The following is a 120,321-nucleotide window of genomic DNA, read 5'->3' on the forward strand; positions in this document are numbered from 1 at the left end:
TTCCCTAACCAAACGGTCCAACTCCAAACCCACCCAATCCGATTTCCAATGCCCAAAAAGGTTAAAAAAAAAAAATACTGACATGGAAGGATGATGTGTCATTGTGTTATGTACAAACTACAAATCAGGGCATAGTGACGTGGCTATTCCCAGTTTTCTAACATTAAAATTCTCCCAACTGTCTTGGATATTTAGCCACGTGGGAACCGTCTGGGATGCCACCTGGAATTGATTGTTATTCATTAATGGTTTTAGAATTATTGTCTTAATCTATTAAATGCAGTTTGAGAGTTCCATTAGGATTATTATTTCCCCCCAAAAAAGGGGAAAAATAAAAAGTAAAAACTAGAGAAGGAGATTGAGGGAACCCCGCCATGGCCATGAGAGCTTTTGCAATTCAACATTCGTTTGAACAGTTGAGCTGAAACCCGCCAAGAACCCATGGGCCATGAGAGCCTTTTCAGTTGGGCATGGTGCTTTACCTAAAAAGGTTGTGTCTTCGTCTTCCGAGTTCTGACAGAAAGCACATTTCTTTTTCAGTAAAAGAACTGATTGCGTCTCACGTGATCGACTTCTCCATTTTTTTTTAGTTTCTTTCTTTCCGTTCCTTGAACCACGCGCTTGCTTCTGTCTTCTTTTTCGTTCTTAGATTCGGATTCAAAAAACCACTGTAAGTTGGTTGCAGATTTTGATCCCAGGGGTTTTACTTGTGATTAGCAGAGTATGTTCTTCTACATTTTAAATTTGGTGTTTTCGCTCTTTGTACTGTGTTCTTTTAGTTTAGGAAAAGTCAGAATTTGTGTACATTGAAGTGTTGAACTTTTCTGCTTGGGATTCTTGAGTTGGTTCTTGTTTTTTATGCATTTTCGTTTTTCAGTTCGGCATTTTGGCTTTGGTTACTTTTGTTAACTTTGAATGCTTTAGGTTCAAATAGTTCTTCCCTCTTTAATTTTTTTTTGAAATATTTCTGCAGAGAATGGGGTTTATCTCCCGAAGACTTCTCCCTGTTTGCGGGAACATGTGTGTTTGCTGCCCTGCTTTGAGGTCGAGATCTAGGCAACCCGTCAAACGGTACAAGAAGCTGCTTGCTGAGATCTTCCCCAAATCCCTTGTAAGTTTTTACCAACTTCATTGCGCTTGATCTTCTCATCCGCTGTTTGCTTGTTTACGAATCAATATACCATGATTTCGTTTTAGTGGTTTAGTAATAAATGTGCTGCGTTTGATCCTGTTATGTGGGATGTTGGGAAGGTATTCTGTTATACAATACAGAAGTTGTAAGACTAATTAGAGAATAGTTGAATCCCTTGATTCGAACGAGCTAAATGGATTGCTAAAATTTACTTCTCTTTCATGGGTTCAGCCGTTCAGGTAGTGAACTATGTATCTGTTTCCAATATATCATTATTTTTTTTTTGGGTAAAAATTATTTTAGAATTACAAGCACTGTTATAGGAGTGATTTTCCTACTACTGCACTAACCAAGAATTTGAAATCAGTGTCAGAATGAAATGCTTTCTGCTTGACAAGGAATTGGCTGGGAAAAGTTCCTTCTGTAATTTTGGGTACTTTTTTTTTTGTGTGAGGAGGGGGGGGGGGGTGGGTGGTTTAAAGCCTGGTTTTATGCTATGATATAACACTTTGGGGTTCATTGTTGTAGCTAGTCGATTATAGAAATTCTCAACATTGTTTAGATTAACTTTTCGTTTACTAGGGACAAATGTGAAATCAGTCAATGTTACCCGGTTACCCCCCTGTAAGATATAGGTATGGCTTTAACTTTTAGATATTGTGATAAATATTTCAAACATGGGTGTAGAAAAATTTGCAGTTCCACAATCACTTAGTGAAGTAGCGCAAATATGTTAGGAAAATTCAAAATAGGTTTGAGCTCTCATTTGAATGGTTAACTTACTGCATCTGTTCTTTCGTGCCTGACTTGCCCCATGGAATGTGTGGATGCAGGAGTAGTGTAAGTGCAGGTGTAGTGTAAGGTCTAAGTAGTTTTGTGAAGTTAGGAAGTTAGGAAGTTAGGAGTCTACGTGTCTAGTAGTTGTATGTATGTGGGAATGGTTATAGTGGGTGGGAATGGTGGATGCTGTGTAGTAGTTATATAACTGTATTACTTTCTTTTAAATATCATAGTACATAATGGAATAAAAAAGAATGAAAATCCCTAAATTGTCTCTCGAGTTATCTTGAGAGAGACCGGCTACCTCCCAACAAGCCAGACGCCCGGCTTCGCCTGTAAAACCCCTGTATTTTCTCTCTTATTTCTTCTCTCCACCCTTAATTTTTATTTTTTTTCCTTTTTCTCTCTTTCTCTCCCTATTATTTCTCTTCTTTTTCTTATTTTATTTTTCTAGATTATCTTGCATGTAAAATCTGTGAAGGTGCATGTCTTTTTTGTTCTTGCCTGTGTAACAAAAGCTGTGTGTGTGTGTGAGAGAGAGAGAGAAGTATAATGTACATATACAGATGTGTTTTCCTGTCAAGTTTGTAGGGTTGTCATGTTGGATGTCTTGTATCCTTGTTTGAGATAGTCGCATCTGTCTTCTTGTTACATGGTGTTATAAAAACAGAGTAGTCCTACTTTATCTTTTTAACATCCAGGATAATAATGTCTTGCTGTGTAATTTTGTAGAAAGGTGCTCCAAATGAACGGAAAATTGTTAAATTGTGTGAATATGCTGCCAAGAACCCCCTCCGAATTCCAAAGGTACTCCCTTCTTTCAACATAATTTAACTTCCTTTCGTTATTTGCGTATCAATGGCTTCTACTTGGAGGTTATTTTGGTCTCCTTTTCTTTGCTGTAGATTGCCAAGTATCTTGAACAAAGGTGCTCAAAAGAATTGAGGTCTGAGCATATCAAATATATCAGTATTATCACAGAGGCATACCATAAACTGCTTTGCATATGCAAGGAGCAGATGTAAGTGTAATGGTTTTCTTTTCCCCTCTTATTTTTCTTGATTTTTTACTTTAATTTTAGTTGTGGAATGCAGTTTTTTTTTATTAAAAAAGAAAAAAAGTTTATTTAGGACTTAATGTTCTTATGAAACTAGATTCATTTCCTATTTTCTTAGAACTTCCAACTACTGTTAGTTCCGTTTCTGGCTCAAGGCAACTCAAGAAGTGAATTCAGTCTCATTTGCTTGACCCGGATTTGGTTTCATTTAAATATTCTCCTCATTTGAACTTATGAAGTAGTTTTCAAGATTTTTTTCTCTTTCCTTTTTGTTCTTATTGCATTATTTAGGGAAAAATTTGTCCATAAATTCTTGATACTGTATCTATTTTAGTAGTCGGAAGGTAGGTCTGTTTTCATTCTTATGCTGCTAGGCCATAGGTGGTTCTGTTTGCATTCTGTTTGCGTTCTTTGGCATTATCTCAAATATATTTCTCATGTATACATTTTGTTCTATAGGGCATACTTCGCTCTCAGTCTACTGAATGTCGTAATTGAACTCTTGGACTCCACAAAGCAAGACAGTGTTCGTATTCTAGGATGCAAAACCTTGACCAGATTCATTCATAGTCAGGTGATTTTGGGATGCAATTGGCTTTCTAATAAGTTACTTATATATCTTGCTACTTTTTCTTTGCATTATACAAGCTGGTTAATCTCTTCAAGACTTCAATGTAAGTGCTGTGTTTGCTCTTAACAATCTGTTGTTAAGAAATCAGGAGATTTTTCTCTTTGGTGAAACATCCATTCAGTGGAGAAACTGTTCTTAAATTACATTTTTTCCCCATTGTTGGTAGACTGTGTTGGCTTTTTTCTTGTTCTTATTGGTTGTGGTGGAAAACATAGTATTTCCTCGTATTGAAGGGAAGTGCAAAGATCAAGCAATTGGAAGAAAAAGATATTAACTTTGAACATTTAACAGCTTGATAGGCATTCTGCACTTATAGATGCACATATTTATTTTGGTTTTTCTTCCATTCTTTGAGTTTTTGTAGCTGGAAACTTAATCAGAACTTTAAGGCAAAAGTGTAAAGGTTGAAAGGTTATTGAGCTTATCCTCCAAAATATTGGAACTAGTGATAGGTTTTTCCTTGTCATGGACAACGTAACCTGAATGGAAAAGGAGGCTCTTGATCCCTATATATAATATTTTTTTTTGGGGGGGGGGGGGTGTTGGATTGGTTTACAATTGTTATAAAGGGATCCTCTTCAATCACTTGATGTGAAAGTAGAGCATTCATTTGAGCATCTGATTAGATTTGGGATGATGCTTGGACTGTGGATTTGTGCCAACAGTTTGTGAAGTGCTTGCTTACTTGGACCAGATGCCATCAAGTTATGGATTTGCTTTTTGTCCTTAACAAAGTTTCTGAATTTTGTTTTACATCTCTCATTTGATGTGTATTTGGCATTTCTTTCCTCTTTTTTTCCTCCAACAATGTACTTTATTTTAGTATTTTATGTCTCATTTTTTGAGTGTTGATTCCACCTGTCATGCTTACTTTTTCTCTAATAAATGAACAATGAACAGGCTTCTTTTATGATTTTACTCTCATTTTTACTTTTACGGTTACTTCTCCATATGTTTTATGCTGGTTCTGTTCTTACCTTTGTGCATGAACAGGCAGATGGAAGTTATGCTCACAATATTGAGAAATTGGTTCCTAGAGTATGCATGCTTGCACGTGAGCCTGGGGAGGAATATAGCAAGTGCTGTTTGAGGGCATCAAGTTTGCAATGCCTTTCAGCCATGGTAGTTGGTGGATTTTTTTTTTCTTGTAATGTTTTCTTGTTAGTGCAACATGAGCACAATCATTTTTGAAATTTACCTCCATCTATTTCCCCATTTAGTCAAATTGATTTTTCACATTTCAGGTGTGGTTTATGGCAGATTTTTCACATGTTCTTGATGGTTTTGATAAGGTGAGTGGTTTTCTAATGCTTTATTATGTGTTGACAATTGGACCCAGTGTTTTATGACTTGTTTCCTGGCACAATATGAAAAAATTGAGCTTTGGAACTAGTAGCAGCACAAGGAAAACAGGTCAAAGTTAGAAGCAACAATGTGGAAATGTTTTAATAGAGGAATGATTTGGGGCTGCGGTAGTACTTTCCACGAGAGTAGTTTCTTCTGAAATAACTTCAGGTGTAGCTCATATCTTGTGTCTAGGGCTGGCATTCCAAGACTTCACACTCTTGTTAGATTTTTGACATGTTTACTCATATTGATGCACGTTTGACATAGTATGGGTGTGTCTGCAAACTGCATTTAGTTTTAGTTGATCATTGAGTTTGATATGTATCCATCTGACATTATTTGTGCCTGACGCTAACACATGTAATGGTAGTTACATAGGATCAACAGTTTGTAAAGCTATGCGAGTCCCGTAGCAAGTTATGATTAAAGCATGTGCATTCATGTATATATGCGAGTCTGATAATTAAGTCTCTCTACTTGTGAATATACTTCCAATTTAAGCTTCTCTATGTACATCTCAAAATTTTGGCTATATTAAGTTTCATTGGGTTCCTCAATCATGGATTTCTTTTGATTTAAGAATTTATACTTTGAGCAGATTGTGCATGCCACACTGGATAACTACGAACCAGATATAAATCTTGTAGATGATGGTGAAAGAGGGGAGCCAGATCACAATTGGGTTGATGAAGTAGTTAGATGTGAAGCAAGGGGTGGTGTGGGTGTTGGTAGTGATCTCAGCCTGAGCTACCTTAGGCCAAGACGGGAAAAAAAGGATTGCACTCTATTGACTCGGTAATAATGAGCAACCCCCTCATGTTTAACTCCAAAAATGAGGTCTTTCAGTATAATATTCTTGATTCATTATGCATTTTTCTGTTGGAACTTTTTTCTTTCGATTCCTCCAAAGATAAAAAAATAATGTAGTGGACTGTGGTTAATACATTGGTTTACTTGCACAACAGAGACGAGATTGAAAGTCCAAAAATATGGGCTCAAATTTGTGTCCAGAAAATAGTAGAATTGGCCAAGGAGAGTACGACAATGCATCAGGTTTTAGATCCAATGTTCGCTTATTTTGATAATGGGAAGCACTGGGTTCCTCGGCAGGGGTTAGCTATGGTTGTTCTGTCTGATATGTGCTACTTTGTGGACACTGCAGGTAATTTGGTGCCTTATCTATTCTCTCTCTTGCTAAAACTTCTTTTTCATTATACTTGATGTGCGATATTGATGTTTTTTTGCCAGATGATTTGTAATTAGGCTTCTGATATGAAATTCTTCACGATCTGCAGGAAGCTGCTTATTGACAATATTAACCTTCAATTTCATGTTTTATTTCTCTCTCTCTCTCTCATGATTCCTTTTTTTTTTTTTTTGAATAAAAAATTTTTATTAGAATAGAGACGAGCTATGCAGACATAAAGTAACTTTGAATCTGCTCTTTAATTGCTATGGAAAATTTTTCTTGAAGTCATTAACCACTATGTAGATATTTTTTGGACCTCATCACTGCCACAACTTTTTCTTTTGGCCACACCGAGGCTTTCCATTTATTTGAGTTACTGTTTCAGAAGCTCATGTGAGACAGTTTTAACAACCTTATCCAAACTTCTGTAGTATCTCTTTTATTCATTTGTTATAATTACTTACAAATAATGTGACCCAAATATATAATTATCTACCTACTGTTCATTTCTTATGTATTTTTTACCTTATTTTATTTATTTATTTTTATCTTTACTGTTGCCCGGTGATCATACAGTAGGGTTGAGCATTGGGCTTCCAGGTTCTATTTGGTCTGGTTCCTTGTGAGTCTTGTATTCTAATTTCTAAGCATTGATTTTCAGGTTTAATCACATCTTTATTCTCATTTGACATTCTCACATTTCATGTTTATACATCTCTGTACCCGACTTATTCCCCCTCCAAATATTTCTTCCTTAGCTGAATCTTATAATATTTGTTTATTTTTACTCCAATTTTGGTTGTCTCTCCATTGCTTACATACAGGAAATGAGCAGTTGATTCTAGGTGCTGTCATTCGACATCTGGATCACAAAAATGTTGCACATGATCCGCAAATTAAATCTGATATTGTTCAGATTGCTACCGCTTTGGCTCGACAACTCAGAACACGAGCCGTAGTCTCTGAAATTGGGATTATCAGTGATCTATGCAGGCATTTGAGGAAGTCTCTTCAGGCAACAGTTGAATTGGTAGGACAGCAAGAGTCAAACTTGAACATTTCACTCCAGACCTTCATTGAAGACTGCTTATTGGAAATTGCTAAAGGAGTAAGTGCTATGCATATTCATTGCATGTTGTTGTTTTTGTGGGTACTCCTAATTTTTCTCTCTGGGGTTTTTGTTGTGCCAAATAATCTATTTTTGAGTTGGCTTCTTCTAGATTGGTGATGCTCGACCACTGTTTGATTTGATGGCAATGACACTGGAGAAGCTTCCATCTATGGGTTCTGTTGCGAAGGCAACTGTTGGGTCATTGTTGATTCTGGCTCATGTAATTTCTTTAGCATCTGTGACCTGGCATTCACAGCAGGTATGAATTTGATCACCTTTTTTATTTTCATCTTAATTCGGTGTGCTTCATTTCTGCTGCCCCAAAATGAATTTCTCTTTGCTAACAATATTTTTTTAAACTGAACTGGGTGCTGGACCATTTTGTTCTGGTAGTTTGCAGTCCTGTTCAATTAAGAAGGGATAAAATTTTGCTACATACAAGAATCCTTATGAACAAGATTTTATAAGCAAATTATCTCTTAAATCTAATGATATTTTGAGGAACCAAGTTGGTTGCATCTTTTGCAACCAATAAAATATTATATTCTATAACTCATCAAATTTTGGGGATTTTCTTCTGAAATATATGTTATAAGAGAGAATTTCTGCATGTGTTGGGGGGGGGGGGGGCATGCTTGCATCATCCCTTATCCCTTTCTCGATTGTCTTGTATTGTTGAGAAGGGCATATCAAGTATCTTTTTTAGTATGTTAATTTGGCATGCTTTAGTTCATTGCATTGGCCTAACCTACTTTCTCTTGAATGGGTGATCCAAAATAGTTGAGAAAATGGATATTCCATTGAAGAAATTTATGGTATGAAATATTTTGTAGCCATTACTTATAAAAAAATACTCCATTATTGGTTTTCTTTCCACCATGATTATTAGTTATAACATGTAAGGAGGTCCTATAATGGAAGGTTCTATCAAAACTGCAGCACCATTTGACACGGTAATTTTGATGCTGGCTTGCAAACTGCGTGGTTCTGTGTCAAGTTTTTCCTTTAGCAATTATAATAAATAGCTTAATGGGAATGATTATGACAGTAGAAGTCTCACGACTAGCCCTCTGACTGTTCCTGACAGTTTGTGTAATCTGATCTTTTGGGCTTGATAATCAGTTGAGTAGTCAACTGTTTTTCAAGTACTATTTCCCTTGGACTAGTATAGACCCGTCTTGGTTTGGCATCAACAGTCCAGCCCCGTAGTCTGTGAAAACATTGCATGGTTCAGTAAATTAGTATTGAGGTTACTGTACTTATGTACCCTTCCTATGTTTTCGTTTTGTTTCTGTAGATCTTCCCAGAACTACTTTTCCTCCAACTTTTGAAAACAATGATGCATCCAGATGTTGAAGCTCGTATTGGAGCACACCAGATATTTGCTATGATCCTTGTTCCATCATCTAACAATCCCCGACATGACTTAGCATCTTCACTATCTGGGAGTCTGTATGAACCAAGGAAGTTGAAGTCCAAAACTGCATCGGCGTTTGCCTCCACTACTGCTCTACTTGAAAAGCTTCGCAGGGAGAAGGGCGATGCAATAGTAGAAAAACATGGGAATAATACTGAAGATGATTCTAAGGATAGAGAATCTGGTGATGAGAAACAGGGCTGGGCCCGCAAAAACTCGCCTAACTTTTACAAAATAAGTTGTTCTATAATTGACAGGACAACTGGACCAGCCTGCTTAACAGAGGCAGTAAGTGCTGGAATTCATTCATTTTCTAATTATAATTTCAAGGAGTGCATAGTGATAATTGGGATGTAGCACACTTATTTTCCTGCATATCAAGCAATAACCTTTATCTCTTTCTACTTCTCTAATATGCAGGAGCCAAAAATTACTAAACTAAGTGAGGACCAAACATCCCAGTTGCTTTCTGCTTTATGGATGCAAGCCAATCTTCCTGATAACTTGCCTTCAAATTTTGAAGCTATAGCTCATTCTTTCAGCTTAACTCTTATTGCTTCACGCTTTAAGGTGAGAGCTCACTAGAATGTAGAAGTGCGACATGTGTGCTGAAATTTGTCTTGAAGTATTTAACAAGATTAATTCATTTTTTCAGTACTCATTATTGTAATGAAACCCATTGCATTGCATTCTAATGTTTTCTAAGTATCTATAACTGAGCACTTTCCTCTATTCCAGGTTTTCTTACTTAAACTTGTGATGTTGCAGAATACCAATCAAAACATTGTTGGATTCTTTCAGCTTCCAATTTCTCTCAGAAATATATCTTTGGATCCTTTTAATGGTATTGTAATTGAAAAATCCGTAAAACACGAAAGAAAGACCTCTTGAACTTGAAAGAGTTGGATTTACATGTTCTTTGACTTCTTTCTGTGATCTAATTGACAGGAACGTTGCTGCCTTCGTGCCAGAGGTCACTTTTTGTGTTAGCAACGGCAATGTTGATGTTTGCAGCAAAGATGTATAATGTTCCGGATCCTAATGATTTGCTTATGTCTGTGGTTTCTAATCATGTAAGTTTTCTTGTCTTGGTTGGCTTTACTATAAATATAAATTAGCGGGGAGCATGATGTAACACATTCCTTATACACCTAAAGTAAAATTTTCTCATTGGAAATAGAAGGATTTTGTTAATTGAAGCCAAAAAAGTACTAGTATAGCAAAATGTAAAAGATGTGATGGGGGGCATGTTGGCCACAGTAAAACCATGCAAGCATACCCACTAAATCAAGGGGTGAGGACAACTATACAGTGCTGTCTATGGGTAACTTTGTTTGGTTAAATCATCCACATGAGATTTTGCCTAGGCGTCAGACTTCCTTAAAGATGTTCCATGAGACAGTTATTGAGTGGGGATCTCTCAAGTAACATACCAGCTTTCATGGAACCTGGTGAGTTATGGTCCTATGAGTATGTGGTCCACTCACGATAGGGGAGTGTGCCTATCGTGAGAGTAGCATAGATAGGATTGGTTTAGGTAGTTTCCTAATCAATGTATGTTTTCCTTTATTTTATTCTTTCCTTATTGAGTTTTATATTATAAATATATTGTTGAGATAGGCTAAATTACCCGATAGGGGTAATTTAGTCCTTTGGTTTTATTATTTTTATCTTTTATTTTTATTTCCTTTTCTGTAATTTTTCCCCTTGACCGATCTCTATTTGGGATTCCTAGTTGTAATGGGAATTCCTAATAGGAGTAGGCAAGGGGGGCATTCCTATTTTGAGTCATTCCTACTTTGATTAGGAATAAGTTGTATTCCTACTTTAAGTAGGAATAAGTTGTAATTCTGGATTGTTATAAATAAAGGGGCTGGGTGATCAATTAAGACACTCAAGCATTCAGTTCTACAGGGCTTCTAACATGGTATCAGAGCAGAATCTGATCTAAGAAGCAGTTCTCAAGTTTTTTCTGGTTTTTTTTCTCCCCCCTCCCACGGTTTCTGGTTTCTTCCTTCTCCACCACTCTCGGCTCCTCTCTTTCATTCAGGGCAGCACCTATGAGGTGATCTAATGCAGATTTAGATGCTGCCCTCGCATTCACCGCATTAAAGATTGCAGATTACTGGTGTTGCCTACTGCCGACAGGTTCCCTCCACCATTGGAGATCGAGTTCTTCCCACAAAGCTGAAGATCGATTTCTGTTTTTTCTGGAGATTTGTTCCTGCTATCCCTGGCACACACCTCTTCCTGTTTGAAGACTGCAGTATTGAATCAAGCCAAGACAAATTCAGCTCTGCGATTTCTCTCCAAACAGCCTTTTTTGCCCTAATTTTTTGCTAAAATTAGGGCTTCTTATTTGCTGGTCAGAATCAGCTCCTTTTTGGAGGACTTCTTCCCCACTACTAGAGGATCATTCAATCTATTTTTCAGCCTATTCTGACGGCTGAAAGTGCTGCAACTTCAAGTCACTCGATTCAGTTTTTTTTTAAGATCTGTGTTTTTCAAATTAGTGGCTCGATTTCTGCCTAGCTGAATTATGGGTGACTTAGAGATGACTACTGCTACTTCTGGAGGAGATGGTCAGATTAGGAATGACTTTCTTCCCTATACTGTTGCCATTAAGCTTGATTGTATGAATTATTTGATTTGGGCCAGCTCACTATCCTTGACTGTGGCTGGTAGGGGACTCACTGGCCATCTCACTGGCACCACCAAACAGCCTACTGAAGAAGGTGCTGCCCATACTAAATGGGCTGTCAACGATGCTATGGTGATGTCATTTGTTTTGAATTCTATGACCTCTCCAGTCAGTATCTGCTCCTTGACACTGCTACTTAGATATGGACTGCTGTCAAGGGAACTTATGGTCATTCAGGTAGTGGTGCTCAGGTTTATGAAATCAGGAAGACACTCCAAAATACTACTCAGAAGGAGATGTCTGTCACTAAATACTGTGCTGCCCTCAAGTGTTTATGGCAGCAATTGGATCACTATGCTCGGTTTCAACCTACTGCTACTACTGACATTACTGCCTATCACTCTTATGTTGATCAGTTTCGGGTCTATGATTTCCTGGCTGGCCTTAATGATGTTTATGATTCTATTCGGGTGCAAGTTCTTGGTCGGGTTCCTTTCCCCACTTTAGAGGAGACCTTTTCTTATGTTCATAGTGAAGAGACACGAAGGGCTGCCATGATGATCACTCCCAAAGTTGGGAGATCAGCCTTACAGACTACTGGCTCCACCCCAGATACTTCTTCTGACAGTGTTGCTGCTACTGCTACTGCCAAAGAGCCTGTGAAGTGTGATCATTGTCACAAACCATATCACATTAAGGCTCAGTGTTGGAAATTACATGAGAAGCCTGCTGATTTTGAGGCCAAACGTGGTCGTGCTAAGCCTAAAAACAAAGCCAATTACACTGAAAGTGTAGCTCCAACTCCCACTGCTGACATTGGTTTCTCCTAGGAAGAACTCCAGGCTCTCCGGCGTCTGTTGAACACATCCGCTGCCTCTACTACATCTGCTGCCAATTCAGGTTCTTTCTTTGCCCGTACAGGTATTTCTTTTGCTGGTCATTGTGCATCGTAGTCTCCCTCCTTGGATCATAGACTGCGGTGCCGATCACATGACAGTTCTTCCGCCTCTTTAATACATATTCTCCCGCTTCGGTAAAGATAAAGTCAAAATTTTGATGGGTCCCTCTCCTCCATCTCGGGAAAGGATCCATTGGTTGTTCTCCTTCTCTTACACTGTCATCTGTGTTGCATATTCCCAAGTTTACCACTAATCTTCTTTCCATTAGTAGTATCACCAAATCTCTGAATTGTAAAGTAACCTTTTTTCCCACTCATTGTGTTTTTCAGGAACTGGACTTGGGGAAGACGATTGGATCGGGTAAAATGCATGGCGGATTGTACCTGCTTGATGGAGATCCTGCATCTACCCAAGCTTTACCTTCTAGGTTCTGTCACCCGGCATCTTTCTCTTTTGAATTACACAAATGGCACTCTAGACTAGGTCATCCCCCTTTAGGTACTTTATCCACTTTATTTTCAGCATTAGTTAAAGATTATAATAAGGAAGATTTCTTTTGTGAGCCTTGTGTCTTGGCTAAACAGAAACGTTCAAATTATCCCATTTCTAATAAAAGATCTTCTTCCTTATTTCATGTTGTTCATACTGATGTGTGGGGCCCTAGTAGAAAAGTTTCTCTTTCTGGTCATCGGAGGTATGTAACCTTTATTGACTGCTATTCTAGGTTTACTTGGGACTACCTTATGCACACAAAAAATGAAGTGTTTTCATGTTTTCAGCATTTTCACCAGCTAGTTAAGACCCAATTTAATGCCATTCTTCAAATTTTGAGGAGTGACAATGGGACAGAGTATATGGAAGGTCAGTTCCAAAAATACTTTGCTGCCTATGGAATCCTCAATCAGACCAGCTGTGTTGATACTCCAGCCGAAAATGGGGTGACTGAGAGGAAAAACCGCCACCTCTTGGAGGTGGCTAGAGCTCTTCTGTTTGCTCGCAATGTCCCTTCCCTTTATTGGGGGGATGCTATCCTTACTGCAGCCTATTTGATTAATAGGCTGCCCAGCCGGGTTCTTAATTCTAGACCCCCTGTTGAGCTATTACTTGGCTCTTCTTCCTTTATCGTTCCCCCTAGGGTCTTTGGCTGCGTTTGTTATGCCAGGGATACAAAGTCCCCTGGTAAACTTAAACCACGTAGTCTCCACTGCATTTTCTTAGGTTACTCTGCTACACAGAAAGGGTACAAATGCTATTACCCTCCATCCCGCCGGACTTTGGTCAGCATGGATGTCGTGTTTCATGAAAATGTTTCCTATTATGTGTCCCCACCTCTTCAGGGGGAGAGTATTAGTGAAGATGTGCTGACCATATGCTCTCCACCTCCACTCCAGTCTGTTTACAATGAGTCTGAACCAGTTCGGCCTGCTCCTAGTACTTCCCCTGAGTCAGGGGGAGAGATCCCTATATAAGGGGAGACCTCTATTCAGGGGGAGCAAACTACCCCAGTCCAGACTCCTGTCGAGAGGACTATTAGTGAATTTCCAAGGAGGATTGATGACAGTACTGTGAAAACCTATGGAAGGAAACATAAGCAGGTTCAATCAACTGTTGCTCCAGTACTCATCCAATTGCCGAACCCCGATCCAGAACCTGCCTCTCCACCTGGTAATGTTCCTTCTACTAAATTACCTATTGCTCTTCGCAAAGGTGTCAGAACTTGCACTCAGCATTCCATATCTCTTGTTGTTTCTTATGACTCCCTTTCCCCATCCTTTCGTGCTTTTGTTTCCTCTCTTTCTTCTGTTCGTATTCCTAACAATTGGCAGGAAGTTCTATCAGATGAAAAGTGGAAGACAGCTATGGTGGAAGAAATGGAGGCCTTGAAGAAAAATAACACATGGGAGCTTGTGGTTCTTCCACCTGGGAAGAAAACCGTTGGATGTAAATGGGTGTTTGTGGTGAAACAGAAGGTGTATGGCACTGTGGATAGGTATAAGGCACAACTTGTGGCCAAGGGGTTCACTCAGACATACGACATTGATTACCAGGGAACCTTTGCACCTGTTGCAAAGTTAAATACTGTTCGTGTGTTATTATCTTGTGTAGTCAACCTTGGATGGGATTTGCAGCAGCTAGATGTAAAAAATGCCTTCCTAAATGGAGCACTGAATCAGGAGGTGTATATGGACATTCCACTAGGGTTCTCTTGTGACAAAAACCAAGGAAAAGTGTGTAGGCTGAAGCGTGCACTGTATGGGCTGAAGCAGTCACCACGAGCATGGTTTGGCCGGTTCCACAGGACCATGATTTCTGTGGGTTATAAGCAAAGTAATGCTGATCACACACTCTTTATAAAGAGGGTTGGTGAAAAACTCACTATTCTTATAGTCTACGTTGATGACATAGTGGTTACTAGCAATGATGGTAATGAGATCAGACGGTTGAAGACCTTCCTTGGACAAGAATTTGAGATTAAAGATCTAGGGAAACTACGATACTTTCTTGGGATTGAAGTGACCAAATCTTCTAAAGGCATTTTTCTCTCCCAAAGGAAGTATGTCCTAGACTTATTGGCTGAAACCGAGTTGTTAGGCTGCCATCCTTCAAATACTCCTATGGATCCTACTGTTCGGCTCAAGGAAAAAGAGGGTGAGCCTGTTGATAAAGGCCGGTACCAAAGACTTGTAGGGAAGCTGATTTATCTCTCACACACTCGTCCTGACATTGCTGTCGCTGTGAGTACTGTGAGTCAGTTTATGCATGATCCCTACTTTTCTCATATGGAGGCTGTTCTTCGTATCTTGCACTATTTGAAGTCAGCTCCTAGAAAAGGAATTCTTCTGTCTGCACATGATCACCTACGGATAGAAGCATACACTGATGCTGATTGGGCTGGTTCTGCGGATCGCAAGTCTATTTCTGGGTATTGCTCCTTTGTAGGTGGAAATCTTGTCACATGGGGTAGCAAGAAGCAAAATGTAGTTGCTCGTTCTAGTGCCCAAGCTGAGTTCCGGGCTATGGCACAAGGTATTTGTGAGTTACTTTGGCTTAAAGGTTTGCTACAAGATCTTGGTGTTCCTATTCGTCTTCCTATGATGCTGTACTGCGACAACAAGGCTGCAATCAGCATAGCACACAACCCAGTACAGCATGATCGTACCAAGCATGTTGAGGTGGATAGGCATTTCATCAAGGAGAAGTGAGAAGATGGGCTGATTTGTATTCCCTTTGTGACATCTGCTGATCAACTTGCTGATATCTTCACCAAGGGATTGTCTGGGAAATTGTTTCATCCCAATCTAGTCAAGTTGGGCATGATCGATATCTTTGCTCCAACTTGAGGGGGAGTGTTGAGATAGGCTAAATTACCCGATAGGGGTAATTTAGTCCTTTAGTTTTATTATTTTTATCTTTTATTTTTATTTCCTTTTCTGTAATTTTTCCCTTGACCGATCTCTATTTGGGATTCCTAGTTGTAATGGGAATTCCTAATAGGAATAGGCAAGGGGGGCATTCCTATTTTGAGTCATTCCTACTTTGATTAGGAATAAGTTGTATTCCTACTTTAAGTAGGAATAAGTTGTAATTCTGGATTATTATAAATAAAGGGGCTGGGTGATCAATTAAGACACTGAAGCATTCAGTTCTACAGGGCTTCTAACATATATCTTGCAGTCTCAGGGTTAGAACACACTGATTCAATCGTCGAACTGGTTCTCTGCAATCTTCTCTCTCTCTCTATTTTCTAACTATTGTTCCTTCTCTTCTATTTCTGGTGTGCTGATTATTGGTTTTTCAAGAATAAATATCCTTTATCTCTTGTGTTTCCAAAACAACCCTTGTTTTCTTTGCCGCCTCGGGTTTTTTAGTTGTACGCATTTTGCCCATATTTTACACCCTCAGGTAGATTAGTTGTCTCCCAGAGCGGTCAAGTGTATCTTTCTTGGGTATTCTAGAACTCAGAAAGGGTATAAATGTTATGATCCGGTTACTCATCGGCTGTTTGTTAGCGCCGATGTTACTTTCTTTGAAGGTACCTCATATTTTTGTTCCTCACGTGTCTCATTCTACTACCAAGAATGATAGTGCATGTGCTCAGTTTCTATGTTTCATGAAAGAACCAAACATATTGAGGTTGATTGCCACTTTGTGAGGGATGTTGTTGTGAAGAAGCTGATTGTTACTCTATTCGTTTCATCTATTGACTAGTTGGCCAATCTAATTACCAAGTCTCTTTTTGGTCTTGCTTTTCGGAAGTGTTGTTCCATGTTGGGCATGGGGAGATGTGTATGCTCCAGCATGAGGGGGAGTGTTGAGTTATGCTCCACTCACAATAGGGGGAGTATCCCTATCGTGAGAGTAGTATAGATAGGATTGTTTTTGGTAGTTTCTTAATCAGTCTATGTTTTCCTTTATTTATTCTTTCCTTATTGAGTTGTAACTCAGATTTTCACATATTATAAATATATCTTGCAGTCTCAGCGATAGAACGTACACTGGTTCTATCGCCGAGCTGGTTCTCTCTGTTCTCTCACTATTGTCCCTTCTCTTCTATTTCTAGTGTCTGGTTATTGGTTTTTCTTGTAATATGGGTTCAACGGTAATTTTGTCCTAGGGGTATTTCAGTCCTTGTACCTATTCTAGAATGTTCTCCATATTATTATAAATAAAGTGAGGCTGTGATCATTGCACCTATTCTAGAATGTTCTCCATATCATTATAAATAAAGTGAGGCTGTGATCATAAAGATACAAGCCATTATTCCTATTCTCAACATGGTATCAGAGCTAGGTCCACATCGCGATCCTAACCCTAATGCCCACCATCACGAAACCCTAGAACACCGTTCTCTCCATCATCCCTTTCTCGTTTTTTGCTTTGCCAGCCACCATCAACTCTTCCGCCGTCACTCTCTCTCTCTCTTGTCTCCAGCGCCACCACCGCCATCGCCGCCTCTTTCTATCGACCTCAACCTCACTGCACGCCTCCGACTCCTCTTTTTCACCCTTGGTGGTGAGCTATTTCCCACCAAGGGTCTTTATCCCTGCCATGTTCTAAATCCCTCTTCCATTGAGATTTGTTGATGTTCTCTGTGGGATCCATTGAGAGGTGTTGATGTTTTGTTGAGTTCTCTCTTGACCAACAACCATGGACTCTGATCTTACCATTACCACATCTACTGGACAGGAAGGATTCAGTCAATGTGATTTTTCTTCGTTCCTTGTTAGCGCCATTAAATTAGATGTGGTCATGGTCTTGTTATATTGCTATTGATTCCCGTGGTCTTTCCGGCTACATTACAGGAAATTCCATTAAGCCTACTATTGCTGGTCCTCAAGATAAATGGGTAACGTCCAATTTCCTTGTCATGTCATATCTCATAAACTCCATGGATCCTACAATAGCCAGGGCCTATCTCCTTCTTGATACAGCTGCCAAGATTTGGGAGACAGCTAAAGACACCTATTCTCCGGTTGGTTAATGCTATCGAATGTTGTGAAATCCGGAAATAAATTCATGAGACCAAGCAACATGAATTATCTGTGTCACAATGTTATTCCACCTTGCGCAATATGTGGCAAGAATTGGATTTCTATTGATCTTTCATTGCTACCTGTGATACAGATATCACTTCATTTAAAAAGTGGGAAGATGGTCTCCGTGTGTTCGATTTCCTTGCCGAACTCAATAAAGTTTGACCAGATTCTGGCTAATGTCCTGAATCGTGATCCCTTTCCATCCCTTGAGTAGGCTTATGCCATAGTACAGTCAGAAGATAGTCGTCGTAGTGCCATGGTTCATCCAGTTACACAAGAACATTTAGCTCTTGACTCTAGTCTGGCAAGTGCTTCCTGTGAGGGCCTTTCTCGTGGTATTGGTGATCGTTCTACCTCTGCCAATGTTCCAGTGAAGTGTGTCTATTGTGGTAAAGAAAGACACTAGAGATAAATGTTGGAAATTGTATGGTCGTCCCACTGATACTCGTTGGTGTGGACAAGGATACCCCTCTTTAGTCAGGGCTCATCACACCGGGTCTGACGATACTATTGCTGATCCCTCTCTTTCCCAAGAGAAATTATAGACCCTACATCGTTTGATGATTAGGCTGGACTCATCTTCTTCACCAGCACTTTTTGCAGCCTCTGCTACATCCTTGCTAGGGACTTCTGCTCCATCTTCCTCTTCCCAGTCAGGTATTCCTTTTGGTGGCCATTGTGCCTCAGTCATGTCCACTTCTTGGATAATTGACTTAGGTGCCATTGACCACATGACAGGTTCTCCTACTCAATTTTTTCAATACTTTCCTTTGTCAGGTAATAGTAAAGTCCATGTTGCTGATGGTTCCCTCTCCACTGTTTCTGGGAAGGGCACCATTAAGTGCACTCCTTTATTATCTCTTTCTTCTGTATTTCATGTTCCCAAATTTTCTGCTAACTTACTCTTTATTTGTAGTCTTACACGGGATTTAAATTGCAAAGTAATTGTCTTTCCTACCCATTGTCTTTTCTAGGACTTGGAGACAGGTCGTACGATTGGCAATGGTAAAGTGGTTGATGGTCTCTACATGCTTGATAGTTCTCTATCATCTTTGGTCTCCCTGGCTTCTCTTCCTGACTCGTTGGCGTCTACTTTGGCCGAACTACATAGGTGTCATTGTTGTTTAGGCCACCCTCTTCTAGGAGTTTTATCTATTTTATTTCCCAGTTTAGTAAAAAATTGTAACTCAAACAAATTTTCTTGTGATGCACTGATGCTTGCATTTTTTGCAAAGCAAACTAAAGCTGTTTACCCAACAACAACAACAAATCAGCCTTATCCCAACCAAATGGGGTCGGCTACATGGATCCTTTCCAAACAAAGTAGGGAAAACCGAGGTCCTCACAAAGGGAAAGGATAGCAAGAGAAATGAAGAATAAATAAATAAAATAAAAAATAAGAAACGAGATAAGAAAAGTTAGAGATGAAAAATGAAAGATGAATGTAAGAGGAAATAGGATAGCCTAGGCAGTCAGGAAAATCTCAGCTACATGGTGTCAACAACGTGGATCCTTGTCCTCCAATAAGTTCTATCTGAGGTCATACTTGGCACAAGACCCAGACTATGCATGTCATTCTTCACAACCTCACCTATGGTCATTTTAGGTCTGCCGTTAGCTCTTTTAGCTCCTTCAATCGGAATCAGATCACTCCTTAGTCCTTACTGGGGCGTCCCCAGGCCTCCGTTGCACGTGGCCAAACCATCTTAGAGGACATTCTCGGAGCTTGTCACTGATTGGGGCAACTCCTACATCAGCTCTAATACGTTCGTTCCTCACTTTATCCTTCCTAGTTTTGCCACACATCCATCTTAACATTCTCATCTCTGCAACGCATAGCTTCGTTATATGACACTTCTTAACTAAAGATAATAGAAGTTTAATTTCATTTAGTTTAATTCATTCTGATGTTTGGGGCCTTGTCCGTTGTGTATCTACATATGGTTACTGGTGGTTTGTCACCTTTATTGATTGTTTTAGCCGTACCACTTGGGTCTACCTTATGCACCAAAAGAGTGATGTTCTCTCCTGCTTTCAGCTGTTCCATAATGTGATTCAGACTCAGTTTGATGCCAAGGTGAAAATTTTTGGATTGACAATGGGAAGGAATACATCGACGGATCTCTTCCGGTCTACTCATGGAATCATACACCAGATCTCTTGTGTAGACACTCCAACCCAGAATGGTGTGGCTGAACGGAAGAATCGTTACCTCTTGGAAGTGGCTAGATCTCTTATGTTTGCAATGTTTGTCCCTCCTCTGTTATGGGGTGATGCAGTGCTTTTGGCAGTCTATCTTATAAATCGGCTGCCTCACGGGTGTTGACAGCTCATTGTCCTTTTGACGTCTTATTGGGATCTTCTTTCTTTGTGGTGCCTCCCAAGGTATTTGGTTGTGTTGTATTTGCTAAAAATCATCATGTCAGTGGGAAATTTGATCCCAAGGGGCTTTGCTGCATTTTTTTGGGATATTCTACTACCCAGAAGTAGTATAAGTGCTATCACCCTCCTTCCCAGAAGTTACTTGTCACCATGGATGTAACATTTTGGGAATTCGAGGCCTATTTTCCAACCCATGGGCCTCTTCAGGGGGAGTTTGCAAGTGAAGAGGTGCCCCTAATTGCGCCATTGGATGTGCATGTGTCTACAGGGGAAAATTTGTCCATAGAGCTTGAGGCTGGTATAACAGGGCGGGAACAGGAGCAACCTTTAGTTTAGGGGGAGCCTAGGGAGCCCAACACCCTGAAGACATTCACTCGAGGAACGTGGCATAGAAGAAAACAAGTTGATAATACCACCACCACTGCTCCTACACAATCGGCACTACCTGTCCCCAGTTCTTCTAGTGACTCTATTCCTTCTGGTGAGTCTACTTTTGATCCTAGTCTTTACTTACCAATTGCTATTCGTAAGCCACGTAGAACTTATATTCAACATCCCATTTCTAATTTTGTTTCATATAACTCTCTTTCTCCTTCTTTCGATGCTTTTGTTTCCTCTTTGTCCTCTATTTCCATTCTTAACACCTGGCAGGAAGCCCTAGCTAATTCGAGGTGGAAAGAAGCAATGAATGAAGAAATGAGTGTCTTGGGAAAAAATGACAGGAATCTTCCTCCAGGAAAGAAACCTGTAGGCTGCAAGTAGGTTTTCGTTGTTAAATAGAAGGCTGATGGATCGGTGGAGAGATACAAGGCAAGGCTGGTTGCTAGAGGTTTTACCTAGACTCATGGGATTGACTATCAGGAAACATTTGCCCCAGTAGCAAAGATGAACGCTGTCAGGGTAATTATTTCCTGTGCTGTTAACCAATGATGGGATCTTGAACAACTTGATGTGAAGAATGATTTTCTGTATGGGGAGCTCGAAGAATGGAAATCCCTCTTGGCTTTGCTGCCCCTGAGACACAGGGCAAAGTGTGTCGCCTAAGAGAGCTTTATATGGTCTAAAACAGTCCTCTAGAGCTTGGTTTGGTTGTTTCCATAGAGCCATGGTGTGAATTGGCTATAAACAAAGTAATGCTGATCACCATAGTTGTCACGGCGTCTAGGCGACCCTAGGCGTTGTAGAGGGGCCAAAATCAAAGCGACACCAATTAGGCGACCAAGGTGACCAAGACGCCTGGACGCCTAGGCGTCGCCTTGACAATTATGCCGATCACACTTTGTTTATCAAGAAGATGGGCCAACATATTTCAGTTTTGATTGTCTATGTGGATGACAAAGTAATCACTGGGAGTGATGCTGATGAAATAGGTAAAACTAAAAGCCTACTTGGGGATAGAGTTTGAACTTAAGGACCTTGGAAAGCTACGATTTTTTTTTGGATCGACGTTGCTCATTCGGCTCAAGGTATCATCCTCTCACAGTGGAAGTATACATTGGATCTTTTATCTGACACAGGAATCTAGGATGTAAGCGTGCCGATACACCATTAGAACCTATCACTCATTTAAAGAATAAGGATGGAGAGACAGTGGATAAGGGTAGCTACCAAAGGCTGGTCGGGTGACTGATCTATCTATCCCACACATGGCCAAATATAGCCTTTGTTGTGAGTGTGGTTAGCCAAATATACGCATGATCCTCAATCAACTCATCTAGAGGCAGCATATAGGATCTTGAGGTATTTGAAATCTTCCCCTGGAAGAGGTTTACTCATCTCTCCTTAGAATCACTTGCGAGTTGAGGTTTTCACTGATGCAGACTTGGGAGGATATCTAGATGACAGGAGATCTACTTTAGGCTATTGCACCTTTGTTGGAGGCAACTTGGTTCCTTGGCGAACAAGAAGCAAGCTGTAGTTGCTCGATCTAGTGTAAAAGTAGAGTTTCAGGCTATGGCCCATGGAATATGTGAACTTCTTTGGCTCCAGGGACTTCTTCAAGATTTATAATATATTCATGTTGAGCTACCTATGCGTCTTTATTGTGACAGCAAATCAGCAATAAGCATTGCACATAATCCAGTTCAACATGATCGCACCAAGTACGTTGAGATTGATCGTCACTTCATCAAGGCAAAAGCTGGAACAAGGAGTCATTTGTGTCCCTTTTATTCAATCTAGCAATCAGTTAGCTGATATTCTCACTAAGGGAATTACTAGTAAGAGTTTTGGTTCTATAGTTAGCAAGTTGGGCATGTTTGATATTTATGCACGAACTTGTGGGGGAGTGTTGTAATATATGGGTTCAAGGGTAATTTTGTCCGAGGGGTATTTCAGTCCTTGTGCCTATTCTAGAATGTTCTCCATTTCATTATAAATAAAGTGAGGTTGTGATCATAAAGACACAAGCCATTATTCCTATTCTCAACAGTTTCTCTCGTCACCCCTCCATGATGTGAGCTATGCCATGAATATGGTTAGGTCTTCCTCTTTAATTGTACCCAAGGCAATCCTCATTCATGTTTATTAGCCGTATTTAAATGTTTCAGGACTTTGCTAAGGTCTGTAACTAGCTTGAGTTATGCTAAGTATTCTCCTAACCCCTGGCCTAATGGAACATCTATCAACTGCATGGTGTGACAATTATCATGTCAGATTTCTACTAAGCATTTATTTATGTTTTTATCCTCAGTATAGTTTTCTTAGAGTCAATCCAGCTATCCGTTTCCATATTTTCTGTTATATTAGTGTGCACATTTTGAGGTATAACTTTTGCAGACCTTGGACTCATGTATTCACATTCAATCATACTCAATTATAATTTTCCTACAAAACCAGGTTGATCCCTTCTTGGGCATTGGTGATGACCTTCAACTTTATGTAAAGCATCAGGCAGATGTGAGGGAGTATGGATCGGCTGCTGACCATCAAGCTGCTGGCTCATTGCTCTCTAAATTAAGGGAGACTGTTCATGAGTCTGACAAGATTATACTGGACATTTTAGTTGGAAGCCTTTCTAGGGCCACTGAGGTATGCCATTTCTTTGCCGGACCGGACTCTGCAAAACTTTTTGACTTGTTTCTGTGTGTTTGAAACTGAGGTTGAGTTTTTATTGGTTTTTGTTAAGCTGGATGCTGAAGATCTAGTGAGGCAGCTGTCAGTAGCATTCACACCTGATGATGCCATCATGTTTGGTCCACAATCTGTACTTGACTTGGACCACCTTCGGACAATTTCTCTTTCGAAGGAATCACTTTCTTTTGATGGGGTATGCTTCTTTATTATTTAGTATTGTTAACTTTTATTTGTAACTTCTGATGCAACTACTTAACCTGAATGAAATATTTTTCTGTTAGTACTATCTTGCTTCAGATTTAAATTTCCTCCAATTGCCAGCTATATATGGCCATATCATTGAAGTTAATGTTCTCCAAGGCATTGAGAAATGTAGGCAAAATATTTAAGTATGCTGATTCGTTAAAAAAAAAACCCCCAAAAAAGATCTTTTTAGTATGCCTTCTCTGTCCCTCCTTCCTCTCCCTTCTCTCTCTCTTGCAATTATGTCTTGTGGTTACATCATTGATATCAATGGATTTGCAGTTCAAGCCTTCACCCACCCACACCTAGGGTTAGTGAAACTGGACCAGACATGCAAACTGAACCCCATTAATTCCAGGTTATGGTTAGGCCCATAGCTGTTATACTGCAAAAGTGCCCAAGCATGACTTTCTGATTTTTGGGAGCTCCCCCACAGACTGACCCAAACAGTACCAAATTTGATCTAGTATTTTCCAACCTGATTGGTAAATGGGTTGGGTCCTTGGATGTTATTATTTTGAGCTGTCAACCCAACACAACTTATTGCCAAAATGAGTTTATGCCCGACCATGCACACATTACTACCACTTAAACAGAGACATATGGACGATGTATCATAACTGCAGTACAGTATTGATTGGTTTTGTTCTTAAACTTGCAGGATTTCCAAGCAAACTCTTCGGTTGAGGATGACGTGATAAGTGAACCATCTGTTGCTGACATCTCCCTCTTCATCCCCAAAATGCCTACTTCGGCATCCTTGTCCCATGTTATCAGTGTTGGACAGCTGCTAGAATCAGTAATTACCTCACTATCATGGATTTGTAGATGCTTGCATAATTGACCATTTAATTAGATGATATTTAATGGTACATGACACTTGGACTTTCCAGTCATAGTGGATGACCTGGAAACCCGGCCTGCAAGTGTACCACTGTATTCGGGCCCCTGGGGGGGGGTTTACAAGTGGTGCCCCAATGGAACAGGTAAAAAATATAGTGGAAGATAATCAACTTTTATTCCTATCTTATGGATAGGCACAACAAGACATGAATTAGTAAAGAAATCTTGTCTAGCAAATGCAAAAATTTGCTTACAATATTTAATATCTTGGTTTCCTAGATAGCACGGTTTGGCTGGTTGAGCCATCATTACAGGTCAACCTGGTGGGTTGAACCACTGTGTTGGCTCTGAAAGTGTAGTCTTTTCTCAAGCGAACACATGATGGCTGATCTGTAGGTCAGGTATCCACTCAGGCCTCTGATGGGGCTTGTCCCACCAATGGGCACTTTGGTTTGGGTTGTGAGGTGTTGATAGATGTATATGATTAGGCCATACTCTGATTATATGCATCAGCATGTGCAAGTGACAAGAATGAATGTCAAGTATGCTTGCACTTATCTCAGCATGCTTTTAGCTATCTATTTCTTTAACCCAACGACATGGCATTTGCATGCCAACCATCTGCCAGAGTTGGTTTGCATTCTGTTTTCCATGTATTTACTGACATGTTTTTGTGGAATCAGGCACTTGCAGCGGCTGGCCAAGTGGCTGGCACATCTGTCTCAACGTCGCCTCTCCCATACAGCATGATGGCTAGTCAATGTGAGGCCCTAGGCACAGGTTCCAGGATGAAGTTGTCCAGTTGGTTGGCCCGTGAAACGCATGATTCAAGATCAGTTGACCAGCCATCCTTGACCTTTTCTGCAAATGGCATTTCTTCTATACAGAAGGTGAGTTCTGCTTAACTTGTCGGCATCTGTTGGACCATGGGTCTTGAAAAGGATGTGGTACAGCAGTTAGCAACTCACATTTATAAACCACACAAAACTTTGTTCTGACTTCTGATCTTTCCAGTTATTTGAGATATTGCTTCATTTTTTGATCTGATATCATACTTTCTATTTCACACAGATCATCAATGATGATGGGCCAATTCTAACTGTATTGCCAACCGAGCCTTGGTCAGTGCTGAGGCTGCCTCCTGCTAGCCCATTTGACAACTTCCTAAAAGCAGCTGGATGTCAATAAAGTAGCTACCATGCTCCTGTCACCGATCTGCGTTTATGTGCACTTGTAAAGTTGTAGATTTGCAATCCACCATGGCCCTTCTATAATTTCCATTATCATGTTATTACCTGTTACTACTAGAGATGAGCACAACCATATGTAGGACACATTCAATTCATCCCTTTTAGTTACATGAAGTGTGAGGATAACAAAATGTCTGCTTATGCCTGTTGTGCTCATGCTTTGCTCATGGTTTTGACATGCATTAAGTTGTATCTACAGGAGTAGGTTAATCAAAGGAAATCCCATGTATGTACCAAGTCCAAGATAAGTGACTTAAATCTTGGGTTCTGGACCTTCTGCAAGTTTCTGAAGGTTCATGAATAATAAGCCCAGGACTCACAGCCAAGGCTATCAATTTTGTTTTACTGCCAGTTCACTCAAAAAGTCTATTGCCGATCATGTTCTTGGGCTCTGGACAAGGGCTGTAGAAACATTACAATTAAAAGGTTACTAATCACAAATATAGAAGGTCTCAACAAATGAAAGGCCAAGTGGGAACATTAATATAGTGAGTCAAACGATCAATTGGGTGGGAATGTCAAATGCAGTGGATTATACTGATTGCAGTTACCCTACCTTTTATGGACAAGTAGATCCCAAGATTACAAGTTTATAGGAGAAAGAACGCTATGTGGTCATGTGTGATGTCTAACTCCTATGTCTAGGCACAGGGTCACGCGACATAACTGCAGTGCCTCCATGAAAAAACGGAAATCCTTGGAGGTGCGAAGGTCATTTTACACCACCCTGTGTCTGAGTGCAGGAGGCACGATGGTCATTTCACATGGTCTTGTGTCTGGGTGCAGGAGCCGTGCACCACACACGATCAGGTAGTATAAGGAAAAATGTTAAAACATGGGATAGTATACCAATGAATTTTAGCACATTCCGTAAGTATCCAATTGCTAGAATTGTCGCATCACTCTTCCACATGATACAATTTGATGCACAAGTAATGATACAATTTGATGCACAATTAATAGATTCCATAGTGGTTACAAAAAAGAAAAAAAGATTCTATGGTAGCTATGAGGAACATAAACGGATAAAATGAAGAAAATAAGAAAAAAAGAGAAAATAGGGGATGAAGAGTTGAAGACAGGAGGAGACTAGAAGTCATGATATTTTGACGTAATTGGGAAGTAGCTGACCTCTATTCCTTAGAGAAATTATAGGAGATTCAATACTTATCTCCTACTTTTGAAAGGATTGCATGGTTAATGGTTTCATGCTTCGGCTTCATGTAGGTTCGTATTAGTATGCCATGCAAAAAATCTTTTATCTTTAGAAAATAATTTTTAAAATAAAAAATTTAAAGTTAAATGGATTTTAAGAATTATATAATGCCATGTAACGTCCGGAATTTGACATGCTAATAGGAGAACTTGGGACTTCCGTGTTCACAAAATCGCGAGTCCAAATCCTCTCCAATGACATTTAACCATTAGAGTGGATCACACCCCATTGATGGTGAGAGATCGAATCTCTGGTTAATGTTGTTGGATACGAACTATTCCCCATCTCGTATGCCATGAGGCAAGTGTAGTGCCATATAGAAAAAAGCAGGAGGGTTGTTTTCTTTTACCGACCATGAATGAAGTATTCTTTATCCGTTTATAATGGGCATTAAACAAGTGAGATGAGTTTCATAAATGAGGGAAGGGTATTATCAACCTTCTCTTGCACCAACACGGGGGGCAATAAGAACTTGTGCAGGAACGTTTAAATGAATGAGTGTTTTTTGTTAAAAATTCAGTGGAGGCTAAGTAGTACTTTCACGCAATCTTATGTCTAAGTGCAGAAACCAAGTGACTGGTGAGCGTTTTTCCCCTTCCCCCAACCCCAAAAAAATAAAAAATGTGTATCATCTACTATCCCTGTAGAATGCAAGGAATGAAAAGCAATAGTGTATGCTCCATGGGAAACATGGTCTGAGGTGTTGGTTTCGATTTCGGATTCGCTGTATTGGTAGAGGCTGATATCGATTTCCGAACAGCCCTGTATTAATGTAACAGTACGAACCAAGGGTAAAAACGTTAAGAAAACCATTTCTTAAAGAAAAATAAGGGCAAAATCATCCAATCCCAATTTATACGAGCCGATCTGGATCCGTATCGGCCTCTGCTGTGCGGCTGTGCCTGCTATAAACGCAATTAAGTGCGATGAAAAGCATCTGGGCCGTTAGTCTTGGTTGAAATAAGAAAGATGCTTTCGCCGATTCACTGATTAGTAGCGCTCAGCTGTTCCACAGTATCGCGCCATAGAGGATCCATACAGGCGCAGACCATTCCTTGGTGAGTTCTTCCTCTACAGTCTACACACGTAAGTTCACGTGGGATCGGGACGTCGGGTTAGGGACTCGGATTTGACCCGGATTTTGTTGCATTCTTCTATATCTATCTATCGCGCTCAAGGGTCAAGACGTCAGACACTTTAACCGTAACGTTCCGGCGGCGCTGCTGCTGCACTAGTGCGGCTGTGCATTCTGTTTGGAAGATAAGATTATAAGACTGAAGGAAGAGATCTAGCCATCCAGGGTGGTTTAAGGGATAAGAAGCTAAACTCTGCTAAATTAAGTTGAAGTTTTACTAAAATTTAGTTGCAGAGTAATCTTAGGGCATCGTATTCATGGCGCATTCTTGCGTCGCAACGTCGGCTTCGGCTCTCAGAGTCAACACCCTTGTCTTCTCCACACACTCTACTTCTCGCCCTGAAACTCGCAAGCTCTCTCTGCCTGTTGAATCCCCGTCTTCCAGGTCCCATTCATTTATTTATCTATCATCCTTTGATATACTATCCATCAATGCGGCGATTTGGTTGATTGTTTCTTAAGATTTTTCTTGTTTGCAGGACGTTAAGAAAATCTCTTTCTAATGGGAAAGCTAAGGCCGTTTACTCCAATGAGTTTTGGGCGCCGGAGAAGAGTTGGCGACAAGGGATTTGGTCTATTAGGTTTGTTTGCGGAGCGGAATTATCCAAATCAGGTTCTGAATTTTTTTTGTCATTTTCTTTGCTGAAGAAAATTTGGATTTTGGTTTTGTAGGGAAGATTTGCAAGTTCCATCTTCACCGCACTTCCCGTCTTATGCACAAGGGGGGCAAGGGCCACCTCCTATGGTGCAAGAGCGTTTCCAGAGTGTTGTTAGCCAGCTCTTTCAACATGTAAGGGATTGGTTTTGAATTTGAGTTTCTTTTGTTTGCTTATGGGAGAATTTCACTGTCACTTACCTACTTGAATTGGGCGTTATGTAATCAGAGAATTATTCGTTGTGGTGGTGCCGTTGATGATGACATGGCAAATCTTATTGTTGCACAGCTTCTTTACCTTGATGCCGTCGATCCCAAAAAGGTTCTATTCCAGTATTCTGTGCTTTCCTTGAAAACCTACGTTTTGGTTATCTGGAACGTTATTTCCTTACATTCCTATGATATTGATGGTTTTTGTTCTCCTAAACTTTTATATTTACTTTTATTTTCAATTGCGCTTAAGTCTTTGGTGTGGGTATCTGACTTCAATTCCGTACTAATTTTCAGCTACTTTGCCCTCATGTTTTCTTGGGGGAGTCTGAGGTCTGGTTTCTATTTTTTGTTGTTGTATGTAGCCTTAGCTCCAAGCTTACCAGTAAGAAATAGCTGGTCTCTGAAAGAGGAAATGATTGAACTAGATGCATGGCCCTTCTGAATTGGCAGGCCAACAAAAGGTTGGGAGGAATTTGGCTGTGTGGTTGTTCAGATGGCCCTGATATATATGTTAGACACTAGTCATATGGACTTTGGTCCTTAAGCAGTCCCGTGTGCCCATTTCTTCATGCAGTCTTTTGCATGTAATGATTTTTCTGAACAAGAATCTTTTGCAGTGTATTTGCTTAGCATAAGGAACTTTTGGTTTACAACCTTCATTCCTGGCCATTAAAATTCTGGAAAGATTTTTATTTCATGCTTCTACATCTACCCCCCCCCCCCCCCTTTTTCCCCCTTGTTAATTCTTTTGCATTGATATCTTTATTGTAAAGAAATGTTAGAGTCTTTCCTGTTGCTACTTTACTATCCTTCAATATCAGTGATTGGCATAATTAGCTTTAGCAGCCTGCTTGGCTTTCTTGAATTTTATGTATTCCAATTTTCATTCTATATTTGTTCGGATGTATATTCGTATGTAATCAGTAGAAATCATAGAAGAGCATTTGGCAAAAGATTGACCAATTAGTGCATTTATTGATAATTTGTGGACAGGATATTGTCATGTATGTGAACTCTCCAGGAGGATCAGTGACAGCCGGTAACATAAATTAAAACTTTTCATTGTCATTTTTGTGTTGTTTCCTAGTTGTAGTTTACGTAGAAAGAGTTATGAAATTCAAAATTTGGGTTTAATCTGCCTGCCTTACTGTGTGTCATTCCCATCAGGTATGGCCATATTTGATACAATGCGGCATATCCGACCAGATGTTTCAACTGTATGTGTAGGGCTGGCTGCTAGGTATGACAATTTGTCTTAGGTGTTTTTATTTTTACTATGTTTCTCTACAGTTCTCCATTGGCAAGCATGCACTCATGCATGGTGGGGGGGGGGGCACCTTGTGATAGAAATGAAATATAGCTCTGTACTGAAGTATGATTTTAACACAAATAGCCATTAAAGAAAGCAAAACTGATTGTTGATAGTTCAACAAAAACAATAATTAAGAGAGGATTTTATCAGTGTGGAGCCTGAAATTCTGGGAAGATGCCTGGTGGTCTGGGAATGTTCCTAGACATTCTTTCTCAGAAATTCTTTAGACTTGAGGTGGATGGAACTGATTGATGATGAATTAATTTGTGTTGGTTTGTGAGTAATGTGGTTTGGATCCCTGTGCTTAGAAGGCATCTAAATGATTGGATGATTCTGGACTTGCTGACATTGCCATTCTGAACAGCTATGTATCATTATGTTGGAGTTTTGATTGAATGTGTTTTGTTAAGTCTTTCTTCAAAGATTGCATTGATGCCCACTGAGATTATATCTATTACGGGAAAAACTAAAATAAAAAAATTCTGAAATGATGAATCACATATCACATTATGGCCATATCTATTTAGGCTAACTTATTTTGAATTGTAGCAAAGTCCTCAAAAAGGCTGGTGGGATGTGTTTGACTAAGCATCCACATTGATTCTGATGATCCCAGGTTGAGCCTGAGAGGGTAATGTAGTTCTAGAATGAATGTAATCAAACTAGAAACTAAACCAAAATATGTTCTTCAAAGGATGAATCAACTTAGGGTTTAAACTAGGGAAAGGCTAAAAATAGGTTTAGGGTTGGATGTTAGGTAATAGGTTTGGTTATTCCAGTGATGATTTAACTGAAAAAATACAAACCAGGGACTGTTGGACAGATTCGGACCAGTTTTGGATTGAGTTCTCCAAGGGGGCAGAGGAAGACTCGATCAAGCTTTGGTAGGTTTTCAATGGCTGGTTTAGGTTATGCTGGTTGGGGTTGGTCTAGAAGATAAGAAGAGAATGGCTAGGGTTTGGGATCAGGTTCAAACTTACTTGTTGATGATGAACAACCTTGACCAGAATTTTGTTGATGTTGAATGATCCTTGAAACCAGAACTTGAATGGAACTTGAATGTAGAACAGTAATGGAGAAGACAAAAGTAACCAAACGAACCACCTGGGCTTCCCACCGCAAGGTGTCAATTGGGTCAAACATCTATTCCGTCAGCCTTAATCAAACACAAGACAATTCTTCAGCAAGAACAAAGTCGCAGGCAGCAGCTTGCAGTTGAGTTTTTTTTTTTTTTTTTTTTCAAATTGTGAGGTAAAGAGGAGCTCCACGATTGTCTTTATTTAAAGTGCCTAAAGGCCAATTCCTAATCAGCCTAGGAGTGGGAAAACCCCCCTAGCCGACTCTATTACAAAACACATCCTCCCTATGAACCGTGGGGAGGAGTGGATGACTTAAGTTGTCACATGACCACTAAAACAAATTAAAAGCAATCTACTTAATTCACTTAAATTGAACCACTGGTTCAAACCAGCTTTGAACCGGTTCAATTTAAAGTACTAAAAACTACTTGGACTGCTTGGTCGTCTTCTTCTTCTTCTTACCATAGTACTAAAACTTGCGAAATTTCGGTCAAGATATCGAATATTTCGAGTATCTCGACCTGTCCGAAACAAAACGCAAGTCTGAAATGAAAAAATGCAATATTTTGAATATTTCATCGAAATTTCGGAAATTTCGATCATCTCGTTTCGGAAATTTCGGAAATCTCGGTAATTTCGGTCATCTCGTTTCAAAAATTTCGGAAATCTCGGACATTTTTGGCATTTTACACCCACAGAAAAATACCATATTTCGACCAAGATTTCGACGAAATTTCGGTATCTCGGAAATTTCAGTCAGACCGAAACACCGAAACGAAACGAGATTTAGTACCATGCTTCTTACGGAGATAAGTCTTCAGATCTGCATCAGTTCTCCTCGGCTTGAAATCATTCATCTCAGACGAATGGATGAAGGACATGTACTGCTCATATAAATCGCGGTCAAGCCTTTTGAAGTCGTCGGCGTGAATCCAAGTGCTGTCATGGCATGGGCGACCTTTCCATTTGACAAGGAAAGATGGTAACCACTGCCATGTCGGGTGGTCTTGTGCATGTCATCCAAGACCTCTTCAATAATGTCATCAGTAGGTAACTTGAGTTGGAGCAGCCTTAGCATGTGTTCAGAATCACCATCATCTGAGTAATGTTCCATATAGAGATGTAAATCAGCCACGTTGAAGACATTTGCTTATGCTCATATCAATAGGCAACTCGAGTACATGAGCGTTAGGTCCAATATGTTTCAGCACCTTGTACGTACCCATCTTCTTAGGATGGAGCTTGCTATTGACACCCGATTGGTGTCTCTCAGGGTTGACACAAACCATAACCATGTCTCCAGGCTTAAACTCCACATAGCGTCAATGGTGATCAACTTTAGCTTTGTAAACATCATTGGTGAGAGCAATGCATCGTCGAACATCAGCATGTACCTCTGTAATGTGGCGCAAGAATTCATTAGCTTCAAGGCTGACCTGAGCTTGAGGGAGCAAAGGAACAAGGTCGATAGGATGCCTTGGCTGAACTCCAAGCAAGATATCAAATGGTATACGTCCCTTGTTCACAGAACTGTTGTAGGTGAACTCAGCAATGTCAAAGATAGAAGGTCATGTCTTCTTATTATCCCGTCCTCTGTAATGTGGCGCAAGAATTCATCAGCTTCAAGGCTGACCCGAGCTTGAGGGAGCAAAGGAACAAGGTCGATAGGATGCCTTGGCTGAACTCCAAGCAAGATATCAAATGGTATACGTCCCTGTTCACAGAACTGTTGTAGGTGAACTCAGCAATGTCAAAGATAGAAGGTCATGTCTCCTTATAATCCCGGACTAAGCACCTCAACGGATTTCCCAAACTCCTGTTCACTACTTCCGTCTGCCTGTCAGTCTGTGGATGGAAAGTGAGAGAAAACTGCAGCTTGGTTTTAGTTTTCAACCATAAGGTCTTGCAAAAGTAACTCATGAACCTGACGTCTCGATCGGAAACAATAGTACTTGGCAGCCCATGTAAGCGCACAACTCTTTAAAGAACTACTTGCAATATTAGACTATTAGAGGCATCAAATGTCTTGCGACAGGGAATATAGTGTGCCATCTTTGAGAAATGGTCTGCCACAATCATGATGAAATCACACCGTTCTCTAGTAGGAGGCAACCCAAAAACAAAATCCATGCTGATATCAACCCACGGTGCATGAGGAACCAATAGTGGTGAATAGAGACCTGTGTTCTGCTTGGTAAACTTGGCCAAGTGACAAACCCGACACCTTTTGATTACATGATCTATATCCTTGGCACTGTGCGGCCAATAGTAATGATCTGTAACCTGTAGAATGGTCTTATCCTTCCCAAAATGTCCTCCCAACCCTCCTCCATGTAACTCCCATAATGTGATGGCGTAGGGAAGAGTCTGGTATACACAGTCGTGTCCCTAAGAACAAATGTCCATTGTGAATGGAATATTTAGGGTGCTGTCCACCCCGCTGCAGCTCTTCATAAAGGACGCTGAAATCCTTATCAGAAGCATACTTATCACGGATCTGCTTGATGCTAAGTGCATGTGCTGAGAAAGTATTTAAAGTGAGTACCTTTTTGCTCAATGCATCAGTCACCGTGTTCTCCTTTTGATGCAGATTCATCACCAAATAGGGCTTATTTCTTTAAAAATAAGTCTAGGGTTGGGATATATATATGTTGGGCCTTTGATTCCAAGGGTATTCTATGTAATAGGCCACTTTAATGAGCCTAAACTAGGGTTATATAGGTTGCATACGGGATTAGCCCAATACTTAGTTTATTTCTATGTTTTTTAATTGAACCAGTTCAAATTGGTTGCATCCAATTGGTTCAATTTAAGTGATCATGTGACTTGGTTAAGTGGTCATGTGACAACTTAAGTGGTCATGTGATAACTTAAGTGGTCCTGCGATGTAAGTTGGGCTGGATTAGGACTCTATAAGTCCAGCCATGTTTTGAGTCTATTTCTTTTAGTATTTTAGTTTCCTAGTTGGTTTAAGTTACCTAATAGGTTAGGGATAGGGTTAGGCCATTCCTTTTTAGTGTCTAAGTCTATTTTTGAGTCTTCTATATAAGTTTGTAAGGGAGGCCAGCATTACATACGAATTTAATTAATGAAATAGCTTTTGTTTGCTGCCATAGCTGCTGCTCTGCTCTGTTGAGTGAACCTTGTGAGTAATATCAAGGCTACCTTGTGGGTAATATCAAGGTGAAGGGATTGGTGGACTCCGATCGACTCCTTGCATCTTGTAGATCGGGAGGTCCTTCTTATTCAATCAAGCTCCTCCAAGCTGCTGCTGCTGCCTTTGAAGGAGATCAAACCGGCCTTGCCTATATAGGATTGCTTCAAATTGGTATCAAAGCCATGGATGTACATGGCAATCCAGTTCTGCCCCCTCCACCTGATCCTGTGGCTACTATAATGGAGATGCTACAAAAGTTGAATGAAAAGGTGACACAATTGTAAGAGAAGAGGACTACCCCTCATAGGGACAGCAACATTCCCCTAGAAAAGGACAGATATCAAGTCAATTCGGTAGTACAAAGAGCCCCAAGGAGAGATCAATACAAAGAAGACAGAGAAAGGTACCGAGATCATAGTGAAGATAGGAACAGGGGATACAGAGACTACAGGAGACGCCATAGACCTCCAGAGGTGTATGAGTTGAGAGACTTTGATGGCAGATCAGATCCACAGGTATTTTGTGATTGGTTAGCTGCATTAGATGATTATTTTAATTGGTATGATTTGCCTGAGTATAGGAAAATGAGACTAGCACATACCAAGCTAGTAGGACCAGCACATAATTGGCGGAGAACCCAGATGGATTATCCTAACTACAGTGGTAGACATAGTTCGAGATTTCGACCCCCTCGAAACGAAATGACCCTTCGAATAAAAAAAATACAAAATTTCGATCGAAATTCTCGAGATTTCAAGATTTTTTCAAAATCTCGCGAGATTTCGAAAATCTTGAGAAAATGCTTTATATAAAATACCATGTCTCGATAGTCTCGGTCAAAATTTCGACCGAGACTGAGAAACAAAGAGCATTTTTCCTCTTTTGCGTGGTTTTTTAAGGTTTATGCTTATTTCTTCTTCAATCTTCCACTTCCCACTTGAATCCTTGCCGCATCTACGCCGGAATCACTTGGAGAACAAACTTCTTAGCACATCTGTGAAGCCTTTCCACTATTCCAGGTAAAACCATATTCTCAAAATTGATTTTTTTTAGGGAAATGCTTGATCAATATGTTTGTTTGTGATGAAATAAATATATGTTAGACACCGGAAGCCGATCTACGACTTCACGGTGTCGAAATTTTTTTTTGGTATATATATTATTTATTTATTTTTCTACTTTAAAAATTGGATTTATTTACAACAAAAATAAAAAAATAATAGGAGTTATGTATATTGTATGGTGATGAATTAAATATATGTTAGACACCATTGGCCGATCTATGGCCTCATGGTGTCAAAAATATTTTTCTGCCAATAATTAATTATTTTAAAATTTGAAAATTATAAAAAATATTTAAAAAAATCAAAAAAATAGCAAAAAATAAGAAAAAATATGAGGTTTTTGTTTTAAAATTACTGAAAAATATAAAAGTAAATTGTACATACTTCTTATTTGCTGCCCATTTACATATCTTTTCGATTTTGTTGTGCTACGCCAATATTTATTTCAAAAATATTTTTAAAAATTGTTTTTAAATATGAGAAAAATATGAGGGTTAGGGGAAAAATACTAAATAGTTATATACTTATATACTTGTGTTAGTGCTCTTAAATCTTAATTCTTAAACATTTAAACTAAAAGAATTGATGTGCTTCAGTGATTAATGAATTGTCTTTTATTCATGCAACAGTAAACTAGTCTGATTATGACGAACCGTAGTAAACGACAGAGCCAGAGGCAAGAGGGGCAGAGGCAGCCGGCCCAGACCCAGGGGGAGGGGAGCACACCCAGGCGCACTAGGGGTGACATTGCATGGTTGCATGACACTCCAATTGATGGGGATAAAAGAAAATCCCAATGCAACTATTGTCACATGCAGTTTTTGGGAGGTGGTGCCACTAGACTCAAACAACATCTAGCTGGGAATTCTCCTGAAGTGGTCGCATGTCATATGGTCCCTGTAGAGGTATCCAGGGCTGTTATTGATTACATGAAAGGAGGGAGTAAGAGGAAGGCTCAGAGGGAGAAGGCAAAAGTAGATCTTGAGGAAGCAGTGAGGTGTACAGCGGGAGGCCAATCAAGCCATCGTGATGATGATGATGTCTATGTTCCTGATGATATAGAGACTGAGCAAGAGGCTAGGGATTGGAGACGAGCACAGATGATGAGCAGAGCCAGTTATCATGAGGATCAGGAGAGAGTCGAGAGACAGAGAGTAGGTGGTAGTGGAGGAGCTAGTACCTCTAGAGCAGTGCTAGTGGTAGTGGAGGAGCAGGTAGTGGAGGAGGTGGGTTGCCTAATCCCTTTAGGAGATCACAGAGTACGAGGGCAGCTCCCCCTCCGCCTCCACCACCACAAGATGACTCAATACTTCACCAAGCACCTGGTGTTTATAGAAAGAAAGGCAACAAACAACCAAAAATCAAGGGAGCATGGAAAAATCTGAAGGGGATGGTGAAGGAATCTATAGCTAAGTGGATGTTATACCATACCATCCCAGCAAACACAGCACAAGGCCCCTTTTATCAGACTATGATAGATTCCATTGCTGAGGCTGGCTTAGGGTATAAGGGGCCCACCCCATATGAGATTATGAATGTGTATTTGCCCCAACAAAAGAGAGAGCTTGAAGACTACATCAATGAAATGAGGGGGCTGTGGGAGAACTATGGGGTGACCATAATGTGTGATGGTTGGACTGGTCCTACAAGAAAGTCCATCATTAACTTTATGGTGTATTGTGATGGGAGGACAATCTTTCTGAAGTCTGTAGATGCATCTAAGGAGAAAAAGGATGCAAAGTATATCTACAAATTGCTGAAGGAAGTGGTAGAAGATGTAGGAGTGGGGAACGTTGTCCAAATTGTAACGGACAACGGAAGCAACTACAAGAGTGCCGGTGAGAGGTTGATGCAAAACAATAAGTACCGGTTGTTTTGGACTCCATGTGCTGTCCATTGTATAGACCTCATGTTGAAGGACATGAGAAAGATCAAATTGGTACAACATGTTGTGGAAAGCAATACACGTCGGCTCCAACGGACCATGAGTGGGGTTGATCCTGGACGGCGGAGTAGTTATTATTAGCAAATTTGTAAACATTTGAGATGAATGATGACTAGTTGACTACTTGACTTGTAGCCTTGTAGGGGACAATTGGGGATATTGACATATTGTGATTGGAATGTTTGATATCATCTTCTTAAATCTTAACTCTTAAGTTGTTATTTGTTAACTTGTTATTGACTTGATGTCTTATGTACTTAATATTATGATTTATGACTTAACTTATGAGTCATTATGTTTCCAACTTAGTTCCAAGTCAATTTACTTGTTTAATGTACAATGTGTATGTGTAAATGTGTAATTAACTAAGTTATACATTAGGGTTCGACCGTACGTTGCCAATCAATGGTGCACATCCAAAACATCATTTTGGGTGACTATTTTTGCAATTTGAACATTTAAATGTGTTTATATAGCCTAAAATAGGGTTTCCATGAAGTTTCAGGCCTTAACTTGGCCTAAAACCCACCGAAATGACCTATCGAAACATACCAGAAAAAATACAATATTTCGACCGAAATATCCGAAATTTTGAATATTTCGGTCAGCTCGAAATACCGAAACGAAACGAGTTCTCGAACTATGGTGGTAGAGAGCCTGTTACATGGGCAGCGATGAAAGAAGATCTGAGTAAGAAATATTTCCCACGAACGTTCAAAGCTCTACAACAAGGTAACTTAAATTCCCATCGACAACATCACCACCAAAAGGCTTTCAAATCTGATGACAACTTGAAGCCTCCATCAATGAGATTCCGTTTGCAAGTTGAAGAGTGTGGGAAATCTAACTTCACCAGTATTAAAACAACGGCTGAATACAAATTTCCATTACCAAAGGAAGTTGAGAGAGCACAAGTTAAAGATAAAGATGAAGTGGCAGTGAATTGTGATGAAAAGAAAGAGACAGCCCCTATAGCTTCGAAGATGGAAAGTCGACATGTAGAAGACCTTACTGAAGTGGTCAATGTCGAAGAAACCAAAGTAGAAAAAGATGAAACAGCAAAAGATGAAGAGGTGGTTGAGAGCACTCCACAAGAAATTATTGGCATTTAAGATGCTGTTTTTGAAGAGGTGGAGCTTGTGTCTCAAGTATTAGATGCGACGGTTGCTAACACTGAAGATTCTATGGACAGGACATTCACAATTGCTGCTGATTCAGAAAACGAACACATAGAGTTTGTTATGCCACCATGGTTCTTTGAAGAGAACGCTCTACGCCTTGAAGACTACATCCCTAAAGTCTACAAGCAACTAGAATTCTGCTTGGGAATGGTTAAAGTTGCTACTCACATGTTGTTTCCCCCTCATCACTACAAAATTCGAGGACGAATTTTTTCAAGCTGGAGAGAGTTGATGCAGATTTATCACCAAATAGGGCTTATTTCTTTAAAAATAAGTCTAGGGTTGGGTTATATATATGTTGGGCCTTTGATTCCAAGGGTTTTCTATGTAATAGGCTACTTTAATGAGCCTAAACTAGGGTTATATAGGTTGCATACGGGATTAGCCCAATACTTAGGTTATTTCTATGTTTTTTAATTGAACCGGTTCAACTTGGTTGCATCCAATTGGTTCAATTTAAGTGATCATGTGACTATGGTTTGAAAACTCGGGTCTCGGTGCCAACTCGGACCCTTGAAAAACCGAGTCGAGCCGAGATCTTAGCGAGATCTCACCGAGTTGGTGCACTATTTTTTTTCTCGACTCGAAGCCTCATCTCGGTGGGTTTTAGACCTAGTTTGGGTCTGAAACTTGGTTTTTAGCCTATTTTAGGCCATTTAAACACAATGACACTATCAGATTTTGCAAAAACAAAGTCCAAATAGGAGTTTCAGTTAGTGGGAAAGTAGGACAGACACTTATGCTAGAAACCAGGACAGACACAGGACAAACACACTTATTTATGCCTAATTTCATTTAAGTAAATGAAATATCATTTACTTAAGATATTATTCATAAATAAGCAAATACCCCCCTATTTGAATCCAATAAAAATAGTTAAAAAATCAAATTCCAAAAGGAAAAAAAGTCAACCCCCAGTTCAAGAACAAAAAATGGATTTTCGGAGGTAGGTGCAATTTTCAACTTTCTAATGCTGGGGTTTTTCTCAAATCTAAAAATTCCATAAATCTTATTATGGTAAAACATTGCTAAAAACCAAAAGTGCGGTAAAATATTCATTTGTTTTAATGTCCAAAAAACTATTTTCATTCAGAGTGATTTTGACAGCATTCGCGCACACCGAATTAAGTTTGACCGGTACATAACTCTTTCAATATAAATCAGATTTAAGCAATCTTGGACTTGTTGGAAAGCTTTATGTTGGGTCAGGAAGATGAAAGCTGGTTGTGGCATAGGAGAATGGGGCACATCAATTTCAAGAATCTTGCCAAGCTGAGCAAAAAGAAGGCAATTAGAGACCTACCCAAGATCAAATCCCCAAACAATCATGTGTGTGCATCATACCATAAGGGAACGCAGACCAGGGCTACATACAAGTCAAAGGAGCATTATTCAAGTAAGCCTTTGGACTTGATCGATATGGATGTATGTGGACCTATGAGGACAAAGGCAGTTGGAGGGGAGTGGTACTTCATATTGTTCATAGATGAAGGTACAAGACTTCGTATGAGCTATGGAATGGAAGGAAAGCCATAATGAAATACTTGGAGGTATTTGGTTCCAGATGCTTCATCAAGAGAAAGGAAGACAACCTTGGGAAATTTGATTACAGAGCAAGCAAAGGGATTTTCTTGGGGTATTACTCAAAGAGCAAGGCCTAGAAGTGCTTCAATAAAAGATTGGGGAAAATTGTAGAGTATGCAGATGTACCGGTCGATGAACAGTTGCCCCACTCTAAACCAGTAGAGCTTGAAGATCAAACTTTTGAAGAGTTTGATTATGATGTGGTTTTGGAAGTTCAGAAGCATGAAGATGCAGGCATAGATGCTCATGAGCCAGACACAGAGACAGAGAAGGATTGTAGACCAAAAAATGGAAAGTGGCAAAAAGTTCATCCCCCACATCATGTCCTTGGACACCCATATGTAGAAGGTATGCAGACAAGGAGGGTAGCTGCTACTTATTCTCTGCTCTCGTAGGTTGAACCTAACTCAGTTGGGGAGGCATGTAAGGATGAACACTGGGTCAAGGCAATGAACGAAGAACTGACCAGATAAAGAAGAACAATAACTGGGAGTTAGTTCCTAGATCGGTAGACAAGAACATCATAGGCACCAAATGGGTCTTCAGGAATAAGTTGAACAAAGATGGCCAGGTGGTTAGAAACAAAGCCAAACTTGTGTGCCAAGGGTATGCTCAGGACTTAGGTAGAGGGGATAGACTTCGATGAGATGTTTGCATCGGTAGTGAGGAGGCGCTGACCTTCTAGGCCTAAAAATCCCGCCTCAATGTTTGCAAAATGACTAGAACCTGGTACCTTGGTTCTGATACCAATTGTTGGTCTTTCGGATCAAGCTCTTACTGCTACGCTAAAGCCAATTGGTGGTAGTGAGGGCGCAACTTTATTTCCTTATGTAGGGCGTGCGGTTAGTCCCAGAGTCACGAGGAGACGCTGACTTTCTAGGCCCTATAGGTTCTTTCTTAAACTGGATTTCTTTTCAATTCCTCCACTGTCCTTTTTTTAAAAAAAAATTCTAGAGACAATTGGCTCTTAATTTGAGCATTAGAAGAGTTGCTTGTGTTCCTTAGAGATTCGAACCTTGCTTTACGATTTCCTAGGTTTGACTTGGGGTTGCTGGATATTTGTCTTGAGGTGGTGCTGAATTTTTCAGTTGATCTGGTTAGTGCTGTTGGATTGTCTCTCCGTAGGAGATATGAGTTGAATTTTGGTTGCTGTAGTTAATGAAACTTCTTGTTAGGAGGTGTGGAATGAGTTCTTCACTGTTCTAAGGGAGAGATATTAGGCCTTCAATGATTTACAGAATTTGTTGATTCTCACTAGCTTAGCCATTTGCATATAAAATAACTATTGTGAAAATCAGTATAGGTTGCAAGTTTGACTTTCCCTTGAAAGTGTACTAATAGGCCTTCTGTCCTCTTCTTAACATAGCCTTATCCCAACTACTGGTGTTGGCTACAGTAACTGTTTTGACTTTTCTTGCATGAACCATCTGGTTATTGATTTTTTTACTGCTGATGACTTCTTTCCATCTTTACAACTAGAATGGATGTTTTTCTTAAAGATGTCTGCTTCTTTCTGCCATGAGTAATATTTTGCTTTTGATGAACAGTATGGGGGCTTTCATTCTTAGTGCTGGCACCAAGGGTAAGTTGCTTCTTTGGCTTTTATTACCAGAAAACAAAGTTCCTCTTTCATGGTTAATAATTTCTCACTGATCTTGCTGAACTTGTTCTTTTTTCACTACCTTAACAAGGAAAACGATATAGCTTACCAAACTCAAGGATAATGATTCATCAACCCCTTGGTGGGGCTCAAGGTGGCCAAACTGATATCGACATTCAGGTAAAATTCCCTTATTAATCAATTCTTCTTGGGAAAAACATTTAGTATGTTTCATTGCGGGGGGGGGGGGGGTATTGGGCGTGTTCTTTGTTCCAAGTAAGTGTTGGTTCCTCTTAAAATGCGTAGACATGCTTCCCCCCACTCCCTGATAGAGCTTAGGTACATTTAAGGGGGGTGATTCTTGATATAGCTTAGGCATATATATTCACATGTAGTATTTAATGAAAGTAGTCAACTAGGCTAAGGTGGCCTAACATTAATTCTGTTTGAAACATGGACTGATAGAAATAAATGGAGTCCTAGTGACACTGTCACACTAGGAGTGCTTAAATTAAGTTAGGATTTAGGGAAAATGATGGTGAATGGATTTAAATTTAGAATTGATGTAATTAGGGTTTTGATGAGGTTGGGTCACGGTGTTGGTATGGGTTCTGGCATTGATGGACATGAAAGAGCCCCTATTGAGGAATCTATAGAGGCTAAGGTTTGATGGTATTTGCTGGACCTGTTTAAGTGTTGACTGGAGAGGTTATGGGGATGATGCAATGGTTGATTTAATGATGAAAATAATGCTGAGAGGGAATGGTTTGTGGTTGGAATAGGCTGCGTAGCATAAACAGAAAGTAGGAAGTAGGGGAGAGGGCAAAGAAGAGAGAAATACCTTTGGATCCAACTTTAAATAGGATGTGAATCCACAAGCAACAGCACAAAGATTTGAAAAGGGGGGGGGGGGGGAGGTGTTGGAGGGAACACTTCTTTGATTCTAAAATTCATGCAAAAGATATCAGTTTAAATGGTTGTTGCCCGACCCAAGTCCTTTGACAATTAGGACTTCCTAATTTCCTTATTCACAACCACTTAATATAAGTCATGCCAAGCAATTTTTACCTCTCTCAAAGCAGCTGACCTGCCAAGAAAGGCCAAATACTACCAAAACTAGAACTAAATGCCAAAGAAATGACATCACAAAGTGCCCTTGTATGTATTTAATTACAAAACTGCCTCTGTGATACAAAATGTAACTTTAATTGACAATATCTTCCAATTTACTGGTTCTGTAACTATACTGTTTGAACCCCATTGAGCTATAATACTGGCATAATATCTACCCTCAATGACATCTTGGGTGGTGCTCACTAGCAACGTATAGCCTACTGCTAACTGTGAAAGCCTATAATAGATCCTTTTGTTTTTTCTTTCCCCTCTGGAAGCTTGCATTCCCTCTCCAAGCAGGCAAGCATTCAGTAGTTATCAAAATCTTACAAAAATTTACATGTCTAAAAAAATTGTCTTTTACAGAAGCACTTCAGTATTGGTATATGGTGCTTCCATGGCCTTCTTTTAATTTTCAGATGGCATCTTGGGTATAATTTTATGGAGAAGTCTGTCTGAGCAAGTGGCGTAGACTACAGTAGCTCCCTTTATCTCTCTCCTCTCTGCCTCCGTATCGACGAATTGTGTTCCACGCTCTTCATTGGCTGGCTTCCCAACCCCATTGGCTTAGAGAACCTGCTCCCATAATTTTATATGCATTTTGTACCACATTGATTGGTTTGGAGGATAGTTGTCAAGGTCATAGTTCGAGATCTTGTTTTTTTGAGAAGTCGAGTCGAGTTGGTATATGAGTTAAAAAATTACACTTTTTTAGTCGAGATCTCGGGTTGACCCAGATCTCGACCCATCTACCTCTTTAAAAGTCACCGAGATCTCTTTTTTGGAGAAGTCAAGTCGAGTTGGTATATGAGTTAAAAAATTACACTTTTTCGGTCGAGATCTCGGGTCGACCCAGATCTCGACCCATCTACCTCTTTAAAAGTCATCTAACTCGACAGAACTCGATAGAACTCGATCAACTTTTGTCCAAAAGCTGTTTTCTTCCCCATTTGAAGGCTGTGACTCATTTTAGCCAGCACTTGAGTTCGACAAACAAAGCAGTGGGTCAGGTTTTGGGCACATATTCCCAGTTCCAAACCAGTCACACCCATACATGCCTCAATATGACAGTAGCAGTGGATCTCACGCCTCATGGCAACAGCTATACCCTAGGATAAGGGACTTGACATATGCTGATGACAACTCTTATATGCTTGCTGTGGAGCACTATATGCAACAGTGCAACAACACACTGTCATGGGAAGACTATGTGGCACTACTGGCCCAGTAGTACTGGGGACTGAATACTTTTTTTAATGATAGGGGACTGAATACTTGATTCAAACTCAGTTTATGTGATGATAGTTGTAACTTGTAACATTGTTAAACAGTTTGATGTATCACTTTAACATTTCTAATGCTTATTTAAGTTGTTTAGCTATTGATTGAATGTTTTGCTTGCTTTCTATTTCTAAACTATGTGTAAAGAGGGTATTTTAGTACGTCATCGCCTACCAACTTAGGGTCCGAAGTAAAACTCCTATTTGGACTGTTTTTGTAAAATCTGATAATGCCATTGTGTTTAAATGACCTAAAATAGGCTGAATACCAAGTTTAGAACCAAACTAGGTCTAAAACCCACCGAGTTAAGGTTTTGAGTTGAAAAAAAAAGAAGCACCCAACTCGATCGAGATCTCGGTTTTTCCCAGGGTCAAGTTCCGAGTTTGGATGGGCGCCTTGGTCATCTGGGAAAAGCCTAGGTGCCTTGTTGGTGTCGCCTTAGTTTTTCACCCCTCCAACACCTTGGGTTGCATAGCACTTTTGTAACTATGAGTCCATAAGGGGTGATTCAACATTTATTTTTTGTTTTTCTCTCTTTCTTTTTTTTTTTTTTTGCCTCCCTTTCTTTTTCTGATATACTCACTACCACATAAAAGACTCCTCCCGGGAGCTAGCCACCTTTCCCTCTGGAATTGAACATTTTTGAGTTATAGTCAACATAGTCTTTAGAAATGCATACTCTATTGTCTTCATCTCTTTCGGTGCTAATCCCATCAAATTTTGCAGTGATGCTTTTCCAAAAATGGGTTATCAGGGAGAACTTTGAGTTACCGGAATTGACTCAATCACTCAAACCGACTCTAAACCAACTTCCCATTCTCTTATATAAAATTGCCCAATTCTGATTTTTATGGTTGCTTCCACTCCGAATGCTAAATGACTTTTATTTCCAGAAACTTTTCTTCATCTCTTGTAATTGCTTCATTATTCTTCAAGAATGCCTCCATTGTCCCTTGATCCCCCATCATCACCATCTTCGTGTCTTTTTTGGAGTATGCATGATCAAGCAGTGCAGCAACATATTTCCAAATCTTTTGATGGATGAGGACCATGTTATGGGGGCATCAATTAAAGAGCAACGAGGAAATGATCTGAAATGATTTTGTATGGATTGAGTGAGTTATGCTAAATTCCTAGTATGTTCCTCCTGTTATTTGATAACAAAAGCCTATCTTGTCCACGACACACTGGGTCTGCATCCTCTTGGTGCTTACTCCATAAAATTTTGGCTTTGTGATGCTTTTCTACCTCTGCAAATTGGTTCTCACTGTTTTACCAGAATCAACATGAATTCACAGTTTGTCAACTTGAATCTCTTCCTTTCTATCTTCTAAACGAACCCAATTTCCTATTTTCTTTATCTATAATATTCAACTCTGTTTTTTCATTATTGTTCCTTGCCCGAAGTGGAATGTCTCTTTTTGGAAATTGTTTCTGTTGATCCCTTGTAAATGCTGCATTTCTATAAGCATTTTTGTCACTTTATCCCACCTCTTCAGCTTTGGATCTCTTATAGATGAAACATGAGCAGCAGCACATATTCAAGTAATTAATTGATGAGGAGTGTGTTTGGGAGGTTCTGATTAAAGAGTAGTGAGGAAATAGCCCATGCAATGTTCTAACCACATCTAGGTAGATTATGAAACTGGTGTGGTGCACATGCCGGTTTGGATGGGTCCTTCCATAATGTTATGAAAGGAATTTGTAGCATTGGAGATCTCTTTGGCAGAGCCTGGGATTCTCCTGTATGAACACCATTTTGTCACTTCTAACATCATTATTGTAGTAATGGGTGAACAACAGCCTGACATGACATGTGCTTATCATGTTTTCGTTTTGGTATCATAGCCTGGGGTTACCCTATATCCTATGCGTTCACCATGGTCCTTGGTTCTGCCATTGTTTCACAGGAGTAATATATCTTATGTTTCTTTAAGAATGCACCACTAACCAGTGACCATGTTATTTTCCAGGCAAATGAGATGCTGCATCACAAGGCCAATTTAAATGGGTACCTCTCCTACCACACTGGCCAAAGCCTTGAGAAGATCAATCAGGACACTGACCGTGATTTCTTCATGAGTGCAAAAGAAGCTAAAGAGTATGGTCTCATAGATGGTGTCATCCTGAATCCTCTGAAAGCCTTTCAGCCACTAACAGCTAGTGCTGAACAGTGAAGACTGGTATCACATCTCGCCTTTACACATCAAGTGCGGCTCTTCTTTCTGGGAACCATATCAGAGAATGAACAGGGGAAGACCTTAATGTTGCTTGTCCTTGCTAAGGTTTAATGGTATGATGGATGCATCTTCCACAGAGAAGCATTTAAACAGTTTTTTAGTTATTACACCGTGAAATACAAAGCTCGAGACAAATCATTGTTAAAAGTCAAATTTTAAGTTTTTGGCCTGCACAGTTTCTTGAACATTCTCAGGAAACCTACTAGAGTTTACCCTGGATCTTACTTGTCAATCATTTTAAATTCTTTAGTATTGAAGGACAGAAATATATGGTTCCGAGTGTTGGAAGACCCCAAATTGTGTAACTAGCTTTCAAAAATGACAAGCATGACCCAATTATGCAGAGTGAAAGGACAGGAGGGAAGCCATTGCCTGTGCTGTATTGAATTATTCGATAGGATGTCCTTGAGCGTAAGTGGGAGCCTAAACAACGCTTCTACATGGCAATGTTCTTGAAATTTAATGTTTAAGATAGATGACGAAATCTCATTTAGCACCTCGTACCACATTAGCTTTAGCTTAGCCTAATATGACTTACTAACCTAATCTACTTTGATGTTTAGAATCAAGTTGTGGTTTTTGGAGTATTAATACTGCGATTGCTTTCAGGTATACTTGTGAAATTCTTTATATCTTCTTTCAGATAAAGGGAATCTTTCTCTGGACTGAATGTAATCTTCGTCTTCATTTTTCTTCAGTGTAAAACATTTTCATTACCTTCTTCTTTCCCTCTCTCACTCTCTCTCTCAAGTCCTGCATCTCCCTCTACACGGAGACCTTGTAAGAGTTGCAGGTTCTCTAGACGTCAGTGTTGAATCTAGTTCTCTCCACATATATAATAGAGAGGGAGAGAGTGGTCTGAAAGTGTGGATCACGTATATTATTTTAGTAATCAGAGAATGTATGTCACTCTCCTAGAGATGTGTAGAGGCTTATTGACAATGGTAGCTGCTGTGCATCCACAAGAAGGCAGTGAAGAGCTTTGAAATGATGAATTTTCTGTAGAACAGTCCTTGCACGTTGAGTAGCATTTCTGGATAAATATAGTTTACTGCTGATGAATGGCTTGACTTTACGTCGTTAGGCTGCGGCGGAGAATACACTAACATGAATACCCCCTCCGGCTCTCAAAGACAAGAAGGTAACAACTGGGGAGCTCCATCTAGAAGCTAAGTGGTGGAGGTTGTTGGAAGGGAAATGTTAATTAAGTTGCAAGGTTATATGGATATTCTCCTAACCTATTTTTTTAATTTGGTAGGTTGCCTCCCAGAAATACAGAAGTTGTAAGCCTGGAGGAAATGATAAGGACTAAGGAGAATCCAATCTTCCACCTTGATTGGGAGTTGGAGAGACTTGGAGGCCATCGCCCAAAAAAAACAAAAAAAAAAAAAAAAAACTACTTGACTAAGTCTTTTATGCATATAAAATGTATCAGCTAAATGACATCCTAACCCATCATGGATGGCCTATGTCAACTGACAATCCTCGATCGTGACCTCCACCTTATGTTCTTAATCGGCATGAATTGCAATCATAGATTAAAGGTGTTCTTATGGTCTTTACATTGTCAAACAAGGAAAGTTTTTGAGTTTTAAGAGTTTCTGAGTTTCCTCTTCAAGATTTCAATCAACAACAGGGTAAGGCACAAATGGGTTTGGAAACATGGAAGGAAAGAGGTCGGCAGCTTTTGAAGTACTTGCAGACACCATTCCTGAAAGAATCATTCTATATCATCACCCTCTCCCTTCTCAGCCTCATCCTTCCACTCGCCTTTCTCCTATTAGCCAGGCTCGCCAATGTCCATTACATCCTTTCCTCCACATCTCTACCACTTTCCTCCTTGTTCCCACTCTCCTTCTTTTACACCAACACAAACCTTCTTCACCTTTTTGTTTCCTCCATCAGTGTCACCTCTCTTCTCAGGACTTTGATGGGTCACTTTGATTTCACCTTATTCAGGAACAGCAACAGCAAGACCACCTCCCATGCCCACCTCTACGCCGCCTGGACTTTCCTCTGCACCTTCCATATCTGTGTTGTATTAGGCATTGAAGGGACAATGGCTTCTGGGCTTTGGACCGTTGACTTGGATGTGATCGGCGAAGGCAGTTATAGGAACTTGATGAGTCGGGTTGTGTTCTTCATAGGATTGCACGAAACTATGCTTCATTGGTCCAGAACCATTGTGAGACCGGTGGTGGATGATACAGTGTTTGGGGTTGTGAGGAAGGAAAAGTGGGTAGAGAGGGTGGCTATGGCTGCTAGCTTTAGTGGGTTGTGGTGGTGGGGTCTGAGGACCGAGGTGGAGGCATTGGTGGTCATCCTTGAGGTCAAACGAGAACTGTGGATGCAAGTGGAACTCGCTGATCTTGTTAATTGCTGGCTCTATTACCTCACAGTAACGATTGCCTTGGTTAGGCTCATCAAAGGCTTCGTTTGGTTCATTAACCTCATGTTCTGCAGAGGCCTTCCAAGAAGCTCCGGTAGCTCCGGCGCGGATGATGATGACGATAGCAAGGTCTAAATCTACCGTAGATACGATCCTGATTCTAGCCGATTCGTCTTGGTCGAACCCTGTACGGAACGGAACTTGATTTCTCACCGGTCCATCTGATCCCGATTCTAGCCGGTTAGATCATCCATTTTGACCAAGCCCGATTAATTTCTCACCGGTCCATATGATTCGGATTTCGATTCTGGGTTTTTAAACCCTGTTTAAACCAGAACTTAATTACTTCCTGAATTTCAATATTTCTTTTTATTCTTATTTTGGTTATTCTTTGGTTAGGAAAAATGTAATATTCTCTTGTATTATTTTTCAGATTACACTGGTTGTCTCAGAAATAATCAGCCATTATTGTTCGTTCACAAAAAATATTTGAATTTTTTTTTTTTTTTTTAAAGATATACATTGAAGACGAAAATGCTAACCTGAATATGAGGATATTGACCGGATGAAACCAACTCACTCTCAGAAAATATTTTTATTTTTCTTCCATCCTGTTTTATTCCTGTGTGCTTGCTGGCCTATGATCCAAACAGCAAGGTCGGCCTATGAACCAAGTTGGTGAATAGGTTGGTTGCCTCCTTCCCTCCTCTTTCTAGGTATCAAATTCTCTGGATCAAACAGAATTTGTCACATGGTCAGATTAGACATAAAAAAAGAGGTTGAAAACCATCTCTTCTATCTAATTAAAGAATTGCTTCATCATTTGTCCATGTGGCTCAAAATAAGAAGCAAGGGTGTTAATTCGGAATCAAAACCGACTGTTTAAAATTGTATCGAACCATACTAAAAAAGATTTGGAACAGTTTTAGTATGGAAGAATGGAATCTTTCTTAATTCAGTATGGTACCAGATTCCAAAACGAAACTGTACTGAATTATCGATACCATTTTGAATTATGTTTTTTGTACCAAACTGACGCTATATGTATTTTTGTATTTACACATATATAATATGTGTATATAATATATATACATTTAAGTGTAAAGGCACAGTGTATAATCTGCAAAAGTCAAAACCCTAAACCTACCAATCATTCTAAATTTTCTAATCCTAATTTCTCTACAGCTCGGGTTGTGGCATTGTCAGTGCTGTGCTTCTGCTTCATGGCTTCTCTAATCTCCTCTTCAAGGCTCAAGACCTCGACAAGACTTGAATTTCATGCTTCACTGCTTCTCCTCAACAAATCTTGAACCTCCTACTTCACTGCCTTGTTGCCTTGATACCGAATAAGAAACCGTATTTGATACTGAATAAGAAACCGTTTTTAATATTGAAAAATTGCAGTTTTTATTCGGCATGGTACGATTTTGATATCTATTTTCTACCTTCTGTATCAAACCGAAACCATACCGAATTCCTGATATCATACTGACTGACACCCTTAAACCTTAATAGAAAGCCTTTCAAAAAGAAGGCTATGTAAAGGTAATTTTACCTTTATTATCAATCTTATTATTTTTTGTTGAAACTTAGACCTAAGTGAGCATTAAAATCTAATGGCATTTTTTTGCCCTTTTTTTTAGCTAAAGTGGGTATCTAGGCCTTCATCCTGACTATTCCTCAAGCCCCACAGTCACAGGACCGGATCATTCAAGGATTTAAGTGAAAAACAATTACTTCCAAAGTGAGTGGCCCCAAACAAGTAAGAGGAGTCGAACATCAATTTGGATCCTCTACTGTTGAGCTGCCTGGCAGGACCCTACTGCCAAGACATAGCAAGGCAGTAAATGACAGCCTTATCCCCACTCGGGCAAGGTGCTCGGGCAGGGGTAAGGCGGTCATTCCCCACCTTACTGTGTTTTGACAGTAATGTCCTGTCGGACAGCTTGGCAGTAGAGGATCTGAATCCGTCAAACATAGGCCAGCTTGTCGATTTAGACCAGTAGTGCCCATGCCAACTCCACTACCTAAGCGAGCATTAAAATCCAATGCGACTTAAAAAGGGTCTATCTCATACATTTTCAATCTCGCTACTATGTTAGTTTCTTGGAATTTATGAGGCTTAAAAGGACTAAAGACCCAAAGAGTAAAGACAACTAAATGTATGGTGAAATGCAGCTGCAAATCTTGACGATAAATTTGACAAAGATAAAGGGATAAACTGGTACAATGGAAGTGGACGAGACAAAAGCATGAGTTTTAATTCAAGGGAATTTGGAACATTTCATATACAATGTGAAATTATTATTCCATTTCCATTATATATACCTTCAGATCACGAACTACCTCGGCAAAGCAAAGAGCTTTTGTCCAATTGTGCATTTGACCGTACTGAAATACCATAGAAGGCATTCTCAACATATTCAGGCCGTGTTTGGTATGCATTCAAGGGAATAGATTCCAAGTCTAAAAAACATTCTGAAGAACAAAAAAATAGAAAAAAATAAAGTTGCAAAATGCGTTTTAGTTCCAAATCTATTCTGAAAATACATACCAAACACAACCTCAATAAGTTTTTCTCAGAATCTCAGCCAAAGGCATGGGATTAAATCTGGGTATCGTATCAGCCATTACGTATAAGCCGGACCTGATACCAATACTGAACTGATACAGAATGATCAATATAGTCAGAAAGTGGGTTTTTTAACTAAAAATTGACCGTTTGATCTAGAATCAGACCGATACCAAGATTTAAATCCCTGGTTTGGGGCGCATTAAACATACCAGTTGCAAGAAATAACTATGAATAGAAAAATCAAAGTAACGACCATATAGTATTGTACCATACATATTTTACCTTTTGCGAAGGAAAATGTAACTACTACTCTTTCAATCCCTGGTTAAGGGTTGGGCAACCTCTCGTTCAAGCATCCCCACATTTCTCTATTTAAACCCATCCACATAACCAGCTGCATATCCACTAGACCTTAAGAATTTCTTGAGTAAAAGAACAACAATGGCAATGGTAAGCCCAACAGCAGCCCATGTAAACAAACGATCATCAGAAGCTTTTTGCACCCTCACTTCTGCCCTTTGCTGTGGTTGCTCATTGGGATCCACGGCAGGGACCTGTCTCGACACCCTTAATCCTGCACTAAAACTGACTCTCAAGGGCCCAGCATTAGCATTCACTTGGACTTCTCGCACGTCTTCTACCATCGTCTGATTTCCATCTTCTTCTGGATTTGGATCTTCATCCACTGCAACTACACCAGCATTTTGTGGACTACCTTCAGCTTCCTCTTCTTCATTGGTTGAGGGTTCATTGGAGATCTGTGCGGGGCTGAGTTGGGGAACTGGAGGTGCTTTGCTTAGCATATACTCGTGAATCTGTGTGATCAAAAATTTTTTTAGAGTGAGATTTTACTTAGAATGGTAGACAGGTATTTGAATTGGAACTAAATTAGAAGCATACCTCATCAATCAGTTTTTGGCGTTCTGGAGTCCCAAATCTTGGAGCTGTCTCACGAGATTTGATGGCCAATGTACGTCTTTCTTCCTTCTTGTAATCCAGTGAGCCTAGTGCTCCATCTGGGTTGGTGGGCATGAATGCGATCAGTGCTACCAAAGCAGTCCGGACTGCCAGAAACAATTGTAAAGGTGAAAGAATTGTCATTAGAGTCTATCTTCTGGTATGCAAATTAACAAGAAATAATCCAACACATTTAAGGCCAGCCTCTCATTAAACATCATAGACCACATATTGACATGGCTAGGGGGACCTGTGAATGCTTTCCAGAAAGGCTTGGTCCTGGTCTTTAGTCCTTACTGTTTTATTAGGTCAATACAGGGACACCTAAACTGGATCCAAGTACTAAATAAGGAACTTCCAGCACTGGCTCATTTAAGCTTGACAACCAGGAACAAAAATTTTTCAGTATCAATTGAACAAAATCAATTAGGAGTTGCACTATTCATGGGTCAGTTCGCAGATAAATATATCACCATAGAGTATTTCAAGCACCAAGCTTGCATGGTCTGTAAACCAAGCAGAGTTACTAAGAAGTTAGGTTCTCCTGATCAACTCAAAATTAGTTTTACAAGAAATGGCCTTTCAAACAGAAACCAAGCAGAATTACTAAGAAGTTAGGTTCTCCTCATTAATTCAAAATTAGTTCTATAAGAAATGGCTTTTCAAACAGAATCTTCAGCCATGAGCATGGCATCGTGACTCCACATGGAAATGTTACATGCATCATAAATGCATGAACATTTAAAAAAAAAAAAAATTCAACTCTCAACCTAGTTTTAAAAAGGTCGGGGGTATTGTAGAAGCAATTCATACCATATTCATTATAATTAAGCCCCAAAAGAATAAACTTAACACTCCATGACAGCTGTTAATGTAGAAGCAATTCATACCATATTCATTAGTATTAAACCCCCAAAAAACAAACTTACCACTCCATGACGGCTGCCAATGCTCAGGATGATGATTTGATATGCTTAGGCAAATCTTTGTTTGTGTTTCAAAACGGCCATTTGGCTGAAAATAAATTAAAGCAATAAATAAACCAAATGACGATGCAATTACTTTAAAGATGTCATTAACCTCATCCAAAATTCAAATTCCAGATGAAAATACTAGCCAGTTAGAAATAGAAAAATTGCTCAGAGAACTAGATCCTTACAGTGAGCATCATAAATGCAGGAGGCTGGAATGGATATTCTGCTGGCAACTGGATCCGTCCATGATAAATTCCTCCTTCAAATTCAGTGTCACAAGGGCCCCTAATGGCAAATTGCCATTCAAATATATTTTCCTGAACACATTAAATCAAAATCAGCTGATTTTCGATAAAGAACAGAAATAAGTTCATTCATGAAATGAACTACCACTGTTGAAATTGCATGTAAACCAAGATATGAATGGAAAGTGCTGCGTTCTCTCCCCTTGCTTTTGTAGGAAACAAAATATAATTTCTTCAGTTGTCTCAAAGAAAAAATAGCGTACAATTACCAATACATCTCAAGTATGCATACATAATTCATTATGGAAGCTACAAGACCTAGTTGTTGGTGACAACTGAAATTAAAATTAACATAAATAAGAATCTACTGCTGTTCCACATCATAGTGAGAGGAAACCAGTCATTCAAAACAAAAGCAAGACTAACGAATAATAATTAAATTCTTTGAATAAAAAGCATTATACATATCACAGGTGGGTACCATAGTTAGATTGTTGCTAATCAGGTTCTGGTCAGGTCACAAAGAAAAACCTTAGTAAATCTTGGAAGCTGTCACATCCCCTCAGCTGAGTTTGGGTGCAAACCATGGAGTTCCTTTTGACAGCTTGTAACTGACACTCTAACATCACTTAGGATAACAGAAATCTGGAAACCAGAGAATTCCTTGTCACCTAAACCATTCAAGTTCGGAGCAACCGCTGTAAATTTTAAATAGGGGATAACTTATTACTGAAGTTGATTCAAACAGAAAGAGTGGCAAAAAGACCAAGATGAAGCTAAGATTTATGACTTCTGGGGCCAAGTCCAACCCAACGGCTCTTGCTTCTATGGTCCATCTAGTATCTAGATTGGCAAAAGAGTCGGTCAGTCAGTATCTAATATTTCCTTATTTATTCAATTGCAGGGGCATTCCATAAATAATCAGGAACGGGAATGCTATAATTATTCTTAGCAATAGGAAATTATTTGGAAATATCTCATAATTAATTGTAAGCCAGACGACCAATTAGGTCATATTTGTAATTGGAATAAATAGTTTTAAATCAAATATGTAGCAGGAGTTGATCATAGTCATGGACTCAGGATAGAAATTATTAGTCTCTCAAGTATGTAATGGGGTGTAGACATTAATGGAAATAATGATTTTTTTACTGTTCAATTGCTCCCTATTTCATACATTCATAACGCTTAAGGTGGACCTTAGGTTACTCTCATCTCTATTCACTTTTACCTATGTTAAACCAGTCCACACAACCAGCACACCCACACCTTCCAATTCCATCAATCACTCCCAAATCTTCAAGCATCCGCTACTGAAATTGGAAGCTTCAGCACATCATGAAAATTGACCAAGTTCCAAACATTTTGAACAGATATCATCATGTTGAGACAGATTACACATGTCGAACTGGAAACCTTGACAATTTTGTCGAACACAATTACTTTTATGCTATTTTGGAAAAAAATTCCAGGTTTGAAAGCATAAAGATTAATGTTTCAACCTAGTTAACTCCGAATCCTCTTCGTATATGACTATCTGAACTGTAATCTGATGCATGCACTAGCAAATCCTAAGAAGACAATACACTATATATTACGTCGTCTGACATTCCTAATTGAAATACCAGACCCCATACTAACCTTAGGAAACCCAAATTCCCTATAAAATCGTATAGATTCCCTGATTTCGGATAGATACCATAGCTGCGATGCCGACCGGGATGGTCCAAGGCATAATTCAGCGAAAGTGTTGAAAGAATTACAAGTCAAGATACGAGACATAACCAAATTAAACCACGAAACAATTATCATAACACAGGAAAACTAAACCACATCACTCATAAAACCCTAGAAATTGGATCGTAAAATGCAAATGATCAATTGAGGAAAAAAAAAAAAAGAGTCAAATTCGAGGGTGTATAATTTACCTCGAGTGGAAGACTCATGAAATCATCGGTAGGGTTTGCTTGCATCTCCTTCACCTCCTGAAGAATTCTCTTCACAGCTGGATTCTTTAGATTGTACTTCTCCTCTGCCATGCTGACAAGAAGATGATACAGAATCGTATGATCTAAATTGTCTGATACAGGCACAAAGCCAGCGACTAAACCACGATCAAGAAAAACTTTGAAAATCGAAGACCAAGGACATGAAATTTCCAAGGGAAGCCGATTGCCGAGGGATTTCTGCAAGTTCCCTCCCTTCCCCAAATCCCTGTTTCAGATTCGAGAGATATCTCGCAGGGAGGGAGGGACGGAAGATCTATATCCGTTGACGTGGTTGTTTTACTACTGCCACGTCAACAGTTTAAAGATTGACGGTCCTGATTTAACGTTCGTACGTGTCATTCCTTTATTGGATTTGAGTTATTATTCCGTGAAAAAGAATTTGGAAAAATTACCAGATTAGCTGACATTGGCAGGGTAGTTTAGTAATGACAAATGAGAAACTCAAATGTGGATAATCAGGTAATTTCGCCAAAGAATTTGGGCAATTGCTAATGTGGGCCCCAGAAAGTGCTTGTCCCGATGCCACGTGTATTTATTAGGAAACTTTCACTCACAGTTCACACACACCCAGGCGGATCTCATTCCCTTGGGTTATTGGTTATTAAAACCCTCTCGTTCTCTCTCTGAAGAGTAACGTAAGTTCGGACGCCGAAGCAGAGCAGTCATGGAGTCCAAGGAAACGGAATGTTCATCCACAATCGAAGTTGGTCTCTCTAACTCTTTTTATTACTTCCAGTTTCTTATTTCTGCGTGTCGAGTTCCTCTGTTTCTTACATTTGATTTGTCTGGTTATTTCAATTTAGAACAATTGAAACTACAATCCTGGGAACTTGCTACAGGAACATCTCTGATAATTCTCTATTTGAAACTTAATCCGGCATCTGATAAATCACGACAGATTTTTGTTCTGATATCTTAATTTATTAATCAGAAGCTTATAGGATAAGCCTTTTAATCTAGAAGACTGACATTCATTAGCCGTAGATTTTTTTTTTTAATGTGTAACCTCATAATTCGTTGGCAATTAGGGATGCGTGGTATTGGAACTCGGTATAGGATTTGAAGATTGAATTTCATATGGTATAGGAACCTGTAAAATTGTTTTTGGATGGTAATATGTTTTGATTATAAAAGTCTGTGGAGAAATAAATTTAAGATGGTCATGGGATTCTATCTGTCTTAATTTTTAAATTAACAGAAGATAGATTTTCTGTAGAATATGAAACAAGCTCGTTCAGTTGTTAGTAAAGTGTATCAGTGTTTTTTGCCTTATGCTAAGATCTTTGAAGCTTGTTCTGATACCAAATTCTGATTACAGTGAGCAGACATAGGGGTTTATATCCCCAATCTATTTAACAGTTAATATTCAAACCGGCACATGATATTACCTTTAGGGAAAAAATAAAGTTTGTAGAGAAACGAATTGGATGATGTCAGAGGTGCATTTGTTGGCTCCACAAGTAATCATCAAGTCTTTAGAATATTATATATATATATATATATATATGTATATATATTGTTTTCTCACCCCTCAACGTCTCTTTTTCAATCAGCAATCTAGTTCGTCAACTTAGTTACTTTGACTTCTGGACTAGTTGATTGAGGTTGGAGCTCAAATTGATATGTTAGATCATTTTTCTTATGTATTTCCAGAAACCTGAAGGAGAACAAGCAAATGAGGCTTTTGGAAAAATTTCGGCTCGGATATCTCAACTGAAAAGGCAGATCCAGGCTGCCAGAGTAGCTTCAATCAAAGTAAGTTATTTTTTAATTCAATAATTCCTAAGTCTTCAGTGCCAATCGTCCATCTTATGTGCTTGTGGTTTTTAATAGTTTTTGTGCTTTTCTTTGTATTTGGATATATCAGTTAAATTTTAGATATCAGTCAGAAATGTCAGATATATTCAACAAAGCTGAATATGCCTGTACCCGAAGGCTATTTCTTTTGGCTGCCCATTCCATCAATGAATTACTAATTGTCTACTATAAATAATGGAACACTGTTGCCACAGCCTTAAAAAATTGTGCACTATTTTAGTTCAATCATGTTAAGCATAAGCACCGAAATTTCAAAATTTGGTTTTCCGGACCCTAACAATCGAAGCCGACCCCATTTAGCTGAGATTCTCCTAACATGATGGGCTGTGCCTCTTCTCTCTCACTCTCACTTTTCATTTCTCATCTCTCATTTCTTCATTCGTCTTACTTTCATTTTATTTTTTGTAGACCTCAGCTTTTCCCTACTTTGTTTGCATGAATCCATGTAGCCGATCCCATTCAGTTGGGAAAAAGCTGAGTTTGTTGTTTGTTGTTGTTGTTGGACCCTAACAATTGAAGGCAGATTGTTTATAGTTTGATGCAAAGAAAGTTTTAAAAGAAAATTTCCTTATTGTTGATACTTACGCTGTTTCAGTGCGAAACTTCCTGTTAGCTTATTTTTGTTATTTAATTTCTATGTAGGAAAAACTTGAAAGGAATGGAAAGGCTTTACAGCATCATACTTCTCAGCTTCTGCTTCAGCAGTCAGCGATGTCAAAAGAGGAACAGAATGGGTCAAAAAACATGCTTTCATTTAGAATTGGCAGCCCTCTCTATAGGTTTAATGGGTCTGTTCATGGATCAGGAGAAAAAGATTATGTGAATAGTCACGAAGTTTTATCCCCGACAGTTATCAAGGTTCCTTACATTGAGAAGATTCCACCTTATACAACTTGGATATTTTTGGACAAGTATGACATAGACCCATGTTTGTGTTTTCCTCTTTTTTGTCCCCCCCTCTCCCCCCCCCCCCCTCTTTTGCTGCATTTAGTTGATCTGAATGGTTATCGATATTGCTTTTCCTGTATATAGCATGTCTTTTTTACAGGATGTTGAAGAGCCTTTTCTCACCGGTCTATTTGCTTTTATGATGTATCTATTAGAGCTTGATCCCTCAATAGGGGTTAATACCATCAAACATTGCAATATCAGTAAAAAATGAGATTTGAATCAATTTTTTTTATGGTGGTTTTTCATTGAATTTATCATACTCAATTCCCGATAAAATTTTCAATTTTATTACAGCAATAAATATTACTGGGCAGTTCTTTCTTTTTTTTTTTTTTTTACTGGCTGGGTGGATGGGGGAGGGACACAATCAAATCCCAAGCTAGTCTGGAGGATGTGAGAAAGGAAAATCAAGAGAAATATGGGAGGTACAATTATTTGGTTGCAGAAGTGGAAGAAAACCTGGGGAAACAATAAATACTTTTGGGAAAAGTTATCCATGTTTTATATGTCCCGTTATGTGGGAAAACACAAGGAGAAGAAAATTGAGAGAAAACTGGTTACACCTGGCTTCTCCTCTTCCTCTCCGTCTCACAAATTGAGGAATAACTGACTGCAATTGTTGGAGAACCAAACATCAATATGGATTTTTCTCTTGATTTTCTTGGCACAACCAAACAATCAGTGAAGAAGTTCATTTTTTTTTCTTCCATCCGTAAAAGCAACTAAACACAGCCTAACTATCCATAAATCCTCCCTGAATCTTGATGATAGTATTAACTATTAAGGGTTGTGTAACTAGCAAGGGTGCTTTAGTAAACAGACATGCGATAGTATGCCCCTACATTTACCTAACTATGCTTATGAGGTTCTCTATCCCTGGACCTTAAAGCATCTAAAATGTATTGCATTCTCATTGTTATTGGTAATGGCCTTTTATTAATCTGGTACAATGGATACATACTCACTCCAACCATATGTGTGGAAGACCTAGACCATCCTCTAATCCTTTGCTTGAGTTTACCCAGCTCATTCTTCATTTTCTAATACTTGCTTCAGGTTTGACAAATGGTTAAATCTTTAGGGTACATTATATTTATATGAAGAAGAGTACCATGATCGAAAGTTAGACATATGTGGTTTGATTTTAGATGGTTTGAATTTCTTGACGCCTTAACCTAACTCCGCTAATATTTTTAAACCCAATCCCAACTCAGGACCAAACCCTCCTTTCCCATGCTGGGTATACTAAGGAGGATCATGCTCTCTTATGCCAAGGCCATTAATAAACTTTCTTTCGTCATTGGAAAGCCTTCAAATTGATGAAATTCCTATCACATATGTGTGGCTGCCAATCGTAACTTGTTTATTATTGGTCTTCTAACTGTTTACCTTTTAAGGTACGATTGACTAAACCCTCAATTCTTAATTGAGCAGGCTCAAGCCACAAACAAAAATCAAATGACTTTTGAATAATTCAAATGGCGCATGTGTGACTTATGAGTACGTTTAGGTATGCAAGGCAGAGTAAAGTCCCCAAAATATCTTAGCCTACTAATTATGCATTCTCGTGGTAATCAAGGTTTTAAGTATCCTTTCATAGCCTTCAATACATATCGTATCTTTAAGGTACCGATACGATACCTTATACAAATTTGGGGTTAGTACATGTAAGAAACCTCGTATTTATATACAATCAATTGAATGCAATTGTCTTGTCGTACTTTGTTCTCCTTTTTTATACATGATATATTTTACTTATTACTTATTTATAGCGTTTTATGCTAAAAAAATATATTTTTCATATGTTAAGCATGTCTATATGTTTCTTGATTATTTCCATACATATCTTTAGCATATATTGTGTTTCTCCGATACGATGCGATACGTCTCTTAATATCACCCTTCCGATACAATACCCGATACCGATACTTTAAACCTTGGTGATAATACCAGCCAGTCATTTTAGAAAGGCTTACTGGTTGCATCATATTTTTCCACCTCTGATTGAAAGGTTTTCTTTTTTTCCTTTTATTTCCTTAATTTTAGGGAAATATTCTCTTTGGGGGGGGGGGGGGGGCGCGGTCCACGCCCAGACACAGTGGGGGAAAAATGACTGCCCTGCCCTCCATGAAAGGCAGAAATCCTGCCCCCCGAGATGCCAGCGCTCGTGCTCTCATTGGCTGCCGCGCATGTGGCCCCTGTGCTCCCCCTTATTTTAATATCTATTACTGAAAGAAATCAGAGAAATTGTGCAGTGCATCAGAATGATTACTAGTCCATCACCCTTGTTCCAGACTGAGAGTTGCGTGATATATGGATCTTTCTAAAACTTATAAACAGAATTGACAAGTGAACAATTTGTAGCATGTACATAATGAGGCATTTAAATATTTCTAAAACTTAAAAAGGTGACTTGATGGAAACTGTTTGATGATATGTACATGTCAAGGTTTACAAATATATCTAAAACTTATTGACAGAATTGAACAGTTTTAGGGTGAGTACATAAAAAAGGCATAGTATCTTGTAAAACTTGTGAGGAAATTTGACAAAAGTGAAAGTTAATAATCTTTATTAATTCACAGGGGTTGCCAGGGTTCTTGGATTTCCAGGTAAAAAAAGAAGAAGAAGAAGAGTAGTTCATAACCTTTAATATGAGTCGCTCATGTACATTCCTACACTGTTAGATAGGAATGTTTTTTTGCAGTTTACCTCTTTTAATTTTGAATTATTATATGTATAAATGTTAATCTCTCCATCACTTTAATTAGAGGATCCACTATAATGTTGTTTTCTCTTTTATTATTTAATGTGAAGATTTTTTTTCCTCTTGTTTTCTTAAATTTGCCTCATGCAGCACAGGAATCAGAGAATGGCTGAAGATCAATCAGTTGTTGGGAGGAGACAGATTTACTATGATCAATGTGGCAGTGAAGCACTAATCTGTAGTGATAGTGAGGAAGAGATTGCCGAACCAGAGGAAGAGAAACATGAGTTTTCTGAGGGGGAAGATCAGATTTTGTGGTGAGTAAAATGGGTAACATAAATTCATTCCTAAATTCTTTTACGATGCATCTTTATCTAAACTACAGGAGACTACAGCATATGGGTGGGAAAAACAATTCACAGTTCTTAGTTTGATTGTTTCTTCTACTTGATATTCATGCATTTTGTTTGTAACCCAATTGTAATTGAAATTCATGCATTTTGTTTGTAACCCAATTGTAATTGAAATTCATGCATTTTGTATGAGGGCGTGGTGACAAGTGTAAGAACTGTGGGTGGTCAGGGCAAGGAATTCCCAATTATGATTGAGTTATATTAGGGATCAGCCTTAAGCCACCAAGAGCATTCAAGACAAGGTCCAGTGGTGTATGCTCTTTGCCGATGATATCATTTTGGTGGATGAGACAAAAGAAGGGATAAACACTAAGTTAGAGCTATGAAGATCAACATTAGAAACAAGAGGCTTTAAGATTAGTAGAACAAAGACGGAACATATGATGTGTAATTTTAGCCACACTATGCTGGATACTGACATGGTGCGAATTGAGGAAAGAGAGATACCACAAAGTGACTATTTTTATATTTGGGGTCAATCATAAATAAAAAAAACATAGAGGATGATGTTTCACAACAAATTAAAGTGGGATGGATGAAGTGGAGAGGTGTGTCCGGAGTATTGTGTGACCTACATATTCCTTTAAATCTTAAAGGAATGTTGGGCAGTTAAGAAGCGTCATATCGAGAAGCTTTGTGTAGCAGATGAGGATGTTAAGATGGATGTGCAGAAAAACTAGGAAAGAGAAAGTACGGAATGATCGTATTAGAGCTGAATTGGGAGTTGCTCCGATCAATGACAAGCTCTAAGAGAGTCGTTTGAGATGGTATGGTCATGTTCAATGGAGGCCTAGGGATGCCCTAGTAAGGAGTGATATGATTCCGATTGAAGGAGCTAAAAGAGCTAGGGGTAGGCCTAAAACCCCTGTAATGCTATCACTGCCACTGGGAATACTAAAAGAAATATTGGGGATGCTTGGAGCACTCTCCAGTCACTGCCTTGGACTGCCTCTGTACACTGCCACTATCACTGTTCTACACCAAGATGCACTATGTTGACAACAAAAACACACATGCATTGTGTTGACAACAATGACACCAACACACATACACTGCCATCTGCACTGTGGGTTCAACAGGTTTGTGAACTTTTTAATACGCTCAAACCATGAAGTACACCATGTTAGTTGGTCTATGGCTGCTTTGAAAGAAGCTCGAAAGATTTAGTTTTAAAAGTTGTTACATTCTGTTGGAGAGAGAATATTTCCTTCACTAGAAACAATGCTGATGCCGTTCTTGTTCCCGCTCCTGTTGTTCCTGAGACGATATTTACAATGTTTTACCCTTGCGATCCATGATCTTGCATTTTTGCTTCTCCCCCCCACCCACCCACCCACCCACCCACCCACCCAACCAAAAGGAGAAAATAGAAAAGAAAAAGACAAGAAGGAAATAAAATCTTACAGGACAATAGTACATTGCCATCCAGCATTATTCAAGGTGAAGCATGAGGAAAGGCATCAAGGCCGTCTTTCTAATACATGAGCCAGGAGGTGTTATGCTTTGAAACTTAACTAAATGAAAGATAACAGTTAAACTGAAAGAATTGGAAGAAAAGTTAAAGGATAGAGAAGGGCATTTCAAGTATCTCATATATGGCATGAACCAACTCATCCAAAACTAACTAAACTCAAATAATCCTTATCCTAATTATTTTGAGTTGGCTACATTGCTCCTATTCTGCAATTCCACTCTATTTAATGTCATATGTGCCGTTAACTCACAAATACTCAAGTCTTTTTTCAATGCTTTAACCCAGGTCATCTTTGGTCTTTCCTTTGCTTTTTTTACCCACCTCCATTTTGCACTGTATCACTCCTTCTGACAGTAGCATTATTGTTTTTGGTCGTAGAAGACTGGATCATCTTGAACCCCCAACCCTGTCCCTAGGAAAGGAAATAAAAATTAGGCCCTAAGATGGCCTGCATCTTTAAAACTAATGGAAAGTACATTGTGTCTGTAGAAATTTATTTCAGAGCCCAACCTAATTACTTTAAACTGATATTTTTCTATTACTTTTTTGAACTTAATGCACCTCTATTACAGCTGAAAATCATCATCATCATTGCATGAGTTCTTCCTCTGCTTCCATGCTTTGACGGAAGGAACATGATCATTTGAGGATGAAACAACAGAAGAGCAGAACCCCTTGATGCAGTAAATTACTAAAAGTATAAAGACTTATTTTTCCTCTCTTAAAATCATGTTCTGACGTCTTGCCAAAGAATGCCTTAAGGAGCAAGGTGGAGTCAAGTGCACATAAGGTGCCTTACCTATCACATAGGCATAAAGCTTGAATCAGCTGCTGCCACCTTTTGTGCTTAATGCATTCCCCTGGATGAGGGTGGGCCTTGGTGCAACGGTAAAGGTTGCTCCATTGTGACCAAGTGGTCACGGGTTTGAGTCTGGAAACAACATCTCTGTGAAAGCAGGGGTAAGGGCTGTAAGGCTGCGTACATTATGACCCTCCCTAGACCCCGCAATGGCGGGAGCCTCGTGCACTGGGTACGCCCTTTTTTATTGAAATTTCTCTTCCAGTGAGGGTATTTTGTGAATGCATGCACATGCACTTGGATGAGCATGTATTCCTTTGAAGTACCATAATGTTTTCTTATTTGGATCTTTACCTTTTCCTTTTGGGTCTTCCATCTATTGTCTGTTCAGGAGAACCTAGCTATTATAAAATGAAGTGAATTTTTTTTAATTTTTATATGTTTAAGAAGAAATGGGGGATGATTTGTGTGCATTTCACCTTCTTTCATGACATCATAATATTTTAATAGTTGGAAAAAAGTCACTTCAACTGGGCACCCTGTTACTTCTCACCATAGTTGTCACAGCGTCTAGGCGAGCCTAAGCGGTGGAGGAGGGAAAAATCAAGGCGACACCAACAAAGTGTCAAGGCGTTGCCTAGGCGACCAAGGCACCCTTCCACCAAAGGGTGCCTGGATGCCTAGGCGACGCCTTGACAACTATGATTCTCACCTTATCCTTCAGGCAATAGAAGGCTTGTGGACTCGGTTGGGCTTATCACTTTAACCATGCTGGTTTGTATTAGAAAGAAGTGGTAAGTGATAGATGTTGTTAAGTGGGCTAAATATTTGGAAGGAGAGTGAGAAAGTTTTGTTTGAAGTGAAGTGCTCTCCCAACTGAAAAAACTTGCAGAGAAATCTAATGCAAGCAACCTGAGCTCTCTTGGATTCACTTAGGAGATTCCACACACCGGATGTGATATTTGGTCTTGGTTTTCTCCTTTAGCCAAGAGGACACAACATGACCATACAGTCTTTAACGGCTCATAATGGGGTTCTCGTAATTATGCATGGCTGGGGTTTTATTATAAGTTCCGATCTTCTCTAGGTAGTTCAATGATTTTGTGTTTCATTGTTCTTGCTTCTGCAGGAAGGTCATCCAGGAGTATGGACTAAATCAGGAAGTGCTTAATATTCTGAGCGAGTTCATTGGAGCCACTGAATCAGAAATCCAGGTATTTCTTTCAAATCCAAACAAGCAACGTGCTTCATATTTCTGGTCTGGAGCTCATAAATCTGGATAGTTGTTTCATTCAATGAACCATCCCATCATTTCTTATTTATTTTGGTTTAGTTGCTATATTTAGTAGTATCTTTGTTTGGTGCTTTTCCTTTTAACATCTGCAGGAGAGATACAATGCACTCATAGAGCAACATCCAGAAAAACATCCCAAAAACTTGGAAGCTTCTGCAGAAAGAGTATCTGATAGGAGCATATTTCTGGGGAAAAGCCTTACTGCAGCTTTAGATTCTTTCGACAATCTTTTCTGTCGACGTTGCTTGGTACTTGATCTGAGAACATTCTAGTCTTGTATCGTTTGTGAAAGATAGTAATTTATCCTGCAGATTCTTACTTTGAGAATTAATTCTGTCAATATTGATTGACGAATGCTGATGTCAAACCCCAGGTATTTGATTGCCGTTTGCATGGCTGTTCTCAAAGTCTAGTCATCCCTGTAAGCAGTTGTTTTAATTTTCCTATTATCTTACTTGGAATCTCAAGATATCTTTTGTTTGTTGTTCTGATGTAAGGGTTTGCTTGACAGAGTGAAAAACAACCAAATTGGTGTGAAATTGAAGAGAATGACAGACCTTGCAGTGATCAGTGCTTTCTGCAGGTACAGCTCTGATTTTGGAACTTAAACTACTGACTAGTGTTTGCAGTACTGTGGTTTATCATATATAAACCTTGTAACCAAGTAGCTTTCTAGTTTACTTTTCCCACCATGCTACATTGATGCTCATGTCTCAACCAAGATCTAACACAAAGATACAAAAACTATATACATTGGGCCAGAACCCTGCCAAGTCTCTGTTGGACAACAGTTCTTTAGGTTTCTCTTTAGAGAGTTTTTTTTTTTTTTGGAGGGGTGGGGGTGCATTAACCGTGTTTCCTGATAACTTTCAAACCCATTAATATGGAAGTATTCAAATCAAGGCACTAGTCTTCTGTATTTTCTTCTTCCTTTCTTCCTCCTGATAAAGTCTCCTTTTATTCTTTCCTAGCTCTACTATGTTCCATGACAACAGGGACTGAATTAACCTTTTCTCCCCTTTCCTTTTTCAGCATTTTCTGAGAGTTTTGAGGGTGTCTGGTTGTAGGTTTGAAATTTACTCTTGTCTATTTTACAAGCATTCCTTGTACATTAAGATTCTCTTTCTATATCTATTTTCCGAATTGTCCACTCTTCTCTGCTGATTTGTAAAGCTACTGACAAATTAAAGTCTAACTACATCCATGAATTACTGTTGCATGTAGAATGGAGGAAGAGAACCCTAGTTTATTTCCATATAATCAAACTAGGGTTTCATGAATTATGGTAGCATAGGTTGCTGCAAACCAGGGATGAAGATCCTCTTTAGACTATCAAAACAGAAATTGAAGAAGAGATGTGGTGAGACTAACAGAGCTCTGATACCATGAAACAATACCAGAACTAGAACACCAAAACAATAGAAGAATGAAGAACAAGAAGTGAGTGAGAAGAGGAGAGACTGCCGTTAGAAGAATATTACTCAAAGTTTTGGCAATCTATGTCCCATGTTATTATATAATCATCTAAGTACAATTCTGCAAGGACTAGGATACCCTTCAGTCCTTGTATTAATAGATTTCTAATAAGTTTACAAGATAAAACAAATAATACTAGATGATAAGACTAAGACTATAAAATAAACCAAAATACTAACTACCGCAGGGACATACAATAATACCCCTGCGATATTACAACCATAACTTAACAAACTTAAATATTCATTAGGAATGAATATAAACTATATCATAAATCATGGACCATACATGGTTTGTTATAAAGAGTTAAATATAACAGAGTCAACATATGAGCAACAAGTCAACCCTATGCCCATCCTAGAGTCCTAAACTCCTAGTACCGAAATGAGTTCTAGCCCGGATCAAAACCACTAGAATGTTGTTGCTGCTTCCGAATGAAGTTATCCTATGACTGTATCACAAAAGCTGGTCATGTCATAGTATGGCAGAAGAAACGCTCGAAAGTCCTCCACAACAGCCCTATAAATGGAATCATCAACGTACTGGAGGTACCCTAACCTAGGATATAGATCTTTGAATCATGAGAAACTCAATTGAGGGCCACTACTACTAGATGGTGCCTGTGGAATCATGAGAACTCAATCTAGCACAAATTTTCCAACAATGCATCAAATTGTCTCTTCCATTGTGTTCCTCTACTGCCCAAGTACTTGTTCCAACCTTATACAACAATGATTTGGCTAAGAAAGAGCCAGAACTGGGTTTTCCAAGATTGAGTTAAAACCAGGCGAAATGAACGAAATGGGTAGAAATTCCGACCCATTTCGTTCGAAATGGGGTGTTTAAACTTAAGCCAAAGTAACGTTTCGGCCAAAATTTCGGCGAAATGAAACTGTGAACCGAAATTTTGGTCAAAACTTGATCAATTCTCAGTATCGCATTGGATTTCATTTCAACCTTTTACGAAACTGAAATATTTCGGTAGGTTTTGCGAAATTTGGCCGAAATTGTGTACCGTGCAATAAACACAAAAATTAAGGCACAATTCAAACCTATTTTAAATTTTGACCCAAATTTAAACTGGGCCTGCGTTACCCTCCCCTTCCTTTTTGTCTTAAATCATTGATATGATTGTTCAATGTCCAGACATTGTCTTGTAGCTCTGTAATTGTACACACATATTACTTATTAGGAATCAATATGTCCTTTAGAATGCATGGATTAGGAGTTAAGACTTCTTCTACTTACAGAGCATTTTCTTCCCTTGTTTCTTTTATCCTTACAAAAGAGAAGATAGTTTATTTTTTTCTTTTTACCATCCATTATTTTGAACTTTTATAAGTACTTCAGGTTTTTGTTCTTTCTGGTGAAGAAAATTGCCAATTCTATCTCACATCTCGGCTGGCTTGCAGGTAATGAAGGGTGGCAAAGATGTACTACAAAGGTCTGATACTAGTGCAAATCCTGGTAATGATAGCAGAGGCATCACAGCTGAAGGAAGATGCAGTTATAGGAAAAGGGTTTCTGATATTCCAGAAGTTTCTATCGAAGCATTGAACATTAATACATCTGTTGCAGATGTACCCTCCCATGAAAATATGGGTAAGTATAAGGTATTAAAGCATGGAAGTACATAGTTGTCAAGGCATCGCCTAGGCATCCAGGCGCCTTGGTCGCTTAGATGGTTTCGCCTTGAATTTGGACCCTCTCCAATGCCTTGGGTCGCCTAGATGCCGTGACAACTATGTGGAAGTATGACACTGGGAAACTCGAGACCAGGTTCTGATGAATTTCAGGGTTCTGCTTTTGCCAGGTTCTGATGAATTTCAGGGTTCTGCTATCAAGAAACAGAAAAAAGTATTAGACTCCGATGGACTTTCTGTTGGTTTGGAAGGTCTGCCAGATGATCTTGCATCCAATGCCAATATTATGTGTTCAGATTCTGGAGTGTCTCTCAACAATGAACACCAGAAGACCAATGAATATGTTCTGAATGAATCCTTTCAGCATACTTATCCTTGTACTGTTACATTTGATGAGAATAATGAGGGCATAGAACATCAAGCAAATAGTACCAAAGAAATGCCAATTAAGCAGTCATCCAATTCCAAAAAAGGACAAAGTGAAGGAGCTTTAAGTGGATGCGAGTGGAAACCTATTGAGAAAGAACTGTACCTGAAAGGAATTGAGATATTTGGGAAAAACAGGTACAAGATTCTGAGATTGCTAAAATTCTATCGCTTTCTTTACATAGACACATGCACAGAAAAGCTCTCTATTTGTGGTCAATTAGATTTCTTTGCTAGCTGGCCTTCAATTTGAGCCACATGAAGGATGCAGCTTATTTCAACCATCCATTAAATAGGGAACATTCTAGATTGTACACATGTCAAATCTCATGCTTGACCTCAACTGTATAGTGCACCATGTATCTGCATTTTCTGCTCTAATTTCAGCCATCAATCTTTTGAACTTCTTCATTAAACTCATTTACACATGGTGTGCGGCTTTTTGGCTGAAATTTACTGCAGCACAGTCAACTTGCGGAGCCCTTTGGGCTTTAATTCAGATTCCAAAGAGGATTTTGGTCATCTTTGCATGTTTTTGCCAATGTGTTTGCATATTGGGCTTAGGATATTATATGTAATTTGCTTCTACAGTAAGCATAAAACATTCATGTGCAGCAAAAGCAACTTTCTCAAGTATGTCGGCCAATAAGTTGTACATTTTTTTCTCGAGTGTGCCACCATGCATGAAAGTTTTGTTCTGTTAATTTGGAAGCGACTGGCTTTTTTTTTTTAATATTGTTAATATACAGACAGAAATTATAGATCCTGGGTCATGTTTGGTGGCACTTAGGTTGGCTGCCCAAGCTGGCATGCAAAGTTACTGCAATGATTTTGTCGAGGATGACCAACTAATGACCATGTAGGATGTTGTGGCCTTATTGAGATATTTTCTTCTTATATCTGTTTTATTTTTCATTTTCTTATATGTAGCTAGAGAAACACTGTTTGAGAATGGAAAGTATTAAGAGAACCAGCTTCATATATATATATATATATTTGGTAAGAAGCAGCTTCATATTGATCACATAAATATTATAGCAACGAGTAATTTGATGGCTTTTTGTTGGAGTGCATTAGGTGGAGAGAGGTCCACAATTATATGAAGGCACCAAGGACTTGAGCAAACCAATGTGGGACTGTTGGAAGAACCGTGTATTAGAAAAGAGAGAATGAGAGAAAATTATAACTTTTTTATTTATTGATAGGTAAACCCCTCTATTTATAATAGAGGGGAAAATACAAAGGGACTGAAATAGGCGATGTGGGACTAAAACCCACATAGCTGACTGTAGACATAATTGTCTTTATAAGAGTAGTGACTTAAACCTAATAACATAGGAATTAAACTACCCCAAAAGGACCAGAATACCGTGGGGGTATTCTGGATTACATATTCCAACACTCCCCCTCAAACTGGATTATACAAATAAGTAAAGAGAAGCTCTAGCTTGAACTAATAAGAAAAAAAACTCCATAATAATGCTAATACTCTGATGCAGACCCTAGCCTCGTCGAATTGAAGAAGCCACCCTAAGCCTAGGGTTTTAGTAGGAGCCTTAGTTTAGTTTATTTCAGTTCTATACTTAGTTTTTATTTTGTATTTTTAATTGAACCAATTTAAATTGGTTCAATTGGTATAATTTAAGTGAAGTGCTCCTATTGGCTAAGAGGTTCTTATATCCTATTGGCTAGTAGGGAATCTTCTTTTATTTTAAGTAGTTTAAGTTGTTTTAAGTCATTGGGGTCAATTGAGTCTTCTTATACTTTTTAAATTGTTTTAAATCACTTAATTGTACCTCTCCACGATTTTGGATGGAGATTAGAGTTGTAGTAGTTTTAGGAATTAGGCCTTTGGCCTCCTATTTAATAATAGAACGTGGGAGAGGCTCCCCCACGAATTCATGTTTTAAAAATTCGAGCTTTTTGCTGTTGGCCTTTGCTGCTGCTGCTTCTCTCTTCAGAGACTGTCTTGTGAGTCATATCATGACCCCTTGTGAGTCATATCAAGGGTGAGGGCTGGTGGATTCTGGCGACTCCTTGCATCTTGTAGATCGGGAGGTCTTTTTTCTTCTACAAGCTGATTCTACTTGCTGTTGATTCTACTTGCTGTTTTCAGATCCCTTGCAAAACAAGTAAGTTATTTATTTTTCCTGCTACTACCTTGCTGTTTCTCACCTTCTAACCTAGACCTATACTCTCCCAATCGATTATCATAAACCCTAATTATTCTTTAACCAGTCCAGCCTTCATCCTTCATCAGTTTTCATCCAAAATTTAACCACAGATCCCTTACTGCCCTCCCTCCACTCGACCTAACCTGCAATCTCAACTGTCCATAAAAAAAACCTTAATCCCCTCACTCACATGAAACCCAAAAAAAACCCTAAACTTCAGAAACTATACTTCCAGCCATCCATTCCCCTTCAAACTTCAATCGAGCCTTCCCCTCACTGTTTGGGAAACTCGATCCCAAGTCCAGCCCCAAAATACCACTCTAAACCCTAATTTCAGCCTAGATTCTAAAGCCCAAAACCTGAAACCCTAACCCTAGAATTTCAGAATTTTAATTTTTTGTTTAAACCTATTTAAAACCTATATCAATAGCTTCCTTTAGACCTGCCCAACATTATCACATATCACATTCACTCATTCCCCTTACTTAACCCTAATTTTGAGTTAAATCAGCCTGCTTTGCCCCAATCGGCTGATCAATTTCAGAACCATTGTACACCTGGCCTCTAATAGGATCCTTCTCCTATTTAGAGCTACATTAAATTGGTATCAGAGCCATGGCTGAACATGGCACCTCTGCTGTGGACCCCACACAACCACCCCCACCCGATTCCCTTGCTGCAATTATGACTTATGCTGCAGAAGATTTCAACAGAACAGCAAGCCCTTGGTGATCAAATGTTGGCAATGGAATAAAGACAAGCTGTGCAATCAACCCTCTATATGTAGAGGAGGACAGATTCCAAGTTCACTTTGAGGTACATGGAACTCTGGGAAGGGATGAACATCGTAGAGATCATCCCAGACGTCACAGGGACCACAGAGATCATTCCAAACACGACAGAGATTACAGGGATCGACGTAGAACTGACAGAGATGACTACAGAAAAGATAGGGATAGAACTAGAGAAGCACCTCGAAAACCTAACTTTAAGGAATACATGAGATCCTACTTCATAGGATATGAAGCTACTAATAGGAGGTACCGAGGTACGATTCGCAGAAGGTCAAACTCGAGCTAAAGGAGTATAATGGGCATGGTGATCCACAGGTGTTCTATGACTGGCTTGCTGCCCTGGATGATTATTTTGACTGGTATGACTTGCCTAAAGATCGAAAGATGAGATTGGCACGTACCAAATTGATTGGCCCTGCCCGAGAATGGTGGCGAAAGATAGAGACAAGCATGGAACGCGTAGGTGATGCACCTACTAACTGGGAGGACATGAAGTATGACTTGAAGGAGAAATATTTGCCCAGACATTACAGAGCTCAGATGCAAGATCAACTTAACTCCCTACGGCAAGGGACTATGACTGTAGCTGAGTACCTGCAGCAGTTCGATGCTCTTTCTTCTCGTACTGACACCAGAGAAAGTAATACTTAGATGTTGTCTCGGTTTCGGCTGGGATTGAGATCAGACATTATTAAAGCTATTGGAGTTGCTGACATTTTGGACATCAAGGACTGTTTCGAGAAGGCATTGAAGGCTGAAGAATTATTGGCTGGAAATAGAAGATTTGATTCCTCCATTGAAGGTACTAACAAAACTTTTTCAGCATTCAAGTCTACTACCAATGGTCACAATCGAGCTGGAAACTCTGCTGCTGGTCCTACTCGATCAGGCTACTCTGTTGGTAGTTCTTTCCGCCCTACAGCCCCTCCACGTGCTGATCATAAAGGTAAAGCTCCCATGGTTCTTCGAAGAGACGGCTCCACGACTTGAAGACCATATTCCCACTGTTCTGACCTCAACAGAATTCTGCCAGGGAAGTGTTGAAGCTGCTGCCCACATGTTGCTTCCTCCTCCTCATCACAGGGTTCGTGGACGAGTTTCTTCACACAAGCATAGTACTTGGGCTCCCACTCATAATGTCAAAAAGCTCAGCCCCAAGTTGCCAGGGTGTTGCATGGATTTCACCCATTCATTTGAGATGAATGTTTCTAAGTCGGGGAGAGTTGATGCAGACCCTAGCCTCCTCGAATTGAAGAAGCCATCCTAAGCCTAGGGTTTTAGTAGGAGCCTTAGTTTAGTTTATTTCAGTTCTATACTTAGTTTTTATTTTTGTGTTTTTAATTGAACCGGTTTAAATTGGTTGCATCCAATTGGTTCAATTGGTCTAATTTAAGTGAAGTGCTCCTATTGGCTAAGAGGTTCTTATATCCTATTGGCTAGTAGAGAATCTTCTTTTATTTCAAGTAGTTTAAGTTGTTTTAAGTCATTAGGGTCAATTGAGTCTTTTTATACTTTTAAATTGTTTTAAATCACTTAATTGTACCTCTCCACGATTTTGGATGGAGATTAGAGTTGTAGTAGTTTTAGGAATTAGGCCTTTGGCCTCCTATTTAATAATAGAACGTGGGAGAGGCTCCCCCACCAATTCATGTTTTAAAAATTCGAGCTTTTTGCTGTTGGCCTTTGCTGCTGCTGCTTCTCTCTTTAGAGACTGTCTTGTGAGTCATATCAAGGGTGAGGGCTGGTGGATTCCGGCGACTCCTTGCATCTTGTAGATCGGGAGGTCTTTTTTCTTCTACAACCTGATTCTACTTGCTGTTTTTAGATCCCCTGCAAAACAAGTAAGTTATTTAGTTTTCCTGCAACTACCTTGCTGTTTCTCACCTTCTAACCTAGACCTACACTCTCCCAATCGATTATCATAAACCCTAATTATTCTTAAACCTGTCCAGCCTTCATCCTTCATCAGTTTTCATCCAAAATTTAACCACAGATCCCTTACTGCCCTCCCTCCACTCGACCTAACCTGCAGCCTCAACTGTCCATAAAAAAAACCCTAATCCCCTCACTCACATAAAACCCAAAAAAAAACCCTAAACTTCAGAAACTATACTTCCAGCCATCCATTCCCCTTCAAACTTCAGTCGGGCCTTCCCCTCACTGTTTGGGAAACTCGATCCCAAGTCCAGCCCCAAAATAACACTCTAAACCCTAATTTCAGCCTAGATTCTAAAGCCCAAAACCCGAAACCCTAACCCTAGAATTTCAGAATTTTAATTTTCTGTTTAAACCTATTTAAAACCTATATCAATAGCTTCCTTTAGACCTGCCCAACATTATCATATATCACATTCACTCATTGCCCTTACTTAACCCTAATTCTGAATTAAATCAGCCTGCTTTACCACAATTGGCTGATCAATTTCAGAACCATTGTACACCTGGCCTCCAATAGGATCCTTCTCCTATTTAGAGCTACATTACACTCCCCCTCAAGTTGGCACATATAAAGTACTAATGCCCAACTTGAACAAAATGGGAAGAAACTAAGTTGCAGCAAAGTCCAAACTTGACAGATGAATGAAGCTCCCAAATAAACCTTCAAGAACTTGAAAAATAGATCTTCAAAACTTGGGCAGACTTGATCAACAAACTTTCACCAATCTTTAACAGCTGTCCAGTGATGAATCTCTGACTGATAATCTTGAAGATAAGCAACTAGGGCAACAAGCAGCGGAAACAAATAAATCAGGCGGCAGAAATGATCAACCCAACTGTAGAACCTCATATAGGCAAGCAATAACCAAACATCTTCAATACTCTTCATCTCCCCCTTACGGCAATCTCAACCCAATAATGAAGGATACCCAATAGCAGTGGTGGAGAAGACTGATCTTCTATATTTTGCACCAAACATCCTGCAAGTTCTGCTTTTTGCAATGGCTGCAGGTGTAGTGTACATAATCCCCCCCTCACGTGTAGTAGTACACGTGGACAGATATGTTAGAGTTGATAGTAGACATGTATTGGGGGTAGTTTAGGAACTGGACTTTAGACTAGTTGCCTTATTATGTATTTTAACCTTTTTATGTCTTTTATGTCTTTTTACCTTTTACCTCCCTAGGGAGGTGGTTGTAATACTTTTAGTAATTCTATTTGAGTAATATAGATGTGTTGGAGAAGTCTCTCTATTCTGTTTTCAGTGTCTGAGTATAACTGAGAACAGCTGAGCCCTATTTGAAGCTGCTGTTTATCTACTGAAGTCTATATTGAAGCCCCTAGTTGCTGCTATTAATGTTGCTGATCAGAGATACAAGTCAGCACTTGCGGTTTGGGTTTTCTCCTTGAATTCTGCTACAACTTCAAGTTATCATATTTCTGCAAGCATCCATCCACTTGGGGTGATATTTGGAGGATCAAACAGTGCTATAATAGCACTACTCGACCAGCATATTGATCCCATCTGGGGTCTGGTTCGTGAATTATAAAAATTCTCCAGATTTATTCTCTAGATCAAGAACTGGTATAACTCCAAATCTGTCCACCAGTTTGGCCTGAAACTGGGAGATCTGATTCCACCCATAGACCCCTACACTTGATTGGTAATACCCCTCCTTTTCTCTTCTTTGCTGCTGCAATTAATTTCAGACCAACTTACCTAATATAGTCTGCGATTGGGTGATATAGGCTGCTGCCTATTGTTTATACTGTTGGGAGTTCTAAAGCTTGTCATAATATGCTGTTATTTCTACTGAGTTCATATTTACATATTGTTCTCAAGTCTGAAATCAGTGCCTATATTGGGTTGTATTGTGATCCTATCTGGGGTTAGGATAGTTGTGTCCTAGTTCTACATTATTTCATATCAGAGCCAACCATGGCAAGCACTGAATTGAGTCTCACTGGATATGGCCGACACCCTAAAGGTTCTGTTAACAAAACAGGAATTTCGTGAATGGCTTGAATGATCAATGAGATCAGTCAAGCTCTCTATTTATAATAATAATAATAAAAGAGATTACAAAGGGAAACACTGTTCATGACACTGTTCACGTGAACAGTGTCACAGCCCAAATTACAATTCTACCCTTGTTCAAAAGTACATAAATAAAGCATAAATAAAATACCAAAAATACCTTTATAATATCGGGTAACACATCTCAACAGTCCCCCTCAAGTTGGGGCATAGATATCACACATGCCCAACTTGACTAGACTAGGATAAAACAAATTCCCACTCAACCCTTTGGTGAAGGCATCAGCCAGTTGATCTCCAGAGTCCAGACTTCACAAAAGGGATACAAATCTGCCCACTCTCTAACCTCTCCTTGATGAAGTGTCTGTCAATCTCCACATGTTTGGTACGGTCATGCTGCACTGGATTGTGGGCAATGCTAATTGTTGCTTTGTTGTCACAGTACAACATCATTGGAAGATGAACAGAACCACGGATAGTAAGGAGTAAACTCTGAAGCCACAGTAACTCATATATGCCCTGGGCCATAGCACAGAATTCAGCTTCAGCACTAGATCTTGCCACAACATTTAGCTTTTTACTCCGCCATGTGACCAGATTTCCTCCAACAAAAGTACAATAGTCGGAGGTAGATTTCCTGTCAGGGTTACCACCCTAGTCAGCATCTGTGTAAGCCTCAATGCGAAGATGGTCATGAGGAGACAAAAGGATCCCCTTTCCTGGAGCTGACTTCAAGTAATGGAGAATACGAAGAACAGCAGCCATGTGAGTGGAATAAGGATCATGCATGAACTGGCTCACGAGACTCACAGCAATGGCAATATCTGGTTTGGTGTGGGAGAGATAAATTAGCTTGCCCACCAATCGTTGATATCTGCCCTTATCAACAGGTTCACCATCCTTCTCTTACAGACGGGTAGTAACTTCCAAGTGAGTGTTACAAGGATGACAACCAAGCAAACCAATCTCTGATAGTAAATCTAGAACATACTTTCTCTGGGAGAGAAAGATGCCTTTTGGAGAACGGGTAACTTCAATCCCAAGAAAATATCTTAGATGTCCTAGATCTTTTATGTCAAATTCCTGTCCCAAGAAAGCCTTCAGGTGAGAAACTTCATCTGTATCATTACCAGTCACAACTATGTCATCAACATAAACTATGAGAAGAGTAACCTTTTCTCCCTTTCGCTTGATGAACAGAGTGTGATCAGCATTACTCTGTTTGTATTCACAGGAGACCATGGCTTTATGAAACCTACCAAACCATGCCTATGGAGATTGCTTCAACCCATAGAGTGCCCTTTTGAGCCTACAAACTTTCCCATGGGTCTTTTCAGAGGAAAAACCCAGAGGAACATCCATATAAACCTCCTCTTCCAACTCCCCATGAAGAAATGCATTTTTTACATCCAATTGTTGTAGGTCCCAGCCAAAGTTGACAACACAAGACAGTAAGACCCGAACAGTGTTCAACTTCGCAATAGGGGCAAATGTCTCCTAGTAGTCGATCCCATAAGTCTGAGTGAAGCCTCTGGCCACAAGCCTGGCTTTATATCTATCCACTGTTCCATCTGGCTTCTGCTTGACAATAAATACCCATTTGCACCCGACTGGTTTCTTACCCGAAGGAAGAACAACTAGCTACCATGTCTCATTTTTAAGTAAGGCCATCATTTCTTCCATCATGGCTGCTTTCCACTTTGGATCTGCAATCGCCTCCTGCTATTTCTGAGGAATAGAAACAGAGGAAAGAGAAGAAACAAATGCACGATAGGAAGGAGATAAAGCATCGTAGGAAATAACATTGGAGATGGGGTATTGGGTGCATGACCTAACGCCTTTACGAACAGCGATAGGTAAGTCAAGGGAAGGATCCTTACCAGATGATGTAGCAAGGTCTGGATCTGGATCAAGTGCAGACGATTGTGGAGGTGGTTGTGGTGGTAATCTCAACTTGTCCTGTGCATTCCCGGGTATATACCTTATCAACAGGGATTTAACTAATTGGTCTACGCCCCCCCTGAATAGGAGCCACAGTAGGAGCTGAAGTTACAGAGGGCTCCCCCTGAATAGAAATAGAAGCTAGAAGAATAGCAGACACATCTTCAAAATCCTGATCCTGCTCCCCCTGAAGAGGTGTCTGGGAATAATATGACAAGGACTCATGGAAGACAATATCCATGGAGACAAAAGTACTATGAGAAGGTGGATGGTAACATTTGTATCCTTCTGGGTCGCAGAATAGCCCAGAAAAATACACCGAATGCTCCATGGATCAAATTTCTCATGAGGATGATAATTGCGGACATAGCAAACACAACCAAAAACTTTGGGGGGAACCACAAAGGAGGAGGAACCCTGGAGGAGATCAACGGGGGAACGACCATCAAGGACATGGGTATTGATGAGATAAGAAGTGGTAAGAATGGCATCACCCCAGTAGTGAGAAGGAACCTGCCGTGCAAACATAATGGCCCGGGCTACCTCAAGGAGATGTCTATTTTTCCTTTCAGCAACCCCATTCTGGGCAGGTGTGTCAACACAGCTGGTCTGATGGATAATACCATGTGCAACCAAATAAAGTTCGAACTGACCCTCCATGTACTCTCTGCCATTATCACTGCGTAAAATGCGCAAGGTAGCATTGAATTGGGTCTGAACCATACGATGAAATAACTGAAACCATCGGAAGACCTCACTTTTATGGCTCATCATGTACACCCAAGTGGCACGAGTATAACAATCAATAAACAAGACAAACCATCGATGACCAGAAAGGGAAGTACAACGGGCAGGGCCCCACACATCAGAATGAACCAAAGCAAAAGGAGAGTCACTTCTTTTATTTAATGAAGAATAACTGGAACGAGTCTGTTTGGCCAAAACACAAGCCTCACATAAAAACTCATTCCTATTACAATGCTTAATCAAGTGCGGAAACAAAAGAGACAAAGTACTAAGGGATGGATGACCAAGTCGACAGTGCCAGAGATGAAGGAAAGGGGACGAGGTGGACTGTAAATGATGAGCTGTAGAGGAAGCCGAATGCAAAGTAAAAGGCTGACCCGGGTTAAGTAAGTAGAGACCACCCTGCATCTTACCACCCCCAATCGTGCGCCCCGTCTCCAGATCCTATATGGCACAATGAGAAGGGAAAAAAGTTAGTTTGTAGTTCAGATCTCTAGTTAGACTACTAATAGAGAGAAGGTTGGTAGAAAAGGACGGAACATGCAAAACAGATTTTAATGAAAGGGTAGGTGAGCAGCGTATGGAACCCTTCCCATTAATAGGAGAAAAGGAACCATTAGCTACTCGAACACTGTCTTTGCCAGAAGATGGAGAATAAAGATGAAATACATGGGAGGAGCCAGTCATGTGGTCTGTGGCACCGGAATCTATAATCCAAGAACTGGATACAACCGATGCACACAGACTACTGACTGGAGTACCTGAGGCAAAATTAGAACCAAGAGGGGCAGCAGGTGCAGATGCCGTAGTGGAGGCAACGGAAGAGGCCTGTAGCATGCAACGGAAAGCTAGGAGCTCATCCTGAGTAAGCCCAATGTCAGATGAAGGGGCAGCAGCAACAGTAGTAGGAGAATCAGCCATATGAGCCTTGGGCTTAAACCTCCCACGGGCTTTCTTTTCCTCAAAATCAGCAGGCTTCCCATGGAGCTTCCAGCATTGAGCCTTAGTATGATAGAGCTTGTTGCAGTGTTCACACTTGACAGGACCTTTAGGGACAGCAGTACCACCATCAGTAGTGGTAAGAGAAGGAGTACTGGAAGCAACTTGCAAGGCGGATCGATCAACAGTAGAGGAATGCAGCATAGCAGCCCGACGAGATTCCTCATTATGAACTAAGGCAAAGGCCTGCTCTAGGGATGGAAAAGGGGACTGCCCAAGTACTTGCACCCGAATAGGATCAAACTCCATATTTAGTCCAGCAAAAAAATCATAGACACGTATTTTGTCAACGTGTTTGCGATAGGCAGTCAAATCAATAGCAGTAGAGGGCTGATAGTCGGAGTAATGATCCAATTGCTGCCACATGTTCTTGTGGGCAGCATAGTATTTGGAGACAGAGAGCTCCTGTTGGGTAGTGGCATTAGCCTTCTTTCTAATCTCATAGACCTGTGCATCATTCCCCGTGCGACCATAAGTCTCTTTGGCACCATTTCAGATAGTATGGGCTGTGTCCAGTAGAAGAAAATTGTCTGAGATATCCCCTTGCATAGAATGGATCAAGTAGGACATCACCATCGCATCATTAGATAACCACTTGTTGGGCTGAGAACCCTCTTCCACTTGTTTAGTTGTTGTCCCAAGAAGATGGCCAGTGAGGCCACGGCCAGCTACTATCAAATAGGTAGACCGAGACTACTTCAGGTAGTTAGAGCCATCAAGTTTGATTGGGGCAGCAAGGGGAAGAAAATCAGTCCAGGGCTGGCCATCAATGCCAGAAGAGGCCAAAGAAGAATCTGAATCAGTCATTACAGCAGGTAACCAATCTTCAATGAAGCAGCAAACAGCCAAAAAATATCCAAAAAAAAAATTCTGGAATCAACCCCCAATAGAAGAGGGCTGTATTGGAGCAAAAAATCTCAGATATGTAGGCTGGGAATGATGTCGAATGAAGGCAGCAAGGGTGCCAATCAGATGCAGCAGGAACCAGCAGCCCAACCCCAAGATCGATTAATGTCAGGGTTTTGAAAAAAACCCTGAGAAGAGAGATCGATAAGGGGCTGGGGTCTTCAACCAATCTGATGAAGTGAATAGGGGCTGAGAACAATATCAAATAAAGATCCCATAATAGAAGATGCAGCCGAAACAGATGTAGAGGCCTGATCTCCAGAAAAAATAGGAATCTTCAAATCGCAGACAGTTCTTCAGCTCCACTCGATCCAAAAAAGAGGCATAAAAAAGGAGGTATGTTGGGGTAGCAGCTAGATCATTACGATCACCTCAGTAGTGCTGCCCTGATGGGAGAAGAAGAACCAAAAGAAAGGAAGAAAGAAGAAGGGAAGAAGCTCAATGGAGGGAAGGAGAAAAAAAATTGAAGGGAGGGAGGTGGGTTTTGAAAACCTAGATCAGAGTGTATTTGGCTCTGATGCCATGTTAACAAAACAGGAATTTCGTGAATGGCTTGAATGATCAATGAGATCAGTCAAGCTCTCTATTTATAATAATAATAATAAAAGAGATTACAAAGGGAAACACTGTTCACGTGAACAGTGTCACAGCCCAAATTAAAATTCTACCCTTGTTCAAAAGTACATAAATAAAGCATAAATAAAATACCAAAAATACCCTTATAATATCGGGTAACACATCTCAACAGGTTCATACTTATGTTCTTGCGGGATGTAACTGAACAGACGAATGGATCGAATGCTGCAACGTTTGGACTTATATATAGCACCTCCTTTGGGATTTCAGCACTGTGTGACGTCACAGAAGAGCCAGCCCTTGAAGTATCAACTGAACTGATTGAGAACCACTAGGAAGAGAAACCAAAAGAGCTCCACGTTGCACCAGAGTTTGAAGAGGTCGAAGGCACATTCATGGACGACCCTATGGACACATCTGAAGATGCTCAGTTGAGAATTAGGAATTCATTATTCCCCTAAAATACTTTGAAGAACGAGCACCTCATCTTCTAGACTACATTCATGTCTCAGACTGCCTGAGTTTTACTATGGACTGCAGCTTAATCTTCATCACACCAAAGTGGTCATTCGGATGTTCAAAACTCGAGGTTGAGTTTTTTCTAAATCGGCGGGAGGGGAATTTATGTAGCAAGGGGGCATCGGATTGTTTTCAAATTGGGTCAATTCTGGCCCATACTCTGAACCATCCAACCAGCATGTAACTGGTTCAAAACTTGGACCACATTAAGCCCCTTGATTCTGTCCAAAGAAGAGATCGAGCTAGCAGTTTATTTAGGGAAATATTAGCTAATGACCTTGCCCAGTTGGAAGAAATACCGACCAGAATTTTAGGTGATTATTCCCAAATTTCTTGATGGGCCCCATTCTTTTCATATCGTGGAGATAATTCAGGTTATATTTGCAATCTTGAATGGAGGTTAATATGTGGAAGATTTGACAGCTACAGTGGGGTCCCATGAACAACTTGCGTGGAATTCTTAGAAGATCTTTATTGTCTTTGTTTCTATTATGAGTTTATCTTGTTTCCATTGCTAAGAAGTTGATTATTTTCCAGTTTGGTTGTAACTTGGAACTGGGGATTAGGTAGTTTCTAATTTTAGTTCTCTCTTTTTTACAAAGGTCTTTCTTATCAATGCAATAGCAACATAGGGAGTTTCGTTTACTGTCCATCTCTCCCATGGATGGAGAGCTTTTATTGTAATTGCTTTATTATAAATTAAAGATGAAGGGGGGACATACCCCTCAAACGATTTGAATGAAGAATAGCTTGTTGCTTTTGTGCAATATTGTGCAGTGAGAGACTGTGAGGTGGGAGACTTTATGGGGCGAGATAGCCATTATCCCTTCCCCTTCTCCTCTTCTCCCATCGCTTACTCTTTCTTCCTTATTTTGTTTTCAATTTCTGAGTATAACTGAGAGCAGCTGAGCCCTATTTGAAGCTGCTGTTTATCTAGTTAAGTCTATATTGAAGCCCCTAGTTGCTGCTATTACTGTTTCTGATCAGAGATACAAGTCAGCAGCTGGGGTTTGGGTTTTCTCTTTGAATTCTGCTACAACTTCGAGTTATCGTATTTAAGCAAGCACCCATCCGCTTGGGGTAATATAGTTAAGTTTTTAGGTTAGAGCTACAAGGAAAAGAAGAAGAGAAGAGAGGAAGAAGGAAACAAGGGAGAAGAGAAGAAGGTGTTACGGTTTTAATTGTTTTCTGTGAGAGTCTTCTCCACACAACTATATTGATTCATTGATAATAATAAACATATTACATCCACCTCCCTAGGGAGGTAACAGGTAAAAAAGGAAACGAGAAAGAAAATACATAGTAGGACTGCTAGAACGTAACCAGTTCCTAAAATACCCTTAGACCAAAACATCTAATAACTCTAACAAATATTTGGAGGATCAAAACAGTGTCATAGAAGCACCACTCGACCAGTATATTATCTCATCTGGGGTCTGGTTCGTGAGTTATAAAAAATGTCCAGATTTCTGCCCTAGATCAATAACTGGTATAATTCCAAAATTTTCCATCAGTTTGGCCTGAAACTAGGAGATCTGATTCCACCCATAGACCACTACACTCGATGGTAATACCCCTACCCCCCCCCCCCTTTTTTTCCTCCTCTTTTGCTGCTGCAATTAATTTCAGACAACAACAACAATAACTCAGCCTTATCCCAACTAAATGGGGTCGGCTACATGGATCCCAATAGAAACAAAAAATTAGTAATAAGAAGTAGAAGAAGGAGAACACAACAAAGACACAAACTCTAGGGCATTGACCCAACTTAGCTACGATCCGCAACATAGCTGCTCAACATTCCGCTCTTGTCCTCGAGAAAGGCGATTGGGTAATATAGGACTGTTGTGTGTGCTCTGCGATTGGTTAATATAGGCTGCTGCTTATTGTTTATACTGTTGGGAGTTCTAAGGCTTGTCAGAAACTGCTGTTAATGCTACTGAGTTCATATTTACATTTTGTTCGTAAGTCTGAAATCAGTACCTATATTGGGTTCTATTATGATCCTGTCTGGTGTTAGGATAGTTGTGTCCTAGCTCTACATTAAATTTGTAGAGCTGTGTCACCTTTTGGTCCTTGGCTCCTTAATGCAGAGAGGGACCTAATTTGCGGCACACATGGATGCACAGATATTGGCTATACAAGTTCGACCATGCAACTGGCATGTGGATAATTGGATTGGTGTAAAAGTACATTGCTCAGTCAGGTGGTTGATATTTCTTCTGAGATCCCCTGCAATGATCCATTTAATGTTCCATATATGAATGTTCTACAAGAAGCTCTAAATCTGGTCTCCAATTCCTATATTTCTCTTGTAGTAATTTCAATAGATGTAAATATCAGCTATTACAGGGAACAAGAGAAGGGGAAACGCTTTAAGACTGAACATAATTATGAAGAAAATATAGGATATTTTTACAATCATCACTTTTGATGACTTATCTCTCCTCATGCCTTTCTTTATCAAAGGAGTTTAGTTAGTCTGAGGTAAACCAAGATTTTACTTATAATCCAAGTGGAAGGTATGAGAATTCCAAGGACATATTCTTAGACAGAATTTATAAACTCGCATAATTGTGTCTCGTACAAAGCAAATTGGAGGATTACCTTCCAAAAATCTAGCTTCCTTTTTGTCTGTCAATGCTTTTTTGTATCTAAGCAGTGTAGCCTGATGTAGAAAGGTACATTTCTCACACCGAAATTTTGCAACTTTGAATATATTAACGGCAGAAAAGGATCTAAAAGAGTGAATGTTTACAGAATCCATCAAGTCCATCAGAAAAAGGTTACAAATTTAAGCAAACCATAAATTATTCAATGCATATTTTGCAGAATATGTTTAAATGTAATTCTAGATTAGTGCTGTAGTTTCATATGCAAGCCATATTTTTTAATTACTGAATGTAGTTCATTTGTGATTAGTAGTTCAACTGTGAAGAGTAGATACATTTCTGGTGATGAAATGTATTTGCTTCATGGAGTATATTTGAACTGGGTCGCTCTTCTACACCATGTCTTCTAATTATCTGAGTTTATATTTGTATTTATGCTTAAAATATATCCTCTTCCTTGCAGTTGCCTTATAGCTAGAAACCTACTAGCTGGCTTAAAGACCTGTATGGAGGTATACATGCACATGGCTCATGATGGAGCTGCAATACCACATGGATCTGATGTTCAGCCAAATGCATGCCTGGAAGACAATGGAAAAGCTGATGCAGAATACACGGTTTGCATCGGAAAATCTTTTCTTTCTTTGTATTTTTTGCCTTTTTCATTTGGGGGAAAAAAGATTTTACCTATATCTAATGTTTGGGACTTGGGATCACAAGGAAATAATTGATGTCCAAACAAACATTGGGTGGAATTATGCAATTCATTTGCTAGTTTTGATAGCTCTCTCTATAAACACTATATCATAGATGGACTATGATTATAGCATGAGCTGTATATGGGGTACATCCTTGTTTCTTTCAGTGAACTTTATCTGCACAAAACCCAAAAGTTTAACAGCTCCTGAAACAAGACTCTCAAGAAGCTTAAGTCAATATGAAGGGAAAATATGGAAATCGTGTGGGGATGCATGTAAGCACGACACCACCACCTTATAGGACAACACTAATACCAATAAGGGAAAAGCATATCCGCTTCTCAAGGGTCTCTCATGATTTTTCTTTTGTTATGTTTTTTGAGTTAAGCTAAATTACCATACTTGACCACCTCTTTTCTCTTTGCAATGGAAATGAAATTTGTCCTATTATTGTTCCATATCATTTAGGCATTTGTACATTGCCTAGGGTGATTATTCCCTTTCTGTCAAAAAACAATTTAGAAAAAAAAATTGTTCTACCCAATCCTTTCTAATGGATAGGGCATGATTCATGAGGTCCACTGATGTGAAGGCTGACTCAAAAACTTTAGATTGGTGTGCATTTGTCAACACAAGGTGGGGGATCCCAAATCCCAATCTGACACTGAAATACAACCCTCAAATTTGGAGAATATCATTAAATAATGTTACTTCCCCTCTCCCAGCCCTCTCCAATTGCTTCTTTTCAATAAATCAACATAGGATTGCTAATCTGTTGCTGACAGGTTTTTTCAATAGATTTGGTGTCGCTAAACAATTACTATGTGTGGAGATTCATAGGCTGTTTGCAATATTTGTCTTTCTCAGTGATACTTGTTGAGACATTTCTCCCAACAACCAACTTAGAGCTGTTCCTCTCTCTCTCTCTCTCTCTCTCTCTTTCTATCTGTGTGTGTGTGTGAATGTGTGTGAGCGCGTGTGTGTGCGTTTTTCTAAATCACATTGTTATTAGGATCAAGAGTTGCCAACAAGATCGCGAATATTCCGTCGAAGGGGAAGGGCAAGGAAGCTAAAATATACTTGGAAATCTGTTGGTCATCCATCAATTCGCAAAAGAATTGCAGATGGGAAACATCAGTCCTGTAAGCAGTATACACCATGTGCATGCCAGCTTTTTTGTGGAAAACAGTGCTCATGTCTGCATAACGGAACTTGCTGTGAGAAGTACTGTGGGTATGTTAAGTTTTTTGTATATCTCACCAAGAAATAATAACTTAAAAATATATATATTTCTATCAACAGGATATTTTATGCTAAATATAGTTGAAGGTAGATGGTATTTATGTGATGTCGTCCTCATTGAAGTATTATATCAAGGGAATTAGATTAATAGAGCTTGGGATATTTCATGTTAATATTTGTCAAAGTTGATGTGGAAGAGAAGAGAGCTTACATGTTCACAACTTATAATCTCCTTTTTAATGTTTATTGCTAATGCAGTAATGACATCCAATCTCACTTCATCTAGCCTGCTCTGAATCTACAAGAAACAACTTCCGTTAATTCTTTATGAATGATGAAACCAAACTAAGAAAATGATCTATCTAGTTTCAAATCTGGGCCATCAATTTAATTTCCTTTTTTCTATTCCTACTTTTACAAAACGTCTCCACATGCCCTGCCCTAATCCAGCTTATGCTGTTACAAATTTTAAAACCTTTGATTCTAAAGCATCTATCTGTACATCGCATCAAGACTATGTCATTACCAAATAAAAACATATTCCTGAGGCCTCTGCTTGCATATGCCTAGTCAACTCATCCATAAACAAGGGAAAGAGATAAGCCCTGAAGACTGACCTGTAATGTGTACCTAGTCAGGTCACCATTTTTGCATAATCCTTGGAATTATCTTCTAAATTTTCAGGTGTTCAAAGAGCTGTAAAAATCGGTTCCGGGGATGCCACTGTGCCAAAAGTCAGTGCAGAAGTCGGCAGTGCCCATGCTTTGCAGCTGGCCGTGAATGTGACCCAGATGTATGTAGGAATTGCTGGGTTAGGTAATGACTTCGTATTTCAATTATATTTTATGTTTAAGTCGGCAACTTCATTCTATGGGTCTGGTATCCACCCCCCCCCCTCCCTCAAAAAAAAAAAAGTTGATTGGTTGATTCTGCCTTTTCAAAGACTTAACAAAGAATTGCCACAAATGGTTTATACACATTGGTCAGTATTTTATAGATGTCCAGAAAATCATTGGAATTATCACATTCTCAGAATTTACAGTATAGTTCAGTTTTCCAGTGGAAATCCTAAAAAAAAAAGGGCGTACCCAGTGCACGAGGCTCCCGCCACTGCGGGGTCTAGGGAGGGTCATAATGTACGAAGCATTATCCCTGCTTTCGCAAAGAGGCATTTTTAACTCTAACGCGCGACCACTTGGTCCAGTGGAAACCCTCTTTGGCTTAATTTTCTCTGGTAGAAATTTGCTCAACCCTAAAGTTTTGAATACTTGACCATATTCAAGCCAGGTAAAGAATTTACAGTTTCAACTTTTTAACATAAATGACCAAATGAGATAGCATGATTTGTCTCTTTTTAGGGGAGTTCTTATGTGTGACTTTCATTTACGGTATTGCACACCTTATGCAGCTGTGGGGATGGCTCTTTAGGTGAGCCACCAGGACGAGGAGATGATTATCAATGTGGAAACATGAAACTCCTTCTAAAGCAACAGCAACGAGTGAGCAGTTTTTTTATTATTATTATTATTTCATATATGAAACCTATATGATGGCAATAGTTGCATTTTTAACTGCTATCTCAAAATTTCAGATCCTTCTGGGGAGGTCTGATGTTGCTGGATGGGGAGCCTTTATAAAGGTGTGAAGACAAGACTCCTCTTCTGTTTCTCTATATGTTCCTTCTAATTCTTTTCAAAAAAATATTTTATGTGATTCCAGAACCCTGTTAACAAAAATGATTATCTCGGAGAATACACTGGTGAACTGATCTCCCACCGTGAGGCAGATAAGCGTGGGAAGATTTATGACCGTGCGAATTCATCATTCCTTTTTGACTTGAATGATCAGGCAAGTGATATTGGGTTAAATTTCCTTCCTTTTTTCCCCCCTCTTTTTAACTATTCTTTTTCTGGGGAAACTATAACTGTTTAACATTATATTTATATTATATGTTGGGCTAATGGTTGTTTCTACTGAAACTCTGGACTTTGAAGTCTGCACTTACCTATTTTCTGCCACATGGAAGGCTGATGTGGTAGATCCAAAATGTTAAAAAATCAGGCATATGCACAGTTCCCTTGCCAATGATAGCCCCATGCCACCTTGTTTTGAACATTTAGTCTAAATTTAACAATACCCCAGATATAGTCTCAATTTTTCTTAAGGGTCTCGATAAAAAATGCTCGGAATTAAAATAAAATTGGGAAATAATCATTTCCTGTTGCTATCTACAGCCTCTCTGCGAAAGTAGGGGTAAGGCTGCATACATTATGACCCTCCACAGACCCCGAAGTGCCGGAAGCCTCGTCCACTGGGTACGCCCTTTTGTTACTATTTACAGCTTCTGGGCATAAATAGCAGCCCCTCCGTAGAACTTTACATCGACTTCTTTCTACCTCTGACAAAACAAACTCCATAACAAATGAACTTACATTCCATTTCTTTTTAACCACAAACAGTGCCTCAAGAAACGAGGCATGAATAAGTTACTACTTTGTCACATGGCATAAGGCTATAGGGGCTGAAAATTGCCACATGGAAAGGGGATAACTAGATGCAGACATGAAAAAACCTTTTGGCTGTGTCAGCTACACATTTCAGAATTGTTTCAAAACTGCAATCCTCCAAGAATGGAAAACTAGGCCTGTGTATATACCTGACATAAAAATACTCCAATCAATGATCCTCTCATACTCCAAGGGTATGAACTTCTGAAGCCAAAAAACCTTTGTGGGATATATGTCTAATTGCAGCAGCCATTCCATGTCTACACGACACAATAGTTGGAAAAGATAATGCTGGGAATCCAAAAAAGTATTGGAGGACTGGAACAACCAATTCAACTGTAGAAAAACTGAGTCCCAAAATAGGAACTGTAGAAAAACCTGCAGCAGACTTTTCTTAGTTAATTCATTAACTGTTCTTAGTATCAAACTGAACTGGCAACAAGTGGTTCTGAATCTTTTTTTTTTTTCAAACTATTCTTCGTTCTTTGATTTGCTGTAGTCATTGTATTCTTTTCCTTTTTCTTTAATGGAATAGTAGTCATCATAGTTTCAGTTCTCTTAGTATAATGAAGTATAATACATTTCACAACTTTCATCTGAGTTTCAAATTCTAGCATTATTCTGTATATGAAATCTGTTAGTGGTTGTTTGCAGTCTGTTCTTGATGCTTATCGTAAAGGCGACAAACTGAAATTCGCAAACCACTCTTCAAACCCTAATTGTTATGCAAAGGTATGTCATGTCCACAGGTGTGCGAAATTTAGTTGTCTTGTTTGAGTCACTATTGGCTTCTACAGGTTATGCTGGTAGCTGGGGATCATCGAGTTGGCATTTTTGCCAAGGAGCATATTGAAGCCAGTGAAGAGCTCTTCTATGATTACCGTTATGGACCTGATCATGCACCAGCATGGGCACGGAAGCCAGAGGGTTCCAAAAGAGATGATTCATTAGTATCACATGGCCGAGCACAGAAACACCAATCTCATTGATGGCTGCTAGGGTTGTCAATCAGTCGAATTTTTTCAGATCACACTTGATCAGATCAATGATTGCATCTGATCATACCCTTAATGGTAAGCCCTTATTGGATCAGATCTGAAGCAAAAAATCCCATAGTTTGTCAGCCCTAATGGCTGCAGCTTTTACAAATTCTTATGTTTTTATTTACCAATCAACAAAGGTTAAAAAAAAGGAAAGAAAAAAGAAAGACCTCACATATTTACATTTACATTAATGTCTGTTACATCTATATTACTTATGTTACCCAATAAGAGAATGGTGTGTTCATGCTTATGCAAGCACACAATTCTTGTATATGGGTTCATGTATACATTGTGAACTCATGGAAGGTTGTTAAATGTAATAAGATTAGATTCTTTCCATTGATCTCTAAAAGGAATTCATAGGGCCCAATAGCACTGTTTTTTTACACAAAGTTCAGGGTTTTCTTGTAGATGGGAATTAATTACCAGTTTTACTATTAGCCACAGACACAGAAGTCTCAACTCTCAATCTTCAGTTAGTTACTAGGCAACCAAATATTGCTTGGGTCAAGGAAAGTGGCTCAATCAATGAATTAAATCTTTGATTTTTTCCAACAAAGGGACCTAATAATTGAGATGGTTCGCTAGTTCAGCTAGTCCCAGCACAAAAAGGGTATGACTCTAGACACGGCGACATGCAAGAAATGGTGGTTCAATGTTTCGATTGAGTTTTCTCAAAATTATCGACTGTTCAGGGACGCTTGCTTCTGTTTACTATTTGATTCATTGTATTTTTTTTCTCTTTTTTGATTTTTAAGATTGATCTTTGCAACTTTTCAGAACTGTGCAGGCCCAGATGGTTTAGAACAAAACATACATTTTAAACACCAGTACGCTATTGAGTGAAAGGAGCTGGGTCACAGAGAGGGCAGTTCAACAGGCCTTGCCAAACCCTCCTACTGTACAGTTCAGATATCAATTCAATTCGAATTAGCCAATGAAATCAGTATGTTATGAAGTTAAAGAAACCAAGCCACTGTGACAATGTTTTCAGTGTTTCTGAGGGAAGAGCACTTTTGCAAATTTATTATGCTTTCGAGGAGCAGTTATGTGAGAAACGAATACGTTTGATAACCAATAGAAAAGAAAGAGACTGTGTGGAATATTTTTTTTTACTCCAAAACTATGTTTGGATGCCAAGAAAAGAAAAGATAAAAAAATTAGGTAAAGGTTGGACACGCTAACCCTGTGCCCGACATTGTGTGGCTTCTCTCCACCCCCAGGATAATTCCCGTCCCTCACATCCCAGGGCCTCCATTGGTTGAGCCGTTAGCTCCGAGGAGGATGACACCATATCCAATTTTTTTCACAAAAAAAAACACAATAAAAGTAGGGAAAAGTTTTCATACACGGTTGTGTAAACCGTGTATATGAGAGGGTGGGAGTTTCAAGACATTAATTAATGGGTGGGGATTTATGATTTTTTCATTTCTTTGTGAGAGACTCTCTCACATACACGGCTTTGTAGGCCGTGTATGAAAACCTTCCCTATAAAAATATAATAAGACAAAAATAATAATTAAATCAATGATAAATTTAGATGTTTCTCTCTCCTATTTTTAGATATTTCCAATATTTTACCTTTGCCTTTCAAAGGAACTCGTGAGTATAAAAATGGACTGGTATTACCAACCACACTTTACATGATTTTTATGCACTTGAGGTTAAAAAACAGACTTAGCATTAAAATCCTCTATAATTTCTTAAGAAGGAAAAAAAACTAGGTCAATCGAGTTCGGACGGTTGGATGAAACATCTTCCATATGTCGAGCTCTCAGACCCGTACTGCAGGGCACTACACTGAAGAGGATTTTTTTTCTGAGAGGTTCCGCTAGAGTGTTACTAAAATGTGGCTTATGTTAATTCAAGCAAGACGCAAGAATAGGCCGTGGGCGTGGGGTGGAAGGGGCTTTAAAATATCGATCAAAAGCCCACCAGTAAAGGTTGTGTGACCATATTCATTCAGTACTGTTCTCCCACGAGTAAAATCTGCAAAACACTGCACTTATAAAGGTTCCTATTTCCGAGGACCAACAGGTAAACGTACATGTAAGAATCAATCATATTTTAATTTTGTTTCCATAAAAAACCCTTCCTCCCTTTATAAATGGCAAAAATAGAACTGGTGATTGACTCTCACATATACATTCACTTGTTGGTACGTGCAGATGATCCATTCTCGAAAGTAGGAATTTTTATACATCCACCAACACAAGAAGTTGGAAATCTAAAAAGGAAAAATGCTTCACACAGATGAACAATTAAACTATTCATTTATTCAGGGGAGCTCTGCCTTTTTGTCTAGATTGCAAGTTAAAATACAACAATTCATTCCAGATATCAGGAACACCAGGAAGGCACCAATGACTACAATCTTGAACTCTTGAAGGGTTGCTATTCACTGGTTTTCTTCCATATACCGATGGATGACCATCAATCCTATATTCTGACAAACTAGTTACATTCAAGAAAGTTACAGGAGTCTTCATTTTCTGTATGACCTCCTCCACAATTATATTCCTTTGAGGGTAGTTTACATGTGAGGTATCATTAAGTGGTTGAATGGCCTCTCCACAGTGTCCTCCAGAGTTCCATTGGCCGCCCCTATTCAATAAACAAAACATCACTGAGCAACCATGAGGAGAAGAAGAGATTAAATTCATTTTCCCTTCTTTTATATACTAACCTGAAATGGGAAGGAACTGAACTTTGAAAGAAAACTTGGGTCTTCCTTGGATTGATATGTTTGTCAACCCATGTTGCCCATGTCGTCAGAGCTCTTCTGAAAGCTGTTGAAGCTTCAAGATAGGGATGAACTTGATCCCCTTCCTGATAGTAATTCACTCTGGTATGGTGTGCAATGGAAGATAAGATAAGTTGTCTTTCCTGCTAATAAAGAAACCTTATCCAGAGGCTACCTTCTCTGCATTCGGTACTTACCCAGATTTTGTTTTGTAATGATTCCACCAATGTGCAGTGTTGAAAACAAGAATATCAGCTCCTCTCCATCTTGAAGAACCCTTATCAATGGTGTCAATGCGGAGAGTTTGGAAACGCTTACGCCCCACTCTAGCCTTGCTTTCATGAACCAAGAAGTGGGTAACATAGTATTCAACTGTACAACTATAGTCCTACAGAATCCAGCCCAACAATCAAAAACCTGAAACTTGTTTTAAGTTCAAAGAATCAAAAAGAATTAAGAACTATTTCTTGCAAAATTAATTACCACAAATTTGAAGCTGTAATATCCCTTCCCCTTTGTGATCCTTCGTCCATGGGTCTCATAAACCCTCTTTGGATCAGTGACGGCTACTTTTAATAAACATAGCATGGATTCCCACTGGTTCCTGTTAATTGAATCGCCGACAAAAACCAGTCTCTTCCCTCTAATTAGTTTCAGCATTTTCACTGCATCGAACCTTGAGTACAAACCACCGACACCCAGAATCCATTCTCAATCCAAACATATAAGACAATCTAGATTCTAGACTTCATCGAATCCATTAGCTAATTAGCTTCAATAAAGCAAACATTTCCAGAATTAAAATACAGAAAAGGGAAATAATTGGTACCTTGGAATGTTGCATTCATGTGGTAGCCATCTCCATTTCATATAATCACGATCCCATCTTCCATTAGCCTGGCAATTAAAACCTTCATCTATAAAGGGACATGAACTATTTGTGTACAGGGGATAGTTCTCATCAAAAACCCACTTCCCATTTGTAAAATCACACTCATTTTTCTTTGCTTCAATCCTCTGATCCTTTAAAACTTCAGTTTTCTCGGATGGATTTTCAGATTTGCTATATTGCTCTTGCTCACTTTCCAAGAAACCCTTTTCAGCTTCAGTACAGTTCCTACCGTTTGTGACAGTAAACCCATTCTCTTCACTCTCAACCTTCTCATTAACTGAAACCACAGCATTCCCAGTAGAATCATCTGATTCACCGAAATGGGCATCTAAAAGAAATGGGTTCTCTACCTCACTCCCTGTAAAGTTTCCACTGAACACCATCGACCCACTAACTTCGATGGGTGAGAGATCCGGAATAAGGGAGGGTGTGTTGAGCTGGATATGGGTTTCTTGAGCGATTGAAGGGTTGTTTCTGAGAAGGCAGATGGAGAAGAAGAGAAGGAGAAGAAGGGAGGAAGAGATGATAAAGGAGAGGACCAGAAATCTTGAGGGTTTGACGGAGAAACTCCTCTGCCTCTGCATTTCTTCAATCTTTGGTGAGAAAAGCAAGCAAACCAAACAATAGGATTAGAATTATAGAGAAAAAGAAGTAAAGAACTGTAATTGAAGAATAAGAGCTCACGGCCATGGGTATCTTTGTCAAATTAGGAAAGACAGGGGACAGTGAAGAGCTACAGTTAAGTGTGCTGTGGAGTGGGTTGAGGCAGTTCAGGTCTTGGGAGAGTGGTGTGAAAACGAGGACCTTTAGTTACCAAAAATGCCCCAGGTCGATTTAGAAAATTCATAAATATAATTTTCTTCCATATAAGTCCATAAAGCTCTTCCTAAATGACTGTCATACCCTTATTCCATTCTTGCATGCGACCAATATATCCGAATTGGAGGTGATAATTATTCCATCTCCAAATGACTCGTGACTCCTATAAAAGCGTATATATACATTCTTTCTTTTTAGCAAAAGGTTTTATGTGCAATAGGAGTCAAAATAACCAAAACTCACCCTTTTGTTTTGAGATGAAAGCATGGAAGAAAAACTCGTTCGAAATCTGTCAAAATCATCGAGTTAACTCGATTTTACAGGTATTCGAGACTAGTTGAAGAGGAATTTTATAAAATCCTTGGATTTGACCGGGTTTCAATGGTTTCGATCAGTTTCAACCATATCTCGGTGGTCGTAGGATTTGGATTTGATCTTCTCACAACTATATGATTTCTATGTTTCCAAATGAAGTATGAGGAAATTACTATAACACTGAAAGTTCATCAGCACAAAGTTTTGTTGGGATGAAAGGGATTGGAACATATTTAGAAGGAAACATTTTGGGGAGTAATGGGGATCTGGTCAAATCTAAGGCCAAAGGTCCTGTAGCCCAGATTCAGATGGGTATATCACATGAGAAAAATGCATGCCACAGTGTTTCCTGGTTGAGATTTTATGGAGATGTTTATAGGCCACTTTGGTGGTGATGGAACCAAATGATATGTTAATTTACAACACCAGGTGTCGGGTCTTTGTGAGATGGATAATCTGTTAATTGATCTTGAGAGGGAGAGAAGGTGTTTTTGGAGGGGGAGGGAAGAGAGAATTTAGGTTGTGTTTGGTATGCATTCTAGGTCCATTCACATCTTCAGATGTTAAAAATATTTGTTTTCTTGTCTGAGAATGCAAAATCGACCTAAATTGCATTCCAAAAATGCATATCAAACAGAGTCTTTAGATTGTTGTATACTCTGCTGATCTTTCGTTATCAAAAAAAAGAGAAGAAATACTCTAACTTCACTTTTATGTGATGCCCATTTTACTTTTACTCTGCTTACACAAGAAGTTAGGCTAAAGGTTGAGCTTTTTCATGGTTATCAACGAAGCAAGCAGGATTTTTTCGTTTTCTTTTATTTTTTTTCCCTGAAACTTTATAAAGAAATTGATGTAATTAGTAATTCAGAGAGACAATTATAATTGTACAATTCTACAAGGGCATAGAAAATTTGGCAGGATGGGCTTAGATATGGGCTGGGCTGGGCTGGGCTGTTCTGAAATGGGTATTTAACGCACTTCCTATGTATTTAGGCAGATAGCAGAATTGGGATTAGTAGATTGGATTCAGAGAAAAAATAGTGGAACGAAGGAGAAGGAAGTGAGGGAATTAAATTTCCATTTCTATCTTCTCCTTCTTTAATTAGAACTGAACATAGGGAGGCTTTATTAATTCAATTCAGAGTTCAGAGGAAGTACAAAAGATTTTAGATAAAAAGATGAATGAGATCAGACTTCAGAGTAGTAACCCCACTTGGTTATGAATCCGGTCCCATACCCCCATGGAGGGTTCAGATGTGTCCCTACCCATCCCCATGTGTGTAGCAGATCTGAACTACTTGGTTACTACACGAGGATATTCAAACAAGTATATGAAGGCACATCCAAGATCTCAATAGTAGAGTTTAAAAACTGAATCAAATCGCCCGATTTCGATTCCTCTCAATCCGGCTTCAAGTTGATCCTGTACGGAAACCCTAGATGCCTGAAATATGTCAATTCCGAGGTTCATCCGGACCGATCTATGTCTATTCTGAGGCTGATCTAGGTTGATTCCGGTCTGGATACTGAATCTGGACTTTTAAACTTGGATCTCAAACAGCCAATGTGGGATTCTATAACTCCTAAAAAAAAGATGTTAATTCACCGAAGCTTATCCAATTGCCCACAGGCCACAGCCCATCCCTCTCAATATTAGGGGTGTCAAAAGTTGGTCGGCAGAATCGAAATTGGTTGAGGCTGTCGAATTAGCTTCCTCGAACCTTGGGATAGGCAACGATTTTGTGATGTCACCAAGTATAGGATCTTATATTAGTATTTTATGTTCAGATGAATGGTGGGGATCTTTATCCCTGCGGTTCCTGCTCGTTACAGTTCCTACAATTTCTCTCATAGGGGGCGGAAATGATCACCTTACCCCCTGTCCAAATACACTACTCGGGTAGGATTCACCTCTCTTATTGGAGGCACTAGGGAGCTGTACCGGACGGGGATCGCATGGGATAATTTTCTGAGTGGTGGTGTCCGGACTGGTTGGGTTGGAGAATTGAATCATAAGGATTAAAAATTTAAAATCCTCTCCAATTCCCTAAAAGTGCAGTTCGGTGTTGAGAGCTTGACACATGGAAGATGTTAAATCCAATGGTGTTGAGTTCGATTAACCCAATTTTTTTCTCTCTCTCTTTCTTCTCTAGTTTAGCACCGTTGGAGTTAACATCTTCCACGTGTCGAGCTCTTAGCCTCGAATTGCACCGCATTGCACCTTTAGAGAATTGAAGAAGATCTTTTTCTAAATCACTACTCAAGTAATCGGAATCGGCAACTTGGTTAATTTGGACTGAATCAAATTGATATTGATTGGAGTTGATCAAAATCCATCAGTACCCTATAAATTTGAAACGAAAAGAAGATGCAAAGATTTAAACACCTTGACACATCAAATTAGCCTATTTTGACAACAATCGAAGGATCTCGATTCTCTCCGATCCAACTTAGCCTGATCTTATATGGAAAAAAAAAGAAAAAACCTAGATCCTTGAATATGTCGATCTGAATTGATCTAGACCGACCAGGACTGATCGATCTTGATTCTAGGATTTTAAACTTTGGAATCAACATATCATTTTTCTCGTAGTAGGGGTGTCAATTCTAGGCCTTAGCCGAGAAAATTTGAAACCGACCCACGCTCAAGCCAGGACTGAATAATATTTGGTCATTTCCGATGCGAGGATTCTACTAGACAAACGCTTGACCAGTACCAACCACCTAAGAGTCCGATTAAGCCCAACCCCCTATGAGTTTGATTAAACCCGACTATTGCTAATTTGCTATTGTTGTAGAAAGTAGATAAATTTGATGAATTTCTTGGTGTCAGAAGCAAACGTTTGTATAAGCAATGTGCAAACATCAAATCAATCTAAACATTTATCATCAACAAGCCCTTATTTATTCGTAAGTGTTCAATTTGATAATTGTTTATATTTTATTTTTGATCTATTTCGATCAATAGAGAAATAGATCAAAATCTATTTTAGTCAAGACTGACTTGTTAGTCAGAAATTGAAAAACGATCAGTGACTGACAAAATAATCAAAAAATGATCAATGATCGAAAATGGTTAGAAAATGGTCATGATAAAAAATGGTCAATGGCCGAAAATAGGTTTGTGATCGAAAACGATCAGGAAATGATCATGACCAAAAACGGTCAGTGATTGAAAAAACGATAATGGACACAGCCGGTCAAAGGGAAACAAATGCAAATAGGGGCAAAAATTCTATGCAACCACAATGGACTTTATGAGCATCGTCCACAGTGGTTGCAAGGGGCATTATTTACACCCCATTTTCGGTCATTGATCGAAGGACCACGCATACTTCAAGATCGTGCATTGCACATGCCATGAAATGTGTTCCTTTTTTAAATTTGAACAACAAAGTGAGAAAGTGGTGAAGGAGGTTATGGGTAGTTATGTAACCACCTAAAGATGTTCAAATTCAAATTCAAACAAGTCTATATAAGTGATGCTAGTGATGAAGAAATGATCGCCAAATCAAATCAAATAAATCTTTACATTTATCTTTTATTTTTCTTTTAGAGAATAGTGTAATTGTAAATGGTTTCTATTCTTTTCCTTAAAAGAACAGGTTGGGGTTACTCTCCAATAGTACTATCAGATGCAATGATGCATCCTTCCAAGTCAAATTGAAGATCTTTGCAGTCTCTCATTTTATCAAAGATGTATCTGGAGAGACAATTAATTTGATTGCTTCTTTTTCTTGTTCTTGGCATTGCAATCTTTGCATTTGTTTTTAAAAGTCTTTGGATTACCAAGACACTGATAGAATCCATCTTCACCTGGACCAAAAGTAGAATAGTTTCCTCATTCAAGAGACCGAAGTAAAATTTGAGGAAAACACCATTTACCCCGACTAAAGACCAAAATCGAACCACCGTTTGTAAAAGGGATCATGTCTAGCCTACCGTATGAAGACCAATTACTTAAACAAATCAATCAAGTGCATGATCTTAAAGTAAGGGGGGAGAGACCCATTAAGCCGGACCAAAACCCGCCTGGACCGACCACCAATGACCACAGAAAGCCATTTTGCCTTTTTTTCCACAACTGCTTTTAAATGTGAACATTATATGAGGGAGGGGAAGGAATCGCTGTTCGTTTATGCATGTGGAATAGTGGATTCTATTCTTAACTTGTTATTTACTACTTAGCTCGATTGCATCTGGTGTTTATCTTTGGAAGAAGCACCCACGTTGCTCGCCGATAGTGACGTTCGATCTTCCGACACTACTTTGCGGCTTGTTCATCAATATCAACGTGATGTAACAAGAAGAATTTTTTTCTTATGCGGTCCCTGACCGATGGTTCCCTAGTACCTCTCAAGAGGAGAGTGGATCCCATCCAGATAAAGTGTTCGATCAAGTGCCTTAGGTGGATCTTACTCCCCTCTTGTGAGAAGCACTAGAGAATCGCAGACGAAAACGATTCTGCAACTGAATGCTCACTTGGGAATTTTTGTTCTTCGACACACCGTTTTGCTTTTTGACAATAAACATCCTCTACGGTTTTGAAAAAAAAGTATAAGTTATCCATATTTAACACTAAATTGCATATTCACCCTTCATGTGTAAATGTACCAACATAAAATACCTTGACTTAATTGTTAAATGAGAAAACACTAACCCCAACCCCCCCCCCTCCAAAAAAAAAAAAAAAAAAAATTTGTTAAAGGGAGAAAATATGCTACCTGGTCATGCGTGTGGCCCCTATGCCTAGACACAAGTCGCGAAATGATTGTCGTGCCCCTATGAAAAGGCAAAAATGTCTGAGGGAGTGGCAATCATTTCTCTCAGACTTGTCCCTGGTGCAGGACCGCGTGTTCACTTTCCCATTGTTAAAATATAAAAATGTTTTTTCACATGATAAAAATAGCTTTATTGTGATCTTTAATTTATAATCTTTGCCACTATTTTCTTATGCCCCAAAAAGGGTGAGTTTTGAAGAACTGAAGAGAGCCGTTAAATCTTTATTTCTGGTCATAGAGCACATTCAATGCATTAACTCTAACGAACCATGAGTTCCATGTTATAAGTGACTGAATACTTCGCTCTGATATCATTTTACAGTATCCAGTCAAAAGTTTGACCTTCAGGATGACTTGACTTGCGCACAGTATCTGACCGAATTGTGACTAAATCCCCTACTTCATTCCTAACCATGGAGTTCATTCACTCTATCAAAGTCCAAGCCTCTACCAAAATTCTGCAAATTGTCTTTGGTCACCGAATTAACCTCAGCTTTCATACTCAAAGCTTTATATTAGAAACTCTCTTGTAGACGAAGACTAGTTCCCCTTTGGAGTAGAATGTAACCATATTTTTAAAAAGAAAAGCGAAAAACTCAATTCTTACTTGATTCAAACTCACAGGAAGATATTATTATAAATTCACATATTAAAAAGGGTAGTTTTGTTGATAATTGGGAAACCAAGTTTTTCATAAACTCAACTTATCCTTTTCATCGTACCAAAAAAAAAAACCTTATCCTTTTTAAAACCTGATGAGTCAAGCAAGTCAAATTTGATCAAGGCGAGTCATGTTTTTTTTAACACCTTCTTTCTTCTCCTTCTCTAAGAGACTAAGGTTATGATTACTTACAGATGGAAAGAAAAAAATGGGATAATATTGAAGACAAAAAATAAAAATTATAAAGTTTTGATCTATGAATAGTATATGGCACAATAAGAAAAAGACTCGATGAGTTTCATATGACTTAGATAAAAACACTGAATCAATAAAAACTCGAATCTAATCTGATCATTTCATAAATTTAAACGAATTTTCGTCACTTCTGACCAAGTTTCATGTTTTTTCTTTACTTTACTTGGGTGATTCACCGAGAAGGAATATTTCAATTAATGAAGAATAATTTTGATATAAAAAAAAAATTTCTTAAGAAGGGTGAATGTGTAAATTAGTTTTGAAAAACAGAGACAAATTTGTAGTTTTCAAAAACCATAAGAATCGACATGTCAATTATTGAAACCGGAGAGGGATATCTGTGAAAAATTCCTCCATTACGTTTCCTTCACAAACACAAAAAAAGGAAAGTGAGAGACAAACAGACATGTGAGTGATGTGACATCTTATTTTTATTTAATGTCTGTTTGTTTCTTTCTCTAATTTCTATTTATTTTCTTGGGCTCCACTGCCAGGTGTACGTACATCATTGATACTTGAGTTCGTGTCTGGATGGGCTCATACTGTAGGCCTCCTGCGGGATATAATTGGGGACTTATGAGGAAGTTTCTTTGGCGAGCCTGGATGGATCCTTTCTATTCCATCGACCTGGTCTACAACCCACGTGTAAACATTATTTTCAGAGCGAGAGCGAGAGAGAGAGAGAGAGAGAGAGTGAGTGTTGACGGTTTCTTTCTAAAGTGGCGGGTGTTTGAGAAACGAGTAATTACAAAGTTACAATAGCGTCGGATTGGGCGGGGTTTTATAAAACTCTAGTGCAACCTTGAGTCTCCTTAGTTGGGTCTAGGCTCAGGTCCGACTTGATCCTGACTCAGGACTTGAAAAATTCGATCTTGATTTTTTTTCAGGATTGGGTCGGGCTAACTTTGATCATGGGGAGGGGGAAAGGAGATGCATGGGCTGGACTGGGTTAGGGAGAAAATTATCAATTTTATGTAAAATAACACTATAATAAAATATATTATATCATTTATTATCTTCATATAAAATATATTATATAACAAAATATGGGTGACATTTAAAGTTTATAACATAGATTCTATCAATATATATTTTATAGTATAACTTAAAATAGGCTTAGGCCGGTCAATTAGGCTTAGCACGAGGCCTCAACCTTGGCCTGACCCTAGCCTAACTTAGGGTTAAAAATTTCTAGTCCTGACCCGCACTCAGGGCCAAGATATCTCAACCAAGGTCTTGGTCGGGCTCAAAGCAAGCCAAAGAGCAGGTTTGGGCCAACAAGGCCAAACTGGCACCCCTAAATGGGCATCTAGGAAAATTTTCTTTTTTAAAGAGGCAGTTTTCCTCCACCCATGGTGAAGGAAAGAATCCCTTCATTGGGGGTATCAATGGTGTAGGGATGGGATGAGAGAACAATGGCAATGTTTGTATAAAAAAAAGATAAGAAAAAAAAAAAAACAATAAAAAAGAAAACATTTAAAATTGAATTTGAAGAGATAGAGACACATAAATCAATCATTGAATCATCATGATTCTTGTCTCATTATATTTTTTCTTTTCTTTTCTTAACATCCAAACATAACCTCAAAGGTAGTTTTGATCATTGTTCAAGTGTTCGGTGGTGGTGGTGGTGGTAGTGATGATGAGGACGATTAGATGTGTAGTTTTCTTTCACTAGTGGTGGAGGAAAGTTTTCTCCTTATTTAAACTTTTGAAAACAAAAAGAACCCTGAAAGGCAGTTTGGAAGAGCAAAATGACTGTCCTGTCCCTCCTATGAAAGGTAAAAATGATCCTACCCATGTTGATGTTTCCACCCACACTCTCATTGGCTCCCGCAATGGCACAGGGGCCACACTGTCTTTCAGGAAACCCTCTCCCATTATATAAATAGGACATGAAGGTTTTAAATTACAAATAAGGTTGGGGAATCGCTGCCAGGTTGTGTGGCCCCTACACAATGAGTGCGAGCATAGGACATCCAACAAAGGGTGAGATTTTTCATACCACAAGGGGGAGGCTATCATTTCACCCTCCCTATGTCTGGGTGCAAGCTACACGCAACCTGGAAACTTTATTTTTCCCTATAAATATTGAGTAGGGGTTCGATATGCCTTCACCCAAAAGTAGAATAACATGTCCTCTATTAACTGTCACCAGGCAATTTAGGTTGGGTGGAAATTGTCTATACCTAGATTCCTAAGTTCTTCTACTCACCTAGTAAGTTTCAATTCAATCCAATCCAAATTTGCCAAGTGGCAACAAGATATTCAAAAATAAGGCACTACAAAGGGACTTCAATGGGAAGCAATTGACATACATAAGAATATAAACTTACATATTGGAGGATACATTGAATCTGATTTGAAATTTCATTTGTGGCCAATGGATATCATTTTTTAAACATCGATAGTTAGATTTTCCATGTTACTTTTCCACGTGGCAAAAAACATAAGATATGCTAGAATATTTTCTCTAAAGAATAAGCTTATTTTGATTACAAATCAGCTCAATTGTTAAGAGTTTCGTATTGAAACCATTGAGGTTGAGTTGAAATCTTGAAAAAATTGCATGTTCTAGCACCGGTTATATGTAAAAAACAAATATAAAATACGAAAAGGATTCCCCACACCATCAGTGTGGAATGTTAATGTGGAAGTAATCTCTCACACCACACCAATCACGACATATAAAAAGAGGCACATATGATAAAAAATAGAAGGATAATTTACACATACCACCCTGAGGTTTAACGAAACTATAATTTTATCTTCCAATTTTGGATAATTCTATGTACCCCCTGAGGTTTACAAACGTTAACACATGCACCAATTCCGTCAGTTTATGACTAACAACGTTAAAAATATAATGTGAACTGACAAATTGTCCTTGGCAATTGGGCTTCAAAACCCTTTCAACAGTTTAGGGTTTGAAATTGGGGAAAATTCCCAAAAACCCTCCTCTGCGCACCTGCAACTCATCTTCAAGGGAACACAGTGGCTCACATGGCAGCGAGCTTAAGACACTATTCCATATTGGCATTTGTGTTAAGACACTATTCCATCAGTGTGGAAGGAATCTCTCACACCACACCAATTACGACATAAAAAACAAAAAGACACATGATAAAAAATAAAAAATAAAAATCTATCAATGTGGATCCCACACTGTCGGCATGAGGATATTTTTTGCCACTCCTATTTATCATTATGTGGTGTGATGACTACACGTACTATCGATTCATTCCAATATCAATTCAATCCAATGGCCTTCAAAGGTAACCTTCGTGGAGAGTCAGTGTCATGGAAACACAACTGGCCAAGCTAATGAAATCTTTTCCTTTTTTGGGGTAAACACCAAGCTAATGAAATCAAAGCTGCTGGAAGTGCTCTCTCTTATATCTATATAGGGAAAAAGAAGGTTGTGGCACGTTACCTCGTGAAAAAAAAAAATTCTTGTCCCCGATAGATGCTCCCATGTGCGTTTTCATTAACCCACTAAATAAGGGAAAAAGTTTCTCACGAATGTATTGTCGTCCTCTTATACGAAAATTTTTATTATTTTCTATCTTCTTTTAACTATGTGGGTTCCATATGAATGATACAATTTTCTACATAATTATTGGAGTGAGAAGAGAGACCACCCACCCACCCATTAAAACACTTTTTAATAAGGGCCGGGGATAACTATAACTTTAAATTAAGGAAAAGAGAAAGATACTTGCCCCACTAACATGACCTTCGATTTGGGGTGGCAAAAGCCATGATAGTATTATAAGCGAACATATCTGGTAAATCAGAATATGAGTTTTTTTGGAACCTTCGACTGTATCACAAACAATGCATGGTTATTTGGGAAGGGAGACCTATTTTTGTTGAAGTCAAAGATTTGGTTTCGATAATCCATTCTCCCTATAAACATATGGCATGCCACTAATCCTAATATTTAATTCCAGCTCTCTTAAACATGTTTAGAAGAATCAAAGAATAAGACATTAGGGTTATGTGGTTCGCTTATTCTGCCATTACATCTAGGGGTGCAAGTTTGGTCCTATCGGTCTCAACCCGTCCTGTGCCCGAACAGGGCTTGAGCTGAGATACCTGGCCTTGAGGACGGGTCAGGGCTGAAAATTTCTGACCCTGAGTTAGGGTCGGGTTGAGTCAAGGTTGAGGCCTTGGCTGAGTCCAGCCCGACCCTGTTTTAAATTATATAATAAAATATATATTGATATACTATATATTTATAAATTTTAAATGTCATACATATTTTTTTTATATAATTATATTATATATGAAGATAATAAGTAAAATATATTTTATTATAATGTTATTTTATGTAAAATTGATAATTTTCTCCTGACCCAACCTAACTCAGTATAGTCCATACATTTTTCCCTTCCTCCCACTCCTTGATCAGGGCCAATCAAGGTCAGCCCAACTCGACCCTGAGAGGGGTTAGGGTTGGATTTTCTAGGCCCTGAGTCAATGTTTGTTTAATTTGGTTTTTCTGATAATTATTCCAATTATTTGATGTATATAAGATCAATACGTGGGTCTACCATTTAAACTATTATTTTTTAATTTGAATAGAAGTAAAAACATTAGTGAAGATAAAAACATAAAAAAAAAAATCTTTTTATGTAAAAAGATAAAAAAAAAAAAAAAAACTCTTGAATTGGAGATTAGAAATAGAAAAAGAATCACTTTCTTCTACACGCATAAGAATAGGACATACACTCACAGTACAATCAAAACAATTTAAACAGGGTTGCTTTAACTTTTTATATTTTATGATGGATTGGCTAATTTTGGCAAAAAACAGACAAACAATGCCATAGAAACACATATTTATTGACCAATTAGAATAGTCTTCCACAGCCTATAATTATTGCCTCAAAAGGTCCAATATACATGTTGGGAAATGGTGGAGAAAAACTTTTCTACTGTGTGTAAAAAATGCAATGCTCCACAAATTCATGTACATGTCTTTATGAAAAAGTATATATGTTGCTCATGAAATCGTATGCAACACATTGAGGATGCCAAATAATAAAATATAAAATCTAAAGAACATCAGATTTAACGTGAAAAACCCTTCAACATGAAGGAAAAAACTACAAGGCTCTGAGAGCAATCTACTAAAATCAAATAAAGATTACAATGTTTCATCTCTCAAGTTTACGCACAAAACTTGAGATTCACAACAACATTGAAAAAGAACAATAATTCTCTCATCTCTAAACATGTGGGCTCCCGATGAAATCGTTTCTTGTGACATGATTGCTATGGCATGAGAAATTTCTTCCATACTGACAGTGTAGGGAATCTTTTCCCAATAGACATATATAAAAAGTGCGTGGCGTGGCCCCTACACTAGCTTAGGGGCCAAGGTGGGATGCGCAGAGGCATCGACGAAGGGGGAATTTTCATTTTGTAGGGGTTGGGGCGATCAATTTAGAGGATTGTGTCTAAGCGAATGCTGCAGATGACCAGGCAAAAATTTTTGTTTTTTTCAATTATCAAATATGATAAGAATTTTAGGTAGATTACACAATCATGATTACAACACTTTCTTTTCAATCCTGATTTGATTCCTCTTCCCTTCACTTTACTTGCAACCACATGGAGCCTCATTAGTTAGGGGCCACATAAGATTTTCCTCTATCGTAATCAAGCAGAAAGTTCTTCAGGGTCAACAGAATCATTATAAGTCCCTTTTTTTTTTATATGTATATATTTTCCAACTAGGAGCATGGCAGTGAAAATTTTGTTAGAAATTAAGTAAATATTACGCTATAAATTTATATCGAAGGTTAAACTTCATTGTGTTTTGTTCTAATCTAAAATTTTATGGCCCTATTTTTTCTTATTTAGGTTGAAATGTTGACATTTTCTCAAAAATGATCCTCTTTGTCCCCCCTCTCCAATTTGTTGCTAATAGACCAAAAAAATTATCAATTATGGGCAAGAGTTCGTTACACCATTGGTGTGGAATGGATTCCCACATTAAGCCAATGGGAGCACAAAAGGGGATGTTGCATGGTTCGTATGCAAGGGCACTAATGATATACCCCCTATATATTTTACAATTATAGCATTTTTTATAACCACGTGGCGAATGATGTCCGAAAGCCAGGGGTGTAAAGTCATTGAAGAGTTAAGTTGTATGTAAGGATTGATAAGACAATTTATGTAAGGGGAACCGTTCTCTGCATGGGAGCGCAAGGGCCATGTGCGTGCAACAACCAATGAGAGTGCGTACACTAGCACATTGGAGGGGTGAAAATTCCGTCATTCATGGGGTGGGGCAGTCAATTCCACCCCCAATTGTGTCTGGGCGTGGCCCCTGTGTCCCATGCAGAGAGCTTTTCTCCTAATTAACTATAGATTAAATACTTAAAATGCTTAAGATTTCTAATAGATTTTTAAAATTTAAATATTTAGACAAAACCTTGAGGAAGCTTTGGCTTGAATAGGTATCAAACTTGATCACTAAGGACATATTTGGTTAGAAATAAAGCGAAATAAAAAATTAATAATTTTATAATTATTAAAAAAATAATTTTATAAGTAACTGAACAATGTAAAAATATGAGAACAAAAATTTACCATGTTATGGGTATATTTTGGATGAAAAATGAAAGAAAATTAGATTACAATTCATATGTTGTTGAATTAGTTACACAATTATTAGAAATGATTGCAAAATTTTTTCATTTATTTCTAATCAAACGGAACCTTAAACATTTTGCATGTAAGCAGTACACAGACATAATAGTTTTATTTGACAAGCATACATATAATAGGACCGAGTTTCCCTCAACCCATGGTGAATGGGGTCCCATTCATCGAGGGGTGGGAGAGGGTGGGAATGAGAATCGAAAGGGTATTTTGGAACATACAAAAACCCTAAGAGGGGTTTGTGAGCCCTAGGATAGTGGGTGAACCGTCCTCTATGGGTGGAGGAAAACTGTCTTATATAATATATTGACACCCAACTTGTCCTATGTTTAAGATTTACTCCAATATACCCAATTGAAAGAAATTTCTTCAACACCAAATCATGCGAAAGAAGCAGAAACTGAGCCTTCCCTTTGTCTCCTAAAGATTCTCTAGATAAAGAAAAATATTCGAAGAAAGTAAAATTTGTGAACTTGTATTTTTAATTGGAGAAACTTTTTTTGGCTAAAAGGTCAGCAAGTATAGATTATAAGAGATAAAGAATGTACAAGCTACAGAAAATAAGATGATCCTCTAAGGATCAACTACTCAGAAGAGAGCAAAAGGAGGAATAAACATTAGCAGAAACGAAATTTGGGTCTGCCCGTAGCTTCCCAACTGATTGAGTGAGCCAGGAAACCTGGAGTGTCATTCCACTGCTCAGAGATTTTGCGCCTTGCTGCTCGGTTGGCCAGGGTGTCTGCTGGGACATTACTTTCTCTGAAACAGTGGGTGATACGCCACTGAATAGAAAAGAGGTAAAGTGCTGCTATGATTGGAGAAACTAGATTCTAAAGAATTTAAAGACAAAAGATGGAGAAGCTCCCATGAACATGCACTTAGACAACCCAAATTATTAATTGGATCTATCCCAAACATCCAAATACATATGATTGTAAGTTCCAAATGCAAACAAAATGGGATATACATCAGTTTGGATCCTAGGTGCAACTTGCTTGGTAGAAAATCTTTTCTTTGCATCTTTTAATTTGTTTATTTAATTTATTTTTTTGTGTACAATGTAGTATGCATATGTCAATGTCCAGTTTTGTTTCTCTTAAAAAAAAGGTAAGATAAGGAAAGGTAAGGTGGGGTGGGGGGATTCAGATGCTTTATTCTTTTTTGGAGCATAGTTGGAAAACTAGGTTTTGACTCAGGCAAGTCATTCAAGTCGATTAAAAAAATAAAATAAAATTAACATCATCAAAAATTGTAGAGATTCGCCGAGGTTTAAAAAATGACTAGACTAGGTCTGAGTTTTTTACTTACTTTGTAATTTTGTCTGAGTTATGTAAAACTCACTGAATTTGGTTATTTTTTTATCGGATCATATATTATTCATAGATCATAAGTTTGGTTTATAGCTAAACAAAACCTTATAATTTTTGTTTGTTATCTTCAATATTAGTCCCCTTTTTTTTTTCACCTATGAAGTATCCATAGCTTTGGTCCCTCCTCACTCAGAAGATATTTAAAAAAAAAAACAAAAAAAAACATGACTTGTCCTGAGCCGGTTTGATTAGCCCTACTTACCAAGTCTTGAAAAGGGAAGGGCGAGTCAAGTCAAAAAACCAAAATTTCCAATTATCCCTAATTAAATAATCAATAGTGGCATAAGGAAATATACTTTACATATGAATGAATTTTGAATACAAATAAATGACAGAAGGGAAAATGAAAGTTACCTGGTCGCATGACTCCAATGCCTAGACTCAGGAGGATTGAGCTCCTCTCTAGAGATCCCAGTGCCCAGGGAGTGCCCAAAGGGGCATCTAATTGTAGGGCTGTGTCGCACACATCCTGATGGTTGACTGGGTGTATGTCAGGATTTGTGTGTGGCACAACCCAGCCCTTGGATGCCAGATCTTTATCCTCTCAAGTGTGGTGCATTGTCCGATGTGCCACGTTGGTACATTGGGCAGTGCATGTACTTGAGAAGATAAAATTCCTTGGATGCCTCCTGGGCACTCCTTGGGCGTTGGGCTCTTTGGAGAGGAGCAAGATCTGACTCAGGAGCACCTGAAAGTACCACCATGTCTCGTGAAATAAAAAATGATATCAATATTGATGCCCCTGCTTGAACTCTCATTGGCTCGTGACACGATCGGACATGATCTCTTGCCTACTGTCGCCTGCCCCTACTACTGGGAGTGCCCCACACACAAGCAAGGCAGAATGTACCACTTTAACCCTGCCCGAACGCCTTGTCCGAGTTGGGGTAAGGTGGTACTTTCCGCCGCCCTTGTGTGTTGGGGTGCACGGCAGTACCGGACAGACGAGGCATGAACCTTTCATACATGCTTATTTTAATGCCATATCTCAAACTTTTGCTTTTACGCCCATAGCAGGAATGTTCCTGTTACAAGGCTAGCAGCCAAGAAAATGGAATAATTCATTTTCCCTTTGGGTTCATAAATATCCCCTTAGATTTTGATATTTTCTAAAATACCCCTTGGCTGACAGCCTTGTAATAGGAACATTCCAAACTTTCGTCCCATTTTAATGCCACATGTTAAATTACCATGATGAGAATGCCTGGCGCTTGAATGGAGAATTAAAAAGAAAGTCGTCTGGTCAGTGGTAGTAAAGACTGCAAAGCGATAAGATATTTAGTAATTACCATCAATGGTTCCAACTGTATCCATTCATTAAACAGTGAAGATGATGATGAAGAAGATAACCAGATAACCATTGTGATTGGAGTCACCGAGGGTCTAGGGTTTTGGAGTTTTAACTTACCAGTTATCACACCTCACATGCTTACCATGGCGGTCACGGATTCTCCCGAGGGGAGCAATGAGGGTTAAAACCTGAACGAACAAACTAATGAATGGGTGGGAAGAAGAAGAAGAGATAAAGAAGAAGAAGAGATAAAGAGAGAGAGAGAGAGAGAGAGAGAGATGAGCAATAATGGAGTGTCCAAAAGGAGCAGGAGCAGTACAGGTGGCTATCGTACTTTGGGGCCGCACAGGTTGCACAGAGCGGCTCACTCTTTCGGACTTTCACTTTCCCCCCAGCGGCCCAGCTCCGTTACGACGTTGCCCATGTCAGTAGTATATGTTTTATCGGGACCCACCACCATACTTGAACAGTAACCAAGCAACGTGGTGTGTAATGTCCATGTCAATGTTTCCCGAGAGAGAGAGAGAGAGAGAGAGAGAGAGAGAGAGAGAGGTCCCCCGTGCCACGGCGGGTGCTAGTGAATGGGAGATGAGAAATGGCGGTGAGGTGTTTGTGAGAAAGACCTATAAATAATGGGAGCATCACTGATCCTTCCTCCCAAACCCCAACTCTCAGTTACCATAAGTTACATCTCGTTCTCCCCCTTACTACCTACTGTTTCGGAGCGTGCGAGAAAGTGCGGTGCCCGTTGCGTCCCTCTCTGAAACTCAAGTACTCTCTCTCTCTCTCTTTCTCCGCGAGTCTGGGTTTATTAAAAAAGCTCTGACTGCACGTCACTGCTTCAGGTCTATTTCAGGTCTTGTCTTTTCCAGCTTAAACGCAGAGAGGGAGTATAGCTAGCAAGCTAGGTAGGGTTTGCAGAGCTATATATATTTACGGTTTCGGAAGAATAGCTGTTAATCCATCCATTCCCGCTTCTCCTTGCAGCACTCAGCACGGGAGCCTCAGCGGTCAAACCTCAAACAGGTTCAGTTTCTGTTTCTGGTAAAGTATTAAACTTACTCATCTGGGAAGGCTATTAAAGAAAGCTCCGAATTGTAACCTAGAAACAGGAAGTGTAGAGCGTAGAGTCTGTTGTAGACTACTTAAGATTCCAAGAATCGTCTGATATCTTGAAAATTCATGTGAAAGTGATAATAATCGCAAAACTAAAGAAGCTGCTTCAAGATCTGTCTCATTCTTTTTTCGTTCAAGTGGATTGTTTTCGTCTTTTTCGTGAGAATCTGATAATTTGTCAGGTTTCTGTAGCTGCAGTAAGAGAGATCACTCAAACTCCATTTGAAATAAAATAAGAATTAAGGTTGCTTTTGAATTTTCTGTAGAATAAGCCGGAAGGATCAATACAATTCAAGTTGGGACTTGGGAGTTTTGCTTTTGGAGTTCGTTACAGCTACCAGAAATGGCGGAGTGATTTTTGGCAATCCTTTTTAAAGATATTTTTATGGAAGATTTTTACCGGCTCGATCCTGCGATTTCTCGTTCTGATGAAATCGCGGGAGTTGGAAACGTCGTTCCAGTTCCAGCTCCAGTTACAGCGACGGAATTTGACCGTCAAGACGAAAACATCTTTCAAATCGAAGCCAACGAGCCGGAAATCTCTGGATCGGAGATTTCCAGTCTGATCAAAGCTCAGATCGCAAACCATCCTCGCTATCGTAGCTTAGTGAATGCTTATATAGAATGTCGGAAGGTCAGTCCACTTCTCGAACTGATAATTAGCTTCTTTTTTTTTTTCCTCGAAAATTTTTCTGAACACCTTTCCTGTGTTCTCTCACAGGTCGGAGCGCCACCGAAAATGGCGTCTCTTCTTGAAGAAATCGCTCGAGAAAACCACCCTAATTGTGGTTCTAGGGAGATAGGAGCGGATCCAGAACTCGACAAGTTCATGGTAATGCCGAGGGAGAAAACTACTTCAAAATTTCCCTTTTCTTAGGTTTTTAGGTTAATTGATCGTAAAGTAGAACAGTGAAGTATATATTACTTTTTTTTTCCCCTGATTGTTGCAGGATTCGTACTGCGAAGTTCTTTACAGATACAAGGAAGAACTATCGAAGCCGTTCGATGAAGCAACAAGTTTTTTGAGCAATATCGAAACGCAGCTCAGCGATCTCTGCAAGGTAGCTTCTTCCTCGACCACAACGACCTCTGCTTCCTTTGGGAATTACCACTCAGGTATGGATTCTCTACTCTACGCGCTTCTCTCTCTTCTCTGTGTCTTGTCTTTTACAGCCACGTTAACTGTTATGGGTTTTCCCGTTACAAGCGTTGTGAATATAAAAACGTTACCTTTATTGTTACACGTAGTGTGTATTTTATCAAGGAAATGCTGTCATTTCGAAGGTGAGGGTTAGTACTACACATTCCCCCCAACATGGAATGTTGAGCATCTTGTGAGCAAGTATGCACAAATTTGTAGAGCGCTTGTTGCATCACTGTTCTTCAATCCTAGGTCCTGTCGGTGCAGGAAGAATATTGAGACATCGCAAAATAAGGATGACTATCTTTCAAGGGGTTGATCGTCTGAACTTGTTGGAAGAAGGGAAACAAAAAAATAGGTTTTGGGGAATAAAGAACATCCATAAATGATCCACGGTGGAAGTTTAGACTTAAGTGGAGCGATCCATTTGTAGATTTGCAGTAAGAGAAATACTTCTGGGCAAGATGGTTGGCCTAGTGGATTTCGATGGGCAAGAATTACCATACTTGACGAATTTGGATCTCCGAACTACGTTTGACCTGATTCCTCAAGAATCCAAGAATAAATAGGTAACTTGGTGAATTAGAGGGTTAATTAAGTTCACAAAATTTTAGGGAAATGAAAAAGAGCAATGAACCTTATTAGCTTAAGGTTTACAACAGGAATTCGAATAACACTGGAGTATCCCAACAAAGAGGCTAAGTTGGAAAAACAAGTTAGAGATGACACCCCCAACACCCCAAAGAAAAAGTATCTCCAATTTCTGACTTATAAGTGTATATGCTTTTGATCATGAATGTTTTGAAAATAAGTTAAATATGAACTGGGATGCAACTGTTTCAATGCTTTCTGTTGCATGAGGATAGTTTTGATGAGTTCCAAGAGTATTCTGCAATTGTCCTCAAATGCAGTTTTAGAGGGGGATGTTTAATTGTGGAAGCAATATTTTTTTGAGCCACATTTGCCTCTAGTTACCTCTAGTTCGAAAATCATACCACTTCAAAATTATGTTGCACTGTTAGAACAAGTCAAATGAGTTGGTTCTGTATCACTTTTGTGTCTGGTTTTATATTTTACGACATTACAACCCAAAATTCAGAGGAAGTAATGGAACCTGTAGTACTGAAAAACTTTTTGAAATCAATTCAAAAAATTTATATTGTCAATATAGATAGATGTGGTCTGTTGGAAAATAGTTTACTGTGGGGTAACATATTTTTCTGCCTCCTTTTTCAATGAACTTGATTTAATTTATTGAACATTACAAGTATAACCATTCAATGGTAATTGGGGAATTGTTGCATCCTTGACATTTAATCTAGCTAAATTTTTTGTGCAACATAGTGCTGGTTAGAGTATTCATCAGATCTTAGTATGCTGAATTAATGTAGTCTGTGGCCCCTTCGTCAATGACATCGAAAAAGTTAAGTTGGGTTAAGAAGGTTGTCTAGTCTCTAATTGTTTCAAACTGTTTGTATGGATATCAATGCTTTGTCTTGGGAAAGATTCGAGATTTCAGTTTCAACCTTGGTTTCGAGCTTCCAACTGAAATTCAATTGAAACTCAGTATGTTTCGGCTGGCCATAGTTAGGCCCGAGACTTCATGGAAACCCTAATTAAGCATCTCAATTCCCAACCTATTGGAACCTTTAGATTGTAAAAAACACTCATCCAAGTTTTGGTTTCATACCTAGATTGGTAGTGTACAATATACTCTACTGTATACTTTCTCAAAGCTTATTTTATACATAGTTTAGTATTAGAATACAAAATATTCGAAAACAACTAAAACACACATTAGGAATGAAGAAAAACCATTTAATATTAACAATGTTATAGTGTTACAAGTAGTTAAGTACAAGTGTACAACCAAGGTTAAAGACCTTTAGGAACTGTTCCTCCAACTGTAAGTCAGTACCACATAGAGTTCTGGGAAAGCTCAAAACCTTTGTGGAAAAAGGGTATACCTCTAGGTTTGGATTTTGCAAATCTTGCTCAAAAGCGGTAAATAGTTGTTGTCGATGCATTGTAGTAGTGTCCAACATTTTGTTCCTCTAGGAAATGTTGGTGATTTGGCCAAAAATACCAAATATGGGTTTTTCGTTTTTGGAGTTGCCTCCATCTAACAGGCGAAACCACTTGAAACTCACAAATGGGTCACATTTCATTGGAACAATGCTTTAATATGCAGTGTTTTGTGTTGAAATGATACCGAAATTGAAATTTGGCGAGAACTGTAAAATTTTGGTCGAAATTCTGCATATCTAGTGAATCGACCTGCATTTCACTTTGCCTTTTGTCGAAACGAAAATGTTTCACGAAATCTCAGTCCTTTCAACTGAAATTTCGAACCGTGTTTTGGGATTGTTTGTATGGACATTGATAATTTTGGAGGGAGAGTTGTTGTAGGATGACGTTTGACTGAGTTTGGGGGTGGGTAAAGCAATCCCCTCACCTTCCCCCGAAAAAAAAAATGAAGAAAAGTAAGTTGATATTTGGGTTAAACAAGGTCACAAAAAAGAAGGTTTTTTTTTTGAAATAAAAAATTTATTGAAGATTAAAAAGGAGGCAAACAAGCCTAAAGATAGACAAAAGCAAAGAAAGCTAAAGCCTAAAAAGGGGACTCAGTCCTAAAAGACATATTGGCGAGGGCAACAAGCCACTCGCTCATCCAAGAGAAATAATAAAATAAGGTTACGGAGGATCTGTGAGCCGCACCGAGGGGGTTCTTATCTTATTCGATCATCGAGGGATCTCAGCATATACACCAGGCTGATCAAGAGCCACACGGGCCAAAAGAGCCGCCTCCTCTGGTGAAAAAGGAGATGGATTTTTTTGCAACCCCACTCCTAACTCCTTTTCAACCTCTCTATGAGAATTTTTAATGGTCTCAGCGACTTATCCAGCTTCAGTCTCTTGTCGTCGACGGTGTGATCCAGGGATAATGTTCGCCTGCTCCACATTCCGATCCCGAACTTGCCGGCGTCGCGACACTTTTATGAAAAGAGCTTCACTCCCTGCTTCATCATCTTGCTCATTCGTAGCGTGAACCACAACTGCAGTTCTACCAGTATCACAGCTTGTGACAGAAATTGGTGAAAGAACCACTTCTAAACGACCCTCCTCTTGAGGTACTAAACTCATTGAACAAACCGGGCTTGAATGCATTGATGGAACGTCATTACTAAACTCATTTCCACTGCTCATTGAATCGCTTGACTTATCCAACATAACCTTCTGGGAAAGTGAGTGAGAGACTCTAGTTATAGCGTGTCTATTAAATTCCTGATTTTCCTCCCTTGAGTTTGAAAAATCCGAAGATTTTGCAACTGCCTCCGCAACATGCTCCTCCCTTTCCTTCTCAGAGTTAACCTCATTAGTGCCGACCTGCACCACCGCCATCCCTACCGACTTCTCCACGCCATTATTATCCAAACTCCTACCTCGTGAAGAGTGCACAATAGGGAAGTTAAGATTTGAAACAGCTGGACCACCTTCCTTAGTGCCCAAGCTAATAGAATTGAAAACAGAATCTAACACCCTGGCCCACTTGTCATATTGCCAACAATAGTAGAAGTTGACACAATTTCTACTACCTCACACTCCCGAGAATCATGTTTATCCAATGGCGAAGATTGAATCTGCTCGGATTGACCATCCTTGGTAGTATTTGTAACCACCTTTGGCCGCCACACCTTTCGACGATATTCCACCAGCCGTTCATCCACATAATTCGCTCCTGGTGTTGTAAAGTTCTCTCTCTCTTGATATCGGGCAGAACAGTTATCCACATGATGGCCATAACGACCACATGAAGCACAACGGGACGGAGGATCCTCAAACTCCACCAATTGCTTGAACACAAAGAGCTTTGACGTATTTGGCTGATTCCTCTCCACGTAGATCTCCTTCACCCTTGATTGAGTATCGTCAATGTCAACACAAACACGAGCAAAATGGCCAAAGTGTGACTCCTTGGTACGTCGATCAATAGCAATAGGATGACCCACCGCTTTGGCCATAGAAAGTAGGATCTCTTCATGCTAGTATTCTTGGGGGAGATTGGGGAACCTCATCCAAGTTAGTGTATGAGTAATATCGTCATCCTCCACCCTAAAATTAGGTCTTCATCGCTGGAAGCGAAGTAACTGTCCATCCACCCTAATGGGACCCCGTTTCCACACTATAGCCACGTCTACTTCCGAATGAAAACGGAAAAGAACAAATCCCTTACCCAATGATTTCAAGATCACGTCCTCCATCAAAGTCCAGGACTCGTTCACAAACCTTCTCAGCGCATCCATTGAAATCATTCTGAAGTTCACACACCCAAGGAGAGCAAAACGATGCCTCTCTAATTGAGAATCATAAGCCGCTTGCGGAATTCTAATCCTCATTAGCCCTCCTTCATCAGTTACTGGATTTGGCAGGTTCTCCACTGAGGGAATAGTAGGCCTCCCCACCACAAACGCAAAGGTCCTCGGTGGCAGAGAGCATGACTCCTTAACCCCAACATTTTCAGTCTGAATGGGCCCTGGAGAGCGGCAGATCACCGGCGTCCTGCAAGGCATCAGATGAGGTTCACCTAATATGAAAGGATCTGTCCAGATGCCATTATCCCTCCCGCCGGAGCCCTCACGACACCGAGGATAATCCATTTTCTTATGCGGTGCAGAGGTCACAAAAAATAAGTTGATTGCTTCATTATCCAACCTAACCAACCTATTTTACATATTTGTTAAGACGGTTATTTAGGATATTAGGTTTAGATAAACCAATTGAGGCATCAACAAGAGGTGTTTGAAGGCCACTTATGGAGCGCAAATCTGCCTTAGATCTATATACATGAGTTCGACCTCCCATCCCCCTTCTGATTAGGTTGCTGAGTGGCCCGTGTAGAGTTAAGACCATGTTTCAATGGTTCTCTAAATTAGTCTTCAGTTCCTGATTTGGTTTGGGACATGCCTTATTAGGCAACTGTTATTTTATTGCATGGTGTTGTAAATTTATAAACAGCTGTAATTTTTTGGGTTTTTATTCTTAAAAAAAAATACATTTGTTGGTTTTTTATGTGATCAAGTTTTGGCTTTACAGTTATTTTTGTCTGTGTCTGGGGTTTGTGTGAAGTGTGCTTTGTGCTTGATGCTGCACTCGTTGGGTGCGAATGTTCCTCATGTGCACAGGGGTTTTCTTGGGGAGGATAAAGAGAAGATTTGGGTTGAATGTGGTTTTTGCTGGGCAGTGCAGTGGTTACTGTAACTTCCTTATTTGGTGGAATTTTTTCTTGGCCGTCTTTGCCTATGCATTTGGGCAGAACTGGAAAAGGGATTAAGATCTTGTGTTACTTTGCCTATTCTTTGTTGTGTGCTTTTTTGTGCATTCTGTGCTTTTTCTTTTGCACCACCAAGTCCTAAAGTTTTCAGTGTTCTTCTCTTGTCCCTTGGAATACTTGCCCTTGACTTCTTGTATTTGTATTTGTGTTGTGTTCTGTATGATCTTTGACAGTGACAATATTTCTCCATGACAACCCCTCCTCGGAGGGGAAGGGGGGGAATTTTCTTGTACTCGCAAATCTCAAAGACTAAAGTCATTAAACTGAATTAGTGCAGTACTTAATATTATGCATACGCTTATGTAGGATGGATGCCTTGACACCTAGGCATCCTTGTTTCTTTAAGGATTTGTAGCTTTAAGTTTTGTGTTTATGATTGACAGAACTTTGTTTAGGTGAGCTAGTTTTAGCAGGTGTGGTTTAGAGGGAATTATTTAAAATCAGTAATGAAAATTTATTGTTGGATGGAAGTTAATGAAAACTTGTCATATGGCTCCATCATAAGTACCATTCCCAGATTGTGACACTGCATCTATTTAGTTATAGAGTATGAAGTTGTTTACTGTTTACTCAGCCTGCATAAAGTCAGACACAAATACCCACTGATAGAAAAACATACACACTAAATGCTTCACAAATCTGAGCTGGCAGTTGGTCTCCTCAGGTTCCTGGAGGTGCTCCTCAGAACTTTCTATAGCCTTGTGAGAACTCTCTTGTTTAAATTCTTTAATCTCTTCCTGATGTCTTATCTCTAAGTATCGGGCATTGTGGATTTCATGGGATGGGGTTATGGGTGAAACTGGTTTTTCTTCAAGGTTTCAAGCATTGATTCAACCTCTGTTAAACGATTTTAAAGTTTCTTGAGGATAATCTGGGAAGTATAGTTAGTGATGGATTATGAGTTGTTATTTAGAAAAGGGAATATTTCGAAAAACCATATGTAGAAGGGATGGTTTGTCACTTTGGAAGAAGGAAGTCATGTTAAAATCATATTCCAAACCCGAAAATAGAATTTCGGGCGGACACCATTGCAGGAGCCAGAATGCTGTTTAGTTTCTGACTGTTGGGTGGCTCATGGTTATCAATGTTCCCGTTTGTTAATATCTGTTACATGGACCACAGTGAGAAAGCTCATAGAATAGTTGGGAAGAAAATTTCAGAATGATGTGGTTGCCCTTTATTAAAAGTTACATTTAGTGTTGAGGAATCATACTCCAAGTCTGGAACTTTATGAACACCTTTAAGCCATCTTGGACACAATGATTATTCAACACTAGATACCCATGTTGAAAATTAGCTGTCTTCAATTGTTAAAATATATGTTTTTAAATACAGCTGTTAAGTATCCTCTGGTTTTCTGTATATTTAAATGAACAAGATTAGTATCATCTGAAATTGGCTTGGTGGTAGAGATGTTACTTTAATAGATAGAGGTTTGAGTTCAACCTTTGCTGACTAAGTGTGTACACGACATTCAATGTTATGTCCTCCGGCCAACCCATTTTAACTATTCCCCCCCCCCCCCCCCAAAAAAAAAAAAAAATGTAGAAAGAAAATCCAAAAACCATGCTGTTGGATTTGTTTTAATGATGGGAATGATTGAACCAGGGATGGGATCATGATGGGTTAGGGTTTAAGTTTTTTTCCCCCCTATTGTAGCATGGCCATTACCTAATATAGCCCTTCCCAGATAGCTCCTGTAGTTTTACTTCCTGTTGTAGACTTGTTGGATAATAGGCTAGGTTAGTAAAGAAACTCGGTCTGTATCAAGAAAAGAATTTGTAAATTTTGTTTGATTTTTTGAGAGAAAAAACAGTTTCTTATCTTTGGAAGAAGAAGAGGGGGGGGGGGGGGGTTAAGAAAATGCAATATGTAGTTCCCAGTACATATTCACAAATAGGATCGTATCGTCTCTTATATCTCTGGCATTTAGAATTAATGTTCAGTTAAATTCACCACATTGGACTTTATGGTACTTGGTATTCAATACGGATTTTTCTTTTTCTTTTTTTTTGATTGGGGGGTGGGTTACTGGTATGCATTACGGATTCACTAGTTAAGAACTATTATTGTAAAACTAGTTAGTTGTATGGAAACTGACATCAATAGCAGACAGAAATTTTATGTCAAAATAATACACAATTCAAACTAGGAATTAACATGTTTTAGCAGTGTGCTCATGTCCAAACAATACTGCAACACCTGGATTTATATGGATGACTTCAGTTCCAATATGTTACAATGCGGACTGGGAAGGGAATGTAGCTGACTTCACATAACGAAAATCATAGGGGAGCCTACAAATATACTCTCTCTAGATATTTGTTGCCATCTCAAGTTTCTTAGTGTTTATTAAGAGAACGGAATTCCCTTCTTTTATTGGCTCAAGGAACAACTCCTTTTGTCCTCTCTTACTGGGATTAGTTGGGGGGGGGGGGGGGAGACATCTCATATGAGGAGCTACACAAAATATCTGGAATTTTATGTACCTTAGATGTTATTTTCCTTGAGCTCTATTTTCTGGAATCAATTGTGTGTGTGCTCTTCGTGATTCATGTATGTCATTTTTCCAGATGAAGCACCTGGGATGTCAGAAGAGGAGCTAAGCTACAGGGACGTGGAGGTGGTGGATGGTCTGGAATCTTCTGGTCCCCATCATGGTGACAGGGAGCTGAAAGAAATGCTTTTGCGAAAGTACAGTGGCTATCTTAGCAATCTCAGGAAAGAATTCATGAAGCAAAGGAAGAAAGGGAAGCTACCTAAAGATGCAAGGATGGCATTGTTGGACTGGTGGAATAACCACCATAGATGGCCATACCCCACGGTAAGACTCTTGCATATAGGCTTCCTAGCTTTACATTGTAGTGAGTTGTCTAGCAAATGAGGATTTCTATGCTAGTCTCAATTGATAGGATATGCTTCCTCTGTGTGTGTGTGTGTGTGTGTGTGTGTGTGCTTGGGGTGCTACTAACATGGTCTCCGAATAACCAATCTGTGACTGTTTGCGTTGTATATTCCCCCTCCACTCCCCCTCCACTCTATCTAACAGTGTTTAAGCCTCTGATCAATGGAATGAAACAATGATAATGATCGTAAGTAGTTTGCTCTTCAGTAATACTGATTTGGAAATGTTTCTTTGAAATTAAAAAGAAAGAAAAAAATGCGGTTCAAGCTGGATCTTGATTACTTAAACATTGGGTGCCTGATGTACAGGAAGAGGAGAAGATGCAGCTCTCTGAAGTGAGTGGATTAGACCATAAGCAGATTAACAATTGGTTCATCAATCAGAGGAAGCGGCACTGGAAGCCATCGGTAGACATCGGTTTTGCACTGGTGGACAGTATCACCGGTGGCAGTTCAGAACCTCAAATACACCAGAGGAACTGGCAATAATGATATTTTTGAAGTTTGAATAGCACCAAATCTTCACTGCACCTTCCTTTTAGTCCCAAGAAACTGTTTTCTGGGTAGGTGCTGCTGCTTCTCGTCTGCTTATTTGTACAAAGTTGTATAATCTGCAAATGTCGTTTTAGAATGTCTGCTATTTTGTCTATAGAACATTTCCTTGCTAGTTTCCATTTTCCACTCTCATATTCCAAAACCCTTCTCACCTAACTGCCTAGCAAGAAATAAGTTTGTAAATAAAGAAGGGTAGTTATCCATGTAACATTGTATTGTGATGTTTTCGAAAGTAACCAGATAAATCCAAGCCATCTATTTTATGATTTTTT

The 120,321-nt window shown here is 39.2% G+C and overlaps 7 protein-coding genes and 1 long non-coding RNA gene across 10 annotated transcripts; 6 read left to right on the forward strand and 2 right to left on the reverse strand.

The window, feature by feature from the left end:
- The first annotated feature begins 440 nt into the window (after positions 1 to 440).
- On the forward strand, positions 441 to 25,690 carry LOC122657377 (protein SEMI-ROLLED LEAF 2-like). Of its 2 annotated transcripts, XM_043852066.1 has the most exons (20): positions 441 to 841; positions 925 to 1,111; positions 2,645 to 2,719; positions 2,818 to 2,933; positions 3,429 to 3,543; positions 4,594 to 4,722; positions 4,845 to 4,892; positions 5,546 to 5,742; positions 5,913 to 6,109; positions 6,961 to 7,244; positions 7,357 to 7,506; positions 8,545 to 8,952; positions 9,085 to 9,234; positions 9,433 to 9,508; positions 9,613 to 9,737; positions 22,962 to 23,153; positions 23,251 to 23,391; positions 24,103 to 24,240; positions 24,968 to 25,174; positions 25,356 to 25,690. In XM_043852066.1, exons 2-20 carry the CDS (start codon positions 977 to 979, stop codon positions 25,470 to 25,472), a joined length of 3,000 nt encoding a protein of 999 aa, XP_043708001.1. In that variant the 5' UTR covers positions 441 to 841; positions 925 to 976; the 3' UTR covers positions 25,473 to 25,690. The 2 variants fall into 2 exon arrangements, with proteins under 2 accessions (XP_043708001.1, XP_043708000.1); XM_043852065.1 differs by lacking the exon at positions 441 to 841 and having other exon boundaries at positions 899 to 1,111.
- Positions 25,691 to 27,939: 2,249 nt separating this feature from the next.
- On the forward strand, positions 27,940 to 46,496 carry LOC122657378 (ATP-dependent Clp protease proteolytic subunit 5, chloroplastic). The gene is made up of 9 exons (XM_043852067.1): positions 27,940 to 28,270; positions 28,365 to 28,466; positions 28,558 to 28,675; positions 28,770 to 28,862; positions 29,747 to 29,792; positions 29,921 to 29,993; positions 41,623 to 41,657; positions 41,767 to 41,855; positions 46,043 to 46,496. Exons 1-9 carry the CDS (start codon positions 28,143 to 28,145, stop codon positions 46,244 to 46,246), a joined length of 888 nt encoding a protein of 295 aa, XP_043708002.1. The 5' UTR covers positions 27,940 to 28,142; the 3' UTR covers positions 46,247 to 46,496.
- A 1,400-nt stretch (positions 46,497 to 47,896) lies between these two features.
- LOC122659861 lies at positions 47,897 to 48,860 on the forward strand. Its single transcript, XM_043855008.1, has one exon. The coding sequence runs from the start codon at positions 47,958 to 47,960 to the stop codon at positions 48,831 to 48,833; it is 876 nt and encodes a 291-aa protein (XP_043710943.1). The 5' UTR covers positions 47,897 to 47,957; the 3' UTR covers positions 48,834 to 48,860.
- Positions 48,861 to 51,489: 2,629 nt separating this feature from the next.
- On the reverse strand, positions 51,490 to 55,602 carry LOC122660140 (ubiquitin-conjugating enzyme E2 32-like). Its single transcript, XM_043855322.1, has 5 exons — positions 55,378 to 55,602; positions 53,390 to 53,521; positions 53,160 to 53,244; positions 52,174 to 52,337; positions 51,490 to 52,088 (listed from the first exon to the last, which is right to left on the reverse strand). The coding sequence occupies exons 1-5, from the start codon at positions 55,486 to 55,488 to the stop codon at positions 51,642 to 51,644; spliced, it is 939 nt and encodes a 312-aa protein (XP_043711257.1). The 5' UTR covers positions 55,489 to 55,602; the 3' UTR covers positions 51,490 to 51,641.
- Positions 55,603 to 56,017: 415 nt separating this feature from the next.
- On the forward strand, positions 56,018 to 89,357 carry LOC122659648 (histone-lysine N-methyltransferase EZ3). 2 transcript variants are annotated; one of them, XM_043854745.1, is made up of 18 exons: positions 56,018 to 56,161; positions 57,112 to 57,213; positions 57,919 to 58,187; positions 61,090 to 61,251; positions 64,750 to 64,834; positions 65,007 to 65,162; positions 65,288 to 65,335; positions 65,426 to 65,497; positions 67,803 to 67,992; positions 68,204 to 68,597; positions 84,167 to 84,320; positions 85,414 to 85,634; positions 86,328 to 86,459; positions 87,052 to 87,142; positions 87,235 to 87,282; positions 87,363 to 87,491; positions 88,805 to 88,882; positions 88,948 to 89,357. In XM_043854745.1, exons 1-18 carry the CDS (start codon positions 56,123 to 56,125, stop codon positions 89,137 to 89,139), a joined length of 2,562 nt encoding a protein of 853 aa, XP_043710680.1. In that variant the 5' UTR covers positions 56,018 to 56,122; the 3' UTR covers positions 89,140 to 89,357. The 2 variants fall into 2 exon arrangements, with proteins under 2 accessions (XP_043710680.1, XP_043710681.1); XM_043854746.1 differs by lacking the exons at positions 56,018 to 56,161; positions 57,112 to 57,213 and having other exon boundaries at positions 58,050 to 58,187; positions 61,085 to 61,251.
- Positions 89,358 to 91,453: 2,096 nt separating this feature from the next.
- On the reverse strand, positions 91,454 to 93,479 carry LOC122660113 (protein trichome birefringence-like 6). The gene is made up of 5 exons (XM_043855295.1): positions 92,766 to 93,479; positions 92,420 to 92,612; positions 92,134 to 92,324; positions 91,880 to 92,038; positions 91,454 to 91,797 (listed from the first exon to the last, which is right to left on the reverse strand). The coding sequence occupies exons 1-5, from the start codon at positions 93,410 to 93,412 to the stop codon at positions 91,464 to 91,466; spliced, it is 1,524 nt and encodes a 507-aa protein (XP_043711230.1). The 5' UTR covers positions 93,413 to 93,479; the 3' UTR covers positions 91,454 to 91,463.
- Positions 93,480 to 110,455: 16,976 nt separating this feature from the next.
- Positions 110,456 to 120,025, forward strand: LOC122657747 (homeobox protein knotted-1-like 1). The gene is made up of 5 exons (XM_043852540.1): positions 110,456 to 110,751; positions 110,839 to 110,949; positions 111,068 to 111,233; positions 119,164 to 119,414; positions 119,804 to 120,025. The coding sequence occupies exons 1-5, from the start codon at positions 110,503 to 110,505 to the stop codon at positions 119,981 to 119,983; spliced, it is 957 nt and encodes a 318-aa protein (XP_043708475.1). The 5' UTR covers positions 110,456 to 110,502; the 3' UTR covers positions 119,984 to 120,025.
- Positions 116,013 to 116,355, forward strand: LOC122657748. The gene is made up of 2 exons (XR_006332348.1): positions 116,013 to 116,054; positions 116,158 to 116,355. It is a non-coding gene; the product is annotated as an uncharacterized LOC122657748 (long non-coding RNA).
- Positions 120,026 to 120,321: the final 296 nt, after the last annotated feature.

The sequence above is a fragment of the Telopea speciosissima genome, chromosome 4 (assembly GCF_018873765.1).
Source record: "Telopea speciosissima isolate NSW1024214 ecotype Mountain lineage chromosome 4, Tspe_v1, whole genome shotgun sequence".
NCBI lineage: Eukaryota > Viridiplantae > Streptophyta > Magnoliopsida > Proteales > Proteaceae > Telopea > Telopea speciosissima.

Coding starts and splice junctions, on each gene's coding strand:
- LOC122657747 (XM_043852540.1), top strand. CDS start 110,503: ATGGAAGATTTTTACCGGCTCGATCCTGCGATTTCTCGTTCTGATGAA. Junction 110,752..110,838: donor CTTATATAGAATGTCGGAAG/GTCAGTCCACTT, acceptor GTTCTCTCACAG/GTCGGAGCGCCACCGAAAAT. Junction 110,950..111,067: donor CAGAACTCGACAAGTTCATG/GTAATGCCGAGG, acceptor TGATTGTTGCAG/GATTCGTACTGCGAAGTTCT.
- LOC122660140 (XM_043855322.1), bottom strand. CDS start 55,488: ATGGCAGAGGAGAAGTACAATCTAAAGAATCCAGCTGTGAAGAGAATT. Junction 52,338..53,159: donor TTGGCAGCCGTCATGGAGTG/GTAAGTTTGTTT, acceptor TGTTTCTGGCAG/TCCGGACTGCTTTGGTAGCA. Junction 52,089..52,173: donor GCCAAAAACTGATTGATGAG/GTATGCTTCTAA, acceptor TTGATCACACAG/ATTCACGAGTATATGCTAAG.
- LOC122657378 (XM_043852067.1), top strand. CDS start 28,143: ATGGCGCATTCTTGCGTCGCAACGTCGGCTTCGGCTCTCAGAGTCAAC. Junction 41,658..41,766: donor TCTTAGTGCTGGCACCAAGG/GTAAGTTGCTTC, acceptor TACCTTAACAAG/GAAAACGATATAGCTTACCA. Junction 41,856..46,042: donor AAACTGATATCGACATTCAG/GTAAAATTCCCT, acceptor GTTATTTTCCAG/GCAAATGAGATGCTGCATCA.
- LOC122659861 (XM_043855008.1), top strand. CDS start 47,958: ATGGGTTTGGAAACATGGAAGGAAAGAGGTCGGCAGCTTTTGAAGTAC.
- LOC122660113 (XM_043855295.1), bottom strand. CDS start 93,412: ATGCAGAGGCAGAGGAGTTTCTCCGTCAAACCCTCAAGATTTCTGGTC. Junction 92,325..92,419: donor ATTACAGCTTCAAATTTGTG/GTAATTAATTTT, acceptor TGGATTCTGTAG/GACTATAGTTGTACAGTTGA. Junction 92,039..92,133: donor CATTACAAAACAAAATCTGG/GTAAGTACCGAA, acceptor ACACCATACCAG/AGTGAATTACTATCAGGAAG.
- LOC122659648 (XM_043854745.1), top strand. CDS start 56,123: ATGGAGTCCAAGGAAACGGAATGTTCATCCACAATCGAA. Junction 56,162..57,111: donor AATGTTCATCCACAATCGAA/GTTGGTCTCTCT, acceptor ATGTATTTCCAG/AAACCTGAAGGAGAACAAGC. Junction 86,460..87,051: donor TGTAGGAATTGCTGGGTTAG/GTAATGACTTCG, acceptor CACCTTATGCAG/CTGTGGGGATGGCTCTTTAG.
- LOC122657377 (XM_043852066.1), top strand. CDS start 977: ATGGGGTTTATCTCCCGAAGACTTCTCCCTGTTTGCGGGAACATGTGT. Junction 4,723..4,844: donor TGCAATGCCTTTCAGCCATG/GTAGTTGGTGGA, acceptor TTCACATTTCAG/GTGTGGTTTATGGCAGATTT. Junction 7,245..7,356: donor TATTGGAAATTGCTAAAGGA/GTAAGTGCTATG, acceptor GGCTTCTTCTAG/ATTGGTGATGCTCGACCACT.